At 41.6% G+C, this 138,893-nt stretch overlaps 1 long non-coding RNA gene and 5 pseudogenes across 4 annotated transcripts, besides 2 other annotated features; 4 read left to right on the plus strand and 2 right to left on the minus strand.

The window, feature by feature from the left end:
• Positions 7,039-7,615: an enhancer, noted in NCBI's record as "OCT4-NANOG hESC enhancer chr14:19944999-19945575 (GRCh37/hg19 assembly coordinates)". NCBI's record gives its function as "activates a minimal SCP1, AML or CMV promoter by ChIP-STARR-seq in primed H9 embryonic stem cells {active_cell/tissue: H9 hESC(primed)}" and the evidence as "EXISTENCE:reporter gene assay evidence [ECO:0000049][PMID:30033119]".
• DUXAP9 (double homeobox A pseudogene 9) lies at positions 27,285-72,405 on the plus strand (annotated as a pseudogene). Of its 2 annotated transcripts, NR_122112.1 has the most exons (8): positions 27,285-27,374; positions 29,491-29,601; positions 30,876-31,023; positions 31,144-31,255; positions 33,009-33,122; positions 33,341-33,476; positions 57,824-57,914; positions 60,919-61,517. The product of NR_122112.1 is annotated as a double homeobox A pseudogene 9, transcript variant 2 (transcript). The 2 variants fall into 2 exon arrangements; NR_122111.1 differs by lacking the exons at positions 29,491-29,601; positions 30,876-31,023; positions 31,144-31,255; positions 33,009-33,122; positions 60,919-61,517 and adding an exon at positions 68,585-72,405.
• On the minus strand, positions 48,042-58,245 carry BMS1P18 (BMS1 pseudogene 18; annotated as a pseudogene). Its single transcript, NR_073459.1, has 3 exons — positions 57,923-58,245; positions 55,742-55,829; positions 48,042-48,355 (listed from the first exon to the last, which is right to left on the minus strand). The product of NR_073459.1 is annotated as a BMS1 pseudogene 18 (transcript).
• Positions 62,501-63,429: an enhancer, noted in NCBI's record as "H3K4me1 hESC enhancer chr14:19889185-19890113 (GRCh37/hg19 assembly coordinates)". NCBI's record gives its function as "activates a minimal SCP1, AML or CMV promoter by ChIP-STARR-seq in primed H9 embryonic stem cells {active_cell/tissue: H9 hESC(primed)}" and the evidence as "EXISTENCE:reporter gene assay evidence [ECO:0000049][PMID:30033119]".
• A 19,032-nt stretch (positions 72,406-91,437) lies between the features above and the next one.
• Positions 91,438-93,882, plus strand: LNCRNA-ATB (lncRNA activated by TGF-beta). The gene has a single exon (NR_160525.1). It is a non-coding gene; the product is annotated as a lncRNA activated by TGF-beta (long non-coding RNA).
• NBEAP5 (neurobeachin pseudogene 5) lies at positions 95,543-119,241 on the plus strand (annotated as a pseudogene).
• On the minus strand, positions 96,253-97,865 carry LOC727980 (translocase of outer mitochondrial membrane 40 homolog (yeast) pseudogene; annotated as a pseudogene).
• On the plus strand, positions 125,464-125,979 carry LOC100420095 (uncharacterized; annotated as a pseudogene).

Below are 138,893 nucleotides of genomic sequence, written 5' to 3' on the forward strand. Positions count from 1 at the left end.
ATATTTTTATCCATTCTTCAGTTGATAGGCACTTAGGTTGTTTGTAATTCACGGCTATTATGAATATTGCTGCAATGAACATGAAATTGCAGATGTCTCTTTTTGACATATTGATTGAAATTCCTTTGGACACATATCCAGAAGTGGGATTGATGGATCATAGGGTAAATATATTTATAATTTCTTGAGAAAGCTTCGTACTGTTTTCCAAGATGGCTGTACTAATTTCCATTCCTACCAACAGTGTACAGGGTTTCTTTTTCTCCACATCCTCACCAACACTTATCTTCCATCTTTTTTTATAATAGCCCTAGTAAAATGTGTGAGGTGATATCTCATTGTGGCTTTGATTTGCACTTCTCTGATAATTAGGAATGTTTATGATTTTTTCATGTACCTGGTTGGCCTTTTGTATGACGTAGGAAATGTCTGTTCTGATTCTTTGCTTATTTTTTAATAAGCATAGTTTTTTTCTTATTTTTGAGTAGGTTGAGTTGCTTATATATTATTATATGAGCCCCTTATCTGATGTATGGTTTAAAAATATTATCCCATTTGTGGGTTCTCTTAATTCTATCATTGCTTCTTTTCCTGTGGAAAAGTTTTAAGTTTTATGCAGTCTCATTTGTGTGTTTTGCTTTTGTTGCCTTTTGGAATAATCTACAGAAAATCATAGCTCAGGCCAATGTCATACAGTCTCCTTCTATATTTCCTTGTAGTAGTTTTACATTTAAACTTTAATTTTGATTTGATGCTTGTATAAAGAGCAAAATAAAAGTCAAATTTTATTCTTCTGTATGTGGATAGTCAGTTTTGTCTACACCATTTATTGAAAATAATTTTCTTTCTTCACTGTGTATTTTTAGTTATTTTATCAAAAAATCAATTGACCACAGACACACGGATTTATTTACAGGTTCTATATCCCTTTGTACTGTTTTACGTGTCTGTTTTTATGCCATTGCTATGCTGTTTTAATTCCTATAGCTTTGTAATAGAGTTTGGAGTCAGGTAGTCTGATGCCTCCAGCTTTGTTCTTTTTGTTCAAGATTGCTTTGGTTGGTCCAGGTCTTTTGTGGTTCCATACAAATTTTAGCAGTAATTTTTCTATTTCTGTGAAGAATGACATTGGAATTTGATAGTGGTTGCATTTAATCTGTAGATTGCTTTGGGTAGCATTGACACTTTTACAATACTAATTTTTGAATCCAACAATAAAGGATGTTTCTCCATTTATTTATGCCATTTTAATTTTTTTCATCAATGTGCTATAGTTTTCAGTATGTAAATCTCTTATGGTTTTGATTAAATTTACTCCTGTCTTTTATATATTTATATATCTGTTTTGATTCTATTATAAATTGAATTGCCTTTATTTTTCAGGTAATAGTTTGTCATTAGTTAATAGAAACAATAATGATATTTGTATGTTGATTTTGTAACTATTAACTTTATTGAATTTCTTCATCAGCTATAACCATTTATTTTGGTGGAATCTTTAAGATTTTCTCTATCTTAAGATTATATTTTCAAAAAACAGAAACAATCTTACCTCTTCCTTCCCTATGTGGATTTCTTTTACGTCTTTGTCTTGTGTAACTGTTCTGGCTAGGCAATTACACATAATGTTTTCATCATTTATAATTTTACATCACATCCATCTATTGTGGCACATTGATTGCTACTTTTCAAGTTGTAAACCTGGACATTTATCACTACTCTTCCTCCAATACAGGAGTCCATGGCGTGGTGTGGGCCCTACTGTGCCACAGTCCAGGGCACGGCTGGGCTGAGGTTCTCTTGTGCAAGAGTCCGTGGCTCTGCGGAGCAAGAGTTCTCCAGTGCCTTAGTCCAGGGTTAGGCAGGGGTGGGGCTCCTTCAGTAGCTTAGTCCAGTGCGCCGCCCTGCGAGGGTCCTCCTGAGCAGGAGTACACGATGAGGCAGGGTCCTACTGTGCCTTAGCCCAGGAAGCGGGGGGCTGGGTCCTCTGGTGCCATAGTCCAGGCTGCCGGGAGCTGGGTCCTCTGGTGCCATAGCTCAGGCCGGCGGGAGCTGGGTCCTCTGGTGCCGTAGTCCAGGGTGCAGCAGAACGGGAGTCCTGCGGAGCAGTAGTCCAGGGCGCGCTGGGGCGTGGATCCTCAGGTGCCACAGTCCAGAGCGCGACAGGGCAGGATTCCTGCCTTGCTATATCCAGGGTGCAGCGGGGCGGGGGTTCTCTTCTGCAGGAGTCCAGGACGTGGCAGAACGGGAGTCCTCCGTGTAGGAGTCCTCCGGTGCTGGAGTCCAGAGCACAGTGAGGCTGGGTCCTCCCGTGCCATAGTGTAGGGCATGGCGGGACAGGGATCCTGCCCTGCGATAGTCCAGTGACTGAGTCCGCAGTAAGGCAGTGGTCCTCCAATGCTGGAGTTCACGGCGTGGTGGGGTCACGGTCCTTCAGTGTCTTAGTCCATGGGTACCAGGGCGGGGGTCCACAGTTGCCATAGTGAGGACCTGGGAGGAGTGTGGTTCCTGCCTCGCTGTAGTCCGGGGAGCAGGGGGCAGGGGTCCTCTCGTCAGAGTCTCTGGCGCGGGGTGGGGGTGGGGTGGGGGTTTTCCTATGCGATAGCCCACGGGGCGGTGAGGCCAGGTCCTCGCTTGCCTTTGTCGTGGGCGCAGGGGGGCGAGGGTCTTCGGTGGTGGAGTCCTCGGAGCGGCAGGGCAGGGGTCCTCCAGTGCCATATTCCAGGGTGCGGCGGAGTGGGCGACCTGTCCTGCAGTGGTCCAGGGCATGCGGGAGTGGTGGTCCTCCTGTGCCATAGTCCAACGCGCGGCGGGGAGGGGGTCACCTCGGCCTGCAGTCCACCACGCACGAGACCCCGGTCCTGCTGTGCCCCAGTCCAGTGCGCGGAGGGACGGCAGTCCTTCTGTGCTGTAGTGCAGGACGCGGTGGGGCAGCCGTAACCCAGAGAGCGCCGTGGCAGGGGGTCCTCCAGTGCTGGAATCCAGTTCATGGCGGGTCAGGGGCCTTATTGTTCCGAAGTCGGTGGCAAGGATCCTCCTGGGCCATAGTCTAGGGGGCGACGGGGCAGGGTTCTCTAGTGCAGGTGTCCAGGGTGCGGTGGGGCAGGAGTCCTCTGGTGCAGAAGTCCAGGACGTAATGGAGTGGGAGTACTCCAACGCCAGAGTCCAGGGCTCTGCGGGGCGGGGTTCCCCCATGCCAGAGTGTAGGGCGCTTTCAGGCGAGGGTCTTGGCGTGCAGTAGTTCAGGGTGCGGTGGGGCAAGGATAGTCCAGATCTCCATGGCGGGGGTTCCTCTGTGCAGGAGCCCAGTGCCCGGCGGATCGGGGTCCCTCCGTGCTGTAGTCCAGGGCACGGCAAGATGTGGGTCCTCTGGTGCCCTATCCAGGGGGCGGTGGGTCAGAGGTTCTCCCCTGTCTTGGTCTAGGGCCCGGCGGGACTGAGGTCCTGGAGTCCACGCGGTAGCCCAAGTTGCCTCAGGACCAGGTCCTCTGGATCCACAGTCCAGAGCACAGAGGGGCAGGAATAGCTCAGGGCGAGCCAGGGCCGAGGTCCTCGGGAGCCACAGTCCAGGGTGTGGAGGGGTGGGGGTTCTGCAGTGGCACAGCCCAGGACACAGCGGGGCGGGGCGGGGATCCTCTGGTACCTTAGTCCAGGGCGGAGCCGGGGGAGAGGTCCTTCAGTAGCATAGTCTAGCGCATGGCGTTGCAGGGGTCCTCCAGTGCCTGAGGCCAGGGCGGGTCGCGGGTCCCACTGTACTCTCGTTCAGGGCGGAGCAGGTCTGGGGTCTTCTGCTTCAGTCTAGGGTGCTGGAGAGTGGGGGTCCTCTGGTGCCAGAGTCCATGGAGCCATGGGTCGGCGTCCTGCCATGTCTTAGCCCAGAACGGGGAGAGGCGGAGATCCTCCTTTGCCCTAGTCCAAGGCATTGTGAGGCCCCGCTCCTGCACAGAGGCGGTCTGTTCCTCTACCGCCGTGGGGAAAAACTGCACCATCTCTGGCAAGCCTAACCCAGCAGCTGTCCTTAAAAGATTCCCAGTTGAGTGTGGTTCAGAGCAGCCCTGAGAAGTGTGCCCTTAGATGGCTTCAAGGGCTCTGGGCAGTGTTTAAGGAATCCAGCTGACCTCAGTTACTCCAAGCCCTTTTCCACTCAGCAGAACTTCTGGCCACCCGGGTCCTCTATCTGTGGAGCCCTTCTATCATCCCAGATCCCCACAGGGTGGACTCCCTCTCATCCTCACAATCTCAGCTCAGGCCTTATTCATCACCGCATTCCTGGCACCAGGCCTGGCCCATGAGAAATGGGTCAGATTAAGAGCTAAATGTGTTTTCATGGTCACTTGTTTTCTTCAGGCCTCCTTTCTTTGTGCCAACATCTTTGGGTTTCTGGTTAAAGTTTTCAGCAGCTGCATGCGGTTCCATTTTTCTTACCAGGTAAGAGACATAGCTTCATGAAAACAAAGGCAGAACGCTTGTGACCAGAGAACTCCCAGTCCTCTCCCTGCATAGGAAAACTGGACTTCTCCGGAAGGCTCCAGCTCCTGGGCAAATCTCTAGGGCCACTTAATTGGGCTATCCCCCACCTTTGTTTCTGGTTTTGAAGGGACCAAAGTTGGGAATCCTTTTTCAGTCTCTACACACGGAGCCCTTCTTTGGTGGGAAAGTCTTAACATATACCAGGATTCTCACTGACCTTTCAGAGCCTTCAAGAATCCTGAGCTGCTTTGGCTTCTGTTCCTGGAAGAGAGGCCACTGAACTGCTCTGGAGCTGGATTTCAAGTTCAGATATTCATCACTGTTACTAAGCCTTTACATAGCATGTGATTTCTTTCTGGCAGGCTCATGGTCACCTAGGTTTGCTTATATGTAGATGGAGGGTCTGCATCCTCATTCAGGTAACACCCTCAGTCTTTCATGCTGAGATTGGCCATTTTATTTGTAACTCACTGTACAATCCATTTGCTCTTCGAGTGTCCCTTAGAAGGATGCAGAGTGTTCTGTAGAATGCCATAGAGACCTGGGTTTAGGGAAAATATTTGACCAAATGTCCACCAACTCACATGAGTATCTCCCCACAACTTGTACAGTGCTAGTCTCTGGGTATATAGTAAATGAAACCGTGCCTGAGCAGATGTTACAAACGCCCTCCACTGTGAGACTGCAGGGCTGCTTTATTCAAGCAACAGTGTGCTCTAATAAGGTCAGAGTTGAGAGAAACAAGTTTTCATTCCAGCTTTCTCAAAAACTCCCTTTGTGACTTTAGACATCATAATAACACTACCTAAGTAGTGAACACCTCTGTGCCAAGAAATATCATGGTCATTGCCTGAGTTGTAATTCTCACAGTAGTCCTACAGGATAGCTGCTATTACTGCTTATTACGCAGATGGACAACCTGAGGCTCAGATGGAGTTAAGTGGCTTAATTGGTAGCAATCGAGCCAGGATTTGAACCCAGGGCTGCCTGATCACCAAATAAAATTGTATTCAACATGATGCACTTAACTTTTCTGGCCTCATTTCTCTCACCTGTAAAAATGCAGGTTTCAGATGTTTGTAATATTTTACCTGTGGTTTAAAGAGTTACCAGCCCTTCCTCGATGACCCATGGTAAGACCCATGAGCCTTTGAATATAATTATAGAAAACATTTGAAGAGGGATAGAGAAAGACGAGATCATGGCTCCTTTGATAACGTCAAATTTTCAGTGCACTAAGCCATACATAGTGCAGTTTTCTAGCTTCCCTTTCACAAACGGTGTTGAAGAAAGTAAATTAAGCAACTCAGCTATCACTGGGAATGCAGTAGAAGTAATCAAGTCCAGTGCTGGGAGATAGTTGCCATGATATTCCAACATGGACACCAGGATCACAGTCGATGACTATGCCCTCCCTTGAAGATGGTGGCTTGCCTCTCTTTCTGTAAGCAAATGTCATGTCATAACAGTATTAAACAATTACAAGTAATGTCCCCATCTGCTTCTGCACTGCCTTTGAAATACTATTTCAGATCTGCCAAAATAAATGGCAAACTCGTTAACAAGAAAGCAGGGTGGGGGGTGCATTCATCCCTGCCTTCCTGAGTAGTCTATTCACCCAAAGACAAAAGGATGACCAGCTTCCATCAGGGATATTCAAAGACACAGTCACCCTGCCATGCAGCCAGAGGCTGGCAAAGGTCCAATCCCCTTTTTAAGAAGCTTGTTGGATGAGCTCTTTAAACATACAACCACAAAGGAAAGGCACAGCCAGTGTGAGGGAGGCTGATAAGATGGGCATTTTGTTTGCTTCAAGGTTAGAATGCAACTTGTCTATCAAAATGTGGTTATCTGACCTCCACAATGCTGCAGTCCAGTTAAATACTGCAAATATTCATCCACCATTTACTATGGATAAAACAATAATGTGCTGTGGGGAATCCAATTACACAGACACACACACACCCAAGAAAGTGCACACACACGTGGGCACACACACTGCTCCTGCTGCCTCAGAGCTTCCAGGCCGGCAAGGAGTAAGTGCAAACATTAGTAGGTAAGTCTGCTACCAGGAAGAATATGATAAGTAGATCCAACAGGGTACAACGCAGTATGATAGAAGCAAACAAGGTTGAGATGAGTTCTGACTCCCTTTCACTTATAAAACTGATTATGGAATAGTTTATGAAAGACTCGCCTGGATGAATCTCATATTTTCCAAGTGTTTTCTATCCCAGTGATTGGAACTTTTATTCCTCTATACCATTGTCCAAAAAGAAAGAACAGGAGATTTTCCTAAGACCATCCTCTGTCTTATCCCTCATATCCCAAACATCACCAAGCCCTGTCCACTTTTACCTACTCAGTTTCTCTCCACTTGCTCTATTTTCTCCATAAGCACTAGCAATACCTTGGTTACATGACATTCTGAGAAACTTCTTTGTGATGTGTGCTTTCATCTCACAGAGTTGAATATTTCTTTTGATTGAGCAGTTTGTAAACAGTGGTTTAGTAGAATCTGCAAAGGGATATTTGTGAGACCATTGTGGCCAATGGGGCAATAGGAAATATCTTCACATAAAAACTAGACAGAAACTTTCTGGGAAACTTCTTTGTGATATGTGCTTTCATCTCACAGAGTTGAACCTTTCTTTTGATTGAGCAGTTTGGAAACAGTCTTTTTGTAGTATCTGCAAATGGATATTTGGAGCACTTTGAGGCCTATGGTGAAAAAGGAAATATCTTTACTTAAAAACTAGACAGAAGCATTCTGAGAAACTTCGTTGTGATGTGTGCATTCATCTCACAGAGTTGAAGCTTTCTTTTGATTGAGCAGTTTTGAAACACTCTTTTTGTAGAATCTGCAAGTGGATAATTGGAGTGCTTTGAGGCCTATGGTGGAAAAGGAAATATCTTCACGTAAAAACTAGACAGAAGCATTCTGAGAAACTTCGTTGTGATGTGTGCATTCATCTCACAGAGTTGAACCTTTCTTTTGATTGAGAAGTTTTGAAACACTCTTTTTGCAGAAACCGCGAGTGGATATTTGGAGCGCTTTGAGGCCTGTGGTGGAAAAGGGAATATCTTCACATAAAAACTAGACAGAAGCATTCTGAGAAACTTCTTTGTGATGTGTGCATTCATCTCACAGAATTGAACATTTCTTTTGATTGAGCAGTTTGGAAACCGTCGTTTTGTAGAATCTGCAAAGGGATATTTGTTAGCCCATTGAGGCCTAAGGGGAAAGAGGAAACATCTTCACATGAAAACTAGACAGAAACTTTCTGAGAAACTTCTTTGTGATGTGTGCTTTCTTCTCACAGAGTTGAAACTTTCTTTTGATTGAGCAGTTTGGAAACCGTCTTTTTGTAGAATCTGCAAGTGGATATTTGGAACCCTTTGAGGCCTATGCTGAAAAAAGAAATATCTTCACTACATGATGACCACCAGCAGCAGCTGGGGAAACCAGCACCCTGTGGAATTCCATACGGTGCATAGAATACATCCTCCCTTCAGTCGGCTTGGGTCAACTTAGGTCATGGGCCACCTGGCTGATAGCAGTTTCCACAGAAATGCTTCAAGATGGTATAATAATCCAAATCTCTTTGCATGGGGCATGGTGTGGCTATCTGAGAAAAACCTGGCTTTTATAGGAAGGAGAAAGAAGAATGCTTCTTGAGGGGAAGAAACCAACAGCAATGTGCCTCAGGGAAATGTCACCAGAGGAGAGTGAGCTGTAATGACTATTTTGGCAGATTATTTCTTGTGGTTCTTGGGTTCCTTGGCCCTGCACAGAGCTACCATTTACTCATTTGACAAGTATTTGAGTGGTAGACTCCAGGGTTCAATAGTGATCAAAAATGCACAGAATTTCTTCCCTAGTGGAGCTTAGAATCTAACAGAAAGAGCTGACATTAGTCACAAAATTATGTAATAAGGGAAAGTGCAGCAGACCCAGGTGTGCTGCAAGAGCCTGCGAAGGCAGACTGACCCCAAGACAGAGGCAGGAAAGGATGCCTCCAGGAATCAGCAATTGAGCCAAAATCAGGGAGAAAACTAGGCAAAGACACAGTATTCAGGAGGAGGTAGAAGCTGGCCCATGAGGACGGTGGTGTGGAGAGGTGAACCAATACCCAGGTCCTTGGATTTATTGTTGAGCTGCTGAATGAACCAGGGCTGGCTCTTGCCCAACCTCTGCACTTCTTGTTTTGCAAGGTTATAAATTTTTTTATTTAAAAGCTAGTATGAGTTGGGATCTGTTGCTTTTCTGAGACCCCGTCCTGTGAGGTAGACAGGGGGCCTCACTGTACTCTGGGGAACTAAAGATGGAGAAGGGTTTTAGAGTGCCTGGAGAAGAGGCCCTTTAACGGATCATTTTAGAAGAGGGTGCTACTGCTAGACTGCCCAGATTCCCTTTCTGTCTTTGTGACCTTGGACTCTCTGTGTCTGTTTTCCAATCTGAAAAACAGAATAATGATAGTATCTGCCTCTGCCTGCAAGACCCTCACCTATCAGACCAACTACCTTTTCACTAGAACTCTCTTCTTGCACTGTACCCCAACTGGACCACTCATTAAAACTTAAAATGGGCATATTTTCCTTTTCTAGATTTTGCTCAAGACATTTCCCTCATCAAAATTAAATTTGGTCCATCTCCCCCTATTGGAATTAAACCCATTCTCCAGAAATCAGTTCAAATTTTATCACCAGAAAGCCTCTCTCAATTACCCCCACCTTCTTTTATTCTTTGGGCCATTTCTGCTATCATTTCTGTTTTTCTTTTTTGCTACATATTGGTGTAGGTACATACGATCTCCACTTCCACTCAAATGTGAGGTTACTGCGGGCAGTCCCTATGGATATAGTCATATCCCAAGAGTCCTGGGCAGAGGGTTTCCCTCTTTCACCCAGGCTGGAGTGCAGTGGTGCAACCAGAGCTTACTGCAGCCTCAACCTCCTGGGGTCAAATGATCGTCTCAGCCTTTCCAGTAGCTGGTACTAAAAGCGGGCACCACCATGCTTGGCTAATTTTCATATTTTTCATAGAGACGGGGTTCCACCATGTGGCCTTGCTTGGTCTGAAAGTTCTGAGCTCAAGCAACCCACCTGCCTTAGCCTCTCAACGTCCTGGAATGACAGCATGAGTTGCCACACCTGGCTGCATGCCGAATACTTTAGAGTTGTTTATGCCTGACACTTCCAGGGCATGCAGAACTATGGTGGCATTAACCGACACATTAACCAACTGCCTCACTTACTTTTCTTTTGACTCAGTTTATAAATTTTCTTAATTTAAATTTTAATTTCAACATGTATACATCTTTGAAATAAATAAAATAAGCTCTTTGAATGTTTGACATAACGTAGAAGAAATTGACAAATGGACATCTTTACTTCATTTTCTGTCTCAAAATGTGGTACAAATAGCCTCCCCTAAAGTGATCCCAATTATTACATAGCCATCTTGCTGTGGCTAATGTAGAATGTTTTTGCAGTATCACATGCACGAAGGGCATATCCAAAAAACATTTGAGTGAAGATAATACTAGATTCTAGAAAGTATCTAGACACTTAAGAGCAGGTGGTGATGATGTTAATTAATAATAACAATGTTGAGGGGCTGGCTTCTGCCCTTCCCTAATAAGCATAAAGAGCATATAAACTCAGCAAATTTGCTCTTATTTTCTTCATTATTTGGTTTTTGAATCAGTAAATGCTTTCCACAGGGGTCATCTTGTTAGTCATCTTGTCATTTTGCTGTGTCCCATCTTCGTCCTTGCAATTTTTCCTTTTTCCCATTTTGGCATGTATTGAGAGGAGTGTTATGCTGATGAAATGCCCTGTCCTGAATTGCTATCTGATTAGAACTTCCCTCAATTTTTAAAATGCTTCTTGACATGGTTTGGATTTGTGCACCCCCCACCCCCAATCTCATATGGAATTGTAATTGTCAGTGTTGGAGGAGGGGCTTGCTGGAAGGTGACTGGATCATAGAGGTGGTTTCTAATGGTTTAGCCTCATCCACCTCGTGCTGTCTGATGATAAAGTTCTCCTGAGATCTGCTTGTTTAAAAAGTGTGTAGCACCTCCCCTGACTCTTTTCAGCCATGTGAATATGTGCTTGCCTCCTTTTCACCTTCTGCCATGATTGTAAGTTTCCTGAGGCCTCCCTATAAGCATAAGTCTGTACAGCCCACAGAACTGTGAGCCAATTCAATCCCTTTTCTTTTTCAATTACCCACTCTCATGTATATCTTTATAGCAGTGTGAGAACAGATTAATACACTCCTCCTCAGAAAGCATTCAATTTAGCTGTGTCTAAAGTATGCCAGGTGTTCTAGGGTGTTATCTTAGCCAATAATTCTTCCTCTTCAGCAAGATCTATTTGCCTATGACAGCTTGACCTACATTTCCTACCATACTTGTCAGTAACAAGTAGCCCATAACATCTGAATGGACTTCATTGAAATCACAGAGGTTCTTTAGTTCTCTACTTTATTAGCAGGCATTCGGGAAACACATCAACTTTCTAATTTAATAAGGTGCCTGTTGCTTTGAAAAACTGCTCAAAAGAAGATAGGAGAGGCTTACTTAAAGATATCACTATAGGCATGGCATGCTGGTTCACACCTGTAATCCTAGCACTTTGGGAGGCTGAGGAGAGAGGATCACTTGAGTCCAGAAGGTCAATACCAGCCTAGGTGACATGGCAAAGCCCCATCTCTACAAAAGAAAACAAAATCCAAAAAATATTTAGGCATGGTGGCATGTGTTGCATTCCCAGTTACTCAGGAGACTGAGGTGGGAGAATCACTGAGCCCAGGGAGGTTGAGGCTGCAGTGAGCCATGATCATGCTGCTGCATTCCAATCTGGGGACAGAGCAAGAGCCTGTCTCAAAAAAAAATGTTATCACTGTACTATCTATAACTATTCTTAATTAGAATAACTAGGTTTTTTTCAACAGTGGAAACTCAAAACAGACAAAATTGTTGTACCTCAAGGTGTGTTGTCGTAGTCATATAATTCCTTTGCTTGTAACTGCCCAATAAATGGATGAGGACTCACTTCAACCCATAAATAAGAAAGGTGAACAGCACATGGGGCCTGTAGATGCCTTTTGCAGGGCCCTCTTTTTCTCTTCCTAAAGTTGCAATTTGAGTATTTCTCTAGATGGGCACATCATAGAAACTGTCGTCCTAGATCAGAGCCTGGGGAGAGAGATACAGGAGTCATGCTTACATCTGCAGAGTGGGAACAAGCCCAGAAAAATCAAGATGATTAAGCAGAGAGCTTCCATACTGGAGATAAACCAGCTGTGTAAAAAATCATTGCACCAAAAAAGCATTGCACCATCGACATAACTGCTTTAACTAAGAAGTAAAGGAACTGATGCCCCAGCAGAGCACAGAGAGCCACAGAGACAGGAGCTGCATTTCAAACAAGGTCATTGCTGTTGTCCCCACCCTGAGTTAAGTATCTCTGCTTCACCCTTCCTTACCAAAGTTCTGCTTGATCATCCTTTTGTTTTGTTTTCTTTTTTCTGCACTTCACTTCTTTGAGAAAATATAAACCAAAACCTTACATAAAACAGGAATTGAGCTTTTGACAATGTTAGCTCTTGAAACAACCGAACAAAAAGGTTTCTATTATTTCTCATCTCTGTGCTACCCAGTACAGTAGCCAATAGCCACAGATGACTATTAAAATTAAAATTAATTCAAATAAAACAAAATTTACAATTTAGTTGGTCAGTTGTACTAGCCACATTTCAGTTACTCAATAGCCACATGTGGCTAGTGGCTACTGAACTGGCCAGCACAAATGTAGAACATTTTCATCATCATAGTTCTCTAGGCCATGGAAAAATTACTGAACTCAATTTCCAGTGTGCACATTTATTTGCGTACCTAGGAGCTTTTTGACCCTGTGTTGAGATGCCTAAACAGCTTCCTGATTGACCTCCTGATATTTCTGCAAATGTGGACTAAGAGGCCAGGATTCCTCAAGGCCCAGGTGACTCAGGTTATTCCAAAATTATATTTGGACTACCAGTCCTCTGCTTGATTTGGGATGCAAAAGGGGACTTCTCTCCCTAATCACTAAAGTAGCTTTTCAATGTCCCCCTCTCATCACGGTAAGAGTCTCATTTCTTGAGACTCATTTCTTTCCATGACTTATGTTATGTTTTGGAGAGAGTGGATTCAGACAGAAGAGCTGGCTCTGTGCTGGTTTTCCAGGGGTCAGCCCTTTTGTCAGCGACGAGTCTGCCTCTCTACATGATGTACATTGTGTCCCACTACTGGTAATAGAATCTCAGCAATTGATTGACTGTTAGGTTATTTTCAAAGCTCAATATTCACAATAATCTAAAAGACATCCACATAACCACGAGGACAGACAGGGCTCTCATAACCTGCAAAGGACAAGGTGCAAATTTCTTCTTTCCATCCCAGCAACAAATCGACAACTCAGCCAGCACTAAAAGTTGGGGTAAAAATTAATTAAAAGAAAAATGTATCAAGGATAGATAAAAGAACAAAAAAGCTATTGCAGCTGTCTTCTCCATGACAGAGGGCTGTGATCTGAATTTTAATGTTTTCATCTACTTTCTACTTTTGTGTTTCTTTTATTATTTTTTTCACTGTCTCTTATTTGTAGATACAAATTTTTAATATTTGAAAGCTATTTTAAATATAATCTTTAAAAGGAGAAACATTCTTTTTTTTTTGCACAAAATACTGAAGGTGAGATCCACTGATTGCAATGCAATGGGACAATATATCTGGAAGCAATTTTATCCAGAAAAATCAATAGCTTTAAAACAATTCACAACCTTGGACCTAATACCTCTACTTCTAGGAAGCTAGCCTATGAAGGTTTCTGCTGAAGGATGTTTATCACAGTATTATTTATAATGTGAAAAAGCCAAAGAGGAGACCTAAAATGTTTCAAAGATGAAAATGGTTTGATAAAATTATTTTTTTTTTTGAGACAAGGTCTCACTCTTGCCCAGGCTGGGGTGCAGTGGTGCAATCTCGGCTTACCACAACCTCCACCTTCCAGATTCAAGCACTTCTCCTGCCTCAGCCTCCCAAGTAGCTGGGAATACAGGCACACCCCACCATGCCTGGCTATTTTTTTGTATTTTAGTAGAGATGGGGTTTCACCGTGTTGGCTAGGCTGGTGTCAAACTCCTGAGCTCAGGCAATCCACCTTCCTCAGATTCCCAAAATGCTGGGATTACAGGTGTGAGCCACCGTGCCTGGCGATAAACAACATATTTAAACTCTAAAATGTTATGCAAGCATTCCAGGCATGCTTTGGAAAAACTATTAATCCCACAAAAGATGCTTATGTAATTATATAGACTAACAGACCAAGATTCTCCAGGACACTTACTTTGTTAAGTGTCTGAAGTAAAATGCAATGCTGTATATAAAATGTGACCTGAAGTCAGGTCCCAGTCTTTTCATCTGGAAAATTCTGTTAATTATACTGCCCTTCCCCTTTATAGGTTTTCTGTAGGAGTTAAAATACACTTTTTCAATTGCTTGACATAATGCTCAACACTGGTAGGGGAGCTAAAAATGTCAGCTATTGTCCTATGTGCCAAAAAAAAAAACCACACAGACAGACACACACACACACACAAAGACACACATGGAGGGAGAGGAAGTAAAGATTAGAAAGCAGCACATAGTGTATTGGTAGGCAATGGGACCACTAGTGATTTTCATATTCTTTTTTATTTTCTTCTTTATACTGCTTACATTTTCAGTGTTATATAATGAGCATGTATTACTTCTGTAATCAGAAGAAGGTGGTATAAACCTGACCTTAATATAATAAAACAAAATTACTGGCCAGGCACAGTGTCTCATGCCTGTAATCCTAGCACTTTGGAAGGCTGAGACTGGTAAATCTCTTGAGCTCAAGAATTTGAGACCAGCCTGAGCTCAGTGAGACAGTGAGACCTCGTCTCTGGAAAAAATACAAAAATTAGCCAATGATAGTGGTATACACCTGTAGTCCTAAGTTACCTGGGAAGCTGAGGTGGGAGGGTGGCTTGAGCCCAGGAAGTGGCTGCAGTGAGCTGTGACTGCACCACTGCACTTCAGCCTGGGTGAAAAAGCCAGACCCAGTCTCATACAAAAATAAAAACAAACAAACAAACAAAAAAGTTATTACTTAAATCTCACATGCTATCTTGGAGCCGTCTCAGTGTTGAGGGAGTCAAGAGACTGGAGAGACCAATGGGTGAGACAGGAGGATTTTATTAAAGTGACCACTTGCCCAGTGGATTTGCATCCAAAAGGCTGAGCCCGGAAAAAAGATGGGGCCTGTTTTTTAAGCATGCAGCTTTGCAAAACTTACAGGGCAGGCTTAGCAAGCTTACAGAAGCAGAACAAAGGCAGTTAATCAAACAGTGACAAGTGTATGACTCAAACATGTCTGGTGACCTCTGCTGGGCCACCCAGCAGGCTCTCAGCAGATGGCAACTGTTTTAGGCTTGCACAGGCATGTCTTGTGACCTTCTCAGGGTCACACCGATGGAAAACAGGAACTTAAAAAATCCTTACAAACTTACAGAAATAGTTACAAAAATAGTTATGAGAGCAGAGCAAAGAAATATTGGCCTGGGAAAGAATCTCAAAGGGGGAAGCTGATAAGAACTTGTTTTTCTCATCCCTGTTCCTGGAGTCCATTCCTTCTGGGCTCTTCCTGGCCTTGTATATAAAGTTATCTTAGTCCTAGCAGGGCCTTGGACTGAGTCAGCCTGGAACAGGCCAGAACTTAGGTTTTTCTCTTTTTAATTTCTGCTTTAGTAGGCCAAGGTTCTGATTGTCACTGCTGAGAAAGTAAGGTGTGTTCAGGCTGCCCATGGTTCTGGGCTCCCCCATGTCTCTGAGGAGGGCTGTCCCCTCCATCACAGAGAATATCAGGACACTAGCCTGTTCCTAGTTATACTTATACACTCCTCTCATGTTGTCTGTGGAGTGGATGCTGCAGGGAGGGTGACATCCCAGTTAGTCCTAAGAGCCAGACTGCCTGAAGCTCACTGTAACAAGTCCTGCCTTGAGGAAGAAGGAAGTTTGCCTCTGTGAACCTCCCACCTGGGCCGAAGGGAAGCCACTCTCTCTGCTGCCTCTCCCCAACCTTTTCCTTCTGTGGTCCTAGTGAACCTCTCACCCCCTGCCTACAGGCCTGGAATCTCAAGACCATGATGACCTCTCATCACTCCTGAATCCAGAGCTTTCCCTTTACAAAGGGGAAACTGAGACCTGGAGCAGGGCTGATGTTCAGCCAGCGCACAAGGGAATGGCTGAATTGGTGGTAAAATACTGAAATAGTTCCAGTGTGGATGGAAAGGGGCCACTGCCCTGAGCATCTCTACTGCCCACCTCATCCCTTCCTCCAGGACCCTGGGTCAGCACCAGGAGTGTCAAAGTGGCCAGGATTGGCCGGAGCCCATGCTAATGGCTCTGCCAGCCCTTCTCCCCACCAGAGAGGGCAGGGGGATTCAGGCCCTCTAGAGGTAGCATTGTGACCGTGTCTGCAGTAGTCAATCCTTGTGTGCCACAGTCCCTGACTTTGTTGATAAGGGCATCAGCCTACATCCCTCTGGTACTCAGTGATAAGCATCTAAAATCTTCTTAAAGAAAAAATTTAAAAAGCTTTCAAAATATACGACTTAACATATGAGGCTGCATAAATATCTTTTTAGCAGTTGTCCAACTGGTGCTTCTGGTTCTGCCTCCCCAGAAAGTGGATGACCGGGCCACCCTCCACCACTGCCCTGTAAGACCATGGGACACACAGGCCACCAGTTCTTTTCATGTGGTCATCCCCTGTTAGATGGGAGAAAATACACCTGCCTCATTTTTGTACCTTCTGTGTGAACATTCCACGGCAGAGCTTCACTAAATGTGTGATGAAGAATTGAATGAATGAATGAATATGAGAGAAAATGAATAAATGGTTCAGATCCTGGGCTGGAAGGCTGTGTATGAGGATGGTGGGTAGAGGAGGGTCTGTTTTTCTTGCCTTTAAGTCACTAATTGTCACTTTGGGGCAGGAGCACAGGCTTTGAATGCAGACCGACTGGACTTTAATTCTGGCTTTACTAGTTGTGATTGTGTGACCTTGTGCAAGTTACTTAAACCCTCTGTGCCTGTTTCTTTATCTGTAAAATGGAGATAATAAGATGTCAAAGGACTGTGGTAAGAATTAAATGCTTTAAAAAAATCGCAGTTTGTATTAAGTCCTCAATAGATTGGGTTTAGCATCATGAGTGCATGTGTTTCTGGAGCAATGCTCATCTTGGGCTGCATGGTGCCTACACAGAGAAAGACTCTGGCCTCTTCTCATCCACATGTATCTGTCTTATGCCTGGTTCCCATTCCCAGATCCTTGGAAGATCCATATTGCTGAAACGGTGAAGGGTGATGGGCACCTCAGGACAACTAAGCTGCTCCCCAAACATCTTCCCCCTCCCAAACTCTCCTGTGGTCTTTCGCATTTAACAGGAATCTCTGGACACTCCAAGGGTTGATCCTCTCATGGAAGACCAGTGGGGAGGAGGCTGCGGGAAAGGTCAGGCACTGTGCACTTCCCTGACAGCTGCAAATGGTTGTTTCCAAGCCCACTGGTCACTACAAATAAGGCAAGTTATATGACATCATAATGTGATTCTTTGGTGCCTCAGTCCACACTGGCACTTTAATATTCCTAGAGTGGATTGCATGGTGGTCTATCAAAAGATATGTCTACCTGGAACATGTGAATGTGCCTTTATTTGGAAAACAATCTGCAGATGTAATTAAATCCAGCACCTTGAGATGATTAGGATGGGCCCTAAATCCAATGACAAGTATCCTTATAAGAAAAGCGGCAGGTAGGGCACAGTGGCTCACACATATAATCCCACCACTGAGAGAGGTCAAGGTGAGAGGATCATTTGAACTGCAGGCTTTCAAGATCTGCCTGGGCAACATGGTGAGACCCTGTCTCTCCAAAATGTATGTAAAATATAATAGCCAGGCATGATGGCACCCGCCTGTAGTCCCAGCTACCAGCTACTTGGGAGGCTGAGATGAGAGGGTAGCTTGAATCTGGGAGGTTGAGGCTTCAGTAAGCTGTGTTCATGATGCTGCTCTCCAGCCTGGGGGAGCCTCTCCAGCCTGGGGGGCCCCTGGCCCCTCCACAACCTGCGCTAGAAGAGCTGGGCCCTGGCTCTGGCACCATGCAGCCTCTGAGGTGAGGCTGAGAGCCAGTTTCTGCCCTCCTGCGGCTGGGGACCAACACCCCTGACTTAGGCGTCGTGGAGGCTTCTGGCCCAAGGGTCCGCGCTGCTGGTGGCGCTGGCAGGGTCAGAATTTGCCACAGCTGCTGCTGCGCGCCTTGTGCAGGTTACCACTGCAGCTGAATCTACAGCAGAGGCAGGCAGGGCTGGTCCCAGACAGCCTGGGGGTCGCTGAGTGGACGGCCCTTTCACCCTAGAGTCAGCTCTTTCTTGTAGGTGCCCAGATCAGGGTGTGCAGGGGCTGGGCACAGGGCAGCCGCCAGGAAATGGCTGAGCTGCCGGTTCCCGCCCTCCTGAAGCTGGGGCCGGACCACCTGAATTGGCCGCTGGGCGGCGCCTGGCCCTGGAGTCCGCCTGGCTGGCGTGAAAGCGTGGTCTGGGTTTGCCATCAAGGCTGCTCCCCCGCCATGTGCAGGTGGCTGCTGCAGCTGAGCCCATGACGGAGGCTGGCAAGGCGTTTCCCAGGCAGCCTCAGGGTCATTGAGTGGACCACTATCCCACCCTAGGGTTCTCTGTTCCTTTGCCTGAGCCCAGAGTTCCGGGTCGCGGGCACTGGGAACTGTGCAGCCAAGGAGACTGGGCCGAGGGCAAAGGTTTCTGCCCTGCTGCAGCTGCGGGGCTGACTGCCTGAATTAGGCGCTGAGGCTGCGTTGTCCCCGGTGTCAGGGCTCTGGTGCAGGCAAAGTGCCGGGTTGCTCTGCTGCTGTCGTGCCCTTGTACAGGTGGCAGCTGCAGCTGAGCTCTCAGTAGAGGTCGGCAGGGTTGGTCCCAGAAAGCCTGAGGATCGCGGTGTGCACCACCCTCCCAGCCTAGGGTGCACTCTTCCTTGGCACGCGCCCAGAGCTCGGGGTTTCGGGCGCTGGGCCCTGTGCAGCTGCCCAGAATAGGCTGTGCGGCTGGTTCCCGCCCTGGCAAGGCATCCAGCCATGGAATCTGCACTGCTGTTGGGGGCAGGCAAGGTCGGGGGATGGGGGTGTGGTTTCCACCATTGCTAACGGGCGCCACCTGGCGATGGTAGCTGCAGCTGAGAGCATGGCAGAGGCTGGCAGGGCTGGTCCCAGACACCCTGAGGGTCGCTGAGTGCACCGCCCTACCACCCTAGAGTCTCCTGTTCCTTAGACTGCTCCCAGGACGTGGTGTGCGAGCGCTAGACACTGAGCAGCCTCCAGGATGGGGCTGAGCGGCCGATTCCCGCCTTGCCGCAGCTACAGTCTGAATTAGGCGCCACCGCATTATCTGGCCCTGGGGTTCGTGCTACTGGTGGCATGGACAGAGATGGGGGCTGCCACAGCTGCTATGGGGCTGAGCAGCCGATTCCCGCCCTCTTGCAGCTATGGGACCGGCCACCTGACTTAGGTGCCTTGGAGGCGTCCGGCCCTGGGGTCTTTGCTGCTTGTGTCTGAGGGCAGGGTCAGGGCTGCCACTGCTACTGCCGTGCACCATGCACAGGCGCCAGCTGCAGCTGAGCCCAAGGCAGATGCTGGCAGGGCTGGCCTGAGGCTGCCCAAGGGTGGGTGAGTGCACCGCCTTTCCACCCTAGGGTCCGTTATTCCTAGACCAGCGCCCAGATTGCGGGGTCGTGGGCGTTCGACACTGTGCAGCCATGAGGATCTGGTTGGGCGGAGATTCCTGCCCTCCTGCTGCTGAGAGGCCAACCTCCTAACACGCGCTGCAGTGACTTCTGGCTCTACAGTCTGCGCTCCTGCTGGAGCTGGCAGAGACCAGAGCTGCCACCGCTGCTGCTTCCAGGAGTGTGCAGGTGGCAGCTGCCGCTGAGCCCGCGGCGGAGGATGGCAGGGCTTGTTCCAGAAGGCTTGAGGGTCCCCGAGTGCACCGCCCTCCCACCGTAAGGTCCAGTCTTCCTTGTCCGCGCCCAGAGAGTGGGATTACAGGCGCTGAGCACAGTGCAAGCGCTGGGATGGGGCTGAGCTGCAGGTTTCCTCCCTCTGGCTGCTGGGGGGCCGACCGTCTGAGTTAGGGGACGCGGCGGCTTTTGGTCATGGGGTCTGCACTGCCGGTGGCTTGCACAGGGTCGGGGGCTGCCACAGCTGCTATAGTTCACCGTGTGCACGTGGCAGCCGTCTCTGAGCCCACCGCTGAGGCTGCAGGGCTGGCCCGGTCCCAGACGGCCTGAGGGTCATTTGCCCGCGCCCAGAGCACCGGGTGGCGGGAGCTGGGCACTGTGCAGCCTCCAGGAATCCGCTGAAGGGCGGGTTGCAGCTCTCCTGCAGCTGTGGGCCGACTGCCTGACTTTGGCCACTAGGTGGCCTCTGGCTCTAGGGTTTCGGGGCCGCTGGTGTCGGCGGGCAGAGTCCGGGTTTGCCACCGCTGCCCACAGGCTCACCATGGCCTGACTAAATGCTCGCACTGCTCATACATCCACTTTTAAAAATTGGGTTGAACATGAGAACATAATCATTCATATTTTATCCATTTGCATGTATTCAATACCATCCTTTCGCTGTTCTTGTCTCTGCAGCCTTTTTCTTTAAAGAATGAATGTTTCCATGTTTTATATCCACAGAATTTCTGGTTTTTCCTGTTGGAGCCCAAGGAGCAAGGGCAGAATGAGGAACATGATGTTTCTTACCGACAGTTACTCATGACGTCTCCATCCAGGACTGAGGGGGGCATCCTTCTCCATCTAGGACTGGGGGCATCCTTCTCCATCCAGTATTGGGGGTCATCCTTCTCCATCCAGTATTGGGGGTCATCCTCCTCCATCCAGGACCTGAGGGGTGTCCTTTTCTGCGCTTCCTTGGATGGCAGTCTTTCCCTTCATGTTTATAGTGATTTACCATTAAATCACTGTGCCGTTTTTTCCTAAAATATATGGGGTGTGTTTTTTGTTCTCACTTCTGTTAGTCCTTTGGTCCCTAGGTCCAGCTTTTTTGTAATTTCTTTTGCAACCTAATATGAGTCCCATTTAGTAAGTATTACATATACTAGGAAATGATGTATATTCAGCATTTGTTGTGATTTTAAAATTTTTTATAAACACATAACATTTTTGTCTATTTCCCATTTAAATTCAGAAGTATGAGTTCCAGCGTCCCTCTCTAGACCTGCTCTTCCTGTTAGTTTCTTTGTATGTCCTGGAGGCGAGGCCAGCATTGGACTTGACGTTGCTTCACCTACTCGGTTCTATGGTCCCTCCATGTGCAGTGTCTATCCTGTTGTTCATTATTTCTTCCTTAAGTTTTATTTGAACTAAAATTAATTTTGTGGTAGCAGCTTGCTTTCTGTGAATATTTACTTAAAATTTTTATTCCCATTATTTTTCTTTCTTGAATTTGAAAGTGCTGCTTTGTTACTGATATTTTGTATTTTAATATATGAGGTTAATCCTTCTATGTTTGGTAGGAAAAAGTGATATATTTGAACTTATTTCTAGCATTTGATTTTGGATTTTGTATCCCAAAGCTTTATCCTCAATTCTCTTTTCCTTTCTTCAGATTTCTTTTCTTTTCTTTTTTGGGGGGGGTGGGGGATGGAGTTTTGCTCTTATTGCCTAGGCTGGAGTGCAATGGGGTGATCTCGGCTCACCACAACCTCTGCCTCTCAGGTTCACGCGATTCTTCTGCCATAGCCTCCGAGTAGCTGGGATTACAAGCATGTGCCGCCACACCTGGCTAATTTTGTATTTTTGGTACAGACAGAATTTCTCGAACTCCCGACCTCAGGTGATCCACCCACCTTGGTCTCCCAAAGTGCTGGGATTACAGGCATAAGCCACCGCGCCTGGACTTCCAGATTTATTTTCAATCAGCATTTCATTTTCCACTTCCTTCCTATGCTGGCTTTTAGGTTTTCCAGGCTATTTACCTTTAGTGTCAAAAATTATTTTGGGAACTTTTGAGTTGTCAACCAATATTGTAAGCATATTGGATATTGCTGTTTTTCTCCCAGTGCTCTGGTTATAATCTCTCCTATTAATACCTTGTAGCCTTATTGTCGTAGTTATTTTTTTCTATTAATTTCTGAGATATAAGAATTAGAATTGTCAAATTGTGGATTTATGCATTTATCCTTTTAATTCAATAACTTTTGCTTTGTGTATTTTGTTATTTTTCTTAGGTGCATACATGCTTATGCTTATTAGGTTTTCTAAGCAAATGGACTTATTGCATAAAACATCCTTCTTTATCCCTGTTGATGCTTGTCTTTCTTGTAGTCTGTCTTATCTGCCATTAATACACTGGCTGCAGTTTTTGATAACAAAGATTTGCATGGTGTATATTTGTCCATCTTTTCAGTTTGAATCTGTTTGTATCTTTACCTCATAAGTGTATATCGTTTTAAAAGCTGATATTGAGGTTTCCTTTTTACCTACTTTGACAGTCTCTGTTCTGCCTTCCTGGTCTTCTTCTGGATTATTGTAGTTTTCATTTGTTTGTTTGTTTGTTTTATGGGGTTTTCTTTTTTTTTTAGTATGGATTTTGTATCTTGTGTTTTTCTTAACTATGACTCTTTGTTTCATTTATTTATTTTTAGTGAGTTCTTTAGAAATTAAAATAAAAATACTTAAAGTATATTAAATATCATAACACTGTATATAAAATATAAAAACCTTACCTTACCCTCCTCCCTTCTCTCATCTTTTGTGCCATGTTGTCATAGATTTTTCTTCTGCACATGTTGTAATTCCTGGAGGATGTCATTAAAACAGCAGTTTCCCCTCCACATGTTTACTATTTTTGGCACACTTTCATCTTTTCTGAGAACTAGAATTTCCAATTGTTATCATTTTTCTTCAAGCTGAACAGCTTTCTTTTGCATTTATTGTGGTTTGGGTGTGATGGCAACACATTCTCTCAGACTTTCTTTAATTGAAAATGTACTTTTCTCAACTTCAGTTCTGAATGCTGCTTCAGCAGGTTCAGAATTCTAGGGACACCTTCGACTTTGAACAGCATGAAGTCTCTGCTCAGCAGTGCTCTAGTCACCATCTAACATATTATTATATCCAGTTGTGTCAAATCTGTCATCGGCCATAGAACCCTTTAACAGGTGCTTCTTGTTGCTTCAGTTCTAAGTATTTCATAGTCTTCAGAGATATGGAGAAGTAGCAGTGCTAGTAACACTACCAGTAAAACCAGGATAAGCCCTAAAATAATTAAGCCATCGCATGCACACACATGAACGTTTGACTTCAGCTAAAATGCTTTCAAGTGTACTATTTTATCTTTACACAAGGTTATAATACAAATTAAAATTTTAAAAATATTTCCACTTTATATATGTGAAAACTGCAGCTCAAAGAATTTAAAAGACATGATTGAAATCCCATAACTAGGTAAAGATGGTCAAGTCTGGAGCCCACATGTCTCGGTCCCCCCACACCCTGTTACGGAGAGTGCGAGGCTTCACCAGGAAGCTCTTTTGGCTCAAGGATTAGCTCTGGGGAAGTGCAGCAGGCAGGCCTGCTTTGCATCCTTTTACCAGCAGAAATCCTACGTTTGTTTCAAGTTTCTAGTTCTTTTTGTTTTGTTTTGTTTCTTACCAGCATGGCTCTGGGAGTTATTTACACAATTTAATTTTAAAAGAGACAGTCCCCATCACTAAGGTTCCTTGGAAACTTATCATGCAAAAAAAATAATAATAATAAATGCTGGTAGATGGGAAACTTCTGCAAAATTGTTTTTTATCTATATAATTGTAACTAAATAAATATGTGTATTATAGTAATAATTTATTACTGTAATTTTCTTGCCAGATTTGAAGGCAATTTTTTAAAGCTCTCCACATGTGGTTTACTGTGGACCAAACACTGGCAGCTTCAGGCTTACAATCTGCTGACAAACCCTTCTTAGTTCCTTCAATTGAAGAATGTGAGCAAGCACTGCTCATGTGCCTGGCAAGCACGCAAACCACTCAGGAGAAGGACAGTGGCCACTCAGGTCATCAGGTGAACTTGTGACGGGGCCATCAAGAGGCTGCACGTGAGCTCCAGAAAATGAAATTCCCACTATCAACCTATTTTCCATTTCCGCCCAATGCCCCGCCCCTGCTCCAAATCAAGATCTCCGCCTCTTAGAAATGCTTGATTTTCAGTATTGCTAAACAGGGATTGAAGAAAACAAACTGAACAAAGAAACAAATAAAGCCTTTAACACAGTGAGCAAAGACACAGCACCTACACCTTCCCCGGGCCCCGCAACAGCTCCAGAGCTGCACAGCTGCTCCCAGAGCCTGAGCATGGACCTGAGCTCTGGCTCATGGATCTCACCAATGCATTTCTTCCCTCTGTGTCAAAAAAGCATCCAGAAATTGGATTCATTTACTTGGGACATAAAATAATGTATACCTACAGTTTTGTCCCAGAACTGTGTAAACCAGCATGCTGTCTGCCATAATACAGTCCTCCCCCTGCATCAGGAGCACAGATGGGGGAAACCGGCGGGGCTGGAGGCCTGGGAGTCACAGGTGCTTGGAGGGGAGAGAAAAGCACCACAGAGAGCCAGGCCCTGCCTACAAATCCCATTTTTAGGGGTCTAGTGGTCTGTGCAGGCTGGGAGATGATCTCTAAAGGAAAGGCAAGAAATATTGCCCCACATCTCCCACCACCAAACAGAAAGTGCAGGTGGTCAGCCCCAGGGCTCACCTGCCCTTTGCCAGGGTCATGAGCTAGGCCCAGGCTGCGCGCTCCACAAAACCATCAAGGGGACGACTGCCTGCCAGGCTGGGACAACTGCACCAGGCCCTGACATCCTGGGAAGAACAGGGCTGCATTTAACAGAAACAACTAAACCTGCAGGGATGAGCTTGCCTTTCCCCGGGGCCACGGGATGGTTTATAGAAAGTTCTGCCCATCAGGACGAGACCTCACATGACACCATCAGAGGAACTGATACCATGCCACAGAGGGAGGAAGACGGCACATGCCATAGGTCCGCTGGCCACAGCACACACACGCTCCTGGGAACTTCAGAGCCAGCAGTGTGGCTCAGGTGCCAGGTCAGGATGTGGGAGGACACAGTGTCTGGGTGAATCTGTCACCTTTGCTAGCTGCCTGGTCCCACCAGGTAGAAGATGTGGCAATGGGAGCACAGCAGTAGGAAGCCCAGTGTCCCCCAACCTTCCACCTCACACCCAGGACCTCTGAGGTGCATCTATGTCCTGCACATCTAGGCTCTGAAAAGCAGGAGGTCCTGGTTTCCACAGCTGTGGGGCTTCTAGACAGGACAGAGCCAGGTTCTCTAAAAAAAACAAGCTCTGGGTGCTGCTTTGTTCTCAGGCTGCTCCTCCATGGGACCTGCGGGCAGAAAGATGTGTACCACCTGGACCATGGTGTGAGCAGGAGCAGGGCTGTGCTGCCTGGGGAAGAAGGGGCTCTACGCAAGCGCCTCTCAGTACACAGCATTTGATGGTACCTGGACAAGTGCGGGAGCCCTAGACCAAGGACTCAGTGGTGAGCAAGACTCAGGACCCCTTAGGGGCGAGGGCCTGGGTTACACCACCAGGGGGTCACCTGGACCCTCAGCAGAAGGTGAAGGGGTGATCATTACCTTTGCGACCCTGAAATGGGTGGCAGCCACAGGACACAGGGTTCATTGAACCCACCTTGTGTAACTATTGCCCAGGAAAAGGCCCAGAATTTAATAAAGACAAGGCCCCTGGCAGTGCAGTGTTGGATGGGGCGCACCCCCTGGGGCACCCCTGACCCTCCCCCAGGGCCTTGGCTCTGAGCTTTGATTATAGACACACGTATGCCATGGCCCCTTCAGACTGCTCCCTTCACCTTTGAAAAACCAGACAGGATGCTTCTGTTCCTGGAAACATGAATGCCCTTCATGTGTTTTTTTCTTTGACTAGAAACTCAACTTCAACCAAAATATGACTCCCACACAATAATAATGGGAGTCTTTAACATCCCACTGTGAACATTAGGCAGATCAATGAGTCAGAAAGTTAACAAGGATATCCAGGAATTGAACTCAGCTCTGCACCAAGCAGACCTAATAGACATCTACAGAACTCTCCACCAAAATCAACAGAATATACATTTTTTTCAGCACCACACCACACCTATTCCAAAACTGACCACATAGTTGGAAGTAAAGCACTCCTCAGCAAATGGAAAAGAACAGAAATTATAACAAACTGTCTCTCAGACCACAGTGCAATCAAATTAGAACTCAGGATTAAGAAACTCACTCAAAACCGCTCAACTACATGGAAACCGAACAACCTGCTCCTGAATGACTACTGGGTACATAACGAAACGAAGACAGAAATAAAGATGTTCTTTGAAACCAATGAGAACAAAGACACAACATACCAGAATCTCTGGGACACATTTAAAGCAGTGTGTAGAGGGAAATTTATAGCACTAGATGCCCACAAGAGAAAGCAGGAAAGATCTAAAATTGACACCCTAACATCACAATTAAAAGAACTAGAGAAGCAAGAGCAAACACATTCAAAAGCTAGCAGAAGGCAAGAAATAAGTAAGATCAGAGCAGAACTGAAGGAAATAGAGACACAAAAAACCCTTCAAAAAAATCAATGAATCCAGGAGCTGGTTTTTTGAAAAGGTCAACAATATTGATAGACCGCTAGCAAGACTAATAAAGAAGAAAAGAGAGAAGAATCAAATAGATGCAATAAAAATAGATAAAGGGGATATCACCACCGATCCCACAGAAATACCAGCTATCATCAGAGAATACTATAAGCACCTCTACGCAAATAAACTAGAAAATCTGGAAGAAATGGATAAATTCCTTGACACATACACCCTCCCAAGACTAAACCAGGAAGAAGCTGAATCTCTGAAGAGACCGATAACAGGCTCTGAAATTGAGGCAATAATTAATAGCCTCTCCCTGGGAATGGGCGGGCCTGGGTCCAGTCCACAGGGCCCCTCGCGGGCCCTGACGCAGGATGGAGTTGAGGTGGGGGCAGCGCTGGACCCCAGGGCCCCTGCCTGCCTCCTGGGGAGCCCGGTGACCCAGGCAGCCCTGGTGAGGCTGTGGGTGTCTGGGCCATAGCGAGGCCCCCGGGCTCCCACAGGACAGATGCGGACAGTGAGGCCGGGGAGGCCCTGCTGCCCTCCGGACTGTCCCTCCAGCCCCCAGCTTTCTGTGGTTCTCTGGACCCCCTCTGCAGAGGGGCAGGGGAGCACACCCTGGATCCTGAGACGCCAAGCTTGAGGAACCCCAGAGCTCTAGCGAGGCTGCTTCCTTTGCGGATGGTGAAACTGAGGTCCAGAGGAGGGCAGGGGCAGGTCCCGGGTGCTCCCTAGGCAAAGGGAGCCGATCTCGGGGAGGGGGTCACAGGGAGCGTCCCTGCGACTTCTAGGGCCCGAAAGCTGGGGAGGATGAGAGACCAGGGGTCTTTCGTCGCCCCCTGGGGCTGGGCAGAGGCTCAGCCTGTGTTGCCACCCAAAGCTGCTTCTGGCAAGTCCGAGCCGCGTCCCTTTAAGAGGGGGTGGAGCTTCAACCTGGCACGAGGGATGCTGCCAGCGTGCGTGTCCCTACGGAAGCTGAGACTGCACTTCCTGCGAGGCCCCTGCAGCAGCAGCGGCGTGGTCAGAGCGAGCTTCGGAGAAGCAGTGGTGGGTTCCATGTGATGGTGGAGTAGGAGGCAGGTCTCCGCGGTAAGTGGCGGGGGCGTGGACCCCACCGGGAACCCTCCCGGCTCCTTCCCTGCCTCTCCCTGTTTTCGTGCTTTCACTTCTTCGTGGGCATCTGGGCCCGAGTCCTCCGCGTGGGGGCGGTTGTGGGGTCCTGGCTACTGCAGCGTCCGCACCCCGGCCGGGAAGGCTATGCCAATGTCCGACCCGCGTCCAGCATATAGGAGCGCCCTGGCCCAGAGCTGGCGGTGAAACGCCGGACCTGGGTCCCTCCGAGCCTCAGGGGCCTCTGAGCTGGAGTCTAGGATTATTTTTGATGCCTCAGCACCTTTAAAAAGAGACCTCGCTAGAGCAGGGGACATCTGTAGTTTCAGTTCTTTGAGGAGTCTCCAGCTATTTAGCTGTTTTCCATGGTGTGTATCCTAATTTTCATTTCCACCTACAGTGTATGAGTTTCCCTTTCTCCAAAACCATACCCGCATTCCTATTATTTTTGGTTTGGGGTTTGTTTTGTTTTTGTTTTGAGATGGAGTCTTGCTCTGTCTTCCAGGCTGGAGTGCAGTGGCGCCATCTCGGCAGACTGCAGCCTCTGCCTGGTTTTAAACAAGTCTCCTGTCTCGGCCTCCGGAGTAGCTGGGACTACAGGCGCCGCCACCATGCCCAGCTAATTTTTGTATTTTTAGTAGAGATGGGGTTTCACGATATTGGTCAGGCTGGTCTCAAACTCCTGACCTCAGGTGATCCACCTGCCTCGGCCTCGCAAAGTGCAGAGATTACAGGCATGAGACACCATTCCCAGCCCCTCTTATTTTTTAAATAAAAAATCTAGGAATATTCAATAAGTGTGAGATTATCTGTGTGTGGTTTTGAATTACAGTTTTCTAATGAATAGTTTATTTTGAGGACCTTATCTCTTATTTGTTGTTCGATTTTATGGCTGTGCAGAATTGTCTGTTCAGGTTCTTTGCAAAATATTAGATTGGATGCTTTTGCTACTTTGTAGTGTTTTTTGTGTACATGTTAGATGACAACTCCTCGTGAATTACATGATTGCCTGAAATTTTTGCCTAATCTATAGGATGCTTTTTAATTTGGAAAGTAGTTTTCTTTGATGTGCAGAAACTTTTCATGTTGACATAGTCCCATATATTTATTTTTGCGTTTCATGCATGTAATTTTTGTCACCCATATAAGAAAATATATATCAGTGACAAAGCATTTAATTGTCAATGAGGTTTTTCTTCTAGGGTGTTTGTTTATTTTCCTCTTTGCAAAGGTGAGCAGAGATTCAAGTGACCCAAAATATATGCTCATCCTGTGTTTTAGTTAAAAACATTTTGTGGTTTATGGTCTTTTGTTTTGCCTTCAATTTGGGGGAGGGGGTGTTCATTTTCATACATCGTGTAAAATAAGGTCCTATTTCTCACTTCTGCATCTGAATATCATTTTTCTCAAAGGTACTCATTCTCTGCCTTCCACATTGCAGTGTTCTTTATCAAAGTCAGTTGACTGTGTCCATATTTGTGTTGATCATGTTTTTGTTCTCCCTGTTTTTGTCCATAGTTTATGCAAGTATCATATATCAGCTGTATAACTACAACTTGGCAGTGTAATTTGATATTGAGGATTGTGGGTCTTCACTTTGTATTTCTGAGGATTCCTTTAGATATTCATTGCTTTTGTGGTTCCCTGTGATTTTTAGCAATACCTATTTATTTCTATTAACTTTTTTTCACAACATAAAGGTCCATAATTAGGGGTACATTTTCATACATATAGGTTGGGTAATGATCAAATCAGGGTACTTAGGATCTATATTTGCTCGTCCAGGCATTTTTTTTTTTTTTTTTTTTGTGGGGAGAACATTCAAAATTCTCCCTTCTTGCTCTAGAAAAATATGATATTGTTTACTCCAGTCACCAGGCTGAGGAGGAGAACTTCAGATTTATTCCTTTAATGTTAAGATAACTTTGTTTCCATAATCAATCCTTCCCCATTCCCCCTCTATCTCCCAAACTCTGGTAACCAATATTGTGCTTTCTACTTCATTAAGATAAACATCTTAAGATTTCACGAGTGGTATCATGCAGTGTTTGTCTTTCTAGGCCTAGCTCATTACATTTAACATAATGTGTTCCAGGTTCATCTGTGTTGCTCTAAATGACACTGTTTCATTATTTTGATGGCTGGAGAATATTTCCTAGTGTATGTATATGAGAGTTTCTTGATCTCTTTATCTGTGGATGAACAGGTAGGTTGAATTTATACCCAGTAATGGGACTGCTAGATGATATGGTATTTCTTTTTTTCCTATTCTTTGCAAGACCTCCAACTGTTTTTTATAGTGTTAATACTAATTTATGTTTCCACAAACAGTTCCCCTTTCTGGAAATTCATACCAGGAATTGTCTTTTTAAATATTTTGATCTTTTTGTAATGTTCATTCTATTGGAGTGAGATAAGATCTGAGTGTGGTTTTGATCTGCATTTTTCTCGTGAGTAGTAATGTTAACCACGTTTTTGTAGACATTGGGTCAGTTTCCTGTCTTCTTTAGAAAAATATCTAATCCGGTTATTTGCCCAGTTTTTGTCTGGCAATTGTTCTGTTGTTTTTTTTTTTTTGTTTGTTTTTGTTTTTTTTTTGCCAGCTGGTAGTATGACTCGCTTGTACCTTTTCAAAAATAATCCCTTATCCCAAACTTGTAATTTTTAGTGTGCCTTTTTATTTTCTTTATTGTTTCCTTTGTTGGGCACAAACGCTTCAGCTTGACGTGGTCCCACATGTGCATAATTTCTTGGTGGCTGTGCTGTTGGTTACTAATCAAGAAAAAACAAAATCACAAATCACTACCAAAGCAGTTCATTGTCAATAATTTTTTTCCCTTGTATTTTTGTTTACTTTTTGCGAACCCTAAGCATACATCCAAGTTGCCCTAAATATACGCACACCTGAGGTTGTCTTTATAGGAGCTTTATGGTTGCAAGTTTTGTGTATAATCTTTAATCATTTTGAGTTGATTATTGTGTATCTAGTACCATAAGAGTCCTGTATTATTCTTTTGCATATGGATATCTAGTTTTGGAAATCTTCCCCGTTGTGTCATTTTGGTGGTGTTTTGAAAAATGTGTTCATTCCATATAAATTTTTGTTTATTATCGAGCACATTCATTTTGCTCACTGGTCTGTGTTTCTCTGTGTATGCCAGTAACGTATGGGTTTGTTAACTACAGATTTTCATTTAATTAGAACTCAGGGAATGTGACACATCCCATATGGTTTGTATTTCTCAGAATAACTTTGGAAATTCAGGGTGTTTCACATTTCCACATAAATTTTGGCATTGTTTCTTTATATTTCTTAAAACACTATTTGTCATATACTAAATGTATACAATTAAAAGGTACAAGGAAGATTTTGATACGTGTATATGTTGAGTAATGATAAAATCAGGTTATTTAGCATCTCTTCATCTCATATAGTTATTATTTTTGAGTGGTAACAACATTCAGAATCTTTCCTTCTAGCTACTTTGAAACATATGATACATTTGTGTTAAGGCTAGTCACCCTGCTGTGGAATAGAAGGCCAGAATTGATCAGTCTCATCTGAGAGTAACTTTGTACCCATCACTGATTCCTTCTGAGACTGCCTCCACTTCCCCAGCAGCCTCTGGTAAGCCTTATTGAACTTTCCACTTCTAGAAGATAAAGCTTTCTTCAGTCTGCATGCCTGAGATCACGTGGCATGGGACTTTCTCTACCAGCCTTATTCTTTGAACCTCATGTTCTTCAGGTTTCTTCATGTGGCTGCAGATGGCAGGATTTCCCAAAGGTTTCTGGCTGAAACATATTCCGTGGTGTATCTGTACAGCAGTTTCCTCATCCCTGCAGCTGTGTTTGAACAGGTAGGTTGGTTCTCTACCTTGGCCACAGTTAAGAGTGCTTTAGTACCCGTGGGAAGGCAGATAGCTCTCTTCAACCTAGGGACTTCAACTGCTTTAAATGTGGAACCAGTGGTGGGGCTGTTAGCTGACATGGTAGTTGTACTGTGAATTTTTTCAGAAACCTCTAGCTGTTTTTTATAGTGTGTATACTAATTTACATCCTCACCAATAGTGTTTAAGAGGTTACCTTTCTGTAAGTCTACACTGGATGTCACCTTCAAAAATTTGTGTTTTGTTTTTGGTAGTACTCATTCTGAGTGGAATGAGACGGAATCTTAGTGTGGTTTTCATGGACATTTTTTTGTGAGGTTTAGTGATGTCGAGAAAGTTATTTGAGAAATCCCCACATTGCTTTCCATGGTGTCCGAACTAGTTTGCATTTCCACCAACAGCAGACCAGCATCCCTCCTCCTCTGCCTTGCTGGTGTTCATTCTTGTGGACTGTGTCATAATTGTCATTCATCAGAATGTGTGAAATACTATCTCATGGGCCTTTAGCTTTGCATTTCTCTGATGATTCCTGAGGTAAAGCAATGATATCTTGTCTGTTGGTTGCTGTAAACCTTCTTTTGAGATGCATGTTTTCATGCCCCTTACCCTTTCTTCATCGAGTTTTTGTTTTTCTGATTTATTTGCTTAATGTATTTGAGGTAGATCCTGGATATTAGACTTCATCAGATGCGTATGTGGGAACATTTTCTCCCATTGTGTAGGCTGTCTGTTTACTGTGTTGGTAATTGCTTCTGCTGTGCAGCAGCTCTTTTGTGTATTAGGCCCCACTTGTCAATAATTGTTTTAGTTGCACTTGCTTTTGGGGACTTAGGCATAGACATGCTCTGCCAAATCCTCTGTCAAGAAGGGTATTTCCAAGTTCTCTTGCAGGCTTCTCATAGTTTGAGGTCTTGTGTTTACATCTTTCATTCATCTTGAGTTAATTTCTGTGCAGGGTGAGACACAGGGGCCCACTGTTTTTCTTCTGCAACTGGCTAGCACTTTATCCTGGCACCATCTATTGAGAGGAGGGAGTCCTTTCTCCAAAGCTTATTTTTGTGGATTTTTTTGAAGATCAGATGGTGTTAGGGGTGTGGGTTTACATCTGGGTCCTCTAATCTGTTCCACTGCTCTGTGTGAAATGGGGTCCCTAGCTTTTCAATGAAAATTAAAATCGGGAAGTGTGACACAACCAATGTAGTGTGGACTTCTCAGGATTGCTTTAGAAATTCAGGGTGTTTTGTGGTCTGCATGAATTTTAGCATTGCATATTTACATATTTTTTAAAAGGTTGGCCATATAGTAAAGGTATACAATGGGGGGAGTTAGAGTGGGGCATTTTGGTTAATGCAGACACAGAGGAATGTTAAAATCAGGATATTTAGAGTCTCTGTTATCACAAACAGTTGTTAATTTATTTGTGGTGGAAACATTTGGAATCTTCTTTTCCAGATTTTGTGAAAAAGCTGTGATGTTTTGTTAACCTCTGGTCACAGTGCTGTGGAACAGAGAGGAACAATTCATTGCTCTCATCTAAGTGTAATTTTGTACCTATTTCTGATCCCTGCCCATGCCCCTGCTTCCTTCCAATCTCTGGAAACCACTGTTGTGCTCTCTAGATCTATTGCAATAAAGCCTTTTATTTTGGGTTCTACATGAGTGAGATGTGGCAATGTTTTTCTTTCTCTACCTGGTTCAGGTCATTTACCATGCTGTCCTCCAGGTTCAACAGTATGGCTCCAAAGGATGAAATTTCATTCTGATTTTCTGGCTGAAGACTATTCTCTTTGTGTATGTCCACCACAGTTACTTTATCCCTTCATCTGTGGATGGGCAGGTAAGTTTATTCCTTATCTTGGCGATTGTGAATAGTGCTGCAGTCCACATAGGATGGCTGATACCTCTTGCATAAACTGATTTCTTTGGCACTGAAAGTATACTTAGTAGTAGAATTGTTAGATGAAGTGGTAGTTGTAGGTTTAATTTTTGGAGGAACCTCCCACTGGTTTCTGTAGTATGTATACTAATTAACATTCTTTTTTTTTTTGGATGGAGTCTCGCTGTATTGCCCAGGCTGGAGTGCAGTGGCATGATCTCAGCTCACTGCAAGCTCTGCTTCCTGGGTTCACGCCATTCTCCTGCCTCAGCCTCCTGAGTAGCTGGGATTACAGGCACCCGCCACCACGCCCAGGTAATTTTTTATACTTTTAGTAGAGACGGGGTTTCACCGTGTTAGCCGGGGTGGTCTCGATCTCCTGAACTCGTGATCTGCCGGCCTCGGCCTCCCAAAGTGCTGGGATTACAGGCGTGAGCCACCGTGCCCGGCTGTATACTAATTAACATTCTTACCAAATGAGTTTTTCTCTGGAAATTTCCACCAGCATTTGTGTCTCTTTTAATATATTGTATCACTTTGATAACATCCATTTGAATTATAGTGAGATATGTGTGTTGTTTTGATTTATATCTTTCTCATGGTTTGTGATGTTATTCAAGTTTTTAAAACTTGTTTTCAATGTTATGTCTTTTTTGTAGAAATGTCTATTCAGGTTTTGTTTGGTTATTAGTTTCTCTTTTGTGTTTTTGCTAGTGAGTAGTGTTAGTTGCTTAGACATTTTGAAGACAGCCTTTTATCAGATGTATGTTTGTCGAAACGTTTCTTGTAGAATGAAACATATATGGAAATGTTCTGTGCAATCAAAACAGCAGTGGTAACAGAGGAGATGTAGGCTCTGAGTGTCTCACTGGAGACTGAAGTCCACAGATATGCAACAAAGCCTTTGTCTCCCTGATGTTTTTGCCTCCTGCTGGTCATGTGCTTTCACACATCAAGAGAGGACATTTAACATTTGAGCCACAGTGTCATTTGCTGTTGTCTGATGGGTGAGATTTTTGCTGGCGTAATCCATATTGTCATATGTTCTTGGGGCCCACAAGATTATTCTTGGTCATCTAAGATGTTACTGACATCTTATCACCTTAAGATGTTGCTGACTTAATCACCTTCAACTGACTCCTATTCATTCTTTGAAATAAGCAGACACATGTTGTTTCAGTGATTCTTTCAGTTGGTGATTTGCCTGGTGCATTGCTGTGTGAGGTCACCTCCCGTCAAATGACCCACAGGTGGTAACAGTCTGTGAACAAACAGTTTACAGGAGGGACCAACCATGTGCGGACGGACATGGGGTGGGTCATTTCAAAGTGAGGTAGTCAACCTGGGCCCTAGACTGGCACAGACAGAAGAAGCCACAATCCTTTAGAGAGAAAAAAATTACAAAGTATAAATATCCTTTGTTAAGAGAAATAGAGACCATTTTCAGAGGGCGTAATAGTATTAAAATGTGTTCTCATTGTTCAGCTCCCACTTACGAGCGAGAACATGCAGTGTTTGGTTTTCTGTTCCTGTGTTAGCTTGCTGAGGATGATGGCTTCCAGCTTCATCCCTGTCCCTGCAGAGGACTTGATCTCATACCTTTTTATGGCTGTGTAGTATTCCATGATGTATATGTAGTACATTTTATTTTTCCAGTCTATCATTGATGGGCATATGGGTTGGTTCCAAGTCTTTACCATTGTGAATAGTGCTGCTATAACCATACATGGAGCAGATGGTTCTCAAAGCAAGATGGACCTCTGAGCAAGATGAGCTCCAAGCTTGATGGAGCTCAGAGCAGATGGAGCTCCAGGTGAGATGGAGCTCCGATTAATATGAAGCTCGGAGCAGATGTTTCTGAGTATGATGGAGCACCAAGCCTGTGGTCTCAGAGCAAGATGGAGCTCCGAGCAGATGGTACTCAGAGCCAGATGGAGCTAGGAGTGACTGGGGCTCTGAGCAAGGTGGAGCTCAGAACAGATGGTGCTCAGAGCAAGATGGAGCTTGGAGTGATTGGAGCTCCAAGCAAGATGGAGCTTGGAGCAGATGGAGCTCTTAGCAGATGGAACTCAGAGCACCATGGAGCATGGAGTGTCCAGCTCAGAGCAAATATAGCTCAGACAAGAAGGAGCTCCAAGCAAGATGGAGCTTGGAGCCGATGTTCCTCTGTGTAAGATGGAGCCCAGAGCAAGATAAAGCTTGGAGTCGTTGGAACTCTCAACAGTTCTCTGAGCAGTTGGAACTCTGAGCAAGATGGAGCTCTGAACAAGATGGTACTCAGAGCAGATGAAACTCTGAGCAATAAGGAGATCTAAGCAAGATGGAGCTTTGTGCAGATGTTGCTCAGTTTCAGATGGAGCTCAGAGCAGATGGTGCTCAGAGCATGATGGAGCTCAGAATGATTAGAGCTCCAAGCAAGATGGAGCTCAGAGAAGATTGAGCTTGGAGCAGATAGAGCTCTGAACAAAAAGGAGCTCCAAGCAAGATGGAACTTGGAGCAGATGTTGCTCGGTGTAAGATGGAGCTCAGAGCAGATGCTCGTAACAACATGGAGCTTGAAATGATTGGAACTTAAAAACTTTACTCTGGAGGATTGGAACTCTGAGCAGATAGTGATCAGAGCAAGATCAGCCTCGGAGTGATTAGAGCTTCGAGCACAATGGGGCTTGGAGCAGATGCAGCTCTGAGCAAGATGTAGCTCAGAAAACATGTTGCTCACAGTAAGATGTAGCTTGAGCAGATGGTGTTCAGAGCAAAATGATGCTGGAAGTAATTGGAGCTCTCAGCAAGCTGGAGCTCGGAGCAGATGGAGCTTGGAGCAAACGAAGTTCGGAGCAAGAAGGAGCTCTAAGCAAGATGGAGCTTGGGGCAAATGTTCCTCAGTTTCAGATGGAGTTCAGAACAGATGGTGCTCAGAGCAAGATGGAGCTCAGAGAACATGCTGCTTACAGTAAGATGGAGCTTCGAGCACATGATGCTCAGAACAAAATGGAGCTGGAAGTGATTGGAGATATCAGCAAGATGGAGCTAGAAGATGCAGCTCCGAGAATATGGAGCTCTGAGCAGAGGGTACTCAGAGCAAGATGGAGTTTGGAGGGATTGGAGCTCTGAGAAAGATGGAGCTTGGAGCAAATGGAGCTCTGAGTAAATGGAGCTCTGAGCAAAGTGGAGCTCAGAGTGATGGAAGCTCTAAAGCAAGATGGAGCTGGGAGTAGATGGAGCTTCAAGAAGATGGTGCTCAGAGCAAGATGGAGCTTGGAGTGATTGGATCTCCGAACCAGATGGAGCTCAGATCAGATAGACCTCTGAGCAAGAAGGAGCTCCAAACAAAATGGAACTTGGAGCAGATGTTGCTGGTGTAAGATGGAGCTCAGAGCAGATGGTACTCAGAGCAAGAGGGAGCTCAGAATGATTGGCACTCTGAACATGCTCTGAGCAATTGGAGCTCTGAGCAAGATGCAGCTCAGAGCAGACAGAGCTCTGAGCAAAAAAGGAGCTCTAAGCAAGATGGAGTTTGGAGGAGACGTTGCTTGGTTTTAGTTGGAGCTCAGAGCAAAACGGAGCCCACAGTGATTACAGCTCCAAGCAAGGTAGAGCTCAGAGCACATGTAGCTCAGAGTAAGATGAGCTCTGTCCACATGGTGCTCAGAGCAAAATGGAGCTAGAAGTGATTGGAGCTCCCAGCAAGATGGGGCTTGGAGTGATTGGAACTCCTAGCAAGATGGAGCTCAAAGTGGATGGATCTCTGACTAGATGGAGCTCTGAGTAAGATGAATGTCTATGCAGATGTTGCTCACAGCAAGATAGTGCTTGGAGCGATTGGCACTTCGAGCAAGATGGAGCTTGGAGCAGATGGAGCTCTGAGCAAGATGGAGCTTGGAGTAGATAGAGCTTGGAGCAAGAAGGAGCTCCAAGCAAGATGGAGCTTGCAGCAGGTGCTTCTCAGTGTAAGATGGAGCTCAGAGAAGATGATGCTCAGAGCAAGGTTGAGCTCAGGGTGATTGGCACTCCAAACATTGCTCTGAGCCCATTGGAGCTCTGAGCAAGAAGGTGGGAAGTGAGCAAGAAGGTGAAGAAGTGATACATTCCCACAGAACATTACAAGTTTAGCGGAAGCTATTATTGAATGTAAAGAGAAGAATGCCCCAGAATTCTATGTGGATTGTCGGGACAATACTCATTTCTGTAATCAGGCCTACTTTCTTTTAAAAAGTTTATCATATCAAACCTCACAAGGACAACCAGAACTCTGCGATATCCACTCTACAAACCTCAGACCCCTACAGTGTAGTAAAGGTGGCAGCCAAGATAGAAAGACAGAAACACACTGTTTGATGACCAGTCTTTGGAAGTTGAGACAGCAAATGTGGATTTACTCAGATTATTTTCCTGTTAGCACCTCCAGGTGTTATTTTGATGGTACTTTGCATTGGGCTGATGACACAATGGGGAAACATAAACTGCTGACGCTGGACTTCAGCAGTACAGTAACAGCCATGTGCAAGGCCATTGAAAAAGTAAAGACTGGTGGTTACATTGCCACGTGTTTTTCTGCATGGCATCATCATCTTAACTATGGACTTTATGTGCTTTCACAGCAAGATGTTTCTAGTATTTAGAAATGGACCTTATGCATTGTATACTTCCTAAGAGCTTGGAAAGCTCTCACCCAGGTACTACCAAATGCCAGACATCTCTCTATGTGGGCCATTTTCTGCCACAGCCAGAATTCATTCTGGGTGACATGCTGTTCTTGGCTGCTAAGGAAGTGATGTGGGGGAGCCAGGTGTCTCTCGCTGTCTGTGAGTCTATGGGAAAAAGGAGAATACTGAAAGGCACTAAGTTTACTGCCATGTTTAGAGGAGCTTTGTCAAGGCAACACAAGAGTGTTGTAGTCCTTTGTGGCCAACACCAACCTGAGTTTTTACAGCAGTTGTTGCATAATGATCACAGTCACATTCAAGTTCACTTTCTAAATCTTAGGTTCTACAAAAACTCTGTCTGATAATGTCCTATAGACCTTTCGGTAGCTAAAATCAATGAGTTTGAAAAATAATTTGAATTTGGCTTGCTCACCTTTTCAGCAGAATGCACTTGTGAGTCCTGCTCTGTCATTGTATTTTACATGTGTGGCTGTCCCTCTTGCTGTGTTGGAAGTCAGTGTTCCAGAATGTTAACTTCTACAAATACCTATGTATAGAGCAAAGAGAAAACTCTTCAAGTCAAAAGAGTGTATATTATTTCAGGGCAGCTCTCTAGCCTTGGATTTGAAACTATAGTATTTGTTACACAGAGAGAAGATGGTTCTTTTTTGTATTTTATTTTTAATGTTTGTGGGTACATAGTATTTATGGAGTACATGAGATGTTTTGACACGGGCATTCAATGTGAAAAAAAGCACATCCTAGAGAATGGGGTATCCCCTCAGTGATTCTTTGAGTTACAAATATTCCAATTACACTCTTTATGTTATTTTCAAATATATGATTAAGTTATTATTGACTATAGTCACCTGGGTTTGCTATCAAATAGTAGGTTTTTATTATATATTATTTCTTTTTTGTTTTTTGTATCCATTAACAATTCCTACCTCCCCCTCACTCTCTCACTACCCTTCCCAAGCTCTGGTAATCATCCTTCTACTCTCTACGTCCATGAGTTTAATTGTTTTTATTTTTAGATCCCGGAAATAAGCGAGAACACATGATGTTTGTATTTCTGTGCCTGGCTTATTTTTCTTGACATAATCATCTTCAGTTCCATCCATGTTGTTGCAAATGACAGGCTTTCATTTTTATGGCTGAATAGTACTCCACTGTGTATATGTACCACATTTTCTTCATTCATCTGTTGATGGACACTTAGGTTGCTTTCAAATATTAGTAATTGTAAACAGTGCTGCAGCAAACCTAGGAGTGCAGAAATCTCTTTGATATACTCATTTCCTTTCTTTTGGGTATATACCAAGCAGTGGGATTTTTGGATCATATGGTAGTATATCTGTTTTTTTTCAGGAAACTCCAAACTGTCCAAGGAGATAGTTCTGTTGTGATTACTTCATTGAGAAATTTAACTTATGAGCAGTTGAAAGGAATGCAAGTTGCTGCAAAATCAGAATGAAGAGTGCAAAACGACTAAGCTACAATGTTTTGTCATTATTCACTCTGATGTGAAAAAGGCAGTGAATTTAATAGAAAATAACTTCGTAGAGCAAAATCTCAGGTGTGTTTTTTTAGTGCCGCAGTCTTGGATGATGGGTTCCTAGAAGCTCTCAACATCTCTTCTTAATTGGAGAAAGTGTTAAGCCCCAAAGTAGCTGGAGCAGTACATCTTCAATTTTTGACAAGAAAGCAGGAACTTGATTACTTTGAGTGCTATTCATTAGTTTCTGCTTTCATTGAGAATGCAACAAAAGCCAACTAGGCTGCTGCTAACTCCTTGCTGGACTTCTTCTGCCACTGTCACAGGAACTGTAATCTCACTGGACAATTAACTAGGGAGTCTTTCATCTTGAGTGACTGCTGCACAAATGATCTTCAAAGCATTTTAGCCACCAGAGGAATTCTCTTGAAATACCCAAAATCCATCAGTATCTTGAATCATGCTGGATTTTGAAGAATTCTTAACAAGCCATGTAAAGGGGGCTCTCTGGCCTTGAAATAGTGATGTTTTTTATACAGAAAGGAGAATGCAGAATGGTCAGACTACCATGCACTGTTAAATTTGATTTCAAGAAATTACAGGAAAACTTTCCAAAGTTCCATCTCACAGAAATTATTTTTACAAAGAATTCCAAGATAAGTTTAGTTTTATGGAAGACTTTTATGTGGTTTTTACTCACTCTTCATCTCAGACATCAACAGATGATTACATCACTTATTTAGCTAGTAAATTTATTAATATAAAAACTCAGAGACATTCCAATATCCACATTGCTTACACCATTAGGCATAGATTCAGTGTCAGCTATGACAATTGAAAATAAGCTGTTTTGTGATTTAAAGGTTTAAATTTCTCTAACCAAACTGCTTGATCCAGATGCAGGACTGCAAATGTTAATATTTGTTCTGGAAGAACAATCAAATAAGACTTAAGAGGAAAAGGAATGGCCACAATCCACCTGAAATTTTTTTTTTAAAAAGTGTGCAGCCTACTAAATCAGAATGAAAATAGAAGTACAAGATTATAAACAAAATGCAATCAAACTTTTCTTAAGCTTACCTAAAGTTATTTCATCTGAAAATTTCAAGCAACTTTGTTCAACATTAAATTGACAATCTAAACTAACAAGTCTTTTGAATTTATGCATGGTAGTAAACATTCTCTCTATTAACTTTATTACCTAAGGCTAAACCTAAAATTTTTAAGCAAAATTAGAAAAATAGTCTTCACTCATCAAAAAATAAAGTTTGTTACATTTAGTATTTTCCCAATAAAATTGGTCGTTCTTGGTTTTTTATTTGGAGAGTCTGTGCAAAATGTCACTAAAAATAAATTAGCACTAGAAATTATTTCTAAATACCAAAAAAAAAAAAAATGAAGAATGGTTTCACAAAGAAAAAAAGAAAACTTTCTTAATTAGCAGAGTATCATCTCTGTGATTTTTGTGATTATTTGATCAGTGTGCTGAGATGGATACAATGGCAAGTAATGACAAAATTAAAATAAGCATGCAGATTTTTTTAAATTAAGTGCCAAAAAATAATGGGTCGTGCAAAGCCCTTAAAAACACTGTGGCCTAATTCTAAAGTTTTTTGCTACTATGCTACATCACACCCAACATCAGTTAAGTGCTCATTCTGTGACAGGTAGTACATTACATTTTAGCAAACTACACAAGACCCCTATGTGATAATATGCTTCGGGGTTGTAAGGTTGGGTGCGTTTAGTAGTCTTGAATTTTCTGGGAGTATACAAACCCAATATTAGTCTAGATGCCCAAAGATCTATTTAGACGTCAAAGTAGAATGGAGAGAAATCTTGACCACAGGAAGCTGTGTTGTGGCATTTATTTTGAAATTATTTTTTCTTGATTTTTTTGCCTTTTAATTCTTTTGTGAGTTTTATAATGCACAGAATATTTTTAAATTATTATATATATAAACTGATTAGTCTTCAATTTAAACTTACACCTCTGGGGTCTTACTTGGGTTTCTCCTAACAATATTATACACATATTTGCAATAATTTCTCTCATACTGCTTTTAACTCATTTAATTTTTCAACTTTTTAAGAATAACAAAAGTGATATTAACTGTAAAAATGCTGAAGTGACATATGAATTTATGAAGTGCATATGTATTTTTTATTTTACCAATGAGATGGGAGAAATGCTGTCTTATATTTTAACATACATTTTGGCCATTACACAGATGAAGCAACTTTTCATTTGTTAATACATAGCATACGTTTTCTTCTGTGTAATTCCTCTTTATATTCTTTGCTCATTTTCCCACTGGGATTTGCAAGTTCTTTATTATTTGATAATCTCTATACATTCTGAATATCCATTTTTTTGTTATATATACCATGTAAATATTTTCTTCTAATTTATTTGTCTCAATGGTATTTATCAAGTGTTTGCTAAAAATGAGTTTGTTTAGTTAGTAAAATTTGTCTGTCTTTTACTTCATGATATTTATATTTCATGTCATGAGGAAAAGGCATGAATATTTTAAAAACTTCCTTGTAGTATTAATTTTATTTTTTATTTCATTCTTTAAGTTATTTGAAATTTATTGTTTATTTCTTCAAATTCCAAATAATAACCAACTTTCTCAAAGTAATACTTCTTTCTACTGATTTCAAATGTTACATTTGTCTTCTCTGAAGTTCTTGTCTATTTGATACCTGACGGTCACACTACTGCTGTGGATGTGCTTCGTACCACCACAGTACTGTAGGGTTATAAGATTATCTGATAGCCAATAGAAGCAGACCTCTACTCACTGTCATTCTTTTTTCTTTTGGAGAAGAAAGTTAGCTATTTTTATCTGGGTTCTCAATTTTTTTTTTTTTCTTTTTGAGATGAAGCCTTGCTCTCTCACCCAGGCTAGAGTGCAGTGGCATAATCTTGGCTCTCTGCAACCTCTGCCTCCCTGGTTCAATTGATTCTCCTGCCTCAGGCTCCTGAGTAGCCAGGATTACAGGCATCCATCACCACGCCTGGCTAATTTTTTTATTTTTAGTAGAGACAGGGTTTCACCATCTTGGCCAGGCTGGTCTTGAACTCCTGACCTCGTGTTGCACCCACCTCTGATTCCCAAAGTCCTGGGATTACAGGCATGAGCCACCGCACCTAACCGGGTTCTCAGTTTCGTATAAACTTTAAAGTAGATTATCAAATCACATACCAATTGCCATCTGATTGAAATTTCAATGTTTTTATATGTAAGTTTCGAGACTAAAGCCATCTCTATTCTTTCAGCACTTCAGATGTTTATCTTTCAATTCAAAATGTATTCTAAGTTTTATTTTGATGTTTCTTTGTGAATTATTCAGAAGTTTGTTGTTTGATTTCCAAACACTTGTGTGTTTACTAAGTATCTTATTGATATTCATTTTTTTCTTTTTTAATTTATATTTTAGGTTCAGGGGGTACACGTGCAGCTTTGTTATGTAGGTAAATTGCATGTTGCTGGGGTTTCATGGAAAAAATAATTTAGTCACTGAGGTAGTGAGCATAGTACCTGATAGGCATAAGTAATTTTTCAATCTTCACCGATTTTTCACCCTCTACCCTCACACAGGCCCTAGTATCTATTGGTCCTTGTTTTGGACCATGTGGAGCCAATGTTTATCTCTCATTTATAGGTGATAATATATGCTGTCTTTTTCTGTTTTTGTGTTAATCTGCTTAATTTGTGGGATGTAGCCTCCAGCTACATCCATTTTGTTGCAAAAGCCATAAATTTATTGTTTTTTTGTTGCTACACAGTATTTCATGGTGTATATGTACCAATTTTTTTTCTTTTTGAGATAGAGTCTCACTCCGACACCCAGGCTGGAGTGCTGTGGCATAATCTGGGCCCACTGCAACCTTCGCCTCCCAGGTTCAAGCTATTCTGCCACCTCAGTTTCCCAAGTAGCTGGGTCTACAGGCATGTACCACCATGCCTGGCTAATTTTTGTATTTTTAGTAGAGATGGTGTTTCACCATGTTGGCCAGGCTTTTCTCAAACTCCTAATATCAGATGATCCGCCCATCTCGGCCTCCCAAAGTGCTGGGAATACAGGCGTGAGCAACCACGTCAGGCGGTACACATTTTTTTTTTTCTAGTCCACCACTGATGAGCCTCTAGGTTGGTTCCATGTTTTTGCTACTGTTAATAGTGCTGTGATAATCATACAAGTACATGTGTCATTTGATAGAACAATTCATATTTCTTTGTGTATGTGCCCAGTAATGAGACTGCTGCGCCAAATGGTAGTTCTGTTTAAGTTTTTTGAGAAATCTTCACACTGCTTTATACAATGGCTGAATTAATTTACATTCCCAACGGAAGTGTATAAGATTTCCCTTTTCTCTGCAACCTCAGCAACATCTGTTATTTTCTGACTTTTTATTAGTAGCCATTGTGATTGGTATGAAATGGTATCTCATTGTGGTTTTCATTTGCATTTCTCTAATGATTAGTGATTTTTAAAATGGAGCATTTTTTCATATTCTTGTTAACAGCATGTATGTCTTTTTTGAGAAGTGTCTGTTCTTGTCCTTTGCCCATTTTTCAATGAGGTTGTTTAGTTTTTGCTTAAAAATTTTTTTAAGTTCCTTACAGGTTCTGGATATGAGACCTTTGTCAGATCCATAGTTTGCAAATATTTTCTCCCATTTTGTCGGTTGTCTGTTTACTCTGCTGATAGTTTCTTTTGTTGAACATAATCTCCTTAGTATACTTAGGTCCCACTTGTCTATTTATGTTTTTGTTGCAATAGCTATTGGAAACTTGATCATAAAATCCTTGTTATTGCCTATGTCCAGAATATTATGTTCTGGGCTTTTGTCTAGGGTTTTTATACTTTTAGGTTTTACATTTAGGTCTTTAATCCATCTTAAGTTGATTTTTTTAATATGTTGGAAGGAAGTTGTCCATTTTAAATCTTCTGAATATGGCTAAACAGTTATCCTAGTACCATTCATTGAATAGGGAGTCTGTTCCCATTGCTTCTAATTATAGACTTTGTCAAAGATCAGATGGTTGTAGGAGTGCAGCCTACAACCTTCTCTAATCTGTTCCATTGGCTTTTGTGTCATGGTTTTTGTACCAGACCTATGATGTTTTGGTTACTATATCCTTGGAGTATAGTTTGTGAACCCTCAAAATCTGAGACAGTTCTCAGTTAATTTACAAAGTTGACATTGCCCAGCTAGCCATATGTAGAAAGCTGAAACTGGATCCCTTCCTTACACCTTATACAAAAATTAATTCAAGATGGATTAAAGACTTAAATGTTAGACCCAAAACCATAAAAACCCTAGAAGAAAACCTAGGCAATACCATTCAGGACATAGGCATGGGCAAGGACTTCATGTTTAAAAACACCAAAAACAATGGCAACAAAAGCCAAAATTGACAAATGGGATCTAATTAAACTAAAGAGCTTCTGCACAGCAAAAGAAGCTACCATCAGAGTGAACAGGCAACCTACAGAATGGGAGGAAATTTTTGCAATCTACTCATCTGACAAAGGGCTAATATCCAGAATCTACAATGAAGTCAAATTTACCAGAAAAAAACAAACAACCCCATCAACAAGTGGGCGAAGGATATGAACAGACACTTCTCAAAAGAAGACATTTATGCAGCCAAAAGACACATGAAAAAATGTTCATCATCACTGGCCATCAGAGAAATGCAAATCAAAACCACAATGAGATACCATCTCACACCAGTTAGAATGGCGATCATTACAAAGTCAGGAAACAACAGGTGCTGGAGAGGATGTGGAGAAATAGTAGCACTTTTACACTGTTGGTGGTACTGTAAACTAGTTCAACCATTGTGGAAGTCAGTGTTGCGATTCCTCAGGGATCTAGAACTAGAAATACCATTTGACCCAGCCATCCCATTACTGGGTATATACCCAAAGGATTATAAATCATGCTGCTATGAAGACACATACACACATATGTTTATTGCGGCACTATTCACAATAGCAAAGACTTGGAACCAATCCAGATGTCCAACAATGATAGACCGGGTTAAGAAAATGTGGCACATATACACCATGGAATACTATGCAGCCATAAAATTTATGAGTTCATGTCCTTTGTAGGGACATGGATGAAGCTGGAAACTGTCATTCTCAGCAAACTATCACAAGGACAAAAAACCAAACACCACATGTTCTAACTCATAGGTGGGAATTGAACAAAGAGAACACTTGGACACAGGAAGGGGAACATCACACATTGGGTCTGTTGTGGGGTGGGGGGAGGGGGGAGGTATAGCATTATGAGATATACTTACTGTAAATGATGAGTTAATGGGTGCAGCACACCAACATGGCACATGTATACATATGTAACAAACCTGCACATTGTGCACATGTACCCTAGAACTTAAAGTGTAATAAAATATATATATATGTATATAAAAATAAGTGGCTGATCAGGAAAAAAAAATTTAGGAAGTAGAATTCAACAACACATCAAAAAGATTATACAACATGATTAAGTGGGAATTATCTCTGGCATGCAAGGCTGGTTTAACATATGTAAATCAATGTGATATATCACATTAACAAAATGAAAGGTAAAACCACATGGTCACCTGAATTGATGCAGAGAAAGCATTTAACAAAGTTTAGCAACCTTTCTTGATAAAACCTTTTAATAGTTTATGTATAGAAGGAAAGTTCCTCAACATAATAAAGACCGTTTATGAGAAACCCATGGCCTACATCATAGTCAGTGGGGAATAACTAAAAGCTTTTCTACTAAGATTGAGTACAAGATAGGGATGCCCAGTCTCATCACTTTTATTGAACATAGTACTTGCAAGAGCAATCTGATGAGGAAAAAAAAGCAACTAAATTAAAGAAGTAAAATTATCTCTATCTGCAGATGACAAGACCCTTTATGTAAAAAACTCCAAACATTCCACAAAAAACTCTGAGAACTACTAAATCAATTCAGTTAAGCTGCAAAGTATAAACTCAACATATAAAAATCAGTTGCATTTCTATATACAAATAACCTAGCTGACAAAGAAATCAAGAAAACAATCTCATTTACAATAACATCAAAGAAAAACATATACTTAGGAATGAATTTAACCAATAAGACGGAAGATGTGTACACTTGAAAACCATAAAACATTGATGAAAGAAATGTAGATATGAACAAATGAAAAGATATCCTATGTTTATGGATCAGAAGAATTAATATTGTTAAAATGTTCACACTACCCAAAGCAAATATATAGATTTAACACAATCCTCATCAAAGTTCTGGTGGCATTCTTCACAGAACAGAAAAAAACAATCCTGGCCAGGTGTTGTGGTTCATGCCTGTAATCCCAGCACTTTGGGAGGCCGAGGCAGGTGGATCACGAGGTCAGGACTTGGAGACCAGCCTGGCCAATATAGTGAAACCCTGTCTCTACTAAAACTACAAAAATTAGCTGGATATAGCGGCATGTGCCTGTAGTCCCAGCTACTCGGGAGGCTGAGGCAGGAGAATTGCTTGAATCCGGGAAGCAGAGGTTGCAGTGAGCCAAGGTTGTGCCACTGCACTCCAACTTGGGCAACAGAGTGAGACTTCATCTCAAGAAAAAAACAAACAAACAAACAAAAAAAACAGAAAAAACAATCCTGAAACTTGTATGGAACCACAAAAAACCCCAAACAGCCAACAGATTACTGTGAAAGAAAAAGTTGGAGGCATCACACCTCTTGATTTAAAATTGTATTACGAAGCTATAGTAATCAAAACAGTATGATACTGGCATAGAAACAAAAAGTATAAACCAACGGAACAGAACAGAGACCTTTGAAATAAATCCAAACATATACTGTCAACTAATTTTTGACAAGGGCAAACAAGACAACACAGTGGAAAGAAAAATAGTCTCTTCAATAATAGTGCTGGGAAAACTGGATTTTCACATTCAAAAGAATAAAAATGGACCCTGATCATACACCATACACAAAAATCAACTCAAAACAGATACAAGACCCAAGACCCAAATAAGACCTGAAACCTTAAAACTCCTAGAAGAGAACATAGGGGGAAAGCCTCTTGACATTGGCCTTAGCAATTATTTTTTGGATATCACACCACAAGCCAGGCTACAAATGGAAACATAAACAAGGAGGACTGCATCAAACTAAAAAGCTTCTGCACAGCAAAGGAAAAAACCAACAAAATGAAAAGAGAACCTACAGACTGGAGGAAATATTTGCAGATCACATATCTGATAAAGAGTTAATGTCCAAAAATCAGTAAAGAACTCTTTTAATAACAGGAAAACAACCCAGTTGAAAAATGAGCCAAATAGGAAATGACCAATAGCAAATGGGGAGACGTACATTAAGAAAATACAAAGTAGCAGACATATAGGATGATCAAGTTAGAGATCTAATGTACATCATGAGGGCTATAGTTAATAAAAATGTATTGTCTTTAGGAGTTTTGTTAAATACGTAGATTTTAGCTGTTCCTGTCACACAAAAAAATGTAACTATGTACGATGGTAGATATGTTAATTTGCTTCACTGTAGTAACCAGTTTACTGTCTATATGTATCCTTAAGGTCATGTGGTCAACCTCAAATATATAAAATAAAATTTATTTTAAAGAAGAAAAGTTTGTCTTCCATCCAGAAAGAACCACTATTGCCATTTTTTGGTATTCCGTTCCAAAATATTCCATGAATATACAATTGTTCAATCAAATTTAATGTTAGACTTTCTACTTGAACATTCAAAGCACTTAAGAAATTATAGAAAAGTGTCTGTGTGACTCCCTGTCTGCAGAGCACAGGCTGCATCTCCACTAATACACATGCCACCGGTACTTTATACAGAGTCCTTGTTTGCCTTTAGTCTGATGCCGTGGGTGAGCCTGAGTTGTCCTGTGGTCCGCGTTCCTGACCAGGTGTCTTTCTCACCCACTGGTTTCAAAAAAGATGTTACTGGGTTATAGAAGGCTGGGATGGAAACAGGATACCAAGTTCGCATGAAGACAGTATCTGAAAAGAGAGGTAATTTACTTTAACATTTTCAAAAGAAGATGCATATCCATATTGTGAAGAAACGAAGAACAAAACCTTCACTCCAAACTTCTCTACCTGGTTGCAAAGTATTTGAAGGGAAAGCTCACTAAGGAAGCTACTCCCATAGATCCCAGAACTGTTACTGGGTGTGGCCAGGGGACTGCAGACACAAAGCGAATGGGCACACCGCATAAGACTGGGAGATCTAAGGCTGGAGCTGCTCAACTCTCTAGAGACCTGACTCCAGCCTCTCGTCACACTGGCTAGAAGTCAAGCATGAATGGTAACATGCTGCCCTGAACACTACTCAAGACACTCACTGCTCATCAGCAGCTTATGCTCAAAGCTGGCCTGGAAGGCTCCTTCTGGAGCCCGGAGTGCTTTCTTGATCTGCTGCCTTATCTCGCTGACAGTTTGAATCACAGCACCTTCAAATATGGCCACTTCCAAGGCAGAATTAAACATTCCCTATGGGTATAGCAAGATAAAAATACACACAAAAAATCATATACTTTATGCTTTACTTCTTACCTCAAACATACATCCTTGGTTAAAGAACAAAAACAACTCACTGAAAGGTGATAAAATAATCAAAATGTATTTGCCCCTGGAAGTGGAATTACTACCACAAAAAGAATACAACTCTTTCATTTTTCCCAAAATAATCATGTGGGTTCGTGGGCATGCTCATCACTGCTGTCTGTGTGGAAGAGAAGATTAAAGAGGGATTTACTGGACTGCACTGGCCTAGGCAGCCTTTGCTGGCATCTCTCAGCCTAGACTGCAGCCCAGATCCTTTTACTCAGGTGCATGCATTTAGAACACGAAAACAGTAAGATAAACACTGGTGGTATTATTACTTTATATTGCAAGAACACTTAATGATCTTACTATGTGTTTTTAATAGAAACATCCCCACTAATGAAATTGTCAATAAATACTGCTCAAACCACCTTCCCCAAATACTGAAAAACAGTACATCCATTTCTCTACCCTTGCCAAGTTGTCTGCAAATGCTCTGTTTTTCTACTGAATGGTTAGACAAACTTGTGATTTTTTTCCCCTTTCTTAACACAAATCAAAAAAGTAGGAAACAAAACCCAGTGGATAAAACGACATTTTTTTTTTTCTTGAGACAGAGTCTTGCTCTGTCACCAGGCTGGAGTGCAGTGGTGCAATCTCAGCTCACTGCAACCTCTGCCTCGCAGGCTCAAGCAATTCTCCCCCATTAGCCTCCCAAGTAGCTGGCCCCACAGGTGCGTACCACCACACCTGCTAATTTTTTGTATTTTTGGTAGAGATTAGGTTTCACCATGTTGACCAGGCTGGTCTCAAACTCCTGAGCTGTAGCGATCTGCCTCCCTCAGCTCCCTACAGCTACACCTGTACTGGGATTACAGGTGTGAGCCACTGCACCTACACTTAGCTGTATCTAAAAATACATCACCAAACCCAAGGTCACCTGGATATTCTTGATCTAGAAGTTTTGTGATTCTGCATTCTACATTTAGATCTTTGATCCATTTTGAGTTTTAATTTTTGAGAAGGGTGTAAAGTCTGAACTTAGATTCTTTTTTTTTGTACATGGACATCCAATTTTTAAGCACCATTTGTTGAAGAGACTGCATTCTTTCATTTAATTGCCTTTGCTTCTTTGTCAAAGCTCAGCTAACTATATTTGCATAGGTCAATTTCCGGGCTCTCTCTTCTGAACCATTGATCAATCTGCATATTCTTTCACTAATGCCATGCTAACTCAATTATTTAGCTGGAGAGTAAGTCTTAAAGTTGGGTAGTGTCAGTCCTCTGAGTTGTTATTCTTCAGCATTTTGACTATGAGTCTTTTGCGTCTTCATATAAGCTTTAGAATAAATGTGTTTATATCTACAAAATAACCTGCTAGAATTTTAATTGGAGTAGAGTTGAATCTATAGATCAAGAAGGGGAGTATTAACATCTTAACAATACTGAGTCTTGCTATCCTTGCACATGAAATATATATCAATTTATTTAGGTTTCCTTTGATTTCTTTCATTAAAGTTTTGAAGTTTTCCTCATATAGATCCTGTACATATTTTGTTTACTGTATGCCTACATATTTCATTTTTGGGGTACTCATGTAAATAGCATTGTATTTGAAATTTCAAATTCCAGTTTTTTTCATTGCTAGTATATAGGAAAGCAATTAACTTTTAATACTAACCTTATGGTTTGGATTTGTGTCCCCACTCAAATCTCATGTCTAATTGTAATCCCCAGTGTAGGAGGAGGGGTCTGGGCAGAGGTAATTGGATCATGGGGGAGGATTTCTCCCTTGCCATTCTTGTATAGTGAGTTCTCACCAGATCTGATTGTTTAAAAGTACGTAGCATCTTCCCTTTTGCTCTCTCTTCCTCCTGCTTCAGCCATGTAAGGCGTGTCACCTCCCTCTTCACCTCCTGCCATGATTGTAAATTTCTTGAGGCTTCCTCAGCCATGCTTCTTGTTCAGCCTGCAGAATCGTGATCCAATTAAACCACTTTTCTTTATAAAATTACCCAGTCTCAGGTAGTTCTTCATAGCAGTGCAAGAACAGACTAATACAGAAAATTGGTACTGGGAAGTAGAGCATTGCTATGAAGATACCTGGAAATGTGGAAGCAGCTTTGGAAGTGGGTAATGGGCAGAGGTTGGAACAGTTTGGAGAGCTTAGAAGAAGACAGGAAGGCCTGGGCCCAGTGGCTCATGCCTGTAATCCCAGCACTTTGGGAGTCTGAGGTGGGCAGATCTCAAGGTCAGGAGATTGAGACCATGCTGGCTAACACGGTGAAACCCCATCTCTACTAAAAATACAAAAAAAAAAAAAAAAGAAAGAAAAGAAAAGAATTAGCCAGGTGTGGTGGCATGCACCTATAGTCCTAGCTACTAGGGAGGCTTGGGCAGGAGAATTGCTTGAACTCAGGAGGCAGAGTGGTGAAAATGAGCATCTCTTGTTCCAGAGCTTAGAGGAGAGGCTTTCAGTTTTTCTGCCATTCAGTAAGATACTATACTTGTGGGAGTGTCTTATATGGCTTTTATTGTGTTGAGGTATGTTTCTTCTATACCCTGTTTTTTGAAGGGTTTTCACAATAAAATGTTGAATTTTATCAAATGCTTTACCGCATCAATTGACATTATTATATAAATTTTGTCCTTCATTCTGTTGATATGATGATCACATTGATTTGCATATTTTGAACCATCCTTCCATTCCTGGCATAAATTCCACTTAGTCATTATGAATAATTTTCAATATGTTGTGGATTTGTTTTGTTTGTAAATTTCCTTGAGGATTTTTGCATCAATTTTTCATAGGGATATTGGCCTGTAGTTTTCTCTTTTAATTTGTCTTTGGTTTAAGTATCAGGCATTGAAATATTCCTCCCTCCTCTATTCTTTGGGATAGTTTGAGTAGGATTGGTGTTAGTTATTCTGTACGTGTTTGGTAAAATACAGCAGTGAAGCTATTGCTTCCAGGATTTTCTTTGTTGGTAGTTTTTATTAAGGCTTTGATTTCATTATTTGTTATTGGTCGGTTCAGGTTTTGAATTTCTTCATGGTTTAATCTTGGTAGGTTAAACTACTACAAGAAGACATTGGGGAAATTCTCCAGGCTATTAGACTATGGAAAGATTTCTTAAGCAATACCCCACAAGCACAGACAACCAAAGCAAAAGTGGACAATTGGGATTGCACTAAGTTAAAAAGCTTCTGCATAGCAAAAGAGACAGTCAACAAAGAGAAAATGCAAAAAATGGGGAAACGTATTTGCAAACTATCCATTTGACAAGGGATTAATAACCAGAATATATAAAAAGCTCAAACAACTGTATAGAGAAAAATCTAATAATCTGATTTGAAAATGGGCAAGAGATCTTAATAGATATTTCTCAAAAAAAGAAATACAAAAGACTAACAGACTTAGGAAAAGGTGGCCAACATCACTGATTATCAGAGAAATGCAAATCAGAACTATGAAGAGATATCATCTCACCTCAGTTAAAATGGCTTTTTTTTCAAAAGACAGGTGATAACAAATGCTGGTGAGGATATGGAAAAAAAGCCAACCCTTGCATACTGTTGGTGGGAATGTAAATTAGTGCAACCACTATGGAGAACAATTTGGAGGTTCCTCAAAAAACTAAAATTAGAGCTATCATATGATCCAGCAATCTCATTGCTAGATATATACACAAAAAAAGAAAATCAATATATCGAAGAGATAACTGCACTCCTATGTTTATTGCATTACTATTCACAATATCCAAGATGTGGAAGCAACCTCAGTGTCCATCAACAGATGAATGGATAAAGAAAATGTGCCTATATATGATGGAGTACTTTTCAGCCATAACAAAGAATGAGATTCTGTCATTAGTGACAACATGGAATGGTGCTGTAGGATATTATTTTAAGTAAAATAAGCCAGCCACAGAAAGATAAACTTTGTACATTCACATTGATTTGGGGGAGCTGAATATTAAAACAAACTCATGAAGATAGAGTAGAATGGTTGTTACTTGAGGCTGGGAAGTGTAGCCAGTGGGGGGACGTGGGGATGGTTAATAGGTACAAAATGTAGTTACAATGAATAAGATCTTTTATTTGATAGCACAACGGGGTAACTATAGTCAGCAATAGTTTTTTGTACATTTTAAGATAACTGCGTATAACTGAATTGTTCATAATACAAGGAAATGATAAATGTTTGAGATGATGGATAACGCATTTACCCTGATGTGATTATTATGCATTATATGTTTGTATCAAAATATCTCATATACCCCATAAATACATATATGCCTACTGTGTACCCATAAAAACTACAAAAGACCCATAGATGGTGACACCTGGGGATTTCCTGATACAATAGTGGGTTCTGGCTGATCATCCCACAGGGAAGCCACTCAGCAGCCACACAGTTCCCCCTACACACACCCCCCTAGTAATCGGCTTTGTTAGTATATAAACCTTAAAATATGTGCAGAAAATATCACAAGTCATACGGGAGATGTAAAGCAAGATCACAAAGAGGTACAACTTCATACCCATTAAAATGGCGATTATAATGCAAACAAACAAAAGATGGAAAATTAAAAGTGTTGACAAGGACATGGAGAAAATGAAACCCTTGTGCATTACTAATAGTAGTGTAAAGTGGTGGACTGCTCTACAGAGCAGCACAGTGGTTCCTCAAAAAGTTGAACATAGAATTACTATATGACCCAGTAATTCCACTTTGAGGTATATAGCCCCAATAATTAAATGTAGGGACCCAAAAAGATATTTGCATAGCAATGTTTACAGCAGCAGTACTCACGGTAGCCAGAAGGTGGAAGCAACATCATGCCCACTGGTGGATGAATGGATAAACAAATGTGATATATGCACGCAATGGAATATTATTGGAATATTATTCCTTTTTAAAGGAAGGAGATTCTGACACATTTCACAATGTGGATGAACAATGAAACCTTGAATACATTATGCTAATGGAAATAAGCCAAACACAAAAAGACAAATACTGTATGATTCCACTTATATGAGGTACCTAAGATAGGCAAAGTCATAGAGGCAGAAAGTAGAATGGTGGTTAATAGGGACTGGAAGATGACAGGAGTTAGGAATTACTGTTTTACAGGTACAGAGCTTCACATGAAAAAGTTCTAGAGAGGAATGGTGGGAATCATTACAAAACATTATGAATATAGTTAAAGCAACTGAACTGTACACTTAAAATAGTTAATGTGATACATTTTATGTTACATGTATTTTGCCCACTGAAAAAATAAAAATATATAAACACACAGCAAATGATGACCAGGCCTTTGAAGAAAGCTTATAAAACAAAATTAAGAAGCCAAGGCTGGGAGCGGTGGCTAACGCCTGTAATCCTAGCACTTTGGGTGGCTGAGATGGGCGGATCACGAGGTAAAGACATCGAGACCATCCTGGCCAACATGGTGAAATGTATGTTTAGTCTCTACTAAAAATACAAAATTTAGCTGGGTGTGGTGGCATGTGCCTGTAGTCCCAGCTACTGAACCCGGGAGGTGGAGATTGCAGTGAGCTGAGATCGCGCCACAGCACTCCAGCCTGGCTACAGAGCGAGACTCTGTCTCAAAAAAAAAAAAAAAGAAAAGAAAAGAAAAAGAAACCAAAACACCAGGTAGCAATGGGGAGAATCGAAGAGGTGGGCAGAGTAAACAGAACACAAGGGCAAGGTCAGGAGAAGGCGTTTGACAACTGTAAGAGTGACAGCATATGAAAATATCACCAGAAAGATAGAAAATCAAGGTGAATTAGATACCAGAAAATTAAACACAAAATACAAAAAATGAGAGAGGGAGATGACAAAAATTAGAAAATCAACTCAAGAGGTTCAATACCTAACGAGATCCAGAAGAAAAAGGGAAGCTAGAGGGGAAGAAAATTATTGTAGAAACAATAGAAAGACATTTCCAAGAATTAACAAGAAAAACAGACATGTACCACTAGGGGTTTATTAAATGCACAAATTAAAAAAAAAATAAGCCTACCCCAAGATTCATGATTGGAATGGTATATGCTAAGGATACTCAAGAAATTTTAAATATTCTGAAGGGGGTAAAGCCAGAGTAGGGCAGGATGGGTGAGAGACAGGTCACATAAACATGTTATTTTGAAATATAAAAATACATTTTTTAAGTAAAAAATGTTGAAGTTGGCTGTGTCTGGGGAGTAAATAGGAAGTACTGAATGAAGAGCAGTCTGTTTCTTTGTGAAATCTTATACTACCATTGGACTTCTAAAACCATGTTTCTTTAAATTTTATCCTGGCTCTCTTTCAAAGTAATGCATTCACAGCTTATATTTACATGTAAAAATATGCAGGTGAAAAATGCTAATATAAAATTATTCCAAAGCCTTTTCTAAAGTGTCAAGAAGTGCTAGGATTTACTTAGCAGAAATCATCTCAGGATGAATTCCTTGTCAATTCTGGGAAATGACTGCCAGAGAGAGAGGAATAACAGAGTGGTCACAAAACTGTGATCAAAAGACAGCCTGATCAAAACATACACTAAGAAATTCATGATTGTTAGATAGAAAACACAAATGTGCAGATTCCCTGGGATTTCTCACTAAGTTAATATTTGCAGAAATAAACCATGTTTTAACTGTTCAGTTTCCTTTGGGATGCATTTAGTTTTAAATACATTCAATATTAATGAAATAACTAAATCTATTATAAATACTCTTTAAAAACATCAGAAAGTCAAGATAATTTGACTAAGTATCTAAAAATAAACTCATTTTCTTGAAAGAATGCAAGTAAAATGTTCAGTAAGTGATTAATACACGTACCACAGGTTACTCTGGCAATGTTGTGCTTCTTTTAGTTCATGGTAGTCTATGTAAGAGTCCTAGTCTTGTCAGAAAAGAGGTATTTTACCTAAATCAGAGAAACAAAAATATAGTATTCTGTTGTTTTTGACTCCACCTCTAGCTGAATTCAGAAGGCATATTCTGAAATAGCACAGAAAAACATGTAAAGTTTCTCAATCACTGTCACTACCACAATGAAGATGCATCTAAAAACAGCATGGGTCTGCTACAGATTATGTCACTTTCCACGATGCAAAGTTTTACAGATTTAATACACAAAGCTCTCAACTCACAAAGGTGAAAAGATAACTGACTGAGTAGGTCAGCAAGCAAACCATCTCAACAAGATTAAATGAATGCAAAACAGATGCACTCCAAATGCAAATGTGGTACGCAGATTACGTTACCTGTGGCCATATGTACTAAAGAAGAGGGAGAGAACTCAAGGCCCCAGAACAAGAGAGAAGTCCAGGCCAGGCTCTGGACACTAACTAGCCATGTGGATTGTGAACAGTCACCTCATCCTTCATGGCCTCAGTTTCCACATCTATGAAATAAGGGGTCTGGTCAGGAGACACATAACAGCATTCTACATGTAACTGGAGAAATTGTGTCATGGATAGGGAAGGGAGGGTAATTAACCCAATTGCCTCTAGAGGGCAAATAATTAACAGAATTGCCTCCAGTTTCTCCATGGCTTTCTAAAGAGGGGTCAAGACTTGCTGGATGCCAGATGTTTTCCAGGGATCCCAGAGAATTGGTCTATGGAGGCAGTGCTTTACTGTATTATAGAAGAGGAATTAATCACACTAATTGCTTACTCTGTACTTTTGCTTAATGATACAATATAAACAAATACAATGAGAAGTCATTTTAAAGCAATCAAACGGGCTTCAAGTTATTAAAGCTCCTGAAGAATCAAACATTACCTCCATATATAGAATTATTATACTAGGTGCAATTAATGATTTGATTTATAGATGTTTTTACACAGGTTTGATATGCAACAAGTCTAGGGGTATAAAATCAATAAAATCTGCCTTCTAATAAGCAGTGGTTTCTGCCTTTTTCTTTAAAAATTATATCAAAATAGTAAAACATGAATATTTTAAAATAAAAAATTATTGACATTTATTTTCATTCTGCCTGCTGAATTTTAACTTTTCCTCAAAAAGAAAAACTTCTTTCTCATGCAAACTATCCCCATATCCCTAATTAGGATGAATTATTGAAGCATCCTGGGTGATTTCTGAACACTTTCAATCCTTCAATTATTCAGGTCTAGTTTAATGGCACCTGAGAACAATTACATACTGAGAACTGTCCTAAACTGACAAAGGCGACCAAAGAGCTTCTACAGGAGCATACCTGTACCCTCACATTGGCTCCAAAGTCTCCAGAGGGAAACGGACAGGACATGATGCATCAGCTCTTTTTTTACTGTATTATGCTTGGAAAGATTGTTATGGAAACATAGAATAAATAGATAGATAAATCAACCTTGCCTGGAAAACTGGAAAAAGGTTCAAAGAGGAGGCAAATTTAGACCAATATGTACCAAGAACTCATTGATTCTTACGGGAGTAGGTTATTACCAGACAGACAAGTGAAATTCAGTAGGCAGAATGATAATAAATGTCATTTATTAAATATTAAAAAGACAAATACCTTCCCTATTTTAGAAATAAGGTAGGCAAAGGAACTGAGGAGTGGAAATTGAAGGCCAGCTCTGGGTGCTTTGTGAACAGAGCCCAGTTGACAGTGGGAAGATCTGTGCTCTATGCTAAGGACATGCTCTGTAATGACAATCCACTCGGTTGCACTAAGAATTTAAGAGCATTTATATGAATATATACAATTTAAGGAAAGATAAAGAGAAAAATTTGCTATCAACTCTGTGTAGATTTGGAAAATGGTGTCAAAGGAACAGTTTCACCTGCATTTCTTTGTCTAGAAAGTTTTATTTTATTAAAAAATGTAGTCTACAAACGAGCCTCAATTTTTGGCAATAAACTCAAAAATGCTACACAAACCATCACAGAATTCGGTTTGTCCTTGCAGGAAAGAAAAAAGAAGAAAACAAACCTCCATACGAGAATGGGTCTAAAGGAACTTCCCAAACCTCCATGATTTTGCAGGAAACAAGATAAAGGTAATCACCTGCAGCACCTGGACCCATCTAGATTAACTACTCAGCCTCCAGAGGAAGGTCTTCAGGACTCAGACCTTAGTTATAGATTAGAAGTTAATCACTTATGTCTTCAGACAGGCCCTGTTCCATGTTTAGAGAGAGATCTTTGAGCACCCATCTTCATACATTTGAGAACAGGGTCACTGAGAGGGAGTCTCTGAGGTCACAGAGTTTATTAGTTCATTTTCACACTCCAGGAAAGAAGTTTAATTCACAGTTCCACATGGCTGGGGAGGCCTCAGGAAACTTACAATCATGGTGGAAGGGGAAGCAAACACATCCTTCACGTGGCAGCAGGAGAGAGAAGTGCAGAAGAGGGGAAAGTCCCCTTATAAAACCATCAGATCTCGTGGGAACTCACTCAGTATCACGAGAACAGCATGTGGGAACCACTCCCATGATGTAATGCCCTCTCACAAGGCCCCTCCCCCAACACGTGGGGATTACAGTTCAAAATGACATTTGGGTGCAGACACAGAGCCACACCATATTACAGAGCCAGAAGAGCTGAGCAGTGGGCGCTAAGTAAATGTTCATTAAACCAAACCCCTGCACAAGGCTGGCTTCATAGAGGTGCCACCTGTGCAGTGGCAAAAGCCCCACTGTCAGAGGGGACCTGAACTTGTTTTAGTGCTATGTTGTCACTGCCTTCAAATTCTTAACAATTTTTGAACAGACTCCACATTTTCAGTTAGCACCGGGTCCTGCAAATTATGTACCCAGTCCTGTCCCTGAAACAAAGATAAGGTTTGTTCATGAAGGGACTCACTCGACCCCTCCCTGCCCATCTCACTCCAAGATGCCCTAAGTAAAGGGGAACACAGAGCTAGGAGAAGGCAGTATTTGAGGATGATCTTGGAGGTCCCACCTGATCATGGCTGGTGATGCATGTGTGTGGGTGGGAGAATTTGGCTGCTCTCTTCTGGCACCTTCCATCCCATGTACAAGGCCTGCACTTTGCCTGTCTGTCCCAAGTCCTCCTACCTGACTCAGACCAGGAGTGTGGATGGGGGGGGGGTGGTGGCGGGCACTGGGGCCCAGTACTCCTGGTCCCAGCTGGAGTTCCCTGTTGACTGGGGAGATTTGGCCCCTCTGACTACTCCTACCCCATCCCCACTAGGACAGGAGTTGGTGAAGGGGACAGGGTGGGAGGCTTAACTAGTAGCCAGGGGCAGGCGGCAGGCAGTGGGGCGAAGATCAGGCTGAATTTTCCTGCTACTGATCTGCTCTCTGGAAGAGGCATTCATGAACTGGCTTAGGCTGTGGCTTGGCTATTTTAGGAATATTCTTAACCCTTCCTGAGTCACTGCCGCCATCAGACTTCTCTCCCAGAGCACAGAGCACCAGACTATTCCCTCTCCTTGTCCCCTCCTCCCCAGTCCCTGCTTTCCTCCCTGGCAGCTGAGGTCAGAGTTTTCTCAGGGGCGGGGCAAGTTGACTTCTGCCAAGGAAAACTCCGGGGTCCCTGAGCCCCCTTCTTTGTCCTGTGACTTCTCCCTCTTCATCACAGCTCTGGACTCAGCAAAGTGGCAGAATGGGCATCACCTCAGCCCTTCTCCTCATCTTATAAAATTGGAACTTCAGCATCTCTCATCTGAGGGAAAATAGTTGACCTGCATCCCCAGAGTAAGATGGGAAGCTGCAGTCCTGATTTCCAGCCTCTGGCAGAGCAGGAGCCCCTGCCTGCCTGGCTTTGATGCCCTGTTAGGGGCACGTTTCCAGCAGGGAGTCACATGCCAGAGCCCCTCATGGGGTTACCTCTGCCTGGTTTTTTCCTCCACTCCAGGTTCTTCCCAGAGTCTGGCTTTTTGGAAAAACCTAGGCCATGATATAGGCATTACCTGTGTAAGGCTAAGGGGGGTCCCACTGCGGGCCAGGAGGGCTCAACATCAATATATCTGAATTTCAAGCCAAGACAGGGGGCAAAGATCTTGGCCCAGTGTCAGGGGTTTCTGTGTCCCTGACAGCTGGGCTTGCCTGAGCTGGGAGGCCCAGCATATCTGGGCCTTGTGATGCCTTCTGACAGTAGGAGTTGGAGTTTGCCACCAACTGCTATTGGGAAAGCTTGACATGGTGATCCAGGAATAAGGCTGATGATGCCACAAAAATGCCCAAGGGCCTGTGGTGTGCCTGACAGTGTCCTGGGAAGTGGATATAGAGGATCAATAATCAATAATCATTATTTCCCTGAGAAAGGAAGCTCTCTTGGGGTGGTTAACCAGGTGTCTGGCCACAAGCCTAGGCCAGGGTTGATGGGCTGGGGCAAGTGAGTCATCCCAACTCATTCCCCCTCCTCCAGGTTATCACAACCAGCCCAGCTCCAGAAGTGAAAGAGCTGGCTGCAGCTGGGCATGAGGCCAAATGAAAATGCTTTCACTCCCCTCAAGGGCTGCAGAGGGGGCCCTTGCAAAGGGAGGGTCACCGAGCTGCAATTTCTTCTGCCTCCAATCCAGAAAGAGCCTGAAGGATTGCTCAAGGTGTCCTGGGAAAGATTTTGATTTCAAAGAGACAATCTCCCCCAGGAACTCCAGGAGAATTTTGTGTGGCGTTTAAAGGGTAAGAAGCTGCTGGGTGTGGCAGCTCACACCTGTAATTGCTGTGCTTTCAGAGCTACAGGCAGGAGGATCACTTGAGGCCAGGAGTTAGAGAACAGTCCGGGCAACACAGTGAGACACCCCCCACTACAAAAAACAAGAAGACCCCTCTTTTTACCCCTAACTGAGAGGCGTGACTAGAAGGCAGAAAGCTGGCTGTTGAGGTGGGAGTCTCTCTCTTCAGGCAGAGGTAGGGCCGCTTCCTGGGGCAGAGGCGTGGGTGGTGTGTCTGGCTCTGCAGTTCCTGATGAAGACATACTGGGGTGCCCAGGCTAACCTTTGGCAAAACTAGGAGCTGAACTCAGGAGTCCCTGATGCCAGCCTTTCTGATGCGGTCCCCCCTCCCCTCCCCCATGTGTCTCGCTCCATAGCTCCAGGCCAGGAGCCCCAACTGGCTGGTGGAGGATGTCTTGCTCCTCAGCAGCTGGGATTTGTAAGTATTTGTAGGAACATGGAACAGATCAGTGGCTGACAGGCCCAGGAAGCAGACAGTCCCCTTCCCATAGGTCACCAGCTTCACTTCCCCTTCCTGCACCCCATCCTGATTTGAGGGAGCCCAGGATGACAAAGAGGGAGTAGTTGAGCAAGGTATGGAGTGGCAGCCTCTACAGGAGCTCAAAGGATGCATTTGTCCATCTGCCCTGGGCTCAGCTTCCACACTCAGAGTCACTCACATCCCTCCACCGTCGCCACAGCTCACCTGTGTGCCCACACGGCCAAGGTCACACTGACCCCAAACGCACACTGTTTCAACTCTCAGCACTTCACTGTCACACTCGCGTGTGTACACACATGCTTTCTAATTTCCACAGCCACATGGATGCTCACACACTCACACCTTTGCACACACACACAAGCTGGCTCACAGACACACTGGGGGCCCAGATCCTGGTCATTCCCCACAGGTCTTAATAAAGGTTCATGGAAGGAAACCTGTTTCCTAAGGTAGGGTGGGAGTGTGTGTGAGTGTGTGGGGGGGAGAGGGTGAGAGTGTGTGCGTGTGTTAGTGTGAGTGTGTGTGTATGTAAGGAGCAGGAGTGACTGGGTCCTGAGTTTAGGGAGTTGGGAAGAGGAAGGAGAGATGGAGACAAGCCTGGACCAAGAGCCACTCAGAGCTGCCTGGAAGGGAAGCCAGGCTGAGAAAAAGGCAAGGCAAAGAAATAAGACACTGACAAGGATCAAGCCAGGGTTGAGTAGGGACTGGGAACAGAGTCTGCCTCCATGAGAAGCTGTCACATTGCTGCTCTGGTGCCCTGTGACAGCGGCACCATCTCCAGCTGGAGACTCCCCTCTCTGGATCTTGTCATTGTGACTTTGCTTTGTTGGACAACCAGGAGTGGTGATAGGCAGGGAATATGGTGCCCAGGTCAGCTAGCCATGCCACGCCAGTCCAGCTGCCAACCCACCCGTCACTGGCCATCTCATCACCTGCTGGAGGGAGTGGGGTGGTGCAGATGAAACCAGCGATCAGCTTGGCTGCCCTTGCTTCCTAGTGCCACAGTAGAGGCTAGGGGAGCAACTGGCTTTCCTCCCCAAAAGGCGGGCAGGGTTATCCACACTTTGCCCAGGTCCCTGAAGCCTGCGGCTGAGCTCGGGGATAACAGGGGCCAAGTCACCGGTCCCAGACACCTAGGAACTATTAGAGACAGGAACCAGCATATGAGACAGGGGCTTTTAAGTAGGAGGTTGGAGAACACACGTTTTTGGTCTAAACCGGGGGCCCCTCTCTTTGCCCACTGAACCCGCGGCCTGCGTGGTGCTGAGACTGCCTCTGGCCGCGTCCGCTTGGGACAGGGCCTGAGCGGTGGCTGATCCCACCTGGATGTCCTGGGCCGGCTCCCACCCGACGCCCACCATCCCGGGACGTGGTGGGGAGAGGCTGGCGCTGCTCCTTGCCATGCTTGGCGGCCGCTGCTGCCCGGCTGGGGGTCCCGAGTCGCACACGCCCCGCAAGCCCTGGCCACCGACCCGGAGGGAACGCCCTGGGCTACGGTCCCCAAAGCCAAGAGAAGAAGCAGGTCCCAGGGCCGACTCCAAAGCCGCATCTCCAGCTTTGTTCATGGGTCCGGGAAGCAGAGGCCGCCGCCGGCCACCGTCGTGGGCGAGAAGAAGGGCACGAGGCGGCCGGGGCTCCTGCCCGGAACCACATGTGCGCGCCGGGCCCGCTTCTTCATCGCACTTGCGGCCCCGGCTGCCCGGGGCCTGCGAGTTTCCAGCCAGGGCCCGGGACTCTGGCGCGGTCCGGCCGCGAGGAAGGAAGGCGCGGCCCGGGTGGGGGTAGCGGCAGGCCTGCGGCTCCGGCCACGGGGCGGGGGCAGAAAAACGACCCCGGCGCTGTCCGGGCATCCAGCTCGGTTCCCGCTGCAGCCAGGAGACTCCCGGGAGCGCTCTAGGAACCACAGAGCCCTGGAAGTCACCTGGCAGCCTCGCGGCGCTAAAGCCGGCGGAGCCTGAGACAGCGCGCGGCGAGGCGGTCACGCTCCACCCCCGCGTGGCAGCAGGACTCGGATTTCGCCCCTGGTTTTAAAATTGTGCCGGTGGAGCCCGGGACGCTGGGAAGAGCGTTCTGCGCCCCTCCAGTCGCGGTCTCCGCCCTAAACCGACTTCCAGAGCCGCCTCTGCTCCCTGGAGGGGCGCAGTGGCGGACACCGGCGTCCCACGAAGTCGCAGGTCCTCAGTCTGAGGGCTGCCCCGCACGCTCGGAATGCAGGAGGGTCTCCGCCTCGCTGCGCTGCCCCTGGGGGCGGAGGCGTGCGCTGCAGGCGAGAGAGGCGGCCCGGTATCGATGGAGAAGCACAGAGGGCTTTGAGGTCGCAACGTCCCGGTTGCTGAGCGGAGTCGGGAGTCAGGTTCCAAAGGGACAGCGCTCAGGGTTGTAATCACCACCCGGCCCACCGCTTCCGCAGCTGCGAGTCTAGGGCGGAGCTGTTGGGTGGACCGAGCAGGCGAGGCGCAGGCAGGCAGCGGCTCCGCCTCGGAATCCGCCTCGACCGGGGCCCAGGTGCCCGCCCCACCTGTCCCTCGGTCACCCCAACCCTGTTTCCTCGACCCCCAGCACTCCTCCAGGCCTAGTTCGCTTCAGAAGCGCAAGACCCGGAAAACAAGGAAGAAGCGAGCTCAGCCTCAATCCCCGTCCCCACCCCACTTTCGGGACCGCTACGCTGGAGAATTGAAGGGGGCGGACCCCGGATTAAAGCCGCTCCCTTCCCAGCCTCGCCCCGCTTTCCTAATGTCCGTGATGATTTCGTTATTGGCAGGGAAGAGCCAGGCTCCCTGCGCTCCCAAGACGGGGCGATTGGGAGGGGGTTCTGGAGCTCACGCCTGGGGTCGGCCCGGCGGGGGTGACCCCGCGCCCTCGCCGGTGCAAGGAGAACAGGTGGTTCCCGCCGGGGCAGGGAAGCGTGGACGGTGTGGGCTCAGGCGCCTGGCAGGCACGCGGGGCCTCTAAAGCTTGGTCGCTGTCACAGATCGTGTGGTTGTTTCTTCCGTCCCCGCCACGCCTTCCTCCTGGGATGGGGATTCATTCCCTAGCAGGTGTCGGAGAACTGGCGCCCTTGCAGGGTAGGCGCCCCGGAGCCTGAGGCGGGAACTTTAAAATCAGACGCTTGGGGGCCGGGCTGGGAAAAACTGGCGGAAAATATTATAACTGAACTCTCAATGCCAGCTGTTGTAGAACCTCCTGGGACAAGCGGTGGAAGTCCCCTCAGGAGGCTTCCGCGATGTCCTAGGTGGCTGCTCCGCCCGCCACGGTCATTTCCATTGACTCACACGCGCCGCCTGGAGGAGGAGGCTGCGCTGGACACGCCGGTGGCGCCTTTGCCTGGGGGAGCGCAGCCTGGAGCTCTGGCGGCAGCGCTGGGAGCGGGGCCTCGGAGGCTGGGCCTGGGGACCCAAGGTTGGGCGAGGCGCAGGAGATGGGCTCAGGGTTCTCCAGAGAATCCCCATGAGCTGACCCGCAGGGCGGCCGGGCCAGTAGGCACCGGGCCCCCGCGGTGACCTGCGGCCCCGAAGCTGGAGCAGCCACTGCAAATGCTGCGCTGACCCCAAATGCTGTGTCCTTTAAATGTTTTAATTAAGAATAATTAATAGGTCCGGGTGTGGAGGCTCAAGCCTTAATCCCCAGCACCTGGCGAGGCCGAGGAGGGAGGATCCCTTGAGCCCAGAGGTTCGAGACTAGCCTGGGCAACACAGTCAGACTCCATCCTTCCAAAACAAACAAACGAAAATAAAACAAACAGAAAACGAAATTAGCCGGGTGTGGTGGTGCGGGCCTGTGGTCCCAGCTCCTCGGGAGGCTGAGGCAGGAAGATGGCTTGCGACTGCACCACTGCATTCCAGCCTTCGCGACAGAGCAAGACCCTGTCTCGAAAAATGTGTATGTCTGGGTAAGTGTATAGATTTTACAACTATTTTGAAGGCGACCTTTTTAACTTTAAACAGACCACTCTGGAGGAGACGCCTGACCCAGAGCGCTTTACCTAAAGTTCGGTGCCTAAAGTGCACCCTTCCTCTGGCTGGTGTCTCCCTTCTGCCAAGCTATGCCTCCTGCAGAGGTAGGCTCCGTGGTGTCTCCCACTCCGCCCCAACTGGAGAACGGTGTAAAGAACTGTCAGCCGGGTGCAGTGGCTCACGCCTGTAATCTCAGCACTTTGTGAGGCCGAGAGGGGCGGATCACTTGAGGTCAGAAGTTCAAAACCAGCCTGGCCAACATGGTGAAACCCCGTCTCTGCTACAAAAATTAGCCAGGCGTGATGGTGGATGCCTGTAATCCCAGCTACTCAGGAGGCTGAGGCAGGAGAATTGCTTGAACCCGGGAGGCGGAGGTTGCAGTGAGCAGAGATGGCGCCACTGCACTCCAGCCTGGGTGACAAGAGCAACTCCGTCTCCCAAAATAAAAAGAAGAATTGTCAACAAGAGGGAGTGGCAATTCAGAAGCATATTTAAGCCAAGTCCTCAAGACTAGAAAGCATGAAGCAGGGGAGGCGTTTTGAAAGCATAAGAACAATAGACCATGGGCATGGATGGCCGAGTCTGGGGATCAGCATCGTAATTTGTTGAGAAGGAGGCCGTGCTGTGCTGCCAGTTATTAATTGGTTTAATCGGTTGATACACAGCCCTACTGGCCTAACCAGTAGCCCAGGGCCCTGGAGGATTTGCAGTTCGTGTCAGAATTTGATTGCAGTTCCTTCCACTTGGCATAAGGAGACACTATCAGCCTGATTGGGAGGGTGATGGTGGGATGGAGCCTGCCGAGGTGGCGGCGCTGAGCTGACCACACCACCGGCCATAGAGTGGGAGCCTTTCCTGCCCGCTTAACTGCAGCTAATATCAAAAGCACTGGTATGGGCTGTCTATCTGTGCTGGAACCTGAGTTTATCTTTGTCTGCAATTACGATTCTTCTGGGTTTATTTTGCCAGCTCATTATCCAGCCCCCTGGAATCAGGCCTCCCAAATTTAGCAGGTGCTGGGGAGGACCCTAGGGAGTGGTGTATGGGGGCTAGCTGGTGAAACTGCCCTTTCCTTTCTGTTCTATGAGTGTGATGGTGTTTGAGAAAATGTGGGGCTATGGTTCAGGCGCACTTCACATGTGCAAAGATGGAGAAAGCACTCACCTACACGTTTAGGCTCAGAATATTGATTGAAACATTTTGAATGATCAAAAATAAAATGTTATTTTTAAAGTTTCTCTCTGAGATTTTGCTTAAGTTTTGGTAGATATTCTTAAGTTTTAGTGACCTCAGTTTGGGAGTTAAGTAAGCTAAACATTGTGTCCTTATTATTAGTTATATAAAACTATGCTTTAGACTTTGTTAGAAACTTCTGCCCCACCTTGACTGACTCCTTTTCCATTTCTGGTTGTACAAAATGAATTCACACTTTAATGCTATGGCCACCTTTAAATAAAGTACAGCGTGACTAAAAAAAAAAAAAAAAAAAAAAAAAAAAAAGAACCAGTACAAATGTTTTCAGAGACAAATGCATTCTCTGACATCTGAGGTTACAGCAAATCTCTTCTTCACCTGTTTGCTTGTTTAGAGTTGTAATATTTGTTTTGGTGTAGAGCTGAAGACATAAATTGGTAACCAATGGAATTATCTGGCCTCAGACTTTATTTATTTTCATCATTTATTTCACTGATGTGCAAATTTATTCCGTACCAGCAAATGTCAATTTAATTATATTCTACAGTACACAGTGAATCATGTATACTTAGTTAAGTTGTAAATACACTAAACCATATAAACTCACAACAGTATATCAGCTCATGATGGGTAAATGACTTTTCCCTGAGAAAGAGTATCTGTTTAACCTGCATGATCTCACTCTTTAGTATTTGCTTCTTTAGTCTACGTTTGTTTCCTAGTTTTGAATATAATCATGATATGGAGAGACAAGTGAAATCACCACAATTTTGTTTTCCAAAATGTGAGACTATGCAAATGCTGAAATGAGAATTAATACATCCAAAATATCGAACCACAATTATGGCTTTGCTTTACTTTTTGCCCGTAAGAGACATGTGGCCTAGAATAGGTGGCAGGTATTCCTACCACAACCTTGCTTAGCATAGTGGTTGACTAAATACAAATTTTAGAGATGAAGGTTGTTCTATACCCAGATTTCAATGTGATTGCTATGCCCACTTCACTTTCTCTAAAATACATATTTTTCTTACTTCTCACTTTCCTTTTCTTCTTGGTTGACATTTTTTGGCTCAGGGATTTTTTTTTTCCTTATGATCTCAATAAATTTTTCTCATATAAAAAGACGTAATCGTGCTGGGAGCGGTGGCTCATGCTTATAATCCCAGCACTTTGGGAGGCTGAGGCTGGTGGATCACCTGAGGTCAGCAGTTAAAGATGAGCCCGGCCAAAATGGTGAAACCTCATCTCTACTAAAAATACAAAAATTTGCCAGGTGTGGTGGCAGGCACTTGTAATCCCAGCCACTCGGGAGGCTGAGGCAGGAGAATCGCTTGAACCCAGGAGGCAGAGGTTGCAGTGAGCCAAGATCATGCCATTGGACTCTAGCAGGGTGACAAGAGCAAAACTCCATCTCAGGAAAAAAAAAAATCATAAATTTTCCCATATTAAAAAAATAACACAAGATCCGGAATACAGAGAGGAGCATAATGCTTTGCAGGTCATAGATGTAATCTTTCTTCCAGGAAAAATGTATTTCAGATGAGACCAGAATTGGAAACATATTCTGTGCCGTCAGATAGCACTGGCTTAGGAGATGAATGAGGAGGAGCCTGCAGGCTACCTCAAGGATAAGAAGCAGGCAAAAGGCAAGCACAGGGGTGGCATGCACTCACACTGGGGCTGCTCCTTCCTGGGCAAGTTTCAGAAACTCACTGACAGTTAGAGCTAGCAGCTCCCGTAGAGATGAATGCCCATGTTTTCCCGAAGGGAGAACTGATGCTTAGAAAGGCTGAATGACTTGTCTAAGACTCTGGGGCCAGAACAGGGATCTTATTCCAGTATTTCTTGCATGAAGCCATTCTACTTCCACGTTTCTAATTTATAACTTTTAAAAGGTCATTTTAAAAATGAAATAGCATAAACATCAAGTCTGGAGGCTAGTGGTGGGATTATTCACATTTATTTTTCCACTTGACATTTGAGGGCAATAGTGATGCTTAAGTAAAACCAAAATTATCCTGGGAGTATAGAAAATAATATATCTGTTTACATTTTGGTGTGGGATGAGTAGAATCTTGTTTTCAAATTCCTTGCTTGAAAGGCTATTAAGAAGAATAAATCCTCACTTAACAGTTTTCTAAATCCTTGGTGGTGTCCTCTGTCCTTTGGTAACACGTGAAAGTAGAGCACACTTTTCTACTTTTGTTCCTTCTGCACCCCTCATAAGGTGAAGCATGCATAGAGCACTCCCAGGGTCAGTGTGAGCCCAGCAGCAGCTCAGGCTGCCGATGCTCCAGAGTCGGATTCCACCTTCCACTTAAATGGCAGCCACAGGTAGACGTGCCCATCACAACCAACTCTGTGCGTTCATAATTTCTGTTTATTCTACAGGTGGTTTCCACAAGAAAAATGGCACAATGTTTCTCAGAAGACAATTACATAAGAATCAGCATACTTCAAATTCACAGCAAATAATCAGACAATTGATGAAAATACTTACCCAAACACTAATTGTAGACTATGCCTTCTGAATATGTTTGTCATAAACTTGGAGTAAGGAATCCTCACAGGCACTGGACAATTCAAAAAACGTAAAGTTGTTTGTTAGAATACTGGTGCTTTTGGGTAGAAACCCTCATCCATATCCTGGTAAGGCTTGAAGTTGCACAGGAGTTTTCATTTGTCAAAACCCAGAAAACCATAAGCTTTAGATTTGTGAATTTTATATTGTATTATATGTGACCTTTCTTTTTAAAAAATGAGCTGTAAGCAGTCTCCCAGACAGTAGCTCAGCCTCCAGAACTCTCTTTCTGCATAGTTGAAGACCCCTCTTCACACAAGATGGTAGCAACAAATCATAGGTGCAATTGCACCAAATTCACAGAAGATCAATTGAAAATCCTCATCAATACCTTCACTCAAAAACCTTACCCAGGTTATGCTACCAAACAAAAACTTGCTTTAGCAATCAATGCAGAAGAGTCCAGAATCCAGATTTGGTTTCAGAATCAAAGAGCTAGGCATGGATTCCAGAAAACACCAGAACCTGACTTTAGATTTAAGCCACAGCCATGGACAAGATTAACCTGGTGTGGAGTTTCAAAATAGAGAAGCCAGATGGTGTTGTACCACCTATAGCACCTTTCAATTACACACAGTCATCCATGCATTTATGAAAAACCCATACCCTGGGATTGATTCCAGAGAACAACTTGCTGAAGAAATTGGTGCTTCAGAGTCAAGAGTCCAAATTTGGTTCCAAAATCGAAGATCTAGATTTCATCTCCAGAGAAAAAGAGAACCTGTTATGTCCTTAGAATGAGAAGACCAGAGAAGACCAGGGGCAAGGTTTCTGAGGGACTTCAAGGTACAGAAGATACACAAAGTGGCACCAGCCTCACTAGCACTCTCATTTCTCAAGAGCCAGAACATGGTGAATACAATCAAGTTCAGTGTATTTGATAATATCAATTTGGGCCCCAAATCTCTCTCACAGTCTTCCTGGGAGTCTATTCTTCTTCCAAAAGTGCAAGCTAAGCCTTCTGAAGATGGTAAAGAACTTGGCCGGGTGTGGTGGCTCATGCCTGTAATCCCAGCACTTTAGGAGGCTGAGGCTGGAAGATTGCTTGAGCCTAGGAGTTTGAAACCAGTCTGAGCAACATAGTAAGACCCTGTCTCTATTCTAAAAAACAAAATAAGTAAAAAGGACTGTAGGAGGCCAAGACAGGTACAGGAGGCACCACACTACCCTGTTGACACAGCCTGGATCCAGAGTTCAGCAGACCTTGAGACAATGAAAACAAACTTAGTAATAATCATTTTTCAATCATTGCAGTAATTATTGATTTGGACAAAAATCAATTGACGTCAAAACCTTAAAGTGACGTTTCTCTGCCTATGGAGTGGTCATTCTTTTATTCCTTTAGTTTCATAATAAATTTTCTTTTACTTAAAAAACTTATAGTTTGATGAAGAGTGAGATATATACCTCATCTCAAAGAATCTTCACACACACACTTATTAATTACAAAAGGAAAATCAGTAATTTTGCAGTGGAGACATATGGCCAACTCCACCTTACCCAAGTGGCTGAAAGTCACTGCACCAGTAATGGCACAAACCAATGTGAGATGATTCCTGATATGATACACTAAAAAGGGCACTGTCTCTTCTGCATGTTGCAGACAAAAAGTGGGTAAGCTGAAACTGAAACTAATAATTAGGCAATGTCAAGCAAATACAAATTCAGGTTGACAGTCTGCAAAATAACATCCATGTACTCTTCAACAATGGATCGACCCTAGCTACTCAGGAGGCTGAGGTGGAATAATTGTTTGAGGCCAGGAGTTCCAGATCAGCCTGGGCAACATCATGCGACCCCATCTCTAAAAACATCTTTTTAAAAATGAGCCAGGTGTGGTAGCATGCACCCGTAGTCTCAGCTACTCAGGAGCCTGAGGCAGGAGGATGGTTTCAACATAGGAGATCGAGGCTGCTGTGAGCTATGATCGTGCTACTGCACTCCAGCCTGGGTGACACAGCAAGTTCCTGTTTCCAAACAACAACAAGAAAACAAAACAAAACAAAACAAAAAATAGATAGAATAGTGACAATAAAAATGGAGAAAAAGTAGGCTGACTCAGGAAATGCTTAGAAAGTACAGCCATACCTCAAAGATATTGTAGATTTGATTCGAGACCACCACAATAAAGCAGATATTGCTACAAAGTGAGTCACACAAATTGTTTTGTTTCCTTGTGAATATGAAGTTATATTGGCTGGGTGTGATGGCTCATGCCTATAATCCCAGTACTTTAGGAGACGGAGGCGGGAGGGTCACTTGAGCCCAGGAATTGTGAGATCAACCTGGGCATATAGGGAGATCCTGTCTCTATTTAAAAAAAGAAGCTATGTTTACACTACACTATAGTCTATTTAAAGTGTGAAATGGCGTTATGTCCTTAATTTTAAAACTCTTGATGCTGGCTGGGTTCGGTGGCTCATGCCTGTAATCCCATCACTTTGGGAGGCCAAGACAGGTTGATTACTTGAATTCAGGAGTTCAAGACCAGCCTGGACAACATGGCAAAACACGTCTTTAAAAAAAGAAAAGAAAAAAGAAAAACAGAAAGAAAAAGAAGAAAAACTACTTGCTGCCCTTACTTGAAGCTCAATTATTTAAAACAAAGAAAAAATAGAAAAATCTTTTATTGCTGAAAATGCTAATGATCACCTGCGCCTTCAGGGAGTCTTAGTCTTTTTGCTGGTGAAGGGTCTTGCCTTGATGTTGTTGGCTGCTGCCTGATAAGGGCGATGGTTGCTGAATATTGAAGTGGTTGTCACAATTTCTTAAAAGAAAACAATGAAATTTGCCACATTAACTGACTCTTCCTTCCACAAAAGATTTCAGTGTACCATGCGATACTGTTTGATAAGCATTTTACCCATAGTAGAACTTCTTTCAAAATTGGAGTCAGTCCTCTCACACCCTGCCACTGTTGTACTATGTTTATCAATATTCTAAATCCTTTGTTGTAGGCTAAACAATATTCACAGCATTTTCACCAGGAGTAAATTTCATCTCACAAAACCACTTTCCAGGCTCTTTCTGGACTGTAGAGTTCTTTCCAGGCTACCTTGTGGCAGTTTAAGAGTCTGGCATCATTTTCCGCTGGGACCTAAGGATCGAGGAGGTGCTTGTGACTAGACTGCCAATGGACCCATCACAAAGTTTAACCCAACCTTGATCCCCGAGTCTTCACAAATGCTCACTGAAGAAAATTCCTAGAACAATTCAGGGTCCTTTCATAACCTCTACTCTGAGGTGTTAATAAAAAACCTTAGTAACTTAAAAAAAATGAGCTGTACACAAATACTGAACAATAATGCTACATATGTTAAGTATGTAAGAAAAATATATACTTTGACATAAATAAGAAACGGTGAGTTGATAATTGGATAGAATGGTGGATAGAGTGAGAGATATGTAGTAAAGCAAATATAACAAAATGATGTACAATCTAAGTGGTTGGACTATAAATATGCACTTCCCACAACATTTTTATATGTTTAAACAGTTTTATAATACCATATTAGGGAAACTGTTTGTCTCAAGGAAATAGAGATTGTGATATATTCTAGTACAATGAAGTGTAATCATGTAAAATAAAAGCTTTTACTTCTGGCAATTAAAGTTAGTCATGTTAGAACACTGTCTAGGAATGGTTGGAAAATCATATTTTATTTTCTAATCAATATATTTATGTCATCTGTCAATCAGAATTACACTGACTTTAAAAAGCAATAATATGACTGTATATTCATGATGAAATATAGCCTAAGAACAAAATAATGCACAAAAATAATCTCAGATTGCTTATTATTTTTCAGAAGGCTGTATTTTTAGTCTTAGGCTATTGGTTTGTCTTATATTGCAGGATTTTAAAAAAATGATTAGTTCCCAGCACTTTGGGAGGCTGAGATGGGCAGATCACCAGGTGAAGAGGTTGAGACCATCCTGGCCAACATGGTGAAACCCCCTCTCTACTAAAAATACAAAAATTAGCTGGGCGTGGTGGCATGTGCCTGTAGTCCCAGCTACTTAGGGGGCTGAGGCAGGAGAATTGCTTAAACTCCAGAGGTGGAGGTTGCAGTGAGCCGAGGTGGTGCCATTGCACTCCAGCCTGCTGACAGAGTGAGACTCCGTCTCAAAAAAAAAAAAAAAAAGAAAAAGAAAAAAAAAAGAGAGTAGTTATGGGGCTGGGCACGGTGGCTCATGCTTGTAATCCCAGCACTTTGGGAGGCCGAGGTGAGTGGATCACGAGATCAGGAGTTCAAGACCAGCCTAGCCAAGATGATGAAACCCCCATCTTTACTAAAAATACAAAAAAATCGGTTGGGCACAGTGGCTCACGCTTATAATCCCAGCACTTTGGGAGGCTGAGGCGGGTGGATCACGAAGTCAGGAGATCAAGACCTACCTGGCTAACACGGTGAAACCTTGTCTCCACTAAAAATACAAAAAATTAGCCAGGCATGGTGGCACGTGCCTATAGTCCCAGCTGCTCGGTAGGCTGAGGCAGGAGAATGATTGCACCACTGCACTCCAGCCTGGGCAACAGAGCGAGACTCCGTCTCAAAAAAAAAAAAAAAAAAAAAAGCGCCGGGCGCGGTGGCTTATGCCTGTAATCCCAGAACTTTGGGGGACCGAGGTGGGTGGATCACGAGGTCAGTGGTTCAAGACCAGCCTGGCCAACATGGTGAAACCACGTCTCTACTAAAAATACAAAAATTAGCCAGGTGTGGTGGAGTTTGCCTGTAATCCCAGCTACTCTGGAGGCTGAGGTAGGGAACTGCTTGAACTCCGGAAGTGGAGGTTGCAGTGAGCCTAGATCACACCACTGCGCTCCAGCCAGGGTGACAGAGCTAGACTCCATCTCATTATGGGTGTGACATTGAAAACTGGTACTTTTCTAATGAAATAGAAGAAGATACAGATGTAATATCTCTGAGCATAATTAAAATCCTCTAATCAAGACTGTTAACCAAAAGGTTTGTTTAAAAGTTATAAATTTTTATTAAAAAAATACACTTATCTTTTAGACTTATCCACTGAAAAGTCCTGGAAGCATTAAATAAAACAGAAGCAGAAAGCACCTTGGTGCCATAACTTTGGATTCTCCATGTCATCATTCACTAAAAGGAACCAAAGCGTCTCGGAGAAATGGCTGCTTTCTGGCTGCAGGCAGGCAATGTGCAAAATCAATCTAGAGCATCTCGTCATACTGGAATGCAAGGACACTTTTATACCCCCTAGGATCGTGTCCATAGGATCCAAGAGGCAACTTGAAGGAAGTCCCACTCTCCAAACATGAACTAATATAAGCATCAATAATATTGATGACCACAAGCCAGGCATGGTGGTTCACACCTGTAAGCCCGACACTTTGGGAAGCCAAGGCAGGTGGATTGCTTTAGCCCAGGTGTTCAAGACAAGCCTGGCCAACATAGTAAAACCTTCTGTCTACCAAAAATAGAAAACAAAAAATTAGCCAGGCATGGTAGCTTGTGTCTGTAGTCCCAGCTACTTGAGAGGCTGAGGTGGCAGGGTCACCTAAGCCCAGGAGTCTGAGGATGCGGTGAGCTGTGATTATGCCACTGCACTCCAGCATGGGCCATAAAGCAAGATCTGTCTCAAAAACAAACAAACCAAAATAATGATGATGATGATGACAGCAATGAGCAGGTGCACACCTTATATGTTTAAATCATTGAGCTTATAATGATGTTAAAGCATGCAGTCAATAGAATAAATACATTATCCAGATATTGGAATTAGCATAAAAAGACTAAAGTATTCCCTCTTTATCTGTGGGGCATACTTTGGAAGGCCTCCAGTGGATGTCTTAAACCATGGATAATACCGAACCCTACATTAGCACTTACTACACACTGTGTCTGTGACTTTTGAAGTTTGAGGTACAAAAGCGAAACTAGCAAGAATTTATTTTTCCTTTTCCACAATTGTACCAATAAAGGAATAGTTCTTACCCTAGATGTTGGCAATCTCAGCATATCTTTTTCCTCATTAAGTGCAAAACTTTCTGCTTTTCAGTTACTGAAAGCACTTTCAGGTTTCTCTTTTGCATATCTGAATTGCCAGCATCAATACTATTGCATATTGAGACCATTACTAAGTAAAATAAGGGTTACTTGAACACAAACACTGCGATACTGAGATAGGTCCATCTGATAACTTAGACAGCTGCAAGTGTCTAATGAGCAGGAAGCAGGAATTGTGTATCTGCTGAGCAAAGGGGTATGTCACATCCTGAACTGGATACAGCAGAATGGCGGGAGGTTGCATCACATTCCTCAGAACAAGGTGTGACTTAAAATTTATAAACTGTTTACTTCTGGAGTTTTATATTTCATATTTTTTGACTGTGGGTGACTGAAAGTGAGGAAAGTAAAGCCACAATAAGGGGATACTACTATATTATAAACATGCTCAAGGATTGAAATAAAAATAAAATTGAGCAAACAGATGTGAAGCCTCAGCAGAGATAAAAACTTTAAAAAAAATTCTAGTACTTAAAAATACAACATCTTACAGAAAAATTTCATCAGACTGAGAAGAGTCAGGAGAATAATTCCCAAAATTAATTTTTAAAAAGTCAATCCATTTTTAATTTCTTCAAGTACTTTCTAGGATTTTAGGAAACCATATTGCTACTTAGAAAACTGGCAAATAAAAGAGTAACTGATAAATAGAAAATGGTAAATAAAGGGAAAGGATCACGTATTTATTCTACCTTTTCACTACAAGCAGTACCTCATGGTAACCAAAGAGACAGTGAAGAAAAACTATCTACAAAAATTTTCTATTTAATCTATGAAAGAAGAATAATAGAATTAAAACAGCTCCATTTATTGATCTCTAATTTAATCAGTTTTGAAGGTTATCATTCCTTATGCTCTTGGTTTGGTTCAGCCAGGAAAACAGCCAATTAAGTATTATAGAAATAAACAGTTTAATATAAGAATTAGCGCTTACATTTATGTGCATGTAAGCAAAAAAAATGAAAGTTTTTTTCTGCCTACAGAAAGTCAGAAACACAATCACAAATGACATCAGCTGAAAACACTGATATAGGAGCGAAAGCAGTAGCTCATCAAGGAGTCCAGGAAACTTCTGTATTCACCAGGATTATGAAGTACACGCTTGTGTGATGTCTATGATGGGCCTATATCTGGATACTAGAATTGCTGAGAAGAACCTTGTTAAAAAAAACTCTGGGCTGGGTGCAGTGGCTCACACCTGTAATCGCAGCACTTTGGGAGGCCAAAGCAGGAAGATCATGAGGTCAGGAGATCGAGACCATCCTGGCTAACATGGTGAAACCCTGTCTCTACTAAAAAAAAAAAAAAAAGAAAAAAAAATTAGCCGAACATGGTGGCATGTACCTGTAGTCCCAGCTACTCGGGAGGCTGAGGCAGGAGAATTGCTTGAACTTGGGATGTGGAGGTTGCAGTGAGTCGAGATAACACCACTGCACTCCAGCCTGGGCAACAGAGAGAGACTCTGTCTCAAAAAAAAAAAAAAAAGTCATTAGAATGATGGGGCCCGGAAAAAACCAATCTTGGGTCACGAATACACATTCAAAAGTAGATTAGAACATTTATAAGCTTAAATTTGAAATTTGGAAAATATTTTCTTTTAACCTGTATGAGTCTAAATATTTGCCTTTCCTTAATAATTGTGAAATTAGTACTCATCAAAGGGGTTGGCAATCATGGCGAGTGGCTATTAATGACTGATTTAAAAAATAATACTAATTGCATTCATTAATTCCTTTATACATTTTTAAAAGTCCTCCAACATTTTTTCTTATTCTCGTTTGCTCATATTCTTCAGTATTCATATTCTGTGATCTGTATTTTGATCTTTTAAAATACCTGTTGAGTATCCCTTGTCCAAAATGCAGGGAACCAGAAGTATTTTGGATTTGGGATTTTTTTCAGATATTGGAATATTTGCATTATACTTACCAGTAGAGCATACCTATTCTCCTTTGCAACAGAGTGCTAATATTCTCTTCTGTCTTTTTGTTTTGCATGGTAGTCTATTTCCATCTTCTTCTGGAAGTTAACATCTATGCCAGCAACATTTCTCTAAATTTGTCCTCATTTTTCATGTTTCCTTCTTCAAAGATCTCTTGAGATTTTTGGTTTCTATGCCCCACTTAATTTTTCTTTAGAATCTTTAACTAGTTATCCAGTCCCAAGAAACCCATCAAACTTCAGATGTCTTTACTGACAAATGGACATTGCATTTCTCATTGATTTTACTGATCTCTGGGGAGGCGTGCTCCCTGAAGGCAGCACTTTTCTTCCAGTGAAAAAGGCACAGTTAGGCAATATGGGAAAGGCATTTCTGAATTTCAGGACCAGTCCTAAAATTGAGTTTGGGTCAGTTCTCTCTAGAAAATATTCTATTTTATTTACAAAGCAAAATTATTTTATTCCTTACAATAATATCAGAGACAGTTTCGCTACTATTTACATTCAGTCTTTTGCCCTAAGTCAAATAATCAACTCTGGGAGGAGGAGATCTTTGAAATAAATTTATTCTGTACCTTATGGACAGACACAAATTCTCTGGAGGCCTTCAGTTATATCTCCCTAAGAACTGTGAGGGAAGCTAATAGGCAACTGACTTCAAAAAATTTTGTTCTATTTTTTTGAAAACTCGACTCATTTATGCTCTCCAGTGTCATATCTCCATACTGCTCTGTGTTTTACTTCTGAATCAATCTTCCCTCCCTCCCAAATATTTTCAATGTGACTTCTGGAAACCTCATTAGAGGACATTGACTCCATTTCTTTGCTTTAATTAAAATTCAGCTATCTATATGGGGACAATGCTTCCCTTGACATGTGCTCCACTGAAGGCTAGTCATTTTCCCAAAGGCTAAGGTGTCATAGAATTTATTTAATAGAAGTGGGTTGGCATAATTTTAGCTCCATATTTTCTATTCCCAACCACTATTCCTCTATTTTAATACAAAAGCCCCTTCTTTACTGTCTATCCATCTAACTATAATGTCTTCTAACTATAATGTCTTCTAACAACTGCCACATTTATTCCAGAACTTCCTCTACACCCAAGCAGCATCATTTTCTCATTTGGCCTCCCTTTCACACTCATGTGGTTGGCTCATTTAACACCTTAACCTCATAGGTTCTTTGTTTCCTCAGCTCTGAGACTTTTTCTTGAATTCAGCCTTCCACTGCCTATGTCTTAGACATTTTTTAATGGCCTCAACTGTTCCATGTAAGTATCCATAAGCTTAAATATCCATATTCTCTTACCCTTATTTTGATCTTTTAAAATACTTGTTGAGTATCCCTTATCGAAAATGCGTGGGACCAGAAGTATTTTGGATTTTGGATATTTTTCAGATTTTGGAATATTTGCATTATACTTACCAGTTGAGTATCCTTAATTTGAAAATCTGAAATCTGAAATGCTCCAATGAACATTTCCTTTGAGCATCATGTAAGTGCTCAAAACTTTCAGATTTTGAAGCATTTCAGATTCAGTAACAGTGTGCAGTTGTGATAAACAAATTATATATGGAACTGACGTGATCCTACAACATAAACTCTTTGAGAACTGAGGCTGTGCATTTTTTAGATTAGTAGATACTTTGCAATTTTTTTGAATGGAGTTTCACTCTTCTGCCCAGGTTGGAGTGCAGTGGCATCATCTCAGCTCATTGCAACCTCTGCCTCCTGGGTTCAAGTGATTCTCCTGCCTCAGTCTCCCGAGTACCTGGATCACAGGCATGCGCTACCACGCCCGAATATTTTTTTGTATTTTTAGTAGAGATGGGGTTTCACCATGTTGGCGAGGCTGGTCTCGAAATCCTGACCTCAAGTGATCTGCCTGCCTCAGTCTCCCAAAGTGCTGGGATTACAGGCGTGAGCCACCTCGCCTGGCAATCTTCTTTCAACTTAATCAGCCCTTATACACTCAAAGAGTTACTTGGATGCATGCTTTCTCATTATCTATTTTCATCACTGCATATATCTGAGGAAGGATAATGAGACTCTACTATCAGTAGAAGGATGCTTGGATTATCACGTGCAACACTTTATAGCCTATCTTGACTTTTCTCCCAAACTTCATAGAAGAAAAGATGGGATTTTCTGACTCTTTTTAACTTCCTAGGACTAGAGAGCCAGGAAGACAGAAAAAAGGGGCAAAAGGGGCCCTACTTTTAACTTGGTACAAAGTTTATAATGGGAACATAATAGTTCCAGAAAGCGGAATAGAAAATCTTATTAAAGAAACCAAGGCAGGGAGCTTCATTAACATTCTGCTCTTGAACTCATGCTTTTATTAGATACTTATGTGTAGGGCTATTCTGAGGACCTGCTATTCATTTTTTCCAATAATTCATATTTTAATGTATTTAGATAGGTAATTTACATGACATTATTTTTAGAAATCATGACCTATTTCAACCTGTCATTGTTATCTATGGCTTAATTTCTGTGAAAAGCAATGAAGTCTCTCTGCAATATAGCTATGATGATCTCTAATTTTGTAGTTCTCTAATTTGTTCACACATTTAGAATGACCTTTTATGCCTTTCCAACTATGGCATCTTCTATTGTTATATGATTCGGGTTCAAATGTTCACCAATATATAGTGCTTGAAATGCGTATTAAAAAAGTATGAACAAGGGAGAATAGAAGTTGATACAGAAGCAGTAATACACAGTGTTCTCAAACAATCCACCTAAGTTGCCATTTCTAGTTTCATATCTCATAATTCAAAATCCTGGGGAGCTGCCACTGAATCATTTCTTCTCCTAATCATAAATACCTAGACCCAATACACCAGGGAATACCAGGATCTTGAAAAAGATGAAAGAATGGAATAAAAAATTAGCCTCAGGAAAGCAGCCTAAATATATTTGAAGATGACAGATTGGTAGGTAAGTAGGTAGGTAGATAGATAGATAGATACCTAGATAGATAGACAGACAGACAGACAGACAGATAGATAGATATTCCAAGACTATAAAACTATGAACCAATTTTTAAAATCGTATAATCTTCTAATATTATGCTGAGCTGTGATCATCTGCTTATATAAAATTCAAGACACATTCAAAGAGATCCTTCAGTGATAATTTTTTAATCAGAAGGGAAAAGTTTTAGATGCTACTTGAGAAAAGGACAAAGTATAGGTTGAGTTTCTCTTTTTTGCCAGTTGTTATTACTTAATTACACTATCTTTCTGGCCATAAAATGAACAAAAGGATTCATTCACTTGTCTCATTAGGTATTAAGCATCAGTTGTCGATTCATTCATTTCACACATTTCACTAGTGACACTGAATACTGCAGAGCCAAAGATGAAAGGGGAAGCAATTCCAGGCCGATGAGAAGATGCACGATTGCCATTCAGGTACTGACGGCTGCAATGGGGGAAGGGTGGTGAGAGCACTAATGAATTCTTGCTATGTTCTGGTCATTGTCTCATCCTAATAACAGCTCCCTGGAAAAGGTACTATTAATCCCTAAAGAAACTAAAATTCGGAGAGATTAAATGACTTTCCCAAAATCACAAAACCAATATGAAATAGAGCCATAAATCCAATTCAGGCCTGTCTCATATCACAATTATTTTCTATCTGCTATGCCAAGTGGCATCCTTGAGTTTTGCAAGATGCCCTCAGTGCCAAGGCATGAGCCCTTACCAGGGAAACTTACTTTCTTTCTTTCTTTTCTTTCTTTCTTTCTTTCTTTCTTTCTTTCTTTCTTTCTTTCTTTCTTTCTTTCTTTCTTTCTTTTTCTTCCTTCCTTCCTTCCTTCTTTCCTTCCTCCCTTCCTTCCTTTCTTTCTTCTTTCTTTCTTTTTTTTTTCTTTGACGGAGTCTCACTCTGTAGCCCAAGGTGGAGTGCAGTGGTGCAATCTTGGCTCACTGCAACCTCTGCCTCCCAGGCTCAAGTAAGTCTCCTGCCTCAGCCTCCAGAGCAGCTGGAATTACAGGCGTGTGCCACCATACCTCGTGAGTTTTTTGTATTTTAGTAAAGACGGGGTTTCACCATGTTGCCCAGGGCAATCTCGAACTCCTGAGCTCAGGCGATCCACCTGCCTCAGCCTCCCAAAGTGCTGAGATTCAAAGAAATTTTCATGGAGAGGGGACAGATGGAGTCAATTCTTGTGGGGTGAACATGAGTACCACAGTTAGACTGAGGTTGGGAAAGATTTTCCAGACAATTGGAAGAGCATGTGAAAGACACAGATTTTGAGAAATGTTAAGTCTAGGGAACTGCAAGGCTTTTGGCACAAGAAAGCCACTGTAGACTATAGAAGCAGGATGCCTAGATTCAAATCCCAACTGCTACACTTCTAAGCTTTGTAATTTTGGCAAGTTTTTACCCTCTATTTTCTTATCTATAAAATATAGATTTTATATATATAGATATAGATATATAGATAGATAATAATTGTGCATGCCTAATAAAGTTGTCAAAGATTAAATGTTATATGTGAAGTATTTTGTACGGTGATAGGAACCCAGGAAGGGCTCTATGAATATTATATATTATTATTATTCTAAAGTAGCTGGAATACAATGTTCAAAGGAGATAGTGGCAGGAGATAAGTTTGAATTGAAAGATTGAGGCCAGAACATAAAGTGCCTCCTATATTATATTTTACATAATTGGAACATCATTGAAAAATTTAAGTATTATTTATGTGTGTATGTGTGTTTTATATAATTAATTCTAGTTCATTATTTTAAAATATCTTTCTGATGTCACTGTGAACAACAGATGAGAAGAAGTGAATCCTGAGTTAAGGAGACCAGCTCTCTGATTACTGCCATAATCCAGGGAGGGTACCATAAGGATTTCAACTGGAAGTGAATCCATCATGATGGAGAGGAAGGACAGGGCTGAAAAATACTTAGGAAGTAGTATCAGTAGGACTGGTTAAGAGAGAGCAGAGGCAGGCTACAGGGGTTGGAGGTGTCAATCACAGAGATAGGGAAAATGGGAGGAGAAGCAGGCTTTGAAAAAGTGGCTTGTCTTGTAAAATTATGTGCTGTTAAAACAGTACAAGAAATTAATATATTCAATTCCAAAATACAGGTACAATTCTTTTTGAAAGAGTTACCCAGATAATCTTCCTTGAAGTTTTCAGTTAAAGAAATTTCTTGTTAACAAGTAATGTAGTCATAGAAGAAAACACTTAAAACTTTATTGAATAAAGCTAATAAATCATTTAATATAATTTATAGGAAATTGTTACATAACACACACATTCAATACTTTTTGCTAAAGTATAAATTAATGGAAGGAGAGCACGCACACAGAGGTTGAATTATGTTTATGACTTTATTAGTCAGGAATACAAAATTGAGTAGCTACATCAAGCAGAAGCACATGCTTTACAATCCAGCACAGAATCCCTTGACATCCAAACTCCCGAAACAGACATGTAAATACAGATGACATTGTCAGAACAAAATAGGGTCTCACCCGACCTATAATGTTCTTTTCTTGATATAAATATGCACATGAATTGCATACGGTCATATGGTTCCAATTACCATTATTTCCTCTGGGCTTAGCTATCCATCTAAGGGGAATTTACACCAACACTGTACTTCTACTTGCAAGAATATATGAAAGCATAGTTAACTTCTGGCTTAGGACCCCAACTCAGGATCAACAAAGCAGTGCTCTTGGGGGAAGCCCATTTTGCTACAATTTAAAGTCATTAGAAGCATTAAATAAAAGCTAAGAACTTGAAATCAAGTGTGTTATAATGTAGTTAGGGAATTAGATTTCAGGTGTTTATTTTTAACACAAATCCATTAATTCTGACACCTAAGGCAAATGCTAGTCAACATGAATGGAGAAACTTTTGATTAGTGGTATATGTTTTCAGATTTCTGGAACAGTCATAGACTCTTCAATGTCTTATGACTGAAATTTTTTAAACCACTGTTTTCTCTAGAAACTAATGAAACTCATCATAAACTCATTTTTCAATATTAAAACATAGTCATAAGTAGAATATTAATCTTATATTAATTAAGATGTTAACATATGTGAAATTTAATACTTCCTTTAAGGTATGAACACTTATCCAATTCATAATTTCAATGAAAGGAGATGTCTAAAAGAGACTTTTAATTCTTCAACCGCAAGGACTACACAGAGCAGTTTCAGCACCAGGGATAGTTTTCTTCCTGGATAACAGCGAATGCTCTAATACTGATGAGTAAATCCTGTGTGTCTAACTTCAAATTAATTGTTAGGTTTATATGAATGAGTATAACATGATAGTTAGGAGCATAGGCACAAAGGAAACATTCAAATTTGTTGTTGTTGTCCTTGCTATTATTCTTGTTGTATGTGAGGCTGATATGATAAAAGATACTGATTTAGGTCAAGTACACATATTACTTGTGGAAAATTAATAACTCTAATTAAATATTTCTTGTTTCATACACATTAATTTTAAATACAGCCCAACAGTGGGCCACTATTTCTCAATACAAGAAAATAATACACAAGAATCATGAAGTTCTTCAATCAAACTTAAATAATCCTTATTGCAAACATAAAACATAAAGAAAACACATTTTTAAAGAAATATTATCTTTCCAAACATAGCCATATAATTCCTCTGTATTAGAATTTTTCACAGGAATTCTAACTAGTATATTTTTTGTACATGCTTTAAAGAATAAAAAAATTTGAACTGTTGACCAAATGTGATATATTATATACTATTGTGTGTATTTTAAAGTGAGGGTAAAAAAAGACACCAAAGCCTCTGGGAAGGTAAACTATAAATTGACTTACAGAATTAATTAATTAGGAAGTTAAACTATAATTAACTTACAGAACTTACCAAGAAGTGTTAATGCCTACCCTAGGAATGACTATAAACCTATTAGTTAGAATTTCCGTATATCTCAGTTTTTAATATGTAATTGTTTTAAAAAATTTGGCCAATTTGAAAAAAACAATTAATATGTAAATGAATATATCTACATTAATACATATTCTTTATTAATTCTTTATTAGCTACTAATCTGGGTTCTGTACAATTTTGTATCTGGCCATTCATTTGTTTTATATGCCAGTAACAAATATACAATTTTTTGATACCACCAATACCAATATATTTTTAATGGATGGAGCCATCTCTATGCTGATATATCACGGTTACTACACCAATTTATAGTTAAGAGATATCCAAATGTGGTGTTGGACCCAGGAAACTAATACTTATAAACCCAGTCACCAGGAATGCATGGTTGAATGGCCAAAATTCAGGAAATGTACAGGTGGATAAACCAATGATCCATTAACCTAACAGTATAATGGTTCCCAAGAACCAAGGGGAACAAAATTGGTTGGAGAAGAAATAGAAGATACTTGCAGAAAAAAAACCAACTTGCTGCTAAGGCCAGGTTCCTTACTGGCATGCCACCCCTCCATCCTGGGGGTAGCCAGTCCTGAGTGAGCCTCCCTGAGGTTCGCTGGTAGTCACTACACATGTCTAGCTAGTGGCATTCCTTGGTCAGTTTTGAATGTAGAGATAGAAAGCAAACAAACAGTTACCTAAAGACAGTAATTCTCTCCCATCCACAGGAGGGTTTTGCCTAGCTTTCACATGCATGTTGCTACAGTACAATTGATTCATTAATTAACTTTAGCCAATTACTTAGTAAACTCAGGTCAACAAGAAAGGAGGCAATGCTTTCATTCATAGCTGAAACCATACACACTGAGGATCTAATAATGAGTGCATACATCGACGATTGAGTTTTTTTACTTTCAAAATATTTTGTGGTATCATGAAAACATGCCATAAGTCCCAAGGGAAATTTGTCTAGAGATTTGATGAAGCTTTATCTTGCTGTCCAATTAGAAAATGAATGACTGGAAAGATTCTTCTAAAAACTGGCTAAGATATTTATTGCCAGAATTTTCTTGAGGAGAAAGTGTTGGTTCGGCTCCACCTACATTCCCTTACCTCAATCATGTAATCCTGAGCACCTGCTCCTCAAGAGTGAATGCTTTCCTTCAAAGGATCCTTATACATACACTGGAGCTGATGCACAAAACTGCCTTGCTGCATTTTTGAAGATCTCAAATTTGGCCTCTCATTTACATTATCCTTCTTTTTGTTCATCACATTTCCAGATTCCTGACTGTTTACCAAACTTTATATTGCCTTCCTATTCTGTTCTTGAGGATCCATGGTCACTGCAACTGTCTTTTCAGGTTTGACCCGACTGTGGCTTGTATGACTAGATTTGATTCCTTGCCATTTGATTCCTGACCACTAGCTCTGGGTGTGGAACCTGCCTAGCTCCGATGTTTGTTTTTTGTTTTTTTTGTTTTTTTTTTTTGAGACGGAGTCTTGCTCTGTTGTCCAGGCTGGAGTGGTGCAGTGGCCACTGCAACCTCTGCCTCCCGGGTTCAAGCGATTCACCTGCCTCAGCCTCCCGAGTAGCGGGGATTGCAGGCATGCACCACCACGCTCGGCTGATTTTTGTATTTTTAGTAGAGACGGGATTTCCCCATGTTGGCCAGGCTGGTCTCGAACTTCCTACCTCAGGTGATCCGCCCGCCTCGGCCTCCCAAACTGCTGGGATTACAGGCGTGAGCCACCATGCCTGACCCTGCCTAGCTCCTTTTAATATCCCCCACAACTTGTCACACACTTTATCCAAACCAGTTCCCTGCTCTGAGTCTATAGCCATGACTCACTACTGCCTGTATTTCCAGATGACTGGAATTACTGCTCCATTCCAGACTGCTGCCAGAATTAATGCTATTGCTTTCTCTGTAATACTTTGTACTTTTCAAAGGATCATAATTTATCTCATTTGTGCTTACAACCCCTTTCTATAATGAGAGCTGTTCATTCCTATGCTCTCATTCCTATTTCATTGGCAAGAAAATCAAGACTCCAAGAGGCCAAATAATTTACTTAACACAACAATGATGGTTTAATACTTTGAATGCTAGTTTTGAGGACCTTATTATTCCCCCAAAATCATGTTTTAGGGAATTTAACAGTCCTTTAGAGGAATGATTTTATTCTGACTTTAAAACCTTTTGTTTTTCTTCCTTTAATATGTGACATTGCCTTGTAATGTAAGTAATCTGTATCAAACTATTGAATGTATTGAATTTTTACCTTTAAGTTATTTCCTCCTTTCTTTCCTTAATTGAGACATTTATCAAGTATTTACCATGTATCAATCAATGAGCATAGCTTATTGCTGCAGAGTTTATTTATAAGCTATAGTCCCTGCCTTCAAGTAGTGCTAAGGTAGTCAGGAAAAAATTGTATAACAAATTACTACAAGACTATATTTTTTTCATAAAAATAAATACCATAAAAAAGTATCATTTTCTGAAATCATATTGTTTATATACATTTTACTAGTTTATTGTCTGTGACCTGTATTAGAACATAAGCTATATGAGGACAGGGACTTTGTTTCATTTACCGCTACATTTCCTGTACCTTGAAACTACACATGGCTTGCAAAATACATTCAATAGATAGGTGTAGTAAGGAATAAAATGTTAGTTCTCCTTTAGGCTTTTAAGGGCGCCTGTAGTCCCAGCTACTCGGGAGGCTGAGGCAGGAGAATGGCGTGAACCCCGGGGAGCGGAGCCTGCAGCGAGCCGAGATCGCGCCACTGCACTCCAGCCTGGGTGACAGAGCGAGACTCCGTCTCAAAAAAAAAAAAAAAATCTCTTATGTTTCTAGTGAATGAAGACTGTTTATTAGATACCACATGAGTGGCACTCATTGCATAATCGGTTAGTAGATTTACTTTTACATCTATCTTTTGAGTGGTCCCAGCAATAATTAGTGAAACATAGTGTAAGAACCAACCATTACCCTTGTTTTATAAATGACGAAACATACTCCAAGATTATGTGAATGGAAAAGGAAACATGGGAAAATCATATTTCTGAACATGATTTGTCCAATTATAGGTTTTGCTTTAGGAAGACTCACTATTAAATGTGTGTGAATGTGTGTGTGCATGTGTGTGTATGTTTTTATTATAATAGTATATGTGCTCATTGCAAATCATTTAAAAATACATGTGAAGAAGAAATGGAAAGTCGCCAGTAATCTCATTGCTCCATGGTCACTATTGTAAATATTTGACATTTGTTAAATCTATTATTTATGTCCTGTATTCAAAGTAGTGTGGAGGTAGGCAAGATCACTGGACTAGTCAGGAAATTTGAATATTCTACCTGTCTGTTACCTTAGTTTTTGACCTTGGTGTAGGGATTCCATGATTACCAACATTTAATTTTTAAAATTATTTCTTACCTTACCTTCTTCTCCAGTTTCTACTGTTATTTCTATTAAATAAATATGACTTTGTTTTCCAGTGAGATATGATACGTGATACTTTTTGAAATATTAAAAGTCACTTAAACAGTATCCATTTGTCTCTATAAAAGCCTAGCTAGGCTCTCCATGAAGGGAGCAATTCAAATAGATGGTTTGTAACATCTTTTTCAGTTTTAAAATGTGGATACTCTGATTCCATTGCACATTGATATATGAACTCATTCTTCCTTACGATTATTCCCCAAGTGGTAATTATTTTGCTTCTAGACCAGCAAGCTAATATCTCAAAAACTCTTACATGTAAATGTAGTTGTTTAAAAATATTTATGCTGTGTAATGTCAGTAATTTATGAGTTACAGACATGATATCCATTATATTTTTGCCTAATAATTCATTTTTAGGAAAAACTAAGAATAAAGTTATTCTTTGTATTTTTACTAATCTTTTCCCAACCAAGTGTTACTGAAACTGTCATCCCAAAGTCTTTTTACCTTTTAAGGTTCTCACTTTTGAGGCTGAGAACTATGAAGCTAGTATTCAAATTTGCATTCATTGTTGTAATTTCTGGCAGTATGTCCAATTTAATTCTACTGTTAGGTGCTTGTTTGTTGTACTTATGAAGAACTAAGGATTTTCTAGTAGCCCAGAGTTATGTTATTTTTTGCTTAGTGACAATTTTTACAAGAGACCTTATTATAATGAAACCAATGAAATGCATCACAGTACCTTTTTCAGAGTGCCAGTGGCTTATGAGATATTTTTTGATGTAAACTTGTTAAAGCCATGTAACTAACCAAGCTTATATCCTTACTGTAGAACTAGAGACATATTATAAATATTTATAACGAACAAAATTGGGGTAAGAATCCCTCATTTGTTCTATTTTTTGGTCAGTCAATAAATATATTTTTAAAAATTTGTGTCTGTGACTGGTTTCGGTAACAGGGTAATACTGGCCTCATAGAATGAGTTTGGAAGTATTCCTTCCTCCTCTATTTGGAAGGATGCCCTTCTCTTCTATTTTTCAGAATAGTTTGAGTGGGATTAATATTAGTTCTTTAAATGTTTGGTTAGAATTCAACAGTGAAGCTATCATTTCCCAGACTTTTCTTTACTGGGAGACTTTTATTACAACTTCAGTCTTGTAACTTGTTATTAGTCTGTTCAGGTTTTGGATTTCTTCCTGGTTCAATCTTGGTAGTTTTATGTCTGTAGCAATTCATAAATTTCTTCTAGATTTCCCAACTAATTTGCATGTAGTTGCCCACAGTAGCTGATAATGATCCTTTGAACTTTTGCAGTATCAGTGGTAATGTCTCCTTTTTTATTTCTGATTTTCTTTATTTGGATCTTCTCTCTTAGTCTGGCTAAAGATTTGTCAATTTTCGTTAGCTTTCCAAAAAATAAACTTTTCATTTCTTTGATCTTTTGTATTTTTTTATTTCAATTTTATGTATTTCTGCTCTGATCTTTATTATTTCTTTTCTTCTGTTGATTTTGGATTTGGTGTGCTCTTGATACTTCAGTCCTTTAAGATGCAGCATTTGATTGTCTATTTGATATTTTTCCTCTTTTTTGATATTGGCACTTATAAACATCCCTCTTAGTACAACTTTTCTTGTATCCCTTAGATTTTGGTATGTTGTGTTCCTATTATTATTTGTTTCAAGAAATTTTTCAATTTCCTTCTTAATTTCTTCATTGACCCACTTGTCATTCAGGAGCGTATTGTTTGATTTCCATGTCTCTGTATAGTTTCTGAAACTTCTCTTGGTATTTCTAGTTTTATTCCATTGTTGTCAGAGAAGATGCTTTATATTATTTCATTTTTTTGGAATGTTTCAAGATTTGTTTTGTGACCTAACATATGGTCTGTCTTTTCAACTGATCCATGTGCTAAGGAAAATAATGTGTATTCTGCAGCTTCTGGATGAAATGTTCTGTAAATATCTATTAGCTCAATTTGGTCTGTCGTGAAGATTAATTCTGATGTTTCTTTGTTTTCTTTCTGGAAGATGTGTCCAATGCTGAAAGTGAGGTTTTGAAGTCTGCAGATATTATGGAGCCTATAGCTGTCTTCAGCTGTAGTAATATTTCCTTTATATATCTGGGTGCTCCAGTGTTGGGTGAATATATATTGAAATTATTATATCATCTTGCTTAATTGACCCCCTTATCTTTATATAGTGACCTTCTTTGTCTCTTTTTATAGTTAGTTTTTGTCTTGAAATTTCTTTTGTCTGATATAAGTGTAGTGACTTTTGCTCTTTTTTTTGTTTTTCTTTGGCATGGGATAACTTTTTTCCATCTGTTTGTTTTCAGTCTTTGTGTGTCTCTATAGGTGAAGTGTGTTTCTTTTAGGCAACAGATCAATTGGTCTTGTCTTTTCATCCTTTTAGTCTGTGTCTTTTGATTGGAGAGTTTAGTGTATTTACATTCACTGTTATTATTAAGTAAGGATCTACTCTTGCCATTTTGTTTTTGGTTTTCTGGTTGTTTTGTGGTCTTCTTTCTTGCATTCTTGTCTTCCTCTAGTGAAGATGATTTTCTCTGGTGATTTAGTTTCTTGATTTTTATTTTTTTGTGTGTCCATTGTATGTTTTTTGGTTTGAGGTTACCATGAGCCTTGCAAATGCTATCTTATCACTCATTATTTTAACCTGATAACATGACACTATTTGCATAAGCAAACAAACAAGCAAAAAGAAAACTAGTAGAAACTTGCCTTAACTTCATTTCCTTGCTTTTTAACTTTTTGTCGTTTCTGTTTATATCTTCTACTGCCTATGTCTTGAAAAGTTGTTGTAGTTATTATTGTTGTTTAATTCATCATTTAGTCTTTCTACCTAGGATAAGAGTAGTTTGCAAACCACAGTAACAGTGTTTATAATATTCTGTATTTTTCTGTGTACTTATATTACCAGTAAGTTTTGTATTTTCAGGTGATCATTTATTGCTCATTAATGCCCTTTTCTTTCTGATTGGAGTGCCCCCTTTAGCATTCCTTGTAGGACAGGTCTGCTGTTGTTGAAATCCCTTAGCTTTTATTTGTTTGGGAAAGTCTTTATTTCCTCTTCATGGTCAAATGATATTTTCACTGGATATGTTATTCTAGGGTAAAAGTTTTTTTCCCTCAGCAATGTAAATATGTCATGCCACTGTCTCCTGGCATATAAGGTTTTCACTGAAAAGTCTGCTGCCAGATGTATTGGGGCTCCTTTGTATGTTATTGTTTCTTTTCTCTTGCAGCTTTTAGGATTCTTATTTTATTCTTGACCTTTGGGCGTTTGATTATTAAATGTCTTGAGGTAGTCTTCTTTGGGTTAAATCTGCTTGGTATTCTATAACTTTCTTGTATTTGGATATTTTCTCTAGATTTGGGTAGTTCTCTGTTATTTGAAGGTTTACTCAAAATAAACTTTCTCACCCTGTTCTCTACCTCTTTTTCAAGGCCAATACCTCTTAGATTTGCCCTTTTGAGGCTATTCTCTAGATCATGTAAGCATGTGTCATTGGTTTTTATTCTTTTTTCTCCTCTGTGTGTTTTCAAATAGCCTTTCTTCAGAAGCTCATTAATTCTTTCCTCTGCTTGATCCAATTTGCTCTTGAAGGACTTGATGAATTCTTAAGTATGCCAATTGCATTTTTGAGCTCCAGAATTTCTGCTCGATTTTTTAAAATTATTTCAATATCTTTGTTAAATTTATCTGATAGAATTCTGAATCCCTTCTCTGTGTTATCTTGAATTTCTTTGAGTTTCCTCAACGCAGCTATTTTGAATTCTCCATGTGAAAGGTCACATATCTTTGTTTCTCGAGGATTGATTCTTGGTGCCTTATTTAGTTCGTTTGTTGAGGTCATGTTTTTCTGGATGGTGTTAATGCTAGTAGATGTTCCTCGGGGCCCGAGCATTGAAGAGTTAGGTATTTATTGTACTCTTCATTGCCTGAGCTTATTTGTAGCCATCCTTCTTGGGAAGGCTTTCCAGTGACACTGGTTCTTTCAGACTTGTAGAGGTACTGCCTTGATGGCCTTGGATAAGATCTGGGGTGATTCTCTGGATTACCAGGCAGAGTCTCTTTTTCTCTTCCCTTACTTTCTCCCAAGAACACAGAGTCTCTCTCTCTCTCTGTTCTGAGGCACCTAAAGCTGGGGCTGGTATGATGTATGATACAAGCACCCCTATGACCACCACCACCACTTCAGGTACTGGGTCACACCTGAAGCAAGCACAGTGCTGGGTCTTGCCCAAGGCCTGTCTTAATCACTCCTTGGCTATAGCCTATATTCACTCAAGGCCCTGGGGCTCTGCAATTGGCAGGTAGAAAAGTCGGCTGGGCCTGTGTCCTTCTCTTCAGGGTGGCAAAGTCCCCCTGGCCACCAGTGGGTCCACAGATGCCATAGAGGAGTCAGGGACTAGAGTCAAAAAACTTAGAAATCTACTTGGCATTCTGTTGTACTGTGGCTGAGCTGGCACTCAAACCACAAGACACAATCCTTCCCACTCTTTCCACTTTTTCCCCTTTCCAAAAGCTGAGGAGCCTTACCCCGTAGCCACCGCCACACCTGGCCATGAGGAGTACTGCCAAAGTACCACCGATGTTCCCTTAAGGACCAAGGGCTCTTATATCAGCTTGTGGTGAATACTGCCTGGCCTGGGACTCACCCGTCAGGGCAGTGGGCTCCCCTTTGGCCAAGGGCAGGTCTAGAAATGCTGTCCAAGAGTCAAGTCCTAGAATTGGGAACCCAAAAGCCCACTTGGTGCTCTACCCCACAGTGGTGGTGTTGGTACCTAAGATGCAAAACAAAGTCCCCTTTACTCTTCCTTCTGTTTTTATCAAGTGGAAGGAGTTTTGCCCCATAGCCACCACAGCTGGTAATGTGCATAGTCTCACCTGAAGCCAACAAGTCTCAGAAGCTCACCAAGGTCCTCAACGTAGTACCCGGGTATCACTGCTGGTTATTCAGGACCCAAGGGCTCTTCAGTTAGCAGATGATGAATGCTGCCAGGACTGGGTCCTTTCCTTCAAGGCAGTGGGTTTCCTTCTGGCCCAGGGTGTATCTAGAAATGTCACCCCAGAGCTAGAACCTGGCACAAGGGCCTCATGACCTCAAGGTGCCCTGTCCTTCTGTGGCAGAGCTGATAAGCAAGATGCAAGACAAACTCCTCCCAACTCTTCCCTCTCCTCTTCTCAAGTGGAAGGAAGGGGTTTCTTTTGGATCCACAAGCTGTGCAGTCTCAGGTTAGGGGAGAGGTGATGCCAACATTCCCGTAGCTGCCCCAGCTGGTATCTCAGTATGTCCCATGCCACTTCAGTCCATTGTCTTTGGGCCTAGTTCAGCACTAGGACTCACCTATGAGGTGCAGTCCTTATGGCCTAGATTACCTTTCCAATTTACTTAGACAACAAGAGCACTGTGGCCTTTGGTACTGAGGTTTGCGGGCAGTCAGGTTTGGACTGCTGGTATCAGTGATTGCCCTCTGGCTGAGGCTGGTTGACATGCCTTCTTTTGGGTGGACTTCAGCTTAGTTTGGTCAGGTTTTCCTTTTTGCTGCAACAAAATGGCACTGAGTTCAGTGCCTCACAATTGCTCTGTTCTCCCTTCACCAGCACCCAGAGATGCTCTTGGCACCAAGCCATGCTGCTGGGGTCAGGGAGGGGTGGCACCGGAGACTCGGAACTGTTTTTCTGTCTTTTCAGTGTCTCTTTCAGTGATACGAGGTTAAAACCAGGTACTGTGAGTGCTCACCTGATTTTTAGCTCTTAGGAAGATGCTTTTTTCTGTGTAGTTGTTTGTTAACTTAGTATCCTTGTGGTAGGGGTAGGAGGATGATCTGTGGAGTTTTCTGTTCTGCCGTCTTGTCTCACCTCCCTCCTAAAAAAATATTCTTAAATGAGATTGTAATGTTTATATGAACTTGCACGAAGACAGACGTCTTGTGCTTGGATCCTAGGTCTCTTACCGGTTTTGTAACATTCTTCAACATACTTATAACTCTGTGCCTATGATTCCTTCTCTGTAAAATGAAGATAAGAATAGTGTCATAATGGATATAAAACCTTTAAAACAGGACTAAACGCCATGTAAGGTTAGGTGGTGGTATTGTTACTATTTATCTTATTTATATCATATTCTGTGGTGACCTGTCTGTATTTGCGAATACCTTTCAGTGATAGGAAATTAATTCTACTTCTTGATCCTAATTCTACTCCCTGTCTGTTCCTAATCTTGTTTTCCTTTGCTTCCTCTTTTCTCATCTACTCATATTTTATGCCTTCCTTCATGCTTTACATAACTTGTAGCCACCTTCAGTGTTTTTTTGGAATAAAGTAGTGTATGCATACATACATATAAATCTTTGTTCCTAGAATTTAGCACTGTTAGTGCATGGTCTTTATCTTGGATGTTCATATATTCTAGTTCCCAGAACAGTAACTTCTAGACCTTAATAAATTATTTATTGAATGAACAAAGGAATTAATTACTTTGAATTTGTGAGGTGTTGTATATGATTATTATTTTATTCCTAAATCTTATCATTCTTTAGACCAAAAGGATATCCAGTTTGACAGTGTTCTTTTTTAAGAATGATGCTTATAACTGAATATAATAGTTCTTATGGGATTCGATCAACAGAGAGTAACAGAGTATTATTGTGTTATTTTATTCTGTGTGTATTTGTCTATTACTGTACTTAAAATACCAAACGGGAGGGGCAGTATGACTTTGGACTCATTTACCATAATATTGAAGTCAAATGTGTTGCTGTTAAATCAGCTTTCTTTACCCAATTCACATTTGTGCTTAAAAAAAAAAAAGCATTACAAGACCTTGCATATTTCTGTTCAACTTATTTTTAACATTCATTTCATTATTGCAACATTTATTGTAAGTTGTATCAGTTTCATGTTTCTTCATCTTCTATATATGGAGATTATGCCCCAGTTACATCTCTTTATCTGTAAGACTAGTAATATCAAAAAGGAAGATGAATTTCATGTCTTAAAATTTATCCTTAGTAAATTCTATATTTTCTGTTGATTATCACTTTTAAAGGCCAAACCCTCTTTTTAGGAATTTTTCCTGAATCCCATCCAGGAATCACATGCTGTAGTTTGCTCTGATTTACTAGATTTGAAATCACCCTTTCCCATTTATGTGAAAATTAGATTTCTGTTTGTAGGGAAAAGAAAGAGAGCTCAGACTGTTACTGTGTCTATGTAGAAAGAGAAGACATAAGAAATTCCATTTTGACCTGTACCTTGAACAATTGCTTCACTGAGATGCTGTTAATTTGTAACTTTGCCCCAGCCACTTTGCCCCAGCCACTTTGCCCCAACATTGAGCTCACAAAAACATGTGTTGTATGGAATCAAGGTTTAAGAGATCTAGGGCTGTGCAGGAAAGGACGTGCCTTGTTAACAAAATGTTTATAAGCAGTATGCTTGGTAAAAGTCATCGCCATTCTCTAGTCTCGATAAACCAGGGGCACAGTGCACTGTGTGGAAAGCCACAGGGACCTCTGCCCTGGAAAGCCAGGTATTGTCCAAGGTTTCTCCCCATGTGATAGTCTGAAATATGGCCTCATGGGATGAGAAAGACTTGACCGTCCCCCAGCCTGACACCCGTGTAGGGTCTGTGCTGAGTTGGATTAGTAAAAGAGGAAAGCCTCTTGCAGTTGAGATAGAGGGAGGCCACTGTCTCCTGCCTGTCCCTGGGAACTGAATGTCTCGGTATAAAACCCGATTGTACATTTGTTCAGTTCTGAGAAAGGAGAAAAACTGCCCTATGGCGGGAGGCGAGACATGTTGGCAGCAATGCTGCCTTGTTATTCTTTACTGCACTGAGATATTTGGGCAGAGAGAAACATAAATCTGGCCTACGTGCACATCCAGGCATAGTACCTCCCCTTGAACTTAATTATGACATAGATTCTTCTGCTCACATGTTTTTTTGCTGACCTTCTCCTTATTATCACCCTGCTCTCTTACCGCATTCCTCTTGCTGAGATAATGAAAATAATAATCAATAAAAACCGAGGGAACTCAGAGACTGGTGCCGGTGCAGATCCTTGGTATGCTGAGTGCTGGTCTCCTGGGCCCACTGTTGTTTCTCTATGCTTTGTCTCTGTGTCTTATTTCTTTTCTCAGTCTCTCATCCCACCCGATGAGATATCCCACAGGTGTGGAGCGGCAGGCCACGCCTTCAGTGTTCGCTAGTTTCAATGCTTACAATGCCTGTCATTTATCTGTAGCTCTTATACTTTTTATAAAAAGTAATTTTACACCAAAAGCCTTGAAACTTTTTTAGAGTAGTAGATTTGAACTCTTGTTATTATTTTATTCTACTGTTATCAGTAACCTCCCATGTTAACACTATTGTTTCTTTCTGTTTACTTTCAGCTGGTTGGTGGAGAATTTGAACTGGAGATGAACTTTATTATCCAGGATGCTGAGAGTATAATACGCATGACAGAGCTTTTAGAGCACTGTGATGTAACATGTCAAGCAGAAATAGGGAGCATGTTTACAGCCATTCTATGAAAAAGTGTTTGGAATGTACAGACTAGCACAGAAGTTGGGCTAATTAAACAAGTATTGCTGAAAATGAGTGCTGTAGATGACATGAGAGCAGGTATGGGGTTGTCTGTTAGGAAAGTATAACTTAAAAGTTTATAAAGTTTCACATACTTCTCTTTATATTCTATAGGTAATGTAGATTTGTTGACACTACTTTGATTTAAAATAAATGGAAATGTATGGAAATTTTACTTTTTATATTAATGGAAAACCTGAAGAGTGAAAGAAGAAAAATATACTTACTATAGTAGACAAATATAATTACTAATGTTGTTTTCTAAATTTTAGAAAATCTCAGTACCACGGAGTGCTATGAAATCTATCAGAAAAATAAACAGTATCTTTTTATGTAGTATTTCATTAAGCTTTTACATAATTAAAATGCCACAATAGGTATTACAGTTCTGTATAATGAGCATTTTATCAAATTCCCCTAGTTCTGTGCCCCTCAATCTGGCATATATGCAACTATGACAGGAGGTACTAAAAGCCTTAGATAAGCATGGTGTATCTTTTTTTTTTCCCACGTATATTTTTTGTTGTTTTTTGTTTTTTTCTGTTATATGTCCTGGTTCTTCCATAACTTATAAACTTGATTTATACCGAGGAGGTGGGAAAGTGGGCGGGGCAGGGTGGACTGACCCGGGATGGGGAAGCTCCTCTCGCTGCCCCCTCGGGGCGGGCCTAGGCCCTTTGGAGGATGGGGACGCCAGGACACTCCTCCCTGAGGTCGTCTGGCCGCCTCTGCCCCTAGTGCTCAGAATCCTGTGTGCCCCTCAATTCCGGAATCCCTCCTGGGACCCCATGCCCACTGGGCACACTGCCCCTGGTACTCAGAATCCCGAAGCACCATTCGGTTCCAGAATCCCCTCCTCAGCTGCTGGGGTGGCGGGGTCCCTCCTTTCCGATGTCCCCCCCAACCCCTGAGGGGGGAGGGAAGGGAGGGGGGTCAGGTCTCCCCTCTGTGGCAGGGGGAGGTGGAGGTGGAGGTGGAATCGGAAGGGCGTGGAAGGCGGGGGCCAGGAGGGCTCAGCCGATGGTGAGTCCAGAGCCACACTGGAACTTGTTCTTGCGGTGATTCAGGAAGGCCCCAAGGGCCAGCGTCAGGGGCAGGAGCTGGAGCTTCTTCTCCAGCGTGGCACCCACGATCCAGTTGCTATCCACAGAGCCTTTGAAGAGGAGGTTGGCCTTGGGCAGGTCCAGCTGGTACCCGAAGGAGACGCTGGTATCCTGCATCCTTGTGCTGGCCTGAAAATCCACACCCACCTGCAACTGGTCACTGGCTTTGTGGTAGTATGTTGCGTCCATGCCCGCCTGGCTCAACGTTACCGTTGCCAACCAGTTGTTCAATGTGTATTTCTCAGCTAGAGACATGACAGTGCCCTCGTCCCCAGGCCGCCGGTTGTAGACCAGCTCTCCGCCCAGGGCCAGGCAAGGCCTGATGCTCTGGAGGTAGTGGGCTTCGAGAATTCTTGAACCCACGAGGACGTCTGGGATCCCCAGGGTGACGGCTGCGGTGAGTCAGAGCCCCGATACTCCCCGTCCACCTGCCAGTTCACAAACTTCGACTGCTGGGTCTGGATGGCCATCTTGGACCTGAGACCGGGGCCCAGCTGGTGAATGACCTGAGCGTGGAGACTGCCGCTGTTGTCCATGTCACCTACCAGTACAGGGAACGCCTCTGTGGGACTCAGCTGCTTTGTCCCCACATACGTGACCCCGAAGTGGTAGCTGGACTCCCCGATTGCGCTGAGGGCTACTGTGTGGTTCACCTGGAAACGGTTACTCAACCCTTTGTTGACTGTGAGCTTGACACCCTCCATCTGAATGGGAAACAGCTCCTTACACCTCCGGTGGCACTCCTGGAATGTGCCCGGGTTGGGCAGGCAGCCGCAGGCCCCATCCTCAGCGGCCCCTGAGGCGCTGGCGGTTGCAGCCCCGGGGGTCCGTTCCGAACCTCGACTCCTAGTGGTGCCGGCGCCCAGGCCGCCTCTCAGCGGCGGCAGCGTGAAGCCTGGCGGCGAGGGCGGAGGTGGCGGCCCTGCGGGCGGCGAGCTGGCGGCCAACATGTTCCCCATGGTCGCTGGCGGTGGCGCCTGCTCCCGGCCTGGTCTCCGCTCCCACCCGGTGCGCCACGCGCAACCGAACTCGCTGCCGCCGCCGCCACCCCCGTCGCCAGCATGGTGTATCTTTTGGACATGTCCATTTTGGAAGAAACTTTTGTGTTAAAATAAACTAATATATTATGGGCTAGAACATAAAATTCACCAAGAATTTCAAGATAAAAATACTAATGTTTTGCTTGTTTGGGTTATTTCAAACAATAACTTTGAAATCTATAATTTTTTCACCACCGACCCTCTACCTCCTTGCATGCTCATTCTCCTGTGTGGCTAGATGCATTTCGGAAAAGTGTTTTGAATATTATTTCAGAGCAAGTATCATTCCAGAAAATAAGTTTAAAGTTTGAAATGTTTATTTTTTGTAACCCATGAATCTTCAGCTTAAGTATCTTCTGACATAAAAGCATTTTCATAATTATAAAAGTGCTGATATTACTCTCCACAGTATTATATCTGATCCTGCAAAGTAGTTCAGATACCAGAGAATACTCTTAAACATTTTGACTCACGCATTTAATTATGTTTAAAATTTATGTAACAAGACATTAAATGAGAAAGAATGGAATGAAAAATGGGTTAAAAGAATGCAAAATCGCAAAAAGAATGCTTTGAATTTAAATATTTCCCAAAATTTGATTTTCTGAGAAAATATATTAAAAATCATACGTAATTACCTTCAGGGTGGCAAGTATCTTTTTTTATAATGACTTAGCACCCCTGTACTGGGGACCGATGGCTAACTTGGTGAAAAATGAGATTCACACATCTGTTTCTTAAAATACCTTTTTAATACAGATATATTAATAGTAGCATTTCTATAAATTCTAGAGTTACTTAATAGGAATTTATTAATATAGACTTACGTGTACACATGTTTTATAGAACATCATATGATCCTTCAATTCTTATATCTGAGTTTAAGCTCTTAATTTTTTTTTTTTTTTTTGTAAATTGCCTGCTACTCTATGGAGTGCAGTTTAGAGAATGAGCCAAAATTACATGCATAGTAGTTTACTAGTACATAATTCATCAACACTGAAATGTAAAAGTGACAGTGAGGGTGATCGTACCATAGAAGTTCATATTTTGACATTGCCATTATATAAAGCTTCTTCATTCTCCTATCTTTTTCTCAGTAATAATATTAATAACACAAAATTTTTCACTTTTTGTAATTTCTAGTATTTCCTTTCAAAAGAGCTTGATGATGGAAGGATATGAGAAAAGAGAATAAATGTCAGAAAAATACCTCTGTCTTGCTTTTTAACAGAGAAATTAAACTTTAAATATTATACTAAGGAAGAACCAGTAGCCACCAAAACACTTCTAACTGTTCACATCTGAATGTATTATAGTATGTTAAGTTCAATGGGGTACTTTTTGTTTAATAATGTAGTAAAAGTGTCACTAGAAGTTGGCTAAATTAAACATTTATAGCAAATTGATAAGAAAAGCTATCTTGTTTGATAATAAAATGCTAGTTATATTGTATGATAATAAAACTGCCTGAAATAGTTGCTTACACACTAAAATCTGAAAGGTTAGTATAGGGTTTAACTCATTTGAAATAGTGTGTATGTGTGCATGCATGTGTATGTGTGTGTATGTGTACTTTTTTTCATGGCAAGCACTTAGAATTCTTTGACTACTTTGAAATTATTTATTGGCCACCTACAGAGTATTTTCTATATCTTCAGCCATTATGTTTGGAGTAGATTACATTCCTTATTCTTGAAGAACTCTGATGGCTAGACATGCAAATACAGCTTGTTTTATAACTGATACTGTAGATTTAGGTACTCAAAACTATGGGGACACAATTGAAAAGAGAAACCAAGCTAGGTTGAAGTGCAGAAAAGCTTCACAGATGAGGAACATATTAGTCTGCTATTAAAGAATAATCGAGATTTTGTTGGAAGGAAGAATGATTTGGATAGAAGCAGCGTGATGTATAGGAAGAGGAACTGTAAAAGAACAAGTGCAACAGCTGGTATATTTAGATGTACTTTGGAATGTGGGGTTGGGTACTAGAGGAGGATAAAATCGAAAGGGTTTGTTGGAGCCATAGCATGTGGGAAGTCTTGTATAACCTGAAGAAATTACAATTTTATTCTGAATGCAGAAGATTTTTGACATGGAAGGCCCATGTTGTATTTGAGAAAGGCCATTATCAGCAACGTGAAGGATCTTTTTGGGGAACAGATTAATTTTAAAGTCATAATGGGTAATTATCTTTTATGTAGAATTTGAATAAAGTCTAGGAAAATAAATAAATCCATTCAGATGTTTCTTGAAGTCAGGTGAAATAATCAGCTACTTTCTCATTTATTCCTTAGAATGGCTACATTTTATTTGATTGCTATTTTCAAAGGAGTCCTACATTATTCCTTTTCTGCTTATGAATGGACCTAAATCCTTTTTGGTTATAAATATCAGTGGTTATGTTTCTGAGTAATAAATGTCATGCTTTGCCTTTCTTGGTTTCAATGTTGTTAACATTATGAACATTATCTCTTAATGCTTGCATTTCTTCAATATTGATTCCATTAACATTCACTAGCTCAGTCATTTTTGGCTTTAAGGATTCAATCTCCTTTAACCAAATGGATTGCTACTGAAAACCACTAGAATGAGTTGATCAACTTAACAATGTGTTGATCTGTAAGGATTGAAACCTCTGTAATTTTAGTATGCCAGTAATGCACAGTACAGCATACTTACCTATAAGAACATCAAACATTCATTGATTGCCATTCTATATGTTAGGCATTGTAAGTGTTTATACATATGTACTCATTTACTACTTGCAATACACTGAAATAAGACTGCCTGTGTTCAAGTTCTGGCTTCACCACCTACTATTCACCTTGTACTTTTGGTGTCTTCAACTATAAAATGAGGATAGGAATAGTGCTTATCCCATAGGATTTAATGAGAGAATCATATTTAAAGCCCTTTTGTAATGGCTGGGTCAGAAATGTGAGCACAGAAATATGTGCGCTATTACTATCTTTTAAGCTCTATTATAAAATACTATATATGGATAACATGAGAGCGAGTTTTAAATAAGCATCTGAACTTCCAAACATAAATGGGGTTGAACTTCAAAGTGGTCATTTTGGGAGATTATATATTAACTTCAGTGGTACCTTCATTTTTCAATGATTACACATTTTTCTACTTCATGATTAAATTTACAGCTAAGGGAATGCTTCTGTAGAAGAAAACAACTATATTTCATAGTTACATCTTTTTAATTTTTTAAACTAAAAATGTACTGCTTTGCTCGATCAGCTGCAGTATTTATCAAACTTGACTATGACCAAGTTTTTTTTTTCCTTTTTCTTTTTAATTTGTATGCTATTTTCAAAGGTATACCAGAATTAGAGAGCAGGTTGTTATTTAAAATGTGAACTTTGTATAAATGTGTTCTGTATTTGCTGATTGCAAATGGTCCTTAAAGGTAGATAAAGTCTACTTGGTGGTAGGGTTTTGTTGGCAGTTAATTTGTTTTTATGTATTTCTGAGATTTTAGATTGAAATACTAAAAGCTTCCATAGTCTTTTATTTCCTAGTTTAAATTTCTTATATTTACTTATAACTAAACCTTTTATATTTTTGTTTAGTTTTTATTTGACACATATTAAACTCCTTCTACCATACAGGGAAATAAGTTTTATTTTTATAGGAATGTTTAATAGCCATTAGGTGTTTAGTTCTTTTTATCAGAGGATATTATACTATCCTCAGTTGTCTTTACAGTTTTCATGCTAGCAAAGGAGTTGGTTACTCTGCTCATTTTGTTGGCAACTGTTTTATAGTCACATCATCGAAGTCCAAAGGAAAATGTTTTCAGCATTGTGTGAAATATGATTTTCAACCACGTAAGGTAGGTAAAAGTAAATATTTTCATAACTCACTTGTTATGACAGAATTCTTAACTATCCTTTTATGACCTCTGTAGTATTCTCTTTCACTGGATTTCCTATGCTTTTAATGGTTTTCTCTTATCCTTGTTTGCATTTTCTTTTTACTTTTATGTCTAATTTTTGTCTTCTGTAAGGTCAGTGCTTTGATCTCTTGCGTGTATTTCTCTTACATTCTCTCATTATCTCAGTCTCATCTGTTCTATGGCATTCTTTCAATAGATACTTATTATTTACTGAGAATTGGACACCATTGTAGGCACTAGGGAGTTATAAATCTTTGCCTCTTTTTTAAAAAAGTTAAATGTTAAACCCCCAGATTAAGCAATGCACAGATAGTTTTGTTGGGGAGATTCACCTAATCCTAGTAGTTCTGAATCTTGTTTCCTAAGAGTGGAGGTTTTGTTAATTTCTGATGCTTTAATAATGCTGGCTTCAAGGATTTGAATGTTGCTGTACTGTTAGTTTTGGCTCGTAAAATATGTCTTTACTTAATATCCCAAATAATAGCAAAAACAAGGTCAAAACACATTTTAAAAACTGCTGTAAAGAGAAAATGCAGAGAAATGTGCAACTGTATAATTAGAATTATAAGAGATAATTCATTCATAATCGGGTGGCATTTTCTAGAGAGATTTTCCTGCCTGTGTACCGGACTCCATCTTTGTGTCAGAGTAACAAACCATCTGAAAGTCCAGATGAAAGAAAACAAGGACAGAGTGCATAGCAGTTCCCATCTCACATGTTTAAGGCTTTTTTGCCCTTCCAGGTTCAGGGTTCTTTCTTGGGTATATGACAGTGAGATTGTCAACGTTTTATAGGGCACACTGCCTCCTCCTAACAGAAATATCGCCTTACCCTTTGTGATTAATGGTACAATCATAATAGATATGATGAATCCAAACGTGGTGAGGGGGAGGTCTTTATATCTTTTTCATATCTTTTTTGTTTGTTTTCTTGTAGCTTATGATCTGATGTGTGTCTTGTCATATACAGAAAAAAAAATATTTTGGGTGGTATTTTCAAAAATTTGTTTAGATTTTATATGATTCTAATGAAAATATTTGTTTTATATTTAATGTCAGTAATTGTGGTTTCTATTAAAGAATATCAATTTAACAATAATTCATCAATATATACTTAGAAAATAGTTTAAAAAGCAATGATCTGAATAAATATATTCGTTCGTTATAATGGTGTATTCTTTCTTTTTTAATACAACTTGATTACTTTAATACCAATCACAATTGCCTTTGCTCTGGACATTCTGTTTTATTAAAACTAAGATAAGACCAAGATTGTTTGCTAAAATTGCCAAATTATTTTGAATTTCAGTGGAATTGATTAGAAGTACAGATTGTTGGTATTATAATTTTCATGTTAGGATTGTGTGTTTTTAATGAATATTCTAGGTAACTTTCTCATCAGACAGTTTTAGGAAACAGTGGTTTAAAGAATATACATGCAAACAATTAGAGTGAAGTTATAACCAAATGAAATTGTCATTAGCCAATAAAAAGCGCTTTAACCCATTTGTTCTCACGTTTTCTATTTTGTGTTTTCTTCACTGTTTACTTGTGGAAAACACATTCTCCTTTGTAAAGCTCTCAATATGCAATGATACTAAGGGTCTAGTTAGGAGCAGGGCCAGAGAATGATGTGGATTTTAAAAAGTCTTCTGTGAAGATTCTCAAAAACCTTGAAAAGTCATAAGTATTTGCTTTTATTGTGTTTCATTATTCACAATAAATTTATTCTCTTATTTCTTCCTTTCTTTAATTTCCCACAGATGCCCTAGCTAAGTTGTTGTTATCCTTCCTAATAAGAGATTTACTGGCCTTTCAAAAAGAAATCTTTACATTAAAACTTTTGCTTTCCCAGCTGCACCACTTACCAGCTGTTAGAACTTGTGAAAATGGGTATAAACCATTAGCATGTTACCTAATGGTAATATGTGCTCTAGACATATTAGCTATTATTGATATCATCTGTACTTTTTTGTCTTCAATTTATTTCCATATCTTCAACTTGTAATATATATCTTGTGGATTCTTAATATGGATCTTTTTTTCCCCTTATTCCTGGTTGTGTCCTTCTTCTATAAATTTCTTTTTGAGTCTCAAACTAAATGCAGACTTCACTATATATACATAATATCAGTATGCACAGCTAGTTTCCAAGTTTATTTTTATTTTCTTTAGTCGACATATATAAGGTCAAAAGTTAGGCTTTTTTTAGCCATTGAAAAACTCACTTGTGTCTGTTATCTGTAGAGTACAGTTTGATGTACCAAGGAAAGAGAAAAGTTACTTTTCTTATAAATAAGTACTCTGGTCTTAACTGAGATCAGTTCATTAATTCACCAGTGCATTCACTTATTTATTCATTTAATTTTATCATATATCATTGTTACAACCAAAAGCAAACCTTGGTAAACTCCAAATCTGATTAATTTTTCTGTATTAATGATCTTAAGTTAATGCTACCCTTACCCCTCTAAGTGAAAATTGGAAGCCATCTTAGACTCCCCTGTTGTATGTTAACACTTCCTATCAGTTCTGTTAGTTAATTCCCATCCTCATTTTAAAATTACTAATGACTTTGTCTTAGTTCAGCGGCTTATGGTGTCTTACCTCAACCTTTGCAGTGGTTTTTCAGTTTTATCTTTGTCCACACTTGCCTACCTATCTCACCTCCACATTGCTGCCAGGTATTTTCCTTAACTATGAAGCTGATCGTTTAACTTTCCTACTCAAAATTATTTAGTTATACCACATTATGCAAAAAACAAAGGCCAGTTTCCTAAAGGTCTGTTTATAATCTGGTCTTTGCCTGTTTTTGTTTTTCCTTCTAAACCTACACACTGAAGAAAGTTTTATCAAGCATCTGTGCTGTATCATATTAAGATTCCACCTGGAATGTTTTTTTTACCCCTGTCTACTGAACAATTCCTTTTCATCCTTCAAGCATAGTCTTATGGTTCATTTTATGCTTTTAGTGAATACTTCTATGATAGTCTTTCTTCTCTATTTGTCTTTCCTTCCCTGTTACTTATAGTAATTACTTTTATTACTCTCAAATCTGTATTTTAGATATTCTCGATTGTTCTCATAACTGTTTCTCTAGTGAAACTTCCTTGAGTGTGCGTATGTTGTCTGTCTTTATATATCCATGATCCAAGGTTGGGACAGGGTACTTGGCATAAAGTAGGCTCTTAGTCCATTTTTTGAATGAATGAATGACTCTGAAAGGTAAATAATAATCAACTTTAGCATAAATGAACCTCATCATGAGGACATAGTAGATAAAATTAAAATAGTAGTTTAGTGAATGGTATGTTATTTATGGGTGCCAAATACATTGGGAACTTTTCTTCATAGTTTTCATACATTATCTGTTTATAATATTCACAAGGAATCCACAAAGTAGGCATTATTATTCCCCTTTTTCAGAGACGAAAATAGGTTCAGAGATGCTAAGTAATTTGCCAAAAGCCATAGAGCTAGTAATTTGGGAACCCAATTCATGTCTTTAGGAAGTAAAATTTATCCTGCCCAGTACATTAAGTTATCTGAAGTAGTAAGAACTCAGTAAGTATTGTTTGAATGAGTACTTTTTTAATTGTAAGTACACCAATAAGTATGATAATACATCTAGTATTTATCTTAAAATTGTCTTTGGGCAGGAAATCTTTGCCTATATATAGGTATTTATTTGTGTCTCTTCTCTTTAGAAATGTAGGAAGAGAAACGAAGTGGAATAGGGCAACTTTACTACCAGGCTGCAGTTGGACAGCGCCTGTGTTCTTTTTTTTTTTTTTTTTTTTTTATTATACTTTAAGTTTTAGGGCACATGTGCACGTTGTGCAGGTTAGCTCCATGCTAGACAAACATTTACAATTACAAGCTAAATATCTTTTAGTATGTTCAGAAGCCATTGTATTTCTTTTTCGTTGTAAATTTGCTTGTTTAGGCCACCTGTTCATGTTTCTAATGAATAGCTTTCCTTTTCTTGTTGATTTATAAGAGTTCCTAATAATTAAGGCAGGTTAACTTTGTCTATTATAAAAGTGGCATATCTTTCTCTGAAAAAAAAAAGAAATGTAAAGTTTTCTTTACATTTTACTTTACTCTACTTTATCTTTTACTCTAGAATATAAAGATTGTGTCTTCTGTGTTATTTAGATAGCATTCTGGTTGGATAGTTTCAAACTCAGTGAAGGTAATATGTGCAAACTTTAATTCTTATACATGTAAAATTCTATAAGATTTTCCTTAAATTTATTTGAAGCTCTTTTTTTATGGTTTCTTCTTGATAATTTTGTAATATTTAGAAACAATGGTTAAATGACTACTTTAAAGATTTTCTCTTCTAATTTTAATCAGGGCTAACATATATGTCAGTTTCGAATCAAGTAAAAGACTTAGTTTGCAATAAATTAACGATTACCTGGAATGAAAAACCTGAAAAAAGGGTGGGCATTTTAGACAGTTAAATGTCTGGACCTGACCTTGCTTTTATAGAAGCACACTGTTGTTTTGTATTACTGACTTTTTTGAGTTCTTTAACACACTATTTTTTTTTCTTTTTCTTTTTCCTTGTTTTTTTTTTTTTTTTTTTTTTTGAGACAGAGTCTTGCTCTGTCACCCAGGCTGGAGTGCAGTGGTGCAGTCTTGGCTCACTGCAACCTCTGCCTCCCAGGTTCAAGTGATTCTTGTGCCTCAGCCTCCCGAGTAGCTGGGATTACAGGCAGATGCCACCACGCCTGGCTAATTTTTGTATTTTTAGTAGAGACGGGATTTCACCATGTTGGCCAGGCTGGTCTCAAACTTCTGACATCAGTTGATCTGCGCACCTTGGCCTCCCAAAGTGCTGGCATTACAGGCATGAGCCACCGTGCCCAGCCTATTTTTATTTTCTAAATTGAAATGGACAAAATTGAATTTTTCTCAAAGTATTTTAGATACCTTGAAATGACTAATATTTTAGTGATTAAGGATTATTATAACTTTTTATTTCTCAAAATATATATGAAATAATTGAATAGTGCATTCAAGTAATCTGTAGAACAAAGTTTGTATTTTATATTTTGGTGGGAGGGAGAAACCAGTTAATTTTCCCCTCTTAACTTCAGAAAGCATACTTGTTCAAATGTTTATAGATCATTTGTATTTTTCTATACTTTAGAAAAAAATAGTTCTATATTCTCTATTTTAGGGTATTAACTCTCAAGAGAATAAAGGTTGTTTCAGAAATCAAACCATCCATATTAAAACAGATACTTAAAATGCTATTTGACAGCAGTAACTATAAAATGGGCACTTAATATGAACTCATTCATTGATTCTTAAGAACAAAGACTCTAGGTAAGATATAGCATGCACATATATGAGTTAGTTTTAAATGTGCAGTACACCTGGCTAGGGAAATATATAAAGGTTCTGTTTAAATCACATTGGGAATTGTGAAGTCTCAAACTACTTGGAGCTGAAAGAGAATTACACATTATACTCAAAGTGTTTATAATTCTGAAGGAGTACTTGTCTTGTATGGAAGCTTGGTTTATTTATTGAACTCAATTTAAATAATTAATGTGAAGATTGTGTTATGGAAAGGAAAAACATTTAAAAAAGTCCCTCTTTGGCCTTTGTATTTTTGCATTGGTATTTCTCTTTTTATTTTTATGTCATATATATATATACGCACACACACACACATATGTATATATATATAGAGAGAGAGAGAGAGAGAGAGGAAAGTTTGAATTTACCTATATTAAAAGATCTTTTTTTCTCAGTGACTTTAATAACCATAATAATATTGAAGAATAATAATGCTATTATTTTTATGTCAAGGTAACAATACTTGCTATCATATATTTTCCATATCATTTTTGTTTTTGTCTTACTAGCTCTAGAAATGAATTTGTGCTTGTCCAGCTACTTCTTCTTTCATGGGTCTTTTTGTTGGGTTTGCATCCTGGTTCTTCCATTGTTGATCTTGCATAGGAATATTTTTGTAATTCACATTTTTTATTAATATGCTGCCTGCTTTTCTTTCCTACTTCTTTGAGTTGTTTCATAAAATACTTGTAGTGTCTTTTTAAGCTCTAGTAGAATGATATTAAATACAGTGACAAGCAAACAAATGAAATATAAAAAGGTAGAATATCAAGAAGATACAAATCCAATATGATTGCTAATGTGAAATTTCAGAATTGATGGGAGCTTCCTGGCAACATCAGGGAAAAAGGCTGAATATAAGCAATTTTGTAATTCTATTCACAAAGAAGCAAACTGTGTCCTGAACAGTTTTGCAAACTCTGTAGTTGGTAGTATTCTTTTCACACGTCTTTCTTGTCATTCTTTTTAACAACAGTCATCTTGTCATTCTTTTTAACCCGGTCATCATGTGTGCACAGCTCATGTGACATAGTATAGTATCCTTAGTATCCTAACACACAGTAGAGTACCTAAAGTCAGAACTTTTAAGAGAGATACCTGTAAATTTGGGCATTACATCAGATAGTATTTTATTACGTTTTGAAAGTTCTCAGCTTACTGCACCCTTGTTGTAAGTGGGGATGGATGATAAATCCACAGGTACATGCATTTTCTCAATTTGTAAATATTGTAAGTACAATTGCACCATGACAGGCATCAGCAAATTTTTTTTATATTAAAAAGCTTTTTTTTCTTTTTAGAAATTCAGAGAACATAGAGAAGGAGGAATGCAAATGATCAGACTGTGTTTTGACGGAAAAGCTGAGTAGTTCACACATTATAGTCACAATTATCTTGGTAAAGTCACTCTCTGTGAGAGAAGGGGTGGAGGGCTACAGTGGAATTTTTAAGGTGTAGATAATATAATAACTAATGGACATTTGGATAAATCACAAATGGAGTTTAAATTACGTAGTGTTGTATAATAACATAGTATTTATATTTATTGCCTTAAGTTATATGGAACTTTCTTTCATTGTAATGGTCAGACAAAATTTATGATTCTGAGCTTAGTGTGGATAGCATGTCAACATATGGGCTTCGAAGTTAATAAAATAAGTTAATTCTACCTTCAAATAATGTCATCAAACTAAATATTCAATAGAGTCTGTCACAAATGATTTTGACTTGTTGGTCACTGTAGTGTTAGGTAAATTTTTTTCTGTCGAATATTTGGTTTTGAGCATTGCATCTTATCAGTAAATATTCTGTACTTGGTTATTTTCTGGAAACGGTAAATAAGTTAGGGTATGACTTATTAACTAAATAAACCATTCAGTTTGGAAAATACAGAAATACAGAAAATATTTAAAATACAGAAAATCTCACTGTAGATTTGTCTAGTATAGTAAAATTTACTACCAGATAGGTTTACTGTGGATCTCTATTTGGGGTTATTTAATGTCTTCAAGATTCTGTATGAGGTGGCCCTTTGACAAAAGCTTGCAAATCAGATTTTAACAAAGTTTTTATATTTTATAATTATTACTAGACATTTTCTCATTGTTCTCTTAATCCCGTGTAGCAAGCAGTTAGTCTTCATGGCCAGATATTTGAAAATTTAGCTTTGAGTTCTCTCTTTCATTTATGAATATGATAGCATAATGGTTTTTATAATTTGCTATATCATAATAAAGTTCTAACTGATAAGAGAAAAAGTATAACACAACCTCCAAAATTAAAAATCACTTCAGAGGATTTCCAATACTTGTGTGGAGGGGTGAGCTCCTAACAAACTGATCTTCTCACAAATAACCATTTGTAAACTCTGCACATAATATAGATAACATCTATCTGAGGGTTGTGGAGATTGAATAAAAGCAGGCAAGCTTTGGAGGGGAATCAAAATATGGAACAGTCAGTCTACATGGACTGATATCCCCATTTTTTGCTTTTATAGGAAATTTTCTGGCCAGAAAGTTTCTCCATAATATTGTACAGAGTTATAGTCACACTATTTAGCATATAATCCAAAAGTACTTATTCTAAAAATGGTCAGGAAAATGTGACTTATTCTCAAGGGAAGAGAAAATCATCATATACCAACTCTAAGATAACCCACATGTTGGAAATATCACATGAGGTCTATTGTAACTAGCGAGGTAGAGAAAAGTTTACTTATAATGAATTAAAAGATAGGAAGTACCAGCCGTGAAATAAAACAAAATCAGATGGCAATTCTAGAGCTGAAAAATATATCAGAATTAAAAATAGGCTCTATGGGCTTATTAGCAGAATTAATATTATAGAGAAGTAAATGAACTTGAATATAGATTGATAGAAAATCTGAAGAGACTTATGAAAGATTGGGGTGAAAAAATAGAACCATAGAGATGTATGGGGGCAGTTTTGAAAGGTCTAATAGGCACAGTATAAGAGAAAGAGCCAGAAAAAATATTTGACTAAATGATGATAGAAAACTTCTCAGATTTGGTAAAAGGATTACGTTTATAGATTGAAGAAACTCTGAAAATTCCAACCAAAATAAACGCAAAGAGAACCAAAGTAGGCATTTACAGTCAAAGTGTGGAAAACCGAAGATAAAGAGAAAATCTTGAAAGCAGGCAGAGGAAAACTAGATACTGATAAGGGAACAATAATTTGAATTTCTGTACACATCTCATCAGAAAGCAGGGAAGCCATAGAGGTGGAACAAAATCTTTAAAGTTCTGAAAGGAAGAAAAAAATCTGTCAACCTAGAATTTTTTATCCAGTGAAAATATTCTTTAGGTCTTTTGAAAGAAAATTTTAAAAATTTGTTGTTATTTGACTCTCATTACTGACTAAAGAAGAAAACCTGGATGATTCAGTGTATATACATGTAATACGTATGATAACTCACAGAAAGATTTGGGGAGAGGCTATAAATGCACCTATGTAGTTGAAAAGTTATGTATTTTGCAATGTGTCTTGATAGAATGTTGACGACAATTCAATGGCTAAAACAAAATTATCAAAGTCAAAATTGCATGTCTTTTCTTGAATGATAGGTATGTATCTGGTATTTCATTTACCCACAGCATATGCTGTAGACCCCTCTTTCAAATTAAAGATAACAAAAGCCCAATTGAAAGGAAAACAAAATACATCAATGCTAACTAAATACAAATAATTAGCCTTCACTAATTCATCCATTCATTCTTTTATTAAACAGTTGGGCACTGTTCTAGATGCTAGGGACATAACAATCAAACAAAACCAACAAAAACCCCTTGCCTGTATTTTGGAGAAGTAGGGTTTGCAGTATCATGGGAGAAGACATAACAAAACAAAAGAAAAATATATAGTGTGTATATGGTGATAAGAGCTATGAGACACACAAAGCAGGTAAAAAAGATGGAAGTTGATGCTAGCCAAGTGGATATCTGGGGAAGAGCTTTAAGGGTAAATGCCAGAGCAAGAATGAAGGCCATTAGCAGAAGCTTACTTCACAGATTAAAGAACACTGTGACTATGTTTTCCTGTGACTGTCACAGAAGGAGCAAGGGGGAGAGTCAAAGAAGATTAATTCAGAGAACAACTATATGCTTTCAGAGGATTGTTATGACTTTATTTTTGCTCTTGAGTGAGAGCGACAGCCATTGAAAAGTTTTGGGTGTACTGGCCTGATACCAATTTGAAAGGGATCACTCTGGTTACTATGGTAAATAGGGAGAAAAGGTGGAAATAGGGAGACTAGTTAGGGGGCTGCTGCAGTTATTTAGTGAAAGAGCTCTGGAAAGTATTGAGACTTGATTAGATTTTTGATAAAGCATATCTAAAATATCTAAGACTCTCAAAGGTCAGCTTTTGGATATACTTTGGAGGTAGTGCCAGTAGGATTTTCTGTCACTGTGAACATGGGGTAAGGGAGCAAGAGAGGACTGACAGGAGCAAGTAACCCCATGAATTTCAGCCTGAACAACTGAGCTGATGGAGTTGTCATTTGCTGAGATGGGAGGACTATGAAGAAATAAGTTTTGGCAGAGAAGATCAAATATTAGGTTGTGGACATAGGTTATGGGCATAGTTGTTTGAGATGCCCAATAAACATCTAAATGGAAAAATGAAGTAAGTCTGGAGTTTAGAGGTGACATCTAGGTTGGAGATAGAAATTTGGCATTGGCAGGATATGGACAGGATTTAAAGGTAAAGGACTGGATTTACGTGCCAATGAAGTGAGTTCAGAGAAAAAGATAACTGAGAAATGAGTCCTTGGGAAAGCCACTGTTTGTAGGTTGAGGAGATGCAGAGGAAGCAGCAAAGGAGAAAGAGGAGAGCAAGGGAATAAGGAGAAAAAGCAGGAGAGTGTGGTGTTTTAACTTGACCTACTTGAAGTTAAATCTCCTTTCTTCATTGAGGATACTGTCAAATACACACAGGATAATAGATTAGAAAATCCCATAATTATACATAAAGAACAGCCTCAGAATAATAATATCAATAATGCCCAATTGTTATAATTACTGAAAATACAGTTAATTTGTTTTTGCATGCGTTCTCTTCATTCTCCCTCTTGCCATTTTTAAAATAGTTGAGGTAGGTTACAAGGTGAATTATGTTCCCCTAAAATTCATTGAAATTCTCACCCTCAGTAGCCTGAAATGTGACTGTTTTTGGAGACGGGTCTTTAAAGAGGTAATTAAGATTAAGTGAGGTCATTTTGGTTATTGGGTCCTAATCCAGTATAACTGTATCCTTATAAAGAGGAGGAAATTAGGACTCAGACACATGCAAAAGAAAGACCATGTGAAGACACAGGGAAGAAAAGGTAGTTAGGTTGTCTTCAAACCAAGGAGAGAGTCTTCAGAAGAAAACCCTGCTTACACGCATATGTTAGACTTACAGCCTCCAGAACTATGAGAAAATAAACAACTTTTATTTAAGCCATCCAGACTCCGGTACTTTGTCATAGCAGATCCAGCAAGCTCATACAAGGTCTTATCTACATTGTGAGCACACACAGTTATTACATACCATTCTCTCTTAACTCTTATTTAATCATAGTCCTATAAGTACCTGTGTGTTTAGGGCTCATATTATTTCCTTATATTGATGTGTTTTGGCTGTGTTTTAGCTCTTTCTGTAGTAGATTCCTCAGGAAGAGTTCATGGAAACAGTATTTCTTGAGAAATGCATTTTGATACTAGTTTGTAAGGTGCTTTATATTTTTTACTTGAAAGTCATTTTGCCTGGCTATAAAATCCTTGACTTTTCTTTCTCTCTTTGGATGTCTTAAATATGCTACTAATTTTTCCCTGGCATGAGGTATTAGTATTGAAAGTCTGTTGACAATGTAATATCTTCTCCATTACAAGACACTCAGTCTTGTTAGATGTTCAAAGGACTTTTTTTTCTTTTTCCTTAAATCTAATAATTTTGGTAGATATGTCTTGGTGTTGGTCGTTCTGAGTTAATTTCTCAGGTATATGGTGTGCACTTTCATATGTAGTTTGCATCTTTTCATATTTTAAGAAATTGTTCTTATACTATACTTTTAGAATTTCTTCTGTTTCCTTGCTTTGGTTTTCTTCTCCAGAGACTTGACTATGCATGTTTATTTACTTTGCTTATCTTTAATATTCCTCTTAAATCACTTATTTTATTTCACTTTCTCTTAAATCTTTATCTCCTTCTTTATTTCTCTCTCATTTTTAAATTTAAAAGTAAAATAAAAATTACAGAAAAGCTACAAGCACTATGCCAGTTTTTTTCCTGAACTATGAGAGTAACTACTGACATGATGCTCCATCATTCCTGAATGTTATGTTGCTACAAACAAGAACATTCTTTCACATAATTATTCTGTAACATAAAATCAAGAGATTAGCAATGATTTGTTACTACCATTTAATTCTCAGACCCCGTTAAAATTTTGCTATTTGTTGTATATTTTATAGTAAAAAGATCCAGTTTACTGCGTTTACATTATAATGCATCAAACAGCTTCTCAGTCTTTCCTTCATTTTCCATATGGATGCCCTCTTAACCTGAGGCAGGTGTTGGCTTCTTTTCTGGTTACCTTCCATCATGGATGCCCTCTTAACCCTTCCTCAGTTCTAGCACAATACACTTAGCTAGGCTGTTGAGCTGATGCCTTCCCTATATCCTTCTGGAGCCCCGGGTTTCTTTACCTCCTGCTGGGCAGCCCTCTTATTCAGATGCTACCTTCTCTCTAGAACTCTTGACACCCCACCCTGGCTTACTCCTTTAGGCAATGTGCTCCCTGCCCTGCTGGTGTTGTGCCTTCCCTTGCCTGGTTGCTTCCCTTTGTGCGTATTTCTCATCTTCCTCAGGCTACAACAAACTGAGCCAGGCAACCCTCTGTGAGGATGCCCTTCTCTGGCTGCCCAGGCTCCAACATGTCAAGCCACACACCAAATGAATGAGTTTCAACCCCCACTCTAGGTCCAGCTGCCTCCGATGGTTTGCCCTCTCCTCCAGGCGGAAGCCTTCTCACCCTTTTCAGGCTCTGAATCTCTACACAGAGAAGCCTTTAGTGTACCTAACCTTCCTTACCTTGCACATACTCAGAAACTTTATGTCAAAGCACAACCCACTTGCCTCTTCCTTGTTGTTTCAGGTAGACGCCTTATCACTTTTTTGGAATTCTGACTTCATGAACTGGGCAGCTCTCCTACGTACCCTTCCTACCCTTCTTATGCTCTGACGTCCTGCAACAAATTGCACTATGTTGTTGGCTGTAGGTTTTTTATAGATGCTTTTTTCTTGCTAGTTAGAAGTTCCATTCTATTCCTAGTTTGTTCAATGCTTCTTATAAAAAGTGTTAGTTTCTGTCAAAGACATTTTGTGTATCTGTTGAGATAATAATATTAATATGCTAATCAGTCTAGGTACAGGCTTGTTAGTAGTGTTGACCTTTTCAAAGAACTGGCTTTTGATTTTATTGTGTTTTCACAGTTGTTTTCTTATTGTCTATTTCATTAAGTTCTTCTATAATTCTTTTTATTTTTTTCTTTCTGCTTGTTTTATGTTTAGTTTGCTTTTTTGCTTCCAGGGTCATAAGGTGGGAGGTTTAGTTGTTGATTTGAAGTCCTCTTTTTAAATACAAACATTTACACGTATAAGTTTCTAAGTGCCTTAACTGCATATATTTTGGTATTTGTGCCTTTATTCATCTCAAAATATTTTGTAATTTCCCTTTTGATTATTTCTTCTTTGACACATCAGTTATTTAGGAATGTGTTTATTTCCACATATTTGTGAATTCCTCAAATTCCCATATATTATTGGTTTCTAACATTCCAGTTTGGACAGATCATATACTTTGTATTATATCTGTCTTCATAAATTTATTGAGGTTTATTTTATGACCTGAGTTTGGTCTATCCAGGAGAATGTTTTGTGTGTACGTATTTTTTGGAAACAGGGTCTCTCCTTCTGTCACCTAAGCTGGAGTGCAGTGGTGCAGTCCTAGCACACTGGAGCCTTAGACTCCTGGGCTCAAGTGATCCTCCTGCCTCAGCCTCCTGAGTATCTGGGACTATAGGCACAAGCTACTGTGTCTGACTAATTTTTCAGTTTTTTACAGAGACAGGGTCTTGCTAGCTCAGGCTAGTTTTGAACTCCTGGCCTCAAGTGATCCTCCTACCTCAGCCTCCCAAAGTCTTGGGATTACAGGCATAAGCCACTGAGCCAAGCTATGTGTACTTTAGAAGAATGTGTATTCTGCTGCTTTGGGATGGTGTGTTCTAGAGTTGTCTGTTAGTTCTGTTTGGTTTTTGTTCAAGTCTTCAGTTTCCTTCTTGATTTTATGAATGGAAAGTTGAGTATTGAAGTGCCCAACTATTATTGTTAACTTGTCTATTTCTCCCTTCATTTCTTCAGATGTTGCTTCACGTATTTTGACACTCTGCTGTTAGGTGCATATATGTTTACAATTGCTATATCCTCCTCATGATTGGCCCTTTTATCATTATCCAATGTCTTTTTAATATCTAGTAATATATCTTGTTTTAAAGTCTGTTTTGTGTGATATTAGCACAGCCATTCCAGCTTTCTTGTGATTTATTGATATTTTTCCCATTTAATTTACTTTAAATATGTTTTTATCTTTGAATATTCTATAAACAGTATGTTATTGAATCTTACTTTATTATCCAGTCTGACAATCTCTGCCTTTTGATTGGATTGGTTATTTCATTGATCTTTAATGTGATTATTGATAGGTTTCCATGTGTCATTTTACTTTTTGTTAGCTATGTGTCTCATGTTCTTTTTATTTCTTTATTTCTTCTTTACCACTTTCTTTGGATTATGTGCTTATTTTCTTATACAGCATTTTCAATTTTTAAATAATTTTTTTTCACTGAAAAAAACATTTCCTTAGTGATTGCACTAGGGCTTACCATATACATCTTAACTCACTGGAATCAGCCTCAGATTTATACTAATTTTATCCTAGTGAGTTATATAAATGTTACTTCTATATAGCTCTATTTGTTTTCTCCGTTTTTTGTGACATTGTTACACATATAGTATCTGTATATGTTATGAACCCAACATGACATAATTATTACTTCATATAATTGTGTATTTTAAAGAAGCTGAGAGAAGAAAGGCGATACAGTATATGTTTGTAGATTTTATTATATTGATCTTCTGATTTATCATTTATGAATCTCTTCATTTGTTTCTGCAGATTCAATTACCACTTGGAGTCATTTCCTTAGCTCAGTATAACTTTGCTTCCATCCACCTTCTTTGTTATGCTGAAGTGGTCCGTATTGAAAAGCATGCATAATACTCTACTCATTTGAGTATAATTGGTACAAAATATATTCATACCTTCTTTTCTTCTTTTGAAATAATTATAACAGTTTTAATGAAGTGTAATTTACATGCCATACAACTCATTAATATTAAGTGTACAAGTCAATTATTTTTTATAAACTTACAAAGTTGTGCAGACATCACTACAATTTAATTTTAGAACATTTCTATCACCCCAGAAGGATCCTACCTGCCTATTTGCAATCACTCTTCATTCTCATCCGTGTCCTATTCATACAGTTTTAGATAACAATTCTTCCTCTGAAAACCCTTTTGAAAGAAATAATACAATAAATATTGATATTTATATAAAGGCTTATATTTTTATGTAAAATTTTTTCTTTTTAAATGTTTTTTAAAGTCAGGGTCTCACTGTGTCACCCAGGGTGGAGTGCAGTGGTATGATCATGACTCATTGTGGCCTCAAAATCCTGGGCTCAGTGATCCTTCCACTTCACCTCCTGAAGAGCTGGGACTACAGGCATGTGACACCACACTCGGCTAATTTTTAATTTTTTGGTAGAGATGGGGTCTCTCTCTGTGTTGCCCAGGTTGATCTCAAACTCCTGGCCTCAAGTGGTCCCCCACCTTGGCCTCTCAAAGTGCTAAGATTACAGGTGTGTGCCATTGTGCACATCTGCCTTTATATATAAATTTAAAGACATAGAAATAACCTAATACTACAAAGAAGGGGAGATAAGAAAATTAGTTTTATTTAATGGATTCCATGTTTATATTTAAATTACATTATACACTTTTTTAACCTGAAAGTGTTAGATTTCATTACATAAACTTGTTTTCCTCCTACAAACCAAAATAGGGTATGGTATGTATCATGGACTCAGAAAAACTAAGACCAATGTATTTCCAAATAAGAATAGGTTTTATTAAACATCTTACATTTCCACAAAGGTATTTTAAATCCTTTAAGATAATATATTAAAACTTGTTAATTCCAGTGTAAGCAAGATGAACAAAATGAAAGCAGGAGTTTTGTTCTAGACAATGGGATGTACAAATGTTTCAGCATTTGTAAAATGCAGACACGGAAAGCTGATTTAGTGTTTAACAACATATCTTGTGTGTTTTAATTCAGTCATTGTTTTTTTGAATGCAGATATGCTGAGTTCTTAAGCATTCTAGTGATAACACTACCCTCCTCATTCAAAAAAAAAGTATTATCAATGAAATACTTCAGACTACAGCATACACAAATTTTTAATTATTCATGTTGCTCTTGTCTTGGCACATGCCTAATAATTAATAGTTTGCATCCAGTTTTGTATTAGTCTCTACACACTAGTCCAGAAGTAAAAACTGACATGATTGGTCTTCACAGTGTTAAAATGTTTTAATTAAATTGTAAAATATAGTGCTTTTAGATAAAAATTCGGATTTCATGTTTCTCTTGAAAAATATGGAAGAACTAGCAACATTGAACAACTGACTTGAACTGAGGAGTAGGGGCCACTTTTAGAAAGGACAAACATTCTCTAGTTTGAGGAAGTCCCCATCTGGCCAAATTCGCTTACATGCATATCTGTGTGCCTCCTGTGAGAACTTGAGTTTGGGACATTTGATTTAACCCTATTATAACATTGAGTGAGAAAATTGGAGCCACATCAGCTAAAAGACTTCCTAAGCTGAAAAAGATTAGTGGCAGAGTCAGGATTTTAAGATGATTTCACTAGTGATACATTGAATATGGACTATAAATCAAAAGACTTAGAATTACATGCTGGCCCCTTCCCTTCTAAATCTTAATTTCTTAACATTAAGCTTTCATAGTTGTAAGTTGAAAGTAATAGTAATATTGATATGTGATGATTGCAAAGGTTAAATATCATTTATCATTATTAGACTCATATCTGCAGAGCAATTTTAACCACGTCTAACAATACCTTTCTTGTTATAGATGGCATATGTTTAGTTGTCTTTCATAAAAAGTAATAACATGTTTTAACAAACTTATCTTCTGAGTTTAGTATGTATATTGTGATATTATTGTTGAGTAGCATTGGTATTTCATAGGTTGATTTTATTTTTAGTAAAGATATGAATATTTTTGCATATTAACTTTTTATAGCCTCAAATGATAGTCTTTTTTGTAAGTAATTCATGTGTCAGGCACTGTTTATTTACATAAATACTTTTTAAAGTATTAACAAGAAAAATTAAACTTATGCTATGATGTAGTCAAGTACAATCCTATTATATATAAAATCAGGTTTGATATTTTTTTCTAATGAAATGATTTTGCCAGTAATCAAAAACTTTAAATTAGAAAATGAAGATCTGAGCATCTTTATTGGCATAATAAAACTTAACTCTCATTGAATTGAAGTGACTATAACGAAGTAAGTAACACCACTGAATAGTCCCTGACACATGAAAGGTACACAAGTACTTTCTTATTGCAAATGTTTCTCTGCTTTAAAACTTTGGCTTTTTAATTGTTGCTTTTAAAAACACTGTTTAACTTAGTTTTATTTTTTCAGAGTACCTTCAAGTTTAAATCTAAGAGTGATATTCATTTGGCAGAACATCATAAACAGGTTTTATATGATGGGAAACTTGCAAGTAGCATTGCCTTTACATATAATTGCTAAGGCCACTGATACTCAACTCTGCCTGGAATCATCACCAAAAGAGGATGCATCAATTTTTGTGCATTCCCAACATGCTCTAATGCTTCCGGTGGGTGAATCATGGCTTTGTTTTCATGTTCTTGTCAGAATTTAACAATATTTTTATTTTATATATCAAACATTGCTCATCTATAAATCTGTGACTTTTTGTTTCTTTTTGGCTTTTGCAGATCTTTTAAGTGAAACTTTAAAGAATGTCTATCTTTTCTGTAGCAATATGCTCTACCCTGGCCTTGTCTCCTTAGTAGGAAATCTGTCATACCTATTATCTTATATATTATACAGCCTTTCAAATTAAATCAATTAACTGAATCAGTTAGTTGTTAGATATAAAAACATACTTTGCTTTAAGATTGTATTACTAATATTCTGTAACATTAAAATTACTTGTCTTTAAATCCATCAATAGTATTTCTGATTTTAAAATAACATTTGATTTTAACTTCATATTTTTAGTGTAAAAAAAAATCTTAGGTTGACCTAAGATTTGAAATTTAAAAGTGATTAGCAAAGGTACTCACTTTTTTGTCTTACATGTGTATAAAAATTATAATTGAAGGCTTAAAAAATTTCCAACTATGTTATTTAATTCCCTTATAAACGTATTTGGACCAAGGAAATAGTGATGAAAATCATTCTATAGAAGTTTAATAAACATTTTTGTTTTTAGACATAGGATGTGAAAGGGATAGTAACACATTCAATTCATAGTGCAATTCATTCAATTGGACAGATTCAAGTGCTTTTTCCACTGTTTCCCCAGTTGGATAATTGGCAGCTCAATGACAGTCAAGTGGAAACAACTGTCTGGTAAGTTTTCTTTACATGTACAATTGCTGGTATTTTATACACACTTAGACTATACATGATGTACTCAGTGCTGTGTAAATGTATTACAGTATTTGGGTTCTGCCCTTAAAGTGCTAATACATTTTTTAGAACTAATGCAGATAGATATTTATACAATAAATAAAGAAAACCCTGACATTTAGGTTGTTATACCATAAAGGAATGCCTTTTGTGACAATAAATAGAAAATCCTTAACAAAGATAGCATAGTGATTATAATATGTAGTTGAGGTAAAATATGAATCCTGACCTTATCATTTGCATATACTCATGGTTCGAATTGTCCATGAAACCCTGTCAGGTTGAAGAAAATTACTAGGGTAAAATTATTCAGAAGAATAATATTTATTAGCAATTACATAATTTATATCATAAAGACTGGTATTATTTTATGATGCTTTTGTCGTGGCATAACTCTAGCATAATATTAATTGACATCAACCCTTATTTATATATAGTTTATGTTTGAGGACTCAAATCTAACTAGTGGCAAATCCAAGTTTATGTAAAAATTAAATCTCTTCTAATGAGTGTAATTTCATGTGCATTTTTATAGCTTCTCTTTTATTTAAAAAAACCTTATGTGCCAGACTCTAATTTACTGTTATATCTTAGAATTATATATACAAGAATTTAAAAATGAACTCTAGTAGCTATTTTGACTATACACATTGCCATGCTTGGGGATTTTAATGGGCAAGTTATATAGATAAGCATTAATTTTTATTCCAAAAGTAACATAGTAGTGCTTCATCAGTATATATACATATACATGAGCTCCTTCATGGGTTATCTAATTTTGAATTGATGGTGAATCTAGTGAATGAAGGTATGGGAAAAATTTAAGGTACAATGAAGTGTAATACATGCTTTTTCTCATAATTATTATCTAAATTAGGTATTAATGAAATTCAATTTTAGTATTTCTAATAATATTATTTCTGTTTTGGGAACATCTTTATGTAAAGTATAAATCTAAATATAGATAAGAAATTTGTACATTTATAACATTACCTCCCATCTACGGGTCTTGCCGCCGTTTATATCAATATTGTGTAAAGGTTGGAGTTTTGAAAGTAAAAAACTTTGATGTGAAAAGGAATCCTGAGGTTATGTCCTGCTGTGATACTATTTTGTTTGTGAGATCTCAAATAATCTAATTGGAAGGTAGCTCAGCTTAGTGGAAAAATCAAACTTAAAATTTCTTTCCTTTATTTAAACTCGAAATGTTTTGCTATTTATCATCTCAGTGAACTAAGACACATTATGATCAGTAATTTAAAATCTAGTCAGTACTATGAAAAGAAGTGGGAGATGAAGTAGCCACTAGAAAAATCCATGTATAATTTAAATATTTCTTATGAAATAATATGAAATACATATATTATCAAATCTTACTGCTAAAACCATATGTAATAGGTTATCTGGTTCATTAATACAAGATGCATGGTTACTTTTTACTGTCCTTCCTCAAAACTCATTTAATAGGTATATCATATCTTGGTATTTAAATTGTATTTATTTCATCATGGAGATAAAAGAGAGTGTGAGGAGTCAGCATACTTATTTTCATTTTGATTTTAGTTCTTTTATATCATTCATCCTAATGTTTCCCTGTATTAACTAATTCCAACTTTTTCAGTGATGCCTATTACGTCTTTAGTTTCTTTCTTTATTTATTTAAGATGGACTCTTACTCTTTTGTCCAGGCTGGAGTGCAGTGCTGTGATCTCTTGACTCACTGCAACCTCGGTTTCCCAGACTCAAGCAATTCTCCTGACTCAGCCTCCCAAGTAGCTAGTGAGGCACCTGGGGCAGAGAAAAAAAAAAAAAAAAAAAAAAAAAAAAAACCTCGCGTGCAGAGGAGTGGGGCCTGGGTCCCTCACAGACGAAAGTGCCTTCCCATCAGCCCCTTCGCTGGGCCCAGTGGACCCTGGCGTCCCTGGTTCCACCCCAGGATGCGCCTCAGGCCGCTAGGGGTACCTCAAGGCGGACAAAAGGCCCATGAGGGGAAGGTGAGGTTTGAGGGAGGATAGGTGAGGCACCTGTGGCAGGGAAAAAAAAAAAAAAAAAAAGTGCCACGGAGAAGGGGGGGCCTGTGTCCCCCATGCACGAAAATGCCTTCCCATCAGCCCCTGCGCTGGGCCCCGTGGACACTGGCAACACTGTTTCGAGCACAGGGTGTGCCTCGGGCCTGATAGGGGTACCCCAAGGAGGGCAGAAGGCCAATGAGGGGAAGGTGAGGGACCTGGGGCAGAGAGAAAAAAAAAAAACGCACCTTAGAGAAGCGGGGCCTGGGTACCCACGGACGAAGGTACCTTCCCATCAGCCCCTGCGCTGGGCCCCGGCGACCCTGGCGTCCATGGTTCGAGTCAAGGGAGCGCCTTGGGCCGCTAGGAATACCCCAAGTCGGACAGAAAGCCCATGATGGGAAGTTAACGTTTGAGAGAGGAGAGGTGAGGCATCTGTGGCAGAAAAGAAAAGAAAAGAAAACAAAACAAAACAACAACAACAAAAAAAGCCGCGCCTAGGAGAAGCTGGGCCTGGGTCCCCCACGGAAGAAAATGCCTTCCCATCAACCCCTGCGCTGGGCCCTGTGGACCCTGGTTCGAGCCCCGGGTGCGCCTTGGGCCCGCTAGGGGTACCCCAAGACGGGCAGAAATCCCATGAGGGGCAGTTGAGGTTTGAGGAAGGTGAGGTGAGGCACCCGGGGCAGAAAAAAAAAAAAAAAAACCGCACCACGGAGAAGCGGAGCCTGGGTCCCCAACGGACGAAAGTGTCTTCCCATTAGCCCTTGCGCTGGGCCCAGGGGACCCTGGCGTTCCTGGTTCGAGACCAGGGTGCGCTTCAGGCGCCGCTAGGGGTACCGAAAAGCGGACAGAAGGCCCATGAGGGGAAGGTGATGCACCTGGGGCAGAGAAAAACCCAACAACCGCGCCGCAGATAAGCGGGGCCTGGGTCCCCTACAGAAGAAACTGTCTTCCCATCAGCGCTTGCGCTGCACCCCGGGGACCCTGGTATCCCTGGCTCGAGCCCAGGGTGCGCCTCGGCCTGCTAGGGGTACCCCAAGGCAGACGGAAGGCCCATGAGGGAAAGGTGAGACACCTGGGGCAGAGAAAAAAAAATAAAAAACTGCGGCGCCCAGAAGTGGCGCCTGGGTCCCCCACGGACCAACGTCCCTACCCATCAGCCCTACACTGGGCCCCGGAGACCCTAGCGTCCCTGGCTCGAAACCAGGGTGTGCCTCTGGACCGCTAGGGGTATCTCAAGGCGGGCAGAAAGCCCATGAGGGAAAGGTGAGGCACCTGGGGAAAAGCAAAAAACAAAACAAAACAACAACAACAAAAAATCACCGCAGAGAAGCAGAGCCTGGGTCCCCAAGGAAGAAAGTGTCTTCCCATCAGCCCTTGCGCTGGGCCCCAGGGAACCTGGTGTCCCAGTTTCGAACCCAGGGTGTGCGTCTGGCCACTAGGGGTACCCCAAGTCTGACAGAACGCCCATGAGGGGAAGGTGAGGTTTGAGGGAGGAGAGGTGAAGCAACTGTGGCAGAAAAAAAAAAAAAAAACACCACGCCGCGGAGAAGCGGGGCCTGGGTCCCCAAGGGACGAAAGTGCCTTCCCAGCAGCCCCTGCGCTAGGCCCCGTGGACCCTGGCGACCCTGGGTAGAGCCCAGGGTGCGCCTCGTGACCAATAGGGGTATCCCAAAGCGGGCAGAATGCTCATTAGGGGAAGGTGAGGCTCCTGGGGCAGAGAAAAAAAAAAAAAAAACCCTGCCGCGGAGAAGCGGGGCCTGTGTCCCCCACGGACGAAAGTGTCTTCCCATCAGCCCCTGAGCTGGGCCCAGGGGACCCTGGCATCCCTGGTTCAAGACCAGGGTGCACTTCAGGACTCTTGGGGTACCCCATGGTGGGCAGAAAGCCTATGAGGGGAAGGTGAGGTTTGAGGGAGGAGAGGTAAGGCACCTGTGGCAGAAAAGAAAAAAAAAAAACCGCGCCACAGAGAAGCAGGGCCAGGGTCCCCCACGGACGAAAGTGCCTTCTCAGCAGCCCCTGCGCTGGGCCCCGGGGACCCTGTCATCCCTGGCCCGAATCCAGGGTGCGCCTCTGGCCTGCTAGGGGTTACCCAAAGCGGGCAGAAGGCCCATGAGGGAAAGGTGAATCACCTGGGGCAGGAAAAAAAAAAAAAAAACCGCGCTGCGGAGAAGCGGGACCTTGGTCCCCCACCAGTGAAAGTGTCTTCCCATCGACCCTTGCGCTGGGCCCCGGGGTCCCGGCGACCCTTATTCGAGCCCAACACCTGCCTGGGGCCGCTAGGTGTACCCCACGTCGGACAGAAGGCCCATGAGGGGAAGTGAGGTTTCAGGGAGTAGAGGTGAGGCACCTGTGGCAGGTGTCCATCTGTAAACTGTTTATCCATGTGAGCCCTGATGTTCACCAGGGGCTGGATGTCCCCCTGGGGCTGGATGTTCGCCTGGAGCCTGGTGTCTACCTGGGGCCTGATATCCAGGAGAGGCTTAGTTATCCACCTATGGCCATCTGGAGCCAGATGCCCACCTGAGGTTTGGTGTAAACCTAAGGCCTGATATCTACCTGGGGCTTGGGTGTTCATGTGGGGCCTGATGTCCACCTAAGACTATGTGTTCACCTGGAGCCTGGGTGACCATCTGGGTTATGACGTTCAGCTGGGGCCCAGAGTTCAGCTGGGGACTGGGTCAACCTTCTGCCTGATGCACACCTGGGGACTAGGTACCCACCTGGGCTCCCGTGTTCACTGCAGCCTGATGTCTTACCTGGGGCCATGTGTTTACCTAGGACCAATGCATCCACCTGGGGTCTGAGTGCCCTCATGGAGCCTGGAGTTTTCCTGGGGCCTGGGGTCTGCCTTAGGCTTAAGTGTACATCTGTGGCCTGATGTCCACCTTGGGATGGATGTCCACCTGGGGACGGATATTCAGTAGGGGCCTGAGTGTCCACCTGGTTTGTGATGTCTACCTGGGGCCTGGTGTTCATCTGAGGTTTGATATCCACCTGGGGCCTGGACATTTGTCTGGAACCTGATGTACAGCTGGTGCCTGAAGTTCATGAATGCCTGGTGTCCCCCTGGGGCCAGGTAGTCAACACAGGGCCTGAAGACTTTCTAGAGTTCAGTGTTCACCTGGGGCCTGAAGTCCACCTAGGGCTTGGGTGTCCAAATAGGGCCTGGTGTCAGCTTGAGATTTGTGTATTTACCTAGGGACTGGTTTTCCACTTGGGGTTTGATTTTTTACTTGGTTTTTGTGTTAATCTGGGGTCTAGTGTCCACCTGGGGCCTAGGTATCCACCTAGGGACTATTGTCCAGCTGGAGACTAATGACTACCTATGGCCTGGTAATCACCTAAGGCTTTGTTTCACTTAGGTACTTGGTGCCAAACTGTTGCCTGCTGTTCACCTGGGCTATGGTGTCCCCCTGGGGTCTGGATGTCAGCCTGGGGCTTGTTGTATACCTGTATCTTAGATATCCAGATAGGGGTCTGTTTTCTACTTAGGTGCAGCAGTCCATCTGGTGCTTGAGTGTCGACCTAAGGCCTGATGTCTATGTTGGACCTAGGGTTCACCTGAGGCCTGATATCCACCTGGGGCCTCAATGTCCAAATGTGGCCTGATGCCCATCTGGGCGCTGGGTGTCCACCTGCAACATGGATGTCCACTGGTACTTTATGTCCACCAGGGGCCTAATGTCCACCTAAGACCTGGTGTTCACCTGGGGTCTAATGTTCAGCTGAAGACCGGATGTCCACCTGGAGCCGAGGAATCCACCCAGGGACTGGTGTTGAACTGGGGCCTGATGACTACCCGGGGACAAGGTACACACCAAGCTTGATGTCCACCTGTCACCAGATGTCCACCTGAGTCCTGATGTCCATCTTGATCCTGGGTGTCCACTTTAGGCCTGATGTCCAGCTGGGGCCTAGGTGCCCACTGGGGGCTTCCTGTTAACCTGGGGACTGGTGTCATTCTGGGGCCTAATGACCACATGGGTTGTGTTATTCACCTAGGGCCTGGTGTCCACTTGGGGCTTGAGTGTAACCCTGGACCTGGCACCCACATAGGATTGGGTATCAAACTGGCCCCTTGGTGTCCAGTTAAGACATCATGTGAACCTGGCGCCTGAGTGTCCACATGGGGCCAAAAGACTACTGGGGGCCTGAATATCAACCTAGACTCTGAGGTTTACTAGGGGCCTAGGTATCCACCTGGGGCCTAATGTCCACCTGAGCCTGGGTGTCAACCTGGGGCCTGATGTAAACCTCTCGTTCAGTGTCCACCTTGGGCTTGATGTCAACCTGGAGCCTGATGTCCACCTGAGTACTGATGTTCACCTTTGACCTGATGTCCACCTGTGGATTGTTTATCCACCGATGGCCCGATGTTCACATGGGGCTGAATGTCCAACTGTGACTTGTTGTGCACCTGGAACCTAGGCATCCACCTGCAGCCTGATGTTCAGCTGAGCTGGGACCCGGAGTTCACCTGAGGCATGATGTCCACCTGAAGCTTGATGTTCATCTGGGGGCTGGGTGTCCACTTGGGGCCCAATATCCACCTGGAGACTAGGTACCCACCTGGGATCTGGTGTTCCCTCAAGATTGGTGTTCAGCTGTGGCCTAATGACCACCTGGGTCATGGTGTCTACCTTGGACTGGGTGCTCACCTGGAGCCAGTGTTCACTGGGGGCCTAGTGTGCACCTGAGACTGGGGGATGCACCTGGGGTCCGATGTCTACCTGGTGCCTAGGTATCCATTTGGGGCCTAATGTTCATCTGGAATCTGGTATCCACCTGGGGCCTTGTAATTACCTGGGGTCTGGGCATCCACCTAGGGCTTGAGTATCCTTCTGGGGCCTTGAGTTTTACTGGGGACTCGTGTCTGCCTTGGACCTGGGTGTACATCTGTTGCCTAATGTACACCTTGAGAGTGATGTCAACCTGGGGACAGTTGTCCTCTTGGGGTCTGAGTGTGCACCTGGTGCCTGATGTCTGCCTGGGGACTTGTGTTCACTTGAGACCTGATATCCACCTGGGGCCTGGGTGTCCACGAAGGGCTGATGTTCAGCTGGAGACTGGATATCCACCTGGGGCTTAGGGATCTATCCAGAAACTGATGTCAAACTGGGACCTGATGTCTACCTGGGGACTAGGTATCCATGTGAGGCTTGATGTTCATCCGCGGCCAGACGTCCATCTGATGCTTGATGTCCGCCTTAGTCCTGGGTGTCTACTGGAGACCTCATGTCCAACTAGAGCTTAGGAACCTACTGGGGGCCTCGTGTAAACCTGGGGACTGGTATGCAGCTGGGTCCTAATGATCCCCTGGGTCATATTATTCACCTAGGGCCTGGTGTCCACTTAGGGCTTGAGTGTCAACCTTAGGTCTTGTGTTCATCTTTGACCTGGTGTCCACCTGGGACTTGGGTATTGACCTGAGGACTTGGTGTCCAATTGAGGTGTCATGACCACCTGGGGACTGAATGTCAATCTGGGGTCTGATGTAAACCTCTAGTTCAGTATACACCTGGGCATGGTCTTCACTTGGGGCCTGCTGTCTACCTGGGCCTTGCTGTCAACCTGGGGCCCGATGTAAACCTCTAGTTCAGTATCCACCTGGGGCCAGATGTCTTCCTAGAGACTTATATTCACTTTTGACCTGATGTCCACCTGGGGACTTGCTATGCATCCATGGTCTGATATTCACCTGGGGACAGATGTTCAACTGTGGCCAGAAGTGCACCTGGGGTCTGGGCTTCCACCTAGAGCCTGATGTTTAGCAGGGGCTAGAGTTTACATGGAGAATGATGTCCACCTGAAGTTTGATGTTTACCCGGGACCTGATACCTGCCTGGTGCCCAAGTATTCTCATGTGCCTAATGTCCACTAGTTGGCCTGGTGTTCATCTGAGGGCTTGGTGTCAACCAGTGGCCTTACGTACACCTGGATTCTAGTGTCCTCGTGGGGCCTTATGCCTACCAGGAGTCTGGTGTACCCCTGGGGTCTAGTATCCACCTGGAGTCTGGGTGTCCACCTGGAGCCTAATGTTGAGGTTAGACTGAGTGTCAGCCTGAGGCCTGATGTCTACTTAGGGCATAGGTATTCACCTGGGGCTTGTTGTTTACCTGGGGACTAATGTCAACCTTGAGCCTAGGTATCCACCTGGGGAATAGTGTCCAGTTGCAGCCAGATGTCCACCTATGGCCTGAAGCATGGTTGTTATCCTAAGACCTTGTATTAGTCCATTTTCACACTGTTATAAAAAACTACCTGATATTGGGCAACCTATGAGGAAAAGAGGTTTAACTGACCCACAGTTCTTCAGGCTTAATAGGGAGCATGACTGGGCATGCTCGGGACACTTACAATCATGATGTAAAGCCAAGAGGAAGCAAGCCCTTTTTACCATGGGGGAGGAGGAGGGAGAGAGAAGGGGGATGTGCTACACACTTTCAAACAAACAGATCTCATAAGAACTCTATCATGAGAACAGCAAGTGGGAAGTCTGCCCCCATGATTCAATCACCTCTCACCAGACCCCTTCTTCAACCCATGTGGATTACAATTCAACATGAGATTTGGGTGGAGACATAGAGCCAATATCAGGCCTGATGCCCACCTGGAGTCGTGTCTACCTGAGGCCTAATGTAGACATGAGGCCTGGGCATCCACCTAGGACCTCATGTTAAGATAGGGGCTGGAGTTCTTTTGGTGTCTAGTGTATACCTGGGGCTCAGATGTAAAACTAGAGCCTGATGTTTCAGATGGAAACCTGGGCCCCAGGTGCTCATCAGATCCTAGGTGAAAACTCAGTCTTCAGGTGCACGTCAGACTCCAAGTGGACACATAGGCCCCAGGTTGACACTAAGATTTCAGGTAGACTCTGGGTCCCAGAAAAACACCCCGCCCTAGGTGGACAGCTGAACCTGAGTAGACTTCAGGCCCCAGATTGACATCTGGCCCAGGTAGATTCCTAGGCCCAAGGTGAATACTCAGTCTCCAGGCCTAGGGGAATTCAGTCTTAGGTGACTAAGGACTGGTGTTCCTCTGGGGCCTCATGTCTACCTGGGCCCTGGGAGTGCACATGGAGCCAGATGTCTATAAAGGGCCTGAGTGTCCACTAGGGCCTGAGGTTCACCAGAAGCATAGACACCCACCTAGGACCTCGTGTCCACCTAAAACCTGGTGTTCACCTGGGGCCTGGGTGACAACCTGGGATCTGATGTTCACCTGAGGCCCAGAGTTCAGCTGCTGCCTATGTCAGCCTGGCACCTGATGCACACGAGAGGACTAGGTGCCCACCTGAGGACTGGTGTTCTTGGGGAACTGGTGTTCAGCTGTGGATTGATGACCAACTGGGTCCTGGTGTCCTCCTGGAACCTGATGTCCACCTGGGACTGCATGCTTACCTAGGGTCTGGTGTTCCTCTGGGGCCTGGTGTACCCCTGAGACCTGGGGTCCACCTGGGCCTAGTATCCACTTGGGGCCTCATATCCATCTGGAACATCATGTCCACTTGAGGCCTTGTAGTTACCTAGGGACTGGGTGTCCTTCTGACCCTTGAGTGTCCTCCTGGGGCTTGGGGTTCTCCTGGGGCCTGGGTGTACATCTCTGGCCTGATGTCCACCTTGGGATGGATGTCCACCTGGGGACAGATGTTCACTTGTGGCCTGAGTGTCCATCTCGTGTCTAATGTCTACCTGGGGCCTGGTGTTTGCCTGAGGCCTGATATCCACCTGGGGCCTGGGCATCCATTTGAGGCCTGATGTCTACCTAAGACCCGGTGTTTAAGTGGGGCACAGACTTCTTCCTGGAGCCTGACATTCATCTGGAGCCTGAAGTTCACCTATGCCTGTTGTCTACCTGAGGCCTATGTGTCAACCTAGGGCCTGAAGACCACCCTGAGTTCAGTGTTCACCTGGGGCCTGACATCTGCCTGGAGTCTGGGTGTCCACATAGGGCCTGATGATGGCTTGGGACCAAAGTATTTACCTAGGGCCTGGGTGTCTACTTAGAGCCTGACTTCTACATGGTTCATTGTGTCAACCTGGGACCTGATGTCCACTTAGGGCCTAGGTAAGCTCCTTATGACTAAAGCCCACATGGGGGCTGAAACCAGCTCACACCTTGTGTTAACCTAGGGCTTAGTGTCCACCTGAGGCCTGCCTGGGACCTGGTGACCCCCTGGGGTCAAGGTATCCACCTTGGGCCTAATGACCAATTGGGGCTTAAGGATCTACCTAGAGACTGGTGTCAACCTGGAACCTGATGTCCACTTGGGGTCTGGTGTACACCTTGGGCCTGATGCCCACCTGGGCATGGGTGTACACTTTGGGCCTAGTGTGCACCTGAAGCCTGGGTGTCAACCTGGGTCTTGATGCACACCTTTAGTCAGGTGTTTAATTGGGGCCTGATGAAATACTGGAGCCTGATTTACACCTGTGTACTGGGTCTCCACCTGTGGCCTGATGTCCACCTGCAGCCAGATATCCACCTGGCACCAGAGGTCTACCAGGAATCTGGGTGTCCACCTTGAAAATGATGTATTCCAAGAGACTAGGCATGCACATTGGGCCTGGGGTCCACCTGGGTCCTGATGTCTACCTGAGGCTGGTATTGAACTGGGGCCTGTGTGTTCACTTGGAGCCTGATGTTCATTTGGAACCTGGTGTTCACCTAGGACATGGGTATCCACTTGGATCCTGATTTTCAGGTGGGGAGTGGCTATAGACCTGGGACCTGATGGCCACCTATGCTATAAGTAACCCAACCACCTGGGGCCTGGTGTTCACCTGTGGCCTGATATCCACCTGGTACCTGTGTGTCAATCTAGTGCCTGGTGTTCACTTGAGGACTAGGTAGACACCTGAGGCTTGGCGTTCACCAGAGACCTGGTGTTCATCTTGCACCCAGTGTCCACTTGGACCCTGTGTATCAACCTGTGGCCTAGGTGGCCACTTGGAGCTTTATGTGCACCTGGGGCCTGAGAGTTTCCTAGGATCTGATGACAACTGGGGCCCAGCGATCCACCTGGGACATCAGGCTCCAAGTGTACGCCCAGGTTCCATATGGGAACCAGGCCAGGAGAATGCCAGCCCTTATGTGAACATCAGGTCCTAGATGGATGCCCAGGTCCCATATGTACATCAGGTCCCAGGTATACACTGGACTCCAGGTGGACACCAGCACTCAGTTGGATACACACACTCAAGGTGGACACCAGGGCCCACGTGAATTCCTACACTCCAGGTGAACATCAGGTCCCAAGTGGATACCTGGACCCCAGGTGGATACCAGTCTCTAAATTAATACCAGGCCTCAGATGGTCCTTCGGAGCCATGTGGGCATTAGTCGTCAGGAAGTTACCTAGGCCCAAAGTGGACATCAGGCCCCATGTTGACACAAGATCCAGTTGGAAGTCAGGCCCCAGGTGGACACCCAGGCCCTAGGTAAATACTTAGGTTCCAAGTTGACAGCAGGCCCTATGTGAACACTCAGAACTCAGGTGGACATGAGGCCTCAGGTGGACATCTGAGTTCATCTGGAACCTCGTGTTACAGGCCCCATGTAAACACCGTTAGGTGGATACCCAATCTCTAGGTGGACATCAGAGCTCAGATTGACACAAAGACCCCAGTAGACATAATGTACCAATGAATATCCAGGCCCCTGGTAAATACCCAGGCCCCACATTGACACCAGGGTCTATGTGGACACACAGGCCCTGGGTAGAAAACAGTCCCAAGGCGGACACTGGACTGGACATCAGGTCCCAGGTTGACAACCATGCTTCAAGTTGACACCAGGCCCCAAGTGAACATCTGGCCCCAGCTGGACACTAGTCCCCTGGTGAATACCTAGGCCCAAGGTTGAAATCAGGCCCCATGTGAACACTAGACCCCAGATAAACACTTATACCCTAAGTGGACATCAGGCCTCAGGTGGTTACCCAGTCCCAAGGTGAACATCAGGACCCCGATGGGCACCAGTTATCAAGTGGATTCCTAGGCCCCAGGTGAATATCAAGCCCTAGGTGGATACCAGGCCCCAGGTGGATACCAGGATCCTGGTAGACATCAGGTCCCAAGAGGACCCTAGAACCCAGGAGTACATTAGGCCACATTAACACGAAGGCCCCAGATGAATACCAGGCCAATTGTGGACATCAGGCCTGAGAAGGGTCCTCAGGCTCCAGGTGGACATCAGGCGCCAGGTGAACATCCAGCACTCAGATGAACGTTAAGCTTCAGGTAGACATCATGCCTCAGGTGAACTCCAGGCCCCAGCTAAACATCAGGCCCCAGGTGGATGCCCAGGTTCCGGGTGCACATCTGGCCACAGTTGGACATTCAACCCCAGGTGATCATCAGGCCATGGGTGAATACACGGTTTCCAGGTGGACATCAGATCAAAGGGGAACATCAGTCCCCCAGTGGACATCAGGCCCAAGGTGGACACTGAACTAGAGGTTTACATCAGGCCACATGTTGACACCTAGTCCCAGGTGGACATCAGGCCCCAGGTGGATACCTAGGCTCACAGTGAATTTGACACCAGGTTGACATTCAGGCCCCCAGTGGTCATCTGGCCTCATGCGAACACTCAGACCCCAGGTGCACATGATGTCTCAACTGGACACCAAACCCCTAGTTTGATACCCAAGGCCCAGGTGGACACCAGGTCCAAGGCTGACACTCAAGCCCTAAATGAATACCAAATTCTAGGTGAATAATTCAACCCAGGTGGTCATTAGGACCCAGCTGAATACCAGTCCCCAGGTTAACACAAGGCCCCCGGTGGGCACCTAGGCACCAGCTGGACATGAGGCCCTATGTAAACACCCGGTCTCAGGTGAACACCATGCCACAGATGGACATCAGGTCCTAGGTGGACACGGGGCCACAGGTGGACATCTAGCCGCTGGGCAACATCCAGCCCCAGGTGGACATAACCGTTTCCATGGATAAACCATTCCCAGGTGGATATCAGGCCTCAAGAGGATAGCAGTCACCAGGTAGCCATCAGGCCTCAGATAGACACCAAGGTCCCAGATGTACAGCAGGCCCCAACTGAACCCCAGACTCATGTGGACATCAGGCCACAGGTAGACACCAAGCCTTAGGTAGATACCTAACTTCAGGTGGACATCAGACCCCAGGTGGACACCCAGTCCCCGGGTGGGCAATCAGGCCCCAGGCACACATCAGGCCTTAAGTGGACACCCAGGCCCCAGGTTGATATCCAGCTCCCAGGTGATCACCAAGCCCCAGGTAGACGCCAGGCCATAGGTGAGCAACAGGATGCAGTAGGTCATCAGGCCACAGCTGGATACCAGTCCCCGGTGAACACAAGGCCCCAGTGGGACACAGATCTAAGGCAGACATCAGGCCCCGGGTGGACGTACAGGCCTGAGGTGGAATTCACCCTGAGGGGGACATTCGGCCCCAGGTGCGCATCAGGCCTCAGGTGAATAACCAGTCCCCAGGTGGACATTAGCCTGCAGGTCAACCACAGTCCCCAGGTTGATACCTGATCTCCAAGTGGCTACCCAATCTGCAGGGTAACATTAGGCCCCTGTAGGATCCCAGGCTGCAAGTGGATTCCTAGGCCCCTGGTGAACATCAGGTGCAGGTGTCCAAGCAGGTCCTGGGTGGACATAACTGTGTACAGGTAAGGAGTTGACCTGTGGGGAGGGTGAGCAGTCAGCAGCCCACTGGGGTCCTGAGAAGGTTTTCTGGAAGGAGGAGGCTGAGGGCATGGAAACTTAAAGAAGCGACCTCACTTCCTTGCCAACAGACCCTAACAGAACTAAGAATTCTGGTAACCAGGCCAGGCACGGTGGCTCACACCTGTAATCCCAGCACTTTGGGAGGCTGAGGCAGGAGGATCATGAAATCAGAAGATCGAGACCAGCCTGACCAACATGGTAAAACCACATGTCTACTAAAAATACAAAAAACAAACAAGGTCAGCAAATCAAGTCCATCCTGGCTAACACAGTGAAACCCCGTCTCTACTAAAAATACAAAAATTATCCGGGCGTAGTGGTGGGTGCCAGTAGTCCCAGCTACTCAGGAGGCTGAGGCAGGAGAATGGCATGAACTCGGGATGCAGAGCTTGCAGTGAGCCAAGATCTCGCCACTGCACTCCATCCAGCCTGGGGGACAGAGCGAGACTCTGTCTCAAAAAAAAAAACAAACAAAAAAAACCAAAAAACAAACAAACAAACAAACACAAAAAAACTAGCCAGGTGTGGTGGTGCGTGTCTCATGCCTGTAATCCCAGCTACTCAGGAGACAGAGGCAGGAGAAGTGATTGAACCCAGTAGGCGGATGTTGCACTGAGCCGAGATCATGCCACTGCACTCCAGCCTGGCCAACAGAATGAGACTATGTCTCAAAAAAAAAAAAAAAAAAAGAAAAGAATTCCAATAACCAGGCACCCACATCCTAGAGTTAGCCGCGTAGCCAGCTCACTTGGTGGGAGACACTCAAGAGAGCAAGATGTTCTTGTGCTGCATCCCCACATCTCCAGGCTCTGGCTTCAGGAATGGCAGAAGTGAGAGCCTTTCTTTGCTGATGACGCCCTCGTAGGCTCATACCTCACCCCAGATGCCTCTGGCCATTTGGCAGAAGCCCCCCCCCCCCAGGTACCACAGGACAGGAGTCACCAGGGAGCCATCAGGCCTCAGATAGACACCAAGGTCCCAGATGTACAGCAGGCCCCAACTGAACCCCAGACTCATGTGGACATCAGGCCACAGGTAGACACCAAGCCTTAGGTAGATACCTAACTTCAGGTAGACATCAGCCCCAGGTGGACACCCAGTCCCCAGGTGGACAATCAGGCCCCAGGCACACATCAGGCCTTAAGTGGACACCCAGGCCCCAAGTTGATATCTGGCTCCCAGGTGATCACCAAGCCCCAGGTAGACACCAGGCCATAGGTGAGCAACAGGATGCAGTAGATCAAAAGGCCACAGCTGGATACCAGTCCCTGGTGATCACAAGGCCCCAGTGGGACATAGATCTAAGGCAGGCATCAGGCCCCAGGTGGACGTACAGGCCTGAGGTGGAATTCACCCTGAGGGGGACATTCGGCCCCAGGTGCGCATCAGGCCTCAGGTGAATAACCAGTCTCTCTCTATATATATATATTATATATATATCTATATATATTGTGTTGGATATATATATCTATATATATCTATATATATGTATGTATATATATATATATATATATATATGTATGTATATCTATATATATCTATATATATCTATATATATCTATATATCTATATATATCTATATATATCTATATATCTATATATATCTATATATATGTATATCTATATATATCTATATATATCTATATATATGTATATCTATATATATCTATATATATCTATATATATTGTGTTGGATAAATCCAACAGCACATTAAAAATTTAATTCACCATGATCAATTGAGTTTTATTCTAGAAATGCTAGGATGATTCAACATATGCAAATCAATAAATGTGATTCATCACATAAAGTTAAAAACAAAAACCACAGGATCATTTCAATTGATGTTGAAAAGACAATCATAAAATAGGAGAAAATATTTGTAAACTATCCATCTGACAAGGGATTAACAACCAGAATATATAAGGAGCTCAAACAACTCTACAGAAAAAATCTGATCATCCAATTTAAAAATGGGCAAAAGATCTTGCTCAAAAGAAGACATATAAATGGCAAACAGGCATGTGAAAAAGTGCTCAACATCATTGCTCATCAGAGAAAGGCAAACCAAAACTACAAGACGAATCATCTAACCCTAGTTAAGATGGCTTATATCCAAAAGACAGGCAGTAAGAAATACTGGCTAGGATGTGGGGAATTGGAACCCACTATTGGTGGGAATGTAAGTTAGTACAATTACTATGGAGAACAGTTTGGAGGTTTCTCAAAAAAAAAAAAAAAAACAAAAATAGAGCTACCATATGACCCAGCAATGCCATTGGTAGGTATATACACGAAAGAAAGGAAATCAGGATATCTGAGAGATACCTGCACTCCCATGCATATTGCAGCACTATTCACAATAGCCATGATTTGGAAGCAACCTGTGTGTCCATGAACAGATGAATAAATAAAGAAAATGTGGTTAATATGCACAATAGAGTAATATACAGCCATGAAAAAGAATGAGATCCTGTTATCTGCAACAACATGGATAGAACTGGAGGTTATTATGTTAAATAAAATCAGCCAGGGACAGAAAGACAAATTTTCCATGTTCTCACTTATTTGTGGGAGCTAAAACTTAAAATAACTGGATTTATGGAGATAGAGAATAGAGTAATGGTTACCAGAGATGGAAGAATAGTAGGGTTAAGGGGAAGAATGAATAATCGGCATAAAAATACAGTTAGATAGAATAAGTAAGATCTAGTATTTGATAGAACAACAAGGTGACTATAGCCAAACATAATTTATAGTACATTTAAAAATAACTAAAAGAGCATAATTGCATTGTTTGTAACACAAAGAAAGGGTAAATGTTTGAAGTGATGGATACCCCATTTACCGTGATGTAATTATTATACATCGTATGCCCATAGAAAAATATTTCATGTACCCCAAAAACATATACAGTTACTGTGTACCCATAAAAATTTAAAAAGGAAAATATAAAATAAACAACCTGATATTACAACTCTAGTAACTAATAAAAAAAGAACAAACTAAACCCAAAGTCAGCAGAAGGAAAGAAATAACAAGGATCTGAATAGAAATAAACAGAATAGAGACTAAAACTACAATAGAAAAGAACCCAATGTAATAAAGAGTGTTTTTTCAGAAGGATAAACAAATCAACAAGCCTTTAGCCAGACCAAGGAAAAAGGAGAAAGGACTCAAATATTAATACAATCAAAAGTGAAAAGGGAGACATTACAACTGATACCACAGAAATATAAAAGCTCATAAGAAAAAAAAGCTCATAAGAGAGTACTATGAAAAATTGTACAGTAACAAATTGAATAAAGTAGAAGAAATAAATAAATTCCAAGATACATGCAAGATACCAAGACTGAATCATGAAGAAAAAGTAAGTATGAACAGACCAAAAATGAGTAAGATTGAATTGTAATAAAGTCTCCCATCAAAGAGAAGCCCAGAATAGCTTTACTGTTGTATTCTACCAAACATTTAAATAATTAGCAATCCTCAAACTCTTCCAAAAAAAATCTAAGAGGAAGGAATACTTCACTTCCAAACTTTTTTTACATGGCCAACATTACTCTGATACCAAAGTCAGCCAAGAACAAGAAAAAGAAAAGAAAAGAAAAATTACAGGCCAATATCCCTGATGAACATAGATGCAAGAATCCTCAATCAAATACTAGCACACTGAATTCAACAGCACATTAAAAAGATAACTTACCATGCTCAAGTGGATTTACCCCAAGGATACAAGGTGGATCAACATACATAAATCTATAAATGTGATATACAACATTAACAAAATGAAGCCCCAAAATTATATAATCATCTAATTAGATGCAGAAATGGCATTTGAAAAATTCAACACTGTTTCATGAAAAGATTCTCAACAGAGTTGGTTTAGAAGAAATATACTTCAACACAATAAAGACCATGTATTACAAGCCTACAGCTCACATTATACTCAATGTACCCTCCAAATCTCAGGCTGAATTTTGATCCCCAGTGTCAGAGGGGGTGCCTGGTAGGAGGTGTCTGTGTTATGGAGGTGAATCCCTCATGGGATGGTGATGGTATCCAACCCAACCCTCAGGAATGGGTTTGCATTTTACCCATAGTAGAGTTACCATCAGATCTGTTGGTTAAAAAGAGTGTGGGACAACCCCCTCCCCAACTTGCTCCCTCTCTTGCCATGTGACACACCTGCTCCCCCTTTGCTTTCTTCAATGAGTAAAAGCTTCCTTAGGCTTCAGAAGCTAAGAAGATGCTGATGCCATGCTTGTACTGACTGCAGGACCATGAGCCAAATAAACCTCTTTTCTTTATAAATTATTCAGTCTCAGGTATTCCTTTATAGCAATGTAAAATGGACTAAAACAAATGTTATTGGTGATTTATGCAATGGCCATTTTAAGGGTGTGGTGGGGGGAAGCCATATTTAAATATATTGGAGGTGAGAAAGACATGAGGAAAAGATGAAGATTCCTTACGGTCTCTCAAGTATGGCAGTCATGCTCCTGCCTTGTGGCCCGTATGCATGCCATCTCCTCTGCCTGGAATGCTCTTTTCCCAGATATTTATATTTCTTTCCCCCACACTCCCTTCAAATCTTTGACCAAATATCACCTTTTCAGTGAGGCCTTTCCTGACTAGCTATTGAAAATTCCACCCAGGGGAATTGAGAGATATCGGTCAAAAGGTACAATGTTTCAGCTAAACAGGATGAATAAGTTTTGGAGATCTACTGTACAGCATAGTGACTGTAGTTAATAGTCATGTGTTATACCATTGTCCCTAAATATCTGCAATATCTGGGGGGCGATTTGTTCCAGGACTCCCCAAGGACACCGAAATCCTGGAATGTTCAAGTCCCTTATATAAAATGATGTAATTTTATATTTGCATGTAACCTATGCATATTCTTCCATACACTTTAAATCATCTATAGATTACTTATAATACTAATAAAACATAAATGTTTTATAAATAGTTGTTATAACGTATTTTTTTATTTTTACTGCTTTTATTGTATTTTTTGTGGGGTTTTTGTCCTAATAGTTTCTATCCAGTTGGTTGGATGCCTGAATGTGGAACTCATGGAAACATAGGGCCAAAAGT

Source organism: Homo sapiens, chromosome 14 (genome assembly GCF_000001405.40).
Source record: "Homo sapiens chromosome 14, GRCh38.p14 Primary Assembly".
NCBI classification, from domain to species: Eukaryota; Metazoa; Chordata; class Mammalia; order Primates; family Hominidae; genus Homo; species Homo sapiens.